Raw genomic sequence first — 131,814 nt, 5'->3', positions numbered from 1 at the left:
GATATATGCTGAGAGCTGACTTGGAGGCCTTTTGAGGCTGGTAGCTGACAAAAAGTCTAGACAAATAGAAAGCTAGAGCCCGTCTATCATCCAAGGTGTGAAGGATGTGTTCTTGAGGAGTAAATGGAGATGGGAAGAAGGGTGGAAGAACCAATGGTTGAAAGAGGTAGAACTGGGGAGACAACCTTGGGAAGGAATGAAATGCTTACAAAAAGCTGGACCTTGTCAGGGTGGAACTGGAGATATGGGGTGTCAGATTGTAAGGCTACAAGCTCACTGGTATGTCATGCAAAAGTGATTGCCATGAGGAATGCAGTCTTAAAGGTTAGGAGATGGAGGCCTGTTCATGGGAGGGGCTCAAAAAGAGCCCTTGTAAGGTGTCGAAGGACTACTGTCAATGACCACTGAGACGGAGGAGATAGTGTATCAGGATATATGAGAATTAACCCTTTAAGGAAATGCTTGAGAGTAGGATCTCTGAAGAATTTAGAGGCTAGAGAGATTGGTGGCTGGGTGGGCAATAATGGCAGAGAGATGTACTTTGAGCAATGAGAGAGAAAGGCCTGTGCACTTAAAGTGTAGAAGAAAATGTAGAACAGTGCAGACGGAAGGCTTAATTGGCAACCATGCTGTTGAGGAAGTGAAGGATTGGAATTTTATTCCCATTTATACACGTAGGCTCTCCTGGTTGAGGATTGCTTTGCATGATGAATAACATTCATGAAGGAGGCAGAATCCTCCATGCTGTGAGATGAAGCGCTGGGAGATCTGGGTGGAGGATCTGAGCCCTGTTTTGGGTGAGAAGATGAGGTAGATGGAGAAGATGGCTGTGACGGCTGCGATGACGTCACCTGCCTATCAATGTTATGCTGGAGCTCAACTGCCTATAGCAGGGCAGGAGGTGGGACTCCAGGAGGTGGAGCTATGTATATAAGGGGGGAGTGAATGATGTGTGAGAAATTAGCTAGAATGGGAAGATAGAGTTTGAGTTAGGGCATGTATGTTAGGAAGTACAGTGGGGTCTTGACTTGAGAACTTAATCCGTATTGGAAGGTGGTTCTCAAGTCAAAAAGTCTGTAAGTCAAGTCTCCATTGACCTACAGTGCATTGAAAACCGATTAATCCCGTAACAGGCCGTTTTTGTTCCATTTTGGTTTTTTTCTGGTCTGTAAGTCAAATCTCAGTCTGCAAGTCAAACCTAAATTTTGCAGCCAGAGAAGTCTGTAACTCAAAAAGTCTGTAAGTCAAGCCGTCTGTAAGTCAAGGGTCCATTGTACTATATTAGATAAGGTCTGAGTGATAGAGTGACTGAAGGGATTCTTTATTTTATTGATTGACATATTCTGTTCTTATATTGATTTACCTTATATTAAGTTGTACCAATAAACAATAATTTTTATTTTTAAAATCCATACCTTTGTCTGAAGAGTCAGATATATGTGTGTGGTTGGTGGCAGCGTGTTAAGAGAAAGAGTGAAGTGGCGTCCCCTCTGTGACGTATGAGGAGGCGGCAACAATAAAAATTGGTGCCAGCGTGTGGGATACGAGGTGTCCAGTTGTCCTTTAAAGCCTTGGCTAGAGTGACCAGAGCAAAAGGACTTCAGTTAGTGTCACCTGGAGTGGAAAGTGTGGGTAACTCTCTAGGATTTGACTCACGGGGAGCATATCTAGTGGAGAGGCACTTAAGCTTCAGAGTGGACAACTGATTTATGAGCTCTGTAAGGTCAATTTTGTGAGGGAGATTAGCCCAAAAGTAGAGGCTGTGGCAAATTGGTCAGAGGGTCCTGAGTTAGGTGAACTCTGAGAGGACAGACCAAGCGCAGCAAAGCTGAGGGATCTCCATTTTGAACAGCTTCTGTGAGTGGGCAGAGCTGTGGTGAATATAAAAGCAGCCAAAGGCAGTAATAAAAAAAAAAGTATCCTGAGTTTGGCAAGAGGCCAGTAAAAGAGGAAAAGAAGACGCTAGAGAAGCTTGGTTACAGTTTCTAGTGTTAGATCAGTTGGAGCACACTGCTAATATATATATCAGACCTTAACACAGGAAAGGAAAAAAAAGTATTTTAAACAGAGGCTTGGAAATAGTGAGGAGCCTTCTGTGCAAGAAACACGCCTTTAACGCGCAGTAAAATGGCTGAAAGTGAGCCAAAATCTCCAGAGATGTCTGAAGGAGCTGGAGGTGTTTTATGAAGAAGGGGACAGGTTTACCTCAGAGCAGGAGGAAGGAATTAATGGGGAACAGTTATCAGAACTGAGGAAAATTCAATTAGCCCAGGAACATGAATATAGAATGAGACAATTGGAAAGGGAGGCTGAGAGAGAATTGCCTTAGAGAAAGAGAAAATGGCATTTGAGATAAGAAGAATGGAATTACTGAACCAGAACAATAATAATAATAGGGAAAATTAGGAGAGCCAATTATCAAAAGTGGATTTAAAGAAATTTTCTTCTTATAAACAAGGGGATTCTGTTGAAGCATTCCTTACAAGTTTTGAGAGAACAGCCTCAGATTTTTCTCTCAGAGAAGCAGAGAAAATGATAATTTTAAGGTCTCTGATTAGTGGGAAAATGGCGGAAGTCTATGCTGATATGCCAATTGAACTCAGTAAAGATTATTCAGAGTTTAAAGAGTTGGTTTTTCTTAGATTTGGCATAAATTCAGAACACCTAAGACAGAAATTCAGAAAGCTTACAAAGAAATCAGATGAAACTTATACACAGCTTGGTTTTAACTTAGAGAGGTGTTTGGACAGGTGGCTAGAACAGGAGAATGTACAGACTCTTCAATAATTAAAAGATATTGTAGGCTTGGAGCAGTTCTATTCCTTACTCCATGGTGAACTTAAATATTTAGTACAGGAAAAGAAACCTTCTGACATTAGACAGGCTGCTCAGATTGCTGATTTTATTTCTCAAATAAGGGGGCCTGTAAATCATGAGGGAAGAGGCATGAGGAAAACATGGGACCCAAAGTACTCCAAAGGGCTAGGTCAGGGTTAGCCTAAAATGGGCGGCCATTTTGTTGATAAAACTTCTGGGCAGAGCCAGTCCAGGAACCCGATTTTGGAGGGAAAAGAAAAATCAGAAAAATTCACTAACAAAAGCTCATGGGGAGATAAAATTTGCTTCGCTTGTCAGGGGAGGGGACACATTGCTTCCCAGTATTTTAATACAAAACAAAGAAATTTCTCCTCAGAAAGTGAATTTAAAAGAGGCCAAGTCTGTATATTGTATACAGAACAGCCAGATGACTCCCTCTAGAGATAGCTCTGTAGCCATGGAAACGAAACCAGAGGCAGCAGCTAGCTCTTCTGAAATTGATAGTTTGAGTGGGCAGAGTACAAGCAACTATGAAGATCTGCCTATAGCTGAAATTAGACATTGCCTGTATATTCAGACAAATTCGCAGTTACTGGAATCAGCTGGGGACAGAATAAAAAATTTTGGACAGAACTACACTGCCTTAAGAGACACTTGCTCTCAGGTTTCCATCTGCCACTCAGATATTGTACCTCAGAAATGTATAATTCATGATCAGAACTTGACTATCAAAGGAATTGGGAAGGAGATAGTGATTTTGCCTGTAGCAGAAGTGTTAATTGATTATCAAGGATGGCGGGGAAATTGGCGAGTTGGAGTTTCCTCTCAAATTCCTACATCTGTTCTTATTGGTACTGACTTAACAAAGCATGTCAAGAGTGCCTTTGTGATTACTCGATCACAATCTGAACAAAGTGAAGCTAGTAATGGTACTCTCAAGAACAAGAGGAAAATATACCCCAAGCTGAGGCATTCTCTTTAGAAATACCTCAGAAAAGTGTATTTGCCAAGGAACAGATAGCAGACCCCACTTTAAAAATCTGTTTTGAAAAGGTGGATGACAAAGAATTATCACTTGAATGTCCTGAACGTTTCATTATAAAGTGTGGGTTGCTCTACAAAGAAAAACTGATTAATATTACAAAAGGAGGGCCTGAGATTAAAAGTCAGTTGGTTGTTCCTGATAAATATCGTCCTATGATTCTAGAAAAGGGACATGCAGACATTTTCTCAGCTCATTTGGGGATAAATAAGACCAAACAGAGGATAGCCCAAAATTTTTATTGGCCTGATATGGGAAAACATATTAGGAGTTTCTGCCAGAGATGTGATGTATGTCAGAAACAGGGTCATAACCATGACAAGACTAAAGCAAAGCTGTGTCCTTTACCAGTAATATCTATGCCTTTTAAACGGTTAGGGGTAGATATTATAGGACCATTGCCCACAGTCACTAAGCAAGGGAACAGATTTATTTTAACCATTGTGGACCATGCCACTAGATACCCTGAGGCGATTCCTTTACGAAACCCAGAGACCCAGACTGTAGCAGAGGCTTTGGTAAATTATATGAGTAGGATGGGTTTCCCTTCTGAGATAATCACAGACTTAGGAACCTCTTTTACATCCAAACTTATGAAAAGGTTATGGCAGATTTGTGGAATCAAACACCTAGAAACTTCTCCTTATCATCCAGAATGTAACGGGATAACAGAAAGATTTAATGGGACCCTTATCAGGATGATCAGAGCTTATTTACATGAGAATCCAAATAATTGGGACCAAAAGTTACAACTACTCTTATATGCATATAGATCAGTCCCACAGGAAAGTACTGGTTTCAGTCCTTTTGAGCTATTATTTGGGAGACATGTGAGGGGACCGCTTGATTTAATCAAGCAAAATTGGGAACAGTGTATTGAAGATGATCCCCAAAATGTAGTAACTTATATTGATTCATTAATGAACTGCCTCAAAAGAAATTGGATTTGGCTGTTGAGAATTTAACAACTAAAAAGGCCAAACAGAAACAGTGGTACGACAAAAGAGCAAGAGAACGTCAGTTCAACCCTGGAGATGAGGTTCTCATGCTGAGACCCATTAAGGGGAACAAATTACAACTTAGATGGAATGGACCATATAGAGTAATTCAGAAAATGAGTGACCTCAATTATATTATTGAGGACGACGAAAGTTTAGGCAGGAGGGTCGTTCATGTCAATGCCATTAAGCCTTATTATAGAGAAACGAACCATGTGCTGTTTGCAATGAAAGCAGCAGATAAAGAGGAACATGAATTACCCTTCTGGGAAGGGAGGGGTCAACAAAAGTTCAATCCACAAGATGTGCAGATCAGCCCTGCTCTATCCAGTGAACAGCAGAGTAATCTTAGAACGTTAGTTACAAAATATCAAGAAGTGTTCTCAAACAAACCTAGTGTTGCCAAGGGAGTGCTACACAGGATTGACACAGGGAATGCTTCCCCTCAGTCTGTAACTCTGTATAGAGCAGGGGTGTCAAACTGAAATTCATCGGGGGCCACATCAGCAGTTTGGTCCCCATCAAAGGGCCGGTTCTATCTGTAGGGCGCCCTTATGGGGGGAGGGAGGCCTTCGCGGTGGGGTTGCGCCCGGCGCGCTGAGCGGCTCCTTGCGTTGGATGGGCGGGCGCTGTTGATTGGCAGGCGCTTGACAGTGATGGGCAGGAGCCCTTCCATGGAAACCGAGCCGAGGGAGGGCAGGGGCGGCCAATCTGGCGGGGGGCCCCTCCCTCCGTGGCAAATCAGGAGCGAGCGGGAGATGTGCGCCAAGGAAGGAGGAGGAGGACGTCCGGGTTTTTCCCTTGTTCTCTCTGTGTGTCTCTCTCTCTCTTCCCCCCCTCAAGTCATCATCCTCCCCCCCACTCCCCACTCCCCTCACGCCTCCCGCCCTCGACCACTTGAGGCAACGCAGCCTGAGCGCCGAGGCGCAGTCCTGCCTCCCAGCGCCTCCGCGCAGCGCCCGCGCCGGGCGGCTCCGGCTCTGGCTGCTTTTGCGAGGGGGGGAGGAAAAAAAAGCCCCGAGAGAAAGGCGAGGGGCGCCGGGAGAAGACGAGGGGCGGCATGGGGGGGGCGAAGCGAGAAGGAGGCGAGCCCTCTTGCTTGCTTTCGCTCCGGGGATTTGGAGCCAAGGGTGGCGGTGCCGGGGCGGTGGCGAGGGCACCCGGGAGGGACGAGTGGGGGGGGGGGACCCGTGGTCCGTCGCCTCCGTGCTCCGTGGGTGAGCGGGTCTCCTCAGGGACGCCTCAGCCCGACAGGAGGGCGAGGCGGAGGGCAGCGCCCGGCCGCCTCTCCGGCCTCTCCTTCAGCCGTGCTTCTGCCCCCCCGCCTCAACTCGGCCGCCCCCATGTTCCAGCTGCCCCTCCTCAACTTCAGCCCTCAGCAGGTGGCCAGGGTGTGCGAGACCCTGGAGGAGAGCGGCGACGTGGAGCGCCTGGGGTGCTTCCGGTGGTCGCTGCTGGTGGCGCCGGAGGCCGGCGAGGCGCTCCATCGCAATGAGTCGGTGCTGCGCGCCCGCGCCGTCATGGCTTTCCACGGCGGCCACTACCGCGAGCGCTACCACATCCTGGAGAGCCACACGTTCCCCAAGGAGTCGCACGCCAAGCTCCAGGCCCTGTGGCCCTGTCCCCATCAAAGGGCCGGTTGTATCTGTAAGGCTGGCGGCGGCTCCCCGGGCCATCAGACGAGGTCTGGCGGGCCGGATTTGGCCCGCGGGCCTTGTCTTTGACACCCGTGGTATAGAGTAACAGGTCCTTATGTTGAGAAAGTTCGCAAAGAGCTTGATGAAATGCTGAAAGATCAAATTATTGTACCCTCTAGCGCTTGGTCAGCCCCTGTAGTATTAGTGGACAAGCCGGACGGTAGTGTCAGGTTCTGCGTAGACTACAGAAAGTTAAATGCAGTAACTAAACCTGATGCTTATCCTATGCCCAGGCTTGATGACCTAATTGAAACCATTGGAGGTTGCAGATTCATATCTTGTTTGGATCTAACTAAAGGTTTCTGGCAAGTAAGAATCGATCCTAGGGACCAAGAGAAAACCGCATTTTGTAGTCCATTTGGTCTGTTTGAGTTCCGGGTCCTCAGTTTTGGCCTACGAAATTCACCAGCTACATTTCAAAGGCTCATGGACAAAACTTTGCAAGGGCTCAGTGCATTTACTGTGGCTTATATCGATGATATAGGGATCTTTAGCAACACCTGGCTGGATCACCTATGTCATTTAGAAATAGTTTTACAAAGGTTAAAGGATGCTGGGTTAACAGTCAAAGCCAGTAAGTGTCAGCTAGGAAGCACTGAGATGAAATACCTAGGTCATAGAGTTGGGGGAGGCCTTATCAAACCCCTAGAGGCCAAGATAGATGCAATCCTTAAATGGCCCAGACCCAATACTAAAAAGAAAGTAAGATCCTTTTTAGGTCTGGTAGGGTACTATAGAAAATTTATACCCTGCTTTAGTGAGATTGCTGCACCATTATCAGAGCTGATGAAGAAAAGGAGCAGTAACAGTGTTTCCTGGTCACAAGACTGCGAGGTGGCGTTTGGTCGGCTGAAAGAAGCTTTAACCAACCATCCTGTGCTGCATGCTCCTGACTTCAGCAGAGAATTCATCATCTATACCGACGCATCCAATGCCGGTGTTGGAGCGGTGCTGTGTCAACAAGATGACGTCGGAGACCAACATCCTGTGTCCTACTTAAGCAAGAAGCTGCAACCAAGTGAAAAGAATATGTCTACCATCAAGGAGTGTTGGGCCATCGTTTTCGCGATTAAGAAATTGAAAGCCTACATCTGGGGTCGACATTTTACTTTGTGCACTGATCACTCACCTCTAATGTGGCTAAGGACAATGAAAGCCCAGAATAGTAAGCTGATGAGGTGGTCACTTCTCTTGCAGGACTATGTCTTCGAGGTTAAGGTGGTCAGAGGGACTATGAACTGCGTTGCTGACGCCTTATCTAGACGACCAGAAGACAACGGATGAATTGATATGGACTTTTAAAGTATATCTAAATGTAAACAGTTATGATATGTATTGAAATGTTGAGTATATTGTTCAATGCCTTATTATATGTGCATTTATTATTTGAAAGTAAGTATTATTGGTAGGTATGTGTATGCATAGAAATGTGCTATGTTTATGATTGTTATTGAAATGTTGGGGTTATTGATACAATTTACCTGCTGTTGTTTTGAGTTGAAAAGCACTATAGCTTTTCACCGCAAAACAATTTATTAAGGGGGGAGGTATGTGACGGCTGCGATGACATCACCTGCCTATCAATGTTATGCTGGAGCTCAACTGCCTATAGCAGGGCAGGAGGTGGGACTCCAGGAGGTGGAGCTATGTATATAAGGGGGAAGTGAATGATGTGTGAGAGATTAGCTAGGATGGGAAGATAGAGTTTGAGTTAGGGCATGTATGTTAGGAAGTACTATGTTAGATAAGGTCTGAGTGATAGAGTGACTGAAGGGATTCTTTATTTTATTGATTGACATATTTTGTTCTTATATTGATTTACCTTATATTAAGTTGTACCAATAAACAATAATTTTTTTTTTAAAATCCATACCTTTGTCTGAAGAGTCAGATATATGTGTGTGGTTGGTGGCAGCGTGTTAAGAGAAAGAAAGTGTGAAGTGGCGTCCCCTCTGTGATGTATGAGGAGGCGGCCACAATGGCAAACTAGCAGAGAGTGAGAAACCAAGGCTGTCATGGCCACCACAGGACTACCAGAATGGAACTGGGTTTATTTTGCCTGAAACAGACAACCATCTTGTGGAGGAGTGGGAATGGTGGAAAGAGGTAGGTCAGCATTTTGGGCCAATGTCTGATGAAGGTGTTGCCAAGGGAGTTCTTGCCGACTCCTGCATGGGAACAATAGCATTTGCATTTTTTGTTCATTCTGGACATGAACAGGTCGATTGTGGGTGTCCCCCAATGAGTGCAGAGCGACAGGAAAATCATTTGTGGGCTTGGTGTTCCATGACGCTGAGTAAGGTTGTTGTCTTCGCCAACTACATGGACTACTGGAGGATCCGTGAAGGCTCAGTGATAAACATACGAATTAGTGGGAGTAGCAGTAAAACTTAGTTCTGAACCAACTTTGGAGCAGTCAGTGGCTGAAACCTTTCAGTGGAGCCGCACCACAGAACAAGGATTATTGTATTTTTTTGTGTATGAGATGCCCCCATGTATAAGATGCTCCCCAATTTTCTAACCCAAAATTTCTTTCTTTGCAAGAAAGTGGAGGGGGAAGGCAGGGATCAAAGCGCTTTGATCCCTCCCCCTCCTTATTTCCATGTATAAAACAACCCTCAATTTTTCCTCTAATTGTTTTAAGAAAAAGTGTCATTTTATACATGGAAAAATACGTGTATCATCAGCTGTGCCATGGCCAACCGTATCTTCATTGTATGGGGGAAATTGCACAACCGAATTTCAGCCAGTAAAGCAAAGCTTTTTTGCTATTTTTCTATTTATATATTTTACATTGAAAGATGTTCTCAAATGTATCATTTACCACTGAGATGGAAAGATGGGGTACACATATTTGTTAAAAAATTTAAATACTTCCTATAGCTGATAGTGGTTAAAGTGCCATGACATAGACCAAAGAGAGCACTCGAAAAAAGTGGTGCCTTTTATAATGTTTAACATAAGACACATTAATTCTTCTTTAAACACTTCATAGTTTTTTTAAGCACAGGAGATCATGGTATAGTTTTACAACATCTGGTGGATAAATATTCATTTAAAACCAAAGGAGCACTATATAAAGCCTTTATTGATTTCAAGCCCGCCTTTGATATGATCGATCCCATGAGACAGGCTTTGGCAGAAGATGGAGACAACCAACATTGATAGGCTGCTGCTGCTCCTGATTCGCTGCCTCTATGAAAAAAAAACCGGTTGAAGGTGAGATGTCACAGGGCAGGTCACCTCACCAAGGCCATCTCCACATATGCTGGCGTCAAACAAGGCTGTGTATTGGCTCCCACTTTGTTCAACATCTATATTAACTCCTTGGTTAAGAATTTATCTGGAACCAACTTTCATCCCCCAATCTAGCAGATCGACCCTGTGACGTTCCACCCAGTGTTCCCTGTTTGTTTCCCCCAAACACAGGTTCACTCTCTGGATACATTTTCTCTTTCTTCCGCTACCACCAGTGGATCGCTCACCCACACTGCACCATATATGCATCAGACACATGCTGCCAATATAACTTGTTTATTTATCTTTTGGTTTTTAAATCACAGATGTTCTTTTTTTATTGTTTAGAATCACTTCTTAAACTTCTTATATTTGATCACACATTTGCTTATTCAGGTGGTGTATTTACTTATTCACATTAACCAACTCATTAATATTCTCTGACTATCTATTTAGCTTTGTCACTCCATTTACAGTGGTGCCTTGCTTGAACGTTAATCCGTTCCAGCGAAAACGCTGTAGAGCGAAATCGTCATCAAGCGGGGGGAAAACCCATTGAAACACATTAAAAACTGGTTAATGCATTCCAATGGGCTAAATACCTAATCGTCCAGCAAAGATCCTCCATAGGGCGGCCATTTTCTGGTGCCTGTACAGCGAAAATTAAGTCCTGAAAACAGCGGGGAGCCATTTTGCACAGTGGGTGGCCATTTTGAAATCCGACGATCAGCTGTTTTCTGATCATCGTAAAGCGAATTTTTCCCATTAAAACATCGTTTTGCGATCGCAAAAACTCATCAAGCGGATTTGTCGTTTAACGAGGTAATCGTTAGGTGGGGCACCACTGTATCTCCTTCTCATTCTCTCCAACTTTCCAATTCTCTCTTAACTCTCCAATTCTCCTCTCTAACTCTCCAATTTTCCTCTCTAACTGCCTCCCTCTCTCTGTCTCTTTGACTCCGCCCCTCCTGTCTTCTCATAGGCTCCTCCTGCATTTGAGCTTCAGCTGTGATAGACAGGAATGACGTGGGCATTCCACCACAGACCCCTATCTACTCTTTTATACGCAGATGATGTGTACCTCTCTCATGCCGCCTAGAGTGTTCGCGATGAACAGATAAGCGGGGTATAAATGGAATAAATAAATAAATAATAAATTAACCTGTGTTGGCTTGCGGCGGTTAATAATAGCCCTGGGCAACTATTGTAAAACTGAAGAGTTAGTAATTAATTATGATAAATCAAAAGTCTTATGTTTACCAGGAAATGTATCACACACAAATGGCAAATAAATGACAACCTAATTGAGCAAGTCAAATCTTATAAATATCTGGGTGTGATCTTCCAGTCCTCAGGATCTTGGAAGGCTCAATTATCCAATGCTATTGCAAATGCTCAGAGAAGTATTAAGTCGCTCATACATTTTTTCTTTGCAAAAGGAGGTCAGCATATACCATCAGCTATACAGGTCTTCAATGGCAAGGTGTTAGCACAAATGTTATATGGTGTACAATGGCGTAGATACAGAAATTTTATTGCAATGGAGTCCACTCAAATGAAATTTCTGAGAACTATTTTTGGACTCCCGAGTTGTGTGCCAAATGTACTTTTACGACTAGAAACAGGCCAGATGTTGATAAGAGTCTTGGGCATGGATACTTTAGATGAATTTTTGGTTAAAAATGTTCTTCACTCTTGTGAGGTTGGCTCCCTTAGTGCTGATAAGTTTCAGTCCAGAGGGGAAAGATCTATGGATGAGAAATTAAATAATTTTGGCCTCTCGAGAAGTGCTATTTTGTTAATGGGCTATACACAAGCAAAGCAGGAACTATACCAGGGCAGCACAATGAGCTGCAACACCATGTCAGCATAGCTACCGCCTATTCTGGCTTTACAGATTATGGTCAGGCATTTTTACCTGCAAGCTATTTGAATATTCTGAACCTTCCAAAATATAGAAAAGCTTTTACATTAGCAAAGGTTAATGTACTTCCTTCAGCCCTGCTGGAGGGCAGACACAAGAACATTCCTTATGAAGAACGCTTATGTCCTTGTGAGGCTGGTGTGGTGGAGACGGTTAGCCATGTTCTGTTGTATTGCTCCTTCTACACTTATTTCCGTGACACTTTTATTCATCCAGTTTTGCAAAGCATCCCTGGAAGAGATGATGAGTACCATACATGTTATCTGCTGGCAGACCAGTGTCCATCAGTAACAATTAAAGTGGCCGGTTTCTGTGCAGCAGCACTAGTCTGCAGGAGAGAAATGGTAACTTAATCCTTTAGGGAAAGGGAGGGGAGGGGAGAGGTTGAGAGAGAGGTGGCAGCAATAGCCTGGGAGAAGGCAAGGAGAAAAAGGCTTTCGAAGGAGAGGGGTGGTGCTCACAAAGGCATGCTGAGGAAGGAGGAGGAGGGGGGGATAGGCTGTGACGCAGTTTGCCCAGCTTGGGTCGGGGATTCTTCCTGATAGAAATGACTCTCAGTACCTGCTGGGGGCGGGAGGGGGGGAGAGGAACGTCTCCCAATCTCTCTCCACACCTCCAGCCATCTCTCCACCCTCTGACTGAATCGGAGCAGGGGAGTGAGGGCTCCTTTATCTCTAGGGATCTGGAGCTGGCTGTGAACTAGAGAAAGGAACACCCCCTCTCTCCTCTTTCTTTCTTTCTTTCTTTCTTTCTTTCTCATTGCATTGTGGGCACTTGAGTCCCTGACTCCTGTCTCCCGTCTGGCCCGATATTGGCTGACACACTACAACTCCCAGAGTGCAGTGCGGTGCCAACTGTCTTTCTCCCCCACGCCCCCTCCTCCTTTCTCTTCCACCATTCGCCCCACTGTTTGGGTTGGTAGGGTGCAGCTTGAGACTGAACCCAGTCAAGGAGTTCCTTTCTCCTGGAAAGGCTCAGTGTGGTGTGTGTGTGTGTGTGTGTGTGTGTGTAGGGGAGGGCTTGGCTTACAGTGGGGCATATTGAAGGATCAGGAACTGCCGATGTGATGAGGGAGTGACCCTGCTGTTTGTAAGGAGGAGGAAAAAGGCAGCACTGGAAGAGAGGGAGAGGTCTTGTAGCTTCCATTCGTGTGATCTTTTGCTTTCTAACTTGCTTAAGTCTCCCTGTTTCTCTAGCGTTTCGCCTGCACTGGGCAAAGTTCCCTGTTGCCCAGCTGTCATTGTCTGCATTCTGAAGAAACATCAGGGAAGGGGGGGGGGAAGTAAAGCTGCATTTCGATATTTTCCTAAAGATTCTTGTTTTCTAAGTCAGTCAGCTTGTTTTGGTGGGCACAATCCATCTTGTAAGTGAATGCAATTTCCAGGAGATAAACATTCAGTTTTGTCTTTATCTGCTTCTGCAGATAGAGTAGAATTGATGTTGAATCCTTAAAAATTGAGATGTTTTAAAAAATTACACATACTTTCTCAGCTTTGGTTTAAGATATTAGGAATGTTACTCTTCTAATAAAATGTTGGACTGATTCAATGGGCCCACTCTAATGTGATTTAGTAATCTAAGCAATAGGATTTCAGCCATTGTTTGTCAATTTTAGTGGTCTAATAAACATATCACTCACTCTTGCTTTCTGATAAAAGGCAATGTGATCTTTCCCTCCTCTACCAGCCTGATCACCTTATAATTCCATGATCACCTGTGAGTTTAAAATACAGGTTGCATAATCACCTTTCTTCAAAATCAAAGGCAGCAATAGCCCCACCCAAATATATTTGAAAATATATCTCACTGACCAGTGGAATTTTCAACTCAGTCTGTGTTGAATGTCGGTCTCTGTCTTCTGATTTGTTGGAGCATACTTACAAAGGGACGCGGTGGTGCTGCGGGCTAAACTGCAGAAGCCTGTGCTGCAGGGTCAGAAGACCAAGCAGTCGTAAGATCAAATCCACGCGACGGAGTGAGCACCCGTCGCTTGTCCCAGCTCCCGCCAACCTAGCGGTTCGAAATCATGCAGAGTAGATTAGTAGGGACCACCTCGGTGGGAAGGTAACAGCGTTCTGTGTCTAAGTCGCACTGGCCATGTGACCACGGAAGATTGTTTTCGGACAAAACACTGGCTGTATGGCTTGGAAACGGGGATGAGCACCGCCCCCTTGAGTCGAACACAACTGGACAAAAATTGTCAAGGGGAACCTTTACCTTACTTATAAAGCATAGTCTAATTTTCCATAAATATAAAATTGTATATACTGTAGGTTCTCATGGTGTGAATGAAATTAATTCTTCACTAATGTGTGAAACATTCTTGTTGAAGATCTAAATAATGTAAGACATGTAGTTTCACAGTCAGTTGGGGGGAAAAAATCTGCCACATTAAAAAGTAATACATGAAATTGCATATAAATTTAATTAAGAGCATGTGATTATTCTCCCTTTTTGGGGTTCATTGGTAATATGTTAATTTAGGCTATAATTCTGTATATGCTTAGTCTGAAGGAAGTCTCTGACTTTTTCTTCCTGTCTCCCTCTGCTTTCTGACCTTCTCCTAGAACCAGGTCCTGAACCATAGAACGTAGTGCAGTCAAGGTGGTATTGACTCCTGCCCTAGACGATTGAGGGAACAGCTCAGTTCTAGGTTTAACCATACTGACCGATTCCTCTTCACAGTAAAGTAAGGAGTTACTGTGAAAGCTTAGCCTAGACGCAGAAACAAGTGTCAAGATCAGTCAGAGTATTTCCTGAGGTAAATCTTTTAAGGTAATAGTAAGGAAATATGAATACAGTGGTGCCTCGCAAGATGATGTTAATTCGTTCCGTGAAAATCGCTGTCTTAAGAAAACATTGTTTTGCGAAATGAAAAAGCCCATTGAAATGCATTGAAACCAGTTCAATGCATTCCAATGGGCTGAAAATTCACCGTCCAGTGAAGATCCTCCATAGGGGCGGCTATTTTCGCTGCCTGTAAAGTGGGGAATCTGTCCTGAAAACACAGCGGGGAGCCATTCTACACAGCGGGCGGCCATTTTAGAACCGCCAATCAGCTGTTTCTAAATCATCGTTAAGCGAAAAATCGGTTCCCGGAGCAGGGAACTGATCATCGTTAAGTGAATTTTCCCCATAGGAACATCATTTTGAGATCGCAAAAACTTCATCGTAAAGCGGTTTTATCATTTAACGAGGCAATCGTTAAGCGGGGCACCACTGTACATGTCTCTGAAAAGGACAGAAACCCTATATTCCTTTGTACCTCAATTTCTTGACACAGGGCTTGATTAAGAGACTAAAGGGAGCTATCATTGAAGAGTGTATCTCCCATTTATTCCAGAAACCCAACATGGTGCTACCTTTGGAGATAGTCAATTGGTGCAAAATGCAGTAGCTATGTTGCTGAGTGGTATGGGAGAGCAAGAATGGATCATCTGTGTATTGAAAGACTAGAGAGCCAGTATGGTATAATGGATAGCAAATGATGACTCAGAAGACCTGGGATCAAATTCCTTTTTACTTAAGGAAAATCACTGGTGGGAAAGTGACCATGATAAACTACACCTTGAACAGGTGATATGCCCCAAAAACTCTATTGGGGTCAACATGAGGTGAGAGCAACTTGTCAGCACATAACAGATTAGAAATATATGCACCAGGTATCTGTAGCTTTGCTGGCGCGTTCAAGGTAGGACTGATGGGCTTATGTACCCTGCCACCTGAGTGGCCTTGGTCAAGCTGCACTGTGAGGGACTAGTAAACCATTTCTGAGTGCTTCATCCCTTGGCAGCCTATGAAAGGTCACTATCAAGTCAGAACTGACTTGATGGCATATAATTTTAAGTTACCTTGAACAAAACCTTGTGGCCAAGAAGTGGGGTAAGAAATGGAATGGAATCATTTTATAACATGCTGGAATCTAATGATGATGATGTGAGAACAAGGCTGAACTCTGCAGAATTCCTTCTCGATAGAATCTTGTCACTGCTTGCACTGTTCGAGACTCAGCAGAAAAGAACCTCCCACATTGGAAGAGTGCTGTGTGGGACCCTCCTTTGAGAGTGATGAAACGTCTGTTTGGCATTTGTAGGTGAGGTCCAGCCATCACAGAGGGTTGCCCCTGGGGACCAAGTTGAGCTGGGCTGCCAAAGGGCTTAACAAAAAGCCCTTTGTGATGTGTGAGTGATGCCCAATCAGATGCTCAGGCTTGGCCAGTATTAATAAGGCAGCTTCATTTCTGACTCTTTGTCAGCAAGATGGAAACTGACTGGGTTCTGTTGTGGCTCCTGGTCTTAATCTTCATGTTCTCGATTGTCTGGACAGGCATACGCTACCGGGTAAGAGAGAAGACAGAGGCTGATGAGCCTTGGAGTGTCTCTTAAGTCCCTGTAAACTAAGGAGGGACACCTGTAGGATGCATATGGTGACCTCTTTCCCAAGAGCCCACCATAGTCTGTATGACACCTGTTTGCCAGCACACTTTGGCCACATTTGGCAGCAGAAGACGAATTCATTAGTGAGTGAGTGAGTTTAATTCTTGTATTTTTTTTTCCTGGTAAAACAAGTTGTGCTGAGATGGAATAAATGTTTGAAAGGACAAACCTTGAACAAGTTCCTTTTCTTTCCACTACAAACCCCAGTATACCTCCAGTCACCACAGCTGTTTGGTGCTCTTTCCTTTGGTTCATTCAATTTGATTACATGCTGAGAAATACCAAGAGATTTCCTCAGACTCATTGGCCAACTCAAGGCTTCAAAGCCTCCAGAGAGGACGGAGAGGGGCAGAGTCGTGCATGCGCACACAGACTTGCAACTTAGAGGGAACCTTGGATGGCTCTTAGCTTATTAAGCAGAAGAGCCTGGTGGAATGAATTATCAGCTTAGGTATTCGTTTAGCTGTGAATCTTACCTTCTTCCCCTTATCACCTACCCAATGATTTCCTTCCTTTCTTTGTGACAGGCTTTGAAAATTCAGGCAATCCAGATTGGTGAGCAAGCAGTCTCTTCATCCAAGAGAAAGTAAGTGGTACCTGGTTCTTAACATTTACCTTGCAGCTCAGAGAGCCTATTGTCTTTTAACTGAAACATATTTGGCACCGTTGTCCACCATGCTTGTCATCCCGCCTCCTGCCAGGAGTGGCTAATCTATTGCAGACAACAGCACAATAGGAAGGCTCTGTTGAGCTCACCTCAGCAGCAAAATAGTGACTGGACGAATGAGACCCTCATTATTTCCACCTGTGGGGGGTGTTTGTATACAAATACCCCCATTTCTGGTGGCTATTCATAGAAAGAAGGAAGTGAGACTGACACACCTTCACCCCTACCCCACTCAATTACTCCATAATTCAGCTGAGGAGCAGATAAGTACACTTTTTTTTTTTGAAGTGTACATTTTTTTTTTTAATTTACATTTTATTATTTTTATAACATACATACCTACAACAAACAACAACAGGAATACCTACAAAGCAATAACATGTAAAACTAAAAAGACATACACAAGTGACAAAACTAACATATAAGCAGGGAGGTGTTTCTCATACCACCTTATCTATTATGTAAATTCTGACTACAGAGATAATATATTCATGTGCATCTGCACATGTTATATTCCACATTGCTATTACATATATATAATTATCTAGCATCCTAAATTTATAATAATTTTTTGAATTCTCTCATCTGCATTTCCATCCATCTGTCTCTTATCATTTACATTTCTCATGTATCACATTCTCATGTTCTCTTTAAATTTTCTTATCCAGCATAAAATCCACCCAGGCCTATTCATTCCTTGATAATCTCCATTCTTATATACAGTAAACTATGTATCTAATATTTTCAGCATAGTCATTCTTATAGTTCTTGTATGCTTGTATGCATATACATGCCTTAAGACCAACATCCAACATTATTATTCATCATCATTTCTAAGATCTATAAACCACATACACTTATCTAATCTTAAATTTCATATTTGGCCAAATTTGCTTATAGTATATTGATCATCTTGCTTTATCTATTAATTATATCTATCTTAAAACATTTGACTTCTATTATTTATAATATATCCATGTGCATCTGCACATGTTTGCTATTACATATATATAATTGTCTAACATCTTAAATTTATAATAATTTTTTGAATTCTCTCATCTGCATTTCCATCCATCTGTCTCTTATCATTTACATTTCTCATGCATCACATTCTCATGTTCTCTTTAAATTTTCTTATCCAGCATAAAATCCACACAGGCCTATTCATTCCTTGATAATCTCCATTTTTATATACAATAAAGTATGTATCTAATATTTTCAGCATAGTCATTCTTATAGTTCTTGTATGCTTTTATGCATATACATGCCTTAAAACCAACATCCAACATTATTATTCATCATCATTTCTAAGATCTATAAACCACATACACTTATCTAATCTTAAATTTCATATTTGGCCAGATTTGCTTATAATATATTGATCATCTTGCTTTATCTATTAATTATATCTATCTTAAAACATTGGACTTCTATTATTTATTCAGCAAGTACCTTCCCCCTTTCTAGTTCCTATTTGTTAGCTCCAGTGTCATCCAGCCGGAATTGGCCTCATAATCACATATATTTATTATTTCCCTATACATGCCACCACCAAACAAAATATTTCCCAGTTTTAAAATGCCATCTGTAGAATTTTTTTAAAGCAATTTCTATGTGGTTGGTTGATTTGATTCCAATATAGTCAGTGTTTAGATTTTGGAGCGAGATAACATGTGACCTCTGATTGTAAATACTTGCCCTAAGCTTCGCCCATCTCTCCCTTATATTTTTTCTTTTCAACACAGTCTTAAGATAAATTCTCCCTTTCCTGCCCCCTCCCCGTTTGTCTTTTTTGGTCATCCCTTGAGAAAAATGAGTCTTTTTCTTCTTTCTCTCTGACTCTGAGTTGTCTTCGCATCGTGCCAGTTGCTGTTTCTCCACAATTAAAGACTGTTCATTAATTATCTGGAATTCCCCCTTGCTTTCGATTTTTTCGTGCATAGCCGAGAAGATTCCTTTCAGGTCCAGTCTGCACTCCTCAATTTGTTTCCCCAAATGTCCAATTATATAGTTTTGAAATTCTTGTAAAAGTTCCTTGACATCATGCATTGCCAGTTGCGACGATAGCTCACCCCCACCTTCCATGGTCATACCAGTCAACAGATTAATTACTCAGAATCTCCACATGATTTATTGGCAAGTCCGCTCTTAAGGTCTTGTAAGGGGGGACTTCATAAACATTGTAGCCAGAAACAGAGTCATTGCAAAGTTATTTAAAGTTCTTAAATCCTGACTTTACAGATTTATGGAAGGCCAGTTTTCTAGGAGGGAGGGTTGAGAGGAAAGGGGATAAGTTGGTTTCGTTTTCGTGCTGTGGCGTAGTAAAAAAGAACTCCAGTATTAAGGCATTAACGATGTTATGCCGCTCTGAGGTCTCCTTTTCAAACGGCTTTCACATAGCAGATTTGATCTTTACTTGCTGTAGCTTATCAGCAGATTAGATTAATTTCTATTCTGTAGTCAGATAGTAATTTCCTCCCCTTTGCCGAGCAGCTAAACTCACCAATCATGGCGACTTCACGAGACAAACTGCGTGCAGGAAGGGAACCTCTTCCAAAAATCAGACTGCCATCTGAAATTCGGCGGTTCCGAAGCTCCCACTTGCTGACAAGTCCACGCTCCTGTGGAACTTGCCCCCTCCTTCTCCGGGGGGGTCGTCTGTCTCGGAGTAGACCCAGGAGAATCCAGAGCACTAGAATTCCCCTGTTCTCGCTGCTCGTGGCTCCTCCTTCTTCCTGGAGCAGATAAGTACACTTTACTCTCCAAATTAGCCACAGTTCTACTTGCTGCTCCTTCCTTCTATGCCTTTGTTTCAAGACCGGCCACTTGGCTTGCCAAGTTTAAGGTAGCAACTCTTGACATCTACCTCAGGTCCTACACATAACTTGCTGAAATGTAGATTTTAAGTGATCAGAAAAAGCCCATAGATTCACCCCGTGGCGGATATTACTCTGAATAACAAAGAAGTGTAGACAATGCCCTCACAGTTTCCCCAAAAATGACGTTTCTCATGAAGACAAAATGTGTAGCATTATCCACTTTGTGTTAGTTCAGTGTAAAGAGGTTCGCTATTCCCCTCAGGCGACCCCTCCATTTCGGTGGGAAATAACAATGGTTGAGTCTTTATAACTTTAACATTTGGAACTTTATTTTTTCCTACATCCACCAGCACATCCTTAAACGGTAATAACGGTTCCAACATTGGCAACTGGCCATCTTTAACGTCATTCAAACTTGGGTTGTAGTCCCAAGGGCTCAGCGGTGTTGTACCCCATAAGGTCCCCTGGGTGCCAGTTATGGGGGTGGGAGACTCCTCGTCACACAAATCGTCCCACAGCATGAGTGTCTTATCCACCACCTCTCATCGGGACCTTCTGGAAATGGAGCTGTCAAATTCTCACGTTCGTGTTGTAGTTCGGCCTCCCGTGGTGCCACTATCACATTCCACTCCCGGACCGCCTTTCGCTGAGGGACCTCATTAGAAGTCGGAGGGTTGGGCAATAGTCCTTCCATCTTCAAATTCGGGAAATCCCTTAAAAGGCCTTGATTCCGGACCCTTTCAAATGCCCTTCTTCTTTCCTCTCGCTTCTTTCTTTCATATTCCTTCACCACCGAACTGAACCAAACTACCCCTCCTCATCCTTATATTCCTCCCCAACCGCCACCTTTTGCTACTCCCCCTCTCCCTCAGCCAAGCACACTTCTAACTTTCCCGCCCCTTCTTCCGCTGTCAAATCCTTTTCCTATTCGTCTCTACTTTCACTGTTATCTCGCTGTTCCCTTTCTTTGTCACTGTTCTCCATTTTGACCTTTGCGGACGGCTCACTTCGATTTTCTACACCTTCACATTCAGATTCACACTTTCAGGAAGTGCAATTTTATTTTAGAGACTCCATGTGGTATAGTGGATATACAGGAACAAACTAGGACTTAGGAGACCTGGGAAAGCTATGTTAGGATCGTTACAAGTTAGTTCTGACTTAATGATGCATAACACACATATACACATTTTAATGCTAAAATAGGGTTTGTGTTTTCCGAGTGCATTCTTTTTCCTATTTTGCTACCCGGGTCACAAACACAACCTGACTACCCCACTCCTCACATTGCACTTTCCCTGAGAGAAATGTTCTCATCCTTTTCCTCTTTGTGAAAAATTTGCTTTTCCTCTCCTACCTAGCACTGAGTCACACTTCTCCTGCCCTTTTTGTCTTTCTGCATGTTTGAAGTGTCTCCAGCCTGTCCAGCTTCTCTGGAGCTTCCACCTCCTCCCTGGATAGTTCCTGGTCAACATCCTCTTATGATGAGGAAGAGTCAAGCCTGCTGGAGGATGCTTCCCTCAGTAACACCAACGCCACCATTGCATCTACCAACACCTGTGTGGAGGAGGCTTGGTCTGAGTGCGAGAATTGGGAGCCCAGGGTTGTTTCTGAGAAAGGACAAGAGCAAGCAAAAGGAGGGATCTTCTAAGAGGAGAGGATGAGCTTGCCGAAGCCACCTGCTCAAAAGGCCCACCAGCCTCTACGTATTCCTTGCCCAGCTGTTGATGTGGGCACTATGAAGCACTTGGAGTTTCAAATCAAGAAAAAGCAGCTATATAAACTCTTGGGAGGGGCCACACCATTCACACACACCCTGGCCAAGCTGAATGACCATGGAACAGGCCAGCAAGAAATATTTTCCACCAGAGCTCTTCTGAGGGAGGAGCTCCTCCAACCTAGATCTCCTTCAACACTTCCTTTCAAGATAGCAGGTGTTTCCCAAGCCACTCAGATGGGGAAGTGTGATTGGGTTCTTCATCTGCAGGGGGTGACCCCAAGGGTTGCGCGGGAAGGAAACAGGTCTAATAAACTCAATTCTGGAAGAACTCTATAACTTTGCGCCTTTACATCCGGTGTCAGCAAATCACTTCTTATACTGGGGCCGGTCCAAACTGCTCCCGATCGGTCATTGGTCGCTGCGGGGTGCTCCTCATGACACAACTTGTCCCACAACAGGGGTGTCTCACCCAGTCTCCCTCGCACGGTTGCTGGTGTAAAGAGGGACTGGGACAGATCACCCTTACCCCCCCCCACGTTGATTGCGTGGATATACCACCATGGTCCATTCTACGGGCTCTAGCTCTCCTCCTCTCCTGTGTAGGTCTTTAGGGTCCGGCAGCAAGCCTCCTCCGGTCCGGAAAATCCTTCATCAGTTTAGCAAAGTTCTCATGCCCATAGCCCAGCTCTGTCTGAACCGCTTGATCCTGTTTCTCCGGTTGCTCGCCGCCTGTTAGGATTCTAAAACTTCACACGCCTCCCTCCTCTTTTATATCCTCCTCCCAGACAATTAGGTCTAACTCCTCCCCTTTCTTGTCTGCTAAGCAAACCTCCAGTGACCCTTTCCACTCCTCCCTCTCCTGCTCTGTTTCCACCAATATTCCCTCCACATAACCGCAGTTTTCCTCAACATTCTGTTCTACTGAGGACGGCACACTGGTGTTCTCTCCTTCACAGGAAGGCAGAGGAAAACAAATTGGCTGAAGCAGTATCTGACAACAGCTACTTGTCTGCTCTGTTCTGTTTTACAAAGAATGATTTGAGAAGCAGTAGCAAGACTAAAGAACCCCTTTCTAAACTAAGGGACCACCTGCCAGTCTGCCATAACAGTCTCATCAGGATCCTCATGTTATTCTTTCCCAATCACCTCTTCCAATAAGCGGTGGTACACAAGTCAAGCTCTCTCCATTGCCAAAAGGCCTAAAAGTTGTGAAAAAGACCACCAAGCTTTTGGAGCCAATGATTAAAAAAAAAGGAGACTCTTATCAGGAGAAGAGGTTAGACTTGCCTAAGCTACCTATCCAGAGCATTCACCATCTGCCTCATGTTCCTTGCCTTGTTCTTGGTGCACCACACATCAACAAAAAGCACCTACAGACACTCTTGGGAGGGGACATGCCCTTCACCAATCCCCTGGCCAAGCTGGTTGACCATGTAACAGGCCAGCAAGAACTATTTTCCAAGAAAGATGGGTCCACAGGAAAGCCTGACTCATCCAAGAGAAAATCCAAAGCTGTATCTCTCACGTAGCAGCTGAGACAGGAAGTTTTCCAACAACTGCCAGAGGTGCATCTCCACATCAAGCCCCTCCAGTCCTTTGAAGGAAATAGTGAGAGCACTTCACAGGAATCTGAACCCCAGAACTTGAGGGAGGAGGTCCTCCGGTCTGTATCTCTGCTGTCTTTGATGACAGCACGTGATTCCCCAGTAACACTAAAGAGCAGTGCAGAGGAAAACAAACTGGCCAATGACAGGTCCGGGTCTGCTTTGATTTGTTCAGAGGACGATGTGAAAAGTAATGGCTGGACTACAGATGCGCCATGTACTCTGAGGGATTGCCTGCCAGTCTCGTGATAGTTATGCGATACCGAGTACTCATTCGGACGAGAGCCAGGACAGCCATTCTCATGGAATGGACTCAGCCAAGAGCCATGGAGAAGCTATAGGTCCCAAGCTAGCAAAGGTCAGAGTGCCTGATAATAGCTCCTTCAAAGAGAAGGACATCTTTGAATGCCAAACCCAACTGCGGTTGATAACAACAGTGACCTGCCATGAGACCAGTGTGGAAACCCTCTCCCAGCAAACTATTGTCACAGGAAGTTCTGGCATAGCTAAGCACAGGCCTACTATAATTACTCCTCTGCATCAAAGGCCGTCTGTTTTCCAGTCTGGAGGGAAGGAATCCCACTGTGCTAAAATTCACCTGCCCTCTGCCACTTCCCTGAAAAAAGGGTGTGCTGTCCAAGGACCATGGAAGGGCATAAGTGGGGCTGGGAGGGTATCCATATGCGACGAAAGGATGCCAAACAGCCACATCCCTGGAAAGCAGATTTCTCCTTTTCAACTGGAGCAGCTAAGGCATGGCGGCAATCAAGGGACAGTCACAGCACCCTTACCACCAAAGTTCCAGGAGCCCCCTAGAGGTCTCTCATGCCATCAGCTGGAATGTTCCATTCTTGCCTCTCTGAGTGTGAAGCAAGTGGTCAAGGATCTACGGCAGAGTGTGATACGAGGTTTGGAAATAGCTGACGGGGTGTTAAGGGCCAGGTACCCCATCTGCAATTCTTGTGGGACCTGCAACCCGTTGTTCCCATCCTCGTTCCGAACATGACCCTCTCCTACATATTCACCCACAGAAAACTGTGCGTAATGGGCAGGTTCACATGCATCTGAACTGCCAACTAAAAATCAAGCAGACCCATGCCAAAAACTGGGGCCTGCTGAAGACTGGAGGGGTGAATGTTCTGAAGGAACAGAGAAAGGAACCAGACTGCGACAGTAGCAGTGGATGGGAAAGTATCCCAGTTGAATGGCCCTCTGGGGATCCGGGAAGCTGCCCAATTCAGTGGCCAAACAATATCATGTGGGAACCATATGCCATGCCAAAGAGATGTTTCTGACAGACGAAGATCCAAAGTGAAGTCCTCTTTGCCACTGAGTGAACCCCAACAGTTACAGCAGGCACCAGCAAGAGGAAAGCAAGACCAGATCAAACAGCATTCAAACTACAATGACTCTCCCAAAACTATGCTTTGCCAGAAGTTTAAGCATTCTGTGCTCAGTTCCATGAGCATGGATCAGCTGGTGAAGGATCTACATCTGAGCATGCATTGTGGCTCAGAAAAGAAATGTCAGGAGGTGAAGTCTGAATGCTCTGTATGCTGTCTGTGTGGCAGCTGCCGACCCAGTTGCCCCCACCCTCATAGCCTGGAATATGGCACCCTCCTTCTCTACCCTCGGTTGGCTGTGCGTGATGGGCAACTGCACATGGATTTAGAGTTCTATCTAAAGATGAAGAGGAACCATGCAAAGAAATGGGGGCTGATGAAGGCAATGGAAGCACATACAATGCAGACACCACACCCTCGAGAAGCCAAATTCCATCTTTCCTCCCTAAGTGAAAGGTGGTCAGTAAAGAGAAAAAGAACAGAGGTTAATTCTCCCCAGCCATCTCACATTCACCAGCCCCTGAAATATGTACAAGCGAGAGCAGAACACCATCAGATGGACAGCTGTGAGAGGAAAAATGCTAGTACCACCAAGCTGCCCATAAATTTCATGAAAAAGACGCTGCTTGCTATTAATAAAACCTGGCAGAAACATGTAAACTAGTTTTCCAAAAAAGAAAAACCCACAGAAAAGCAGCCACTGGTGCCGGTTCTGGAACTGGAGCTGGCGTCAGGCACCAGTGGCAGCATTGATCCATGGAGGGCAGCGAGGAGCAAGCGGGAGGAGAGCGGCCAAAACACCCTGGCCAGGCTGAAGCCTTCCAATGCTTTTCCACCACTGTGTCCACGAGGCCAGCACCTGAAGCATCCCGACCAAGCTCAAGCCTCCCAATGGTGGGCCACCCCCGCTGCCACATCCCTTTCCCGAATTGTTGGGGCAAAAGAGCTACAAAGAAGCAGCCTCTTCACCACCAACAGTTAGCACATTTAAATTTCCCGCCCTTTTTCCCTGCCTTTTTTGTTCGTAAGTTAAAGCTCTGTTCGCAAGTCAAAACAAAATTTTGCAAACGGAGCTGTTCGTAAGTCAAAATTTATTTATTTATTTATTTATTGGACTTATATACCGCCCCATAGCGCTACAAGCACACTCCGGGCGGTTTACAATTTTTAATTATACAGGCTACACATTGCCCCCCCCCCCAGCAAGCTGGGTACTCATTTTATCGACCTCGGAAGGCTGAGTCAACCTTGAGCCAGCTACCTGGGATTTGAACCCCAGGTCATGAGCACAGTTTTAGCTGCAGTACAGCGTTTTAACCACTGCGCCACGAGGCTCTTAAATGTTCGTATGTCGGGGCGTTCATAAGTCAAGGCAAGATATAGCAGCAAAATACAATTGTTAATTGCAAAGCTTATGCCAATTAATATGCCAAAAGCTGATAACTAGGAAAATGAACTTTATTTGTAGGTAGCACCACAATGAAATCCAAAATGAGGATTAAATTATAGGTTACTGATAGCCTGTTTTTCAAAGCCAAAGTTCTGTTTGTGTTGGAGAGATGTGACTCCAGAAAATTTGGTGCCTCAGCAATCACGTTTGCAAATAATATTCCCTGATTACCTCCTACTTACCAATTTTTTAAAAAATGGATTTCCAAACTATAAAAAAAGTCCTGCCATGAAAAGACAGGGCTCAGAACTTAGGCTAATGCTTGCTTCTGGTGGCATGCTATCTAGTAAAGCTGGCTTTTATGACTGCAAACAAATGCCTGTCTTTTTCTTGGAGAAAGAACTCTAAAACAACATCAAGGAGGAGAAGCAGGGATAAAGTAGGGTCAAGGAATACCAGTCTTCATATGATCCCAGCTTTCCCAAAAAAGAAAACCTCCCCTGAGTTCTTTGCATCCGACCACCACTGTAACCAATTATAGGTGGATACTTCTGGACTTTTTTTAAAAAATTATGGCATGGTTTGGTGCTCTGTTTCCAAGAATTGTCCCTACTAATCCCCATTCCAGACAAATTTTTCCGGGCTCGACAATCACAAGTGGAGTATCATGGTGTTTTCTGACAGCAAAAGAAACAACCAATCTCTGTGTGCTTCTGTCTGCCCTCAGATGCACTCAGCAATCAGCTGGAGCTGAATGTGTCTGCTAGTACCTCCGGATCACCTCTTACTCTTAATGCCAGCAACCGAGTGTCTCTGCAGCCTAAGAGCCCAATGGCTATTGAATATAAAATGCAACTTCAGGAGTGTGTCTTGAGAAGAGAGGAAAAGCTGTATTTGGGCTTTTTTGTATTGATCATATAATATTTATTTTGTTTCTGGAATTTGGAATTTTTCCTTATTGATTTTTTAATTGCTTTCTATTTTTGATTTGTTTTGTTGAGTGTTTGCCATCCAGAATATCAGCTTTATTACTAATCGGGTGAGATAAAAGTGTAAGTAAGTACATAAGTAAAAAATAAAGAAATAAAATGATTTGATGTGGATATATGATTAATAATAATAAGTTTATTTATAGTCCTTAGACCAGTCACGTAAGTATAAAACCTTATAAAACCTTAAAATGTCTAACTTTCAGTATTCAATTCGAACATGTTGGCATACATATAACTGGGAACTGCAATCTAATTGGTATTTGACTTCCGCAGTCGAAGTATTGCTACACAGAACCTCGCAACCCGACAGGTGATCTGCACATCAACATCCGAGAGAAGGAACTCAAGCCTATTTCCCTCCGAACATCCTGGCAATCTATCTATTAAGGGGGTTATAGTCTCTTTTCGCACTGCTTCGTACAATGGGCAGGTGAAGAACATATGCTGTATGGTCTCAATCTCCCTCAGGTGGCAGGAGCATAACCTTTCAGCAAAAGGGGTATTTTTACACTTCCCTTCTAGTACAGCAGAGGGGAGGGCCAAACACCTCGCCAAAGTAAAGGCTCTTCTAGTTCCTTTAGCTTCCAAAGACGTTAAGTATTTGGCCGGTTCCATAAAGTTTTTGATGTAAGTCCTTGCTGTCATATTTTGAATGCTGGAGAGGTCTGTTTGGTATTCATTGTCCTCTATTCTTTGTTTAACTATTTGTTTTGCCTGCTTTAAGGCATCCTGTTTCTAGCCTTATCCTTGCATCTGACACGCATCTCAGGACCTGGAGTATAGATCTTAGAAATTTGGATTGAACTATTTCTTGTGATGCAAAGTGAGAGCTGGGTGGCCCCATGAAAGAGCCATACAGCAGCTGAGCTAATGCCTTTACTTTATACAATTTGAGGGCTGCTGATATAAAGGACCCTCCTTGGGAGAGATGGAATTTTACTATGCTATTTGCCGATCTTTCTCCCTGATCTGCCACAAATTTACTATGCTCAACCCTAGATCCCTTGGCCTGTAGTACTACCCCCAGATAATTGAAGCTGTTCATCTGCTCGATACTGTGTCCATTTATTTGCCATGATTGAATCTTGGGTCTCTGTCCAAAGGCAGAGGTCTTGGTCTTCTGATAGTTAATAGTTAGGGATTTGTATTCACAGTATGAGGCAAGCCTCTTAATTGCTCTCCTCAGCCCTACGGAGGTTCTGGATAGAATTACTGTATCATCAGCGTAGAGTAAAGCTGGCACTGTTCTATCTACAAGTTTAGGAGAATGGGGATCAGCGGTGTTAAGCCAGCTTGATAAGTCATTTATGTAAAAGATGAATAATGCTGGTGCCAGTAGGCAACCTTGCCTAACACCTCTGTGCGTCTGCACAGATTACGTGAGGTGTCCTTGTCTGCTGCACCTGACTCTCAAGTATGTTTCTTCGTGTAGAGCCTTGATTAGATATAGAAGTCTTTTGTCTATAGATGACTCTGTTAGTTTGTCCCAGAGGTGTGTTCTCAATATAGAATCAAATGCTGATTTAAAGTCCACAAAGGCAGCATAGAGTGTTGTTACTCCTTTGGCTGAGTATTTCTCTATAAGATGCTGTATAATTATGCATTGTTCTATTGTGGATCTCCCTGGCTGAAAGCCTGCTTGTTCTGCCCCAATAATATTTTCTACTTTTAGCCACTCCAGGAGTTTGTCTAGGAGGTGCCTTGCATATAGTTTGCTTATAATATTCAGCAAACTTATTGGCTTGTAATTGGCTGGATCTTCCCTTTTCCCCTTCTTATAAAATGGGACCACTATGGTCGTTTTCCATGATATTGGGATATGGCCTGTGTCATTGATATGGGTGAAGAGAGGTGCTAGAAAGGAGCCCCACCATATCTTGTTTTCTTTTAGGAGTTCTGGTGGGATGCCGTCAAGGGCTGGGGCTCCTTTTTTGCCATAGGTCCTCTCTGTTCATTATTCTGAGGGTTTGAGGGGGGTGCTGCTTTTAAAATCCCCAACTTTATCATGTCAGCAATGCATTGTAGTATTGCTTTAATATCAGCAATTTTTTTTCTTTAGATCATGCAGCTTACTGAAAATTGTCTGGTTGGATTTAGCTGAAAGGAAGCACTGATCACGTAGTTGGGTGTAAATACTCCTAGTTTGTTCATTCTCGGGCCCTTGAGCATCTTGGGGACCTACTTTTCCTTCCATATGGTCCTCCTTGGGCCCAGGTGTTGATAGATTTAGGTTTTTGTAGAATGATTCCATAGAGGCAGAGAGAGCCTTCTCTAGGAGTTCTGGGTCCAAAGACCAATTGCCGATTTCTCCTCCAGAGTGTGGAGTTCCGACTGCAACTCCCTGGTATGTCTCCCTGGTATTACTTATGCCTACATTGTCCGTAGTAAGTGGGGTACTTGATGTAAATTCTCTCAGAGGCCTTTGATTATAAGAGGAAACCTGTTCACGTTGGCTGATGAGATCTGAGACCACACAGACGTCTGCTACTGATTTCTGATTTGGCTTTTGGGGAGCCTTTTTTAATCTTGCCATAGGTTTTTTTGGTCCTAGTAGTGACCATAGTTATACTCCACAAATTTAGCTTATTTAGTGTCCACTTCTACTTCTGCAGGTACAAACTTCCACCCAGAAGGAGAAGAATATGGGTTTCACAGTTACAGTCAGCAGCTGTATAAAAACACCTCTTAGCTCCGGTAAACATTCAAACATAAACCATTAAAGGGCAGGTTATTCTACCCTGTTCCTTGGAGGACTTTTACTCACTGTGAGCCAATTGTAGATTGACGAAGATGGCAGATCCGCCCCTGCTGTATGCCAAACAACTCCCCCAAAGACAGATGGCTTTTCTTAAACAAAGTAAATGCTTTTCTTGCAGACTTGATTCAGGCAGGTGCTTACTGTCCGCAATAATGGTGTTATTTTCTTCTCTTTTCTTCACAAGGCTTCAGTTGTGTAATTTTGTGATACAGAGGTATTTCTAATGTCTCTTGGCAGCTCCAGTGGTCATTATCTCTTTGTTTACTTTTGCCAAGGTTAGAATCATGCCTCCAGCCGGAAAGTAAAATAGGAACTTCAACTGAACAAAAGCGATAAAAACCATATAAAATTATATAAAATAAAGATAAAATCACCGCTGCGTAGCCACTAGTCATCTTGCCTGGCTGAGCTGGAACCAGAAGCCCCACTGTACCAGGTTGTCAGAATCTGATTTGATGTGCATTTTCTGAGTTTTGTAGAACTACCCAGTGCTAGATGGTCCCCAAAAATGATCACATGATCTGTATTATGGTGATTGGGGAAGGGAAGAACCAAGAAGAGCTGGGATGTGGCTGCAGTCAAAGTCAGAGAACAATTTGACAAGTAGGTTGTGATGTTGTCCATGGAGTGCTTTGTTTTTCCAGCTGTTTCATTTACTTTTGTGAAGGAGAGAAGGCCAGTGTGCCATCCTCCACAGAGCAGAAGCCGGAGGAAAGTCAAGGCTGCCTAGAGGGAGTATTGGTAGATATAGATTAGGGAAGCGAGGGATAGAAAGGGTCACTGGAGGTGTGTCTGGCTGAGGAAAAAGGGGAGGAGCTGGACTTGATTGTTTGGGAGGAGGTTATAAATAATGGGAGGAACACGCGCTAATTTAGAACTGTAATGGGTGGAGAACAACCCGAGAGAAAGGACTGGGCGGTGCAGACAGAGCTGAGTGGCAGGCCTGGGGAATGGCATGGACTCTTAAAGGACTTCCCAAATCTCCAGCTCGGAGGTGGACTGCTGTCGGACCCCAAGGATTACCGCGCAAGAGGTGATGACCTGGAACCTATAGAATGGACCGTGGTTGTGTACCCATGCAATCAGCGTAGGGGGAGGAGGGTGATCCATCCCAGTCCCTCTTTTCCCCATCAACCGCACGAGGGGGACTGGGTGAGACACCCCTGTTGTGGGACAGCTTGTGCCATGAGGAGCACCCCGCTGAGGCCAATGACAGACCGGGAGCGGTTTGGTCCGGCCCATCTGTGAGAAGTGACTTGGTAACGCCCAATGTTAAAGTAAGAAGTTATAGAATATTTTCAGAGTTGAGTTTCATGGATCCATTTGGGACAGTTGAGTTGAATTTGTTTAATAATAAAAAGAAGAATGTTCAAAATACAGAAATGCCTCTGGCCATTTTTTCCGCGCAAACTCAGGGGCCGCCCTCAGCTGAAGCTGAACCCAATCACAACTTTCAAATTATTGTTTCTTATATTGAACCTTTGTTTGCACGGACATTTTGCTGAGGAGTTTGTTTTGCTGGGATTTCTTTTGTCCCCCCCCCTCACCACATGGCCTAGGAGGTGGGGCTTTCCCTCCTTAAATGAGGGTGTGCCAGGACCTGGGCCCTTTTCCCTAGAAGGCTGAGCTGAGGCTGAAGACCAGGTTTGCTTGCATGGACATCTTGCTGAGGAGTTTGTTTTTGCTGGGATTTCTTTTGTTCCCCACTACCACCACATGGCCTAGGAGGTGGGGCTTTCCCTCCTTAAATGACCGTGTCCCAAGACCCTGGGCCCTTTTCCCTAGGAAGCTGGGTGAGCCTGAAGGCCAGGTATGTCTGGATGGACATTTTGCTGAGGAGTTTTTTTTCTGGGCTTTCTTCTTGTCTCCCTCCCCACCGCATGGCCTGGGGGTGGGGCCTAGGGGGTGGGGATTTCTGGTTTAAATGAGCGTGTCCCAGGACCAGAAATTCTCAAAATCTGATTCTATCTCTGGCCCTAATATGGCATATAGGAAAGCCAATTAGATTTGCATATACCTGGGAGTCAGGAAAGTTCAAGGGCTGGATCATACTTCCACACTATTAAAGAGCAGGCCGGGTAGGTGGGGCTCGTCAGCCATGGAAGGCAGCCCATCTAGGAGAAGGAAAACTCCAATTTCAAGCCTCCATTGCCTTGCGGCCATATCAACTCATGGAAAAGGCTTCAGGAGTTAAACTCAAGGCAAAATCCGGACCTGGAGTCCCGAAGGCAGTTTGTGTCGTTCTGCCAACTCCTGCGATGTTGCTGGAACCAGTTGTATTGGCTCTTGCCTTTCCATTGGACCATTTCAGCAATGTGGAAAGGGGGGATCTGCTGCTTGGGTAACAGCCTATCCTCCATATTACTTTACCCAGGCTTCATGCTTTGGAGAGAACACTCGATTTCGAGCATGTTACCATAGACTCTTGAGACTGAAGGATGCCTGTGATGATGAGGCAAGCCCCCACTCCCTTCTCCCTGTATGTTTGCTTCTGGTTGTTTCTTTACCCCCACCTTTTCTTCCCTGACTACTATCAAGAGCAGACATGTTTCTCTGCTCCTGGTCCTAGTCCATATGACCAGGATGGTAGACAACAGTCTCCACATGGTTGAGGCTGCAATATCTTTCCTTCCTTACTTTCTGATTGTAAATGAAGATTAACTGTCAGTAAATATGACTTCCTAATAGGACAGTCCGAATTCACCAGAAGATTCACCCTCAGAGAACTGATAGAACTAGTAATAAAATGGCTCCCAGAGCAACATTCCATTCCAATTCTAGTATTGAAAATCAATACTAGAAAGAACAGCAGCAACATTTGAGCAGAAGAGCCCAATCAAATTGACCAGATCCATCCAGCTGGAGGGGGATTGATGCCACTAACTACAAAACACTCCGGGGATAAACATTCCACTTCCAGGTCCAGAAAATCAATATTGCAAAAAACAGCCTGGAACAGTAACATCCGAGTAGGACAGCCCAACTAAATTCACCCATCCCATTCAGCTAGAGGGCTTTGATGTCACCAGCCACAAAACGCCCCCAGGAAGAACTGTATGGGGTGGGGGAACAGCCCAGAACAGTGATGTTAAATTCACGGGTCTCATCACACTGGAACAGCACCAGATAGGACAGCACAACCAGATCCACCCTTCTCATTGGACTGGAAGGGACTGATGGACCAAGTCAAAATAACAACCTCAGAAACTACATTCCCAGGCCTACTCTGCACCCAATTGCCATGTTTTAGAAATGACCAGCTTCAGAACTGTTGACACCAATTCAACACTCACTTATGACCCCATGGGAGCATTACATCAGACCTCCAACCCAGCCACAAAACACCCAAAGGTAACACCTTCTGGTATCTTTTCTTGGTTGAAATCTAATATTCCAGAAGCCACCCTGGAACTGCAACTTCTCAATACACTGCTCCTGCCATGTAAAGCTTAAGTAGCCACATATGAGGGGGGTCTTTTTCTGGTCTGAAAATCAGTTTTCTGTATCTCAAAATAGCAATATTCATCAGTCAAACACAATTGAATAGGACAAAGCAAGAAGTCAAAGACTAGCCAGAGGTACATTTTCCAGGCCCCTCTGCTCTGATGGAACATGTGAATTATCTTGGGCTGCTCTCCTTGGAAGCTGCTGTTCCAGAAGGTGCTGCTTTTTAAAACTATTAGATTTCTGATTAAAATTGTAATCGTCATTTAGTCGTGTCTGACTCTTCGTGACCCCATGGACCAGAGAACCCCAGGCTCTCCTATCTTCCACTGCCTCCCAGAGTTGTGTCAAATTCATGTTGGTTGCTTTGATGACACTGTCCAACCATCTCATCCTGTCGTCCCCTCCTCCTCTTGCCTTCACACTTTCCCAACATCAAGGTCTTTTCCAAGGAGTCTTCTCTTCTCATGAGATGGCCAAAGTACTGGAGCCTCAGCTTCAGGAGCTGTTCTTCCAGTGAGCACTCAGGGTTGATGTCCTTTAGAATTGATAGGTTTGTTCTGCTTGCAGTCCAGGGGACTCTCAAGAGCCTCCTCCAGCACCACAATTCAAAGGCATCAATTCTTCGGCGGTCAGCTTTCTTTATGGTCTAGCTCTCACTTCCATACAGCACTACAGGAAAAACCATAGCTTTGACTATTCGGATTCTTGTTGGCAAGGTTATGTCTCTGCTTTTTAAGATGCTGTCTAGTTTTGGCATCACTATCCTCCCAAGAAGCAGACGTCTTTTAATTTTGTGGCTGCCGTCTCCATCTGCAGTGATCATGGAGCCCAAGAAAGTAAAATGTGTCACTGCCTCCATATCTTCCCCTTCTATTTCCCAGGAGGTGATGGGACCACTAGCCATGATCTTAGTTTTTTTAATGTTGAGTTTCAGGCCATTTTTTGCACTCTCCTCTTTCACCCTAATTACAAGGTTCTTTAATTCTTCCTCACTTTCTGCCATCAGAGTGGTATCATCAGCATATCGGAGGTTGTTGATATTTCTTCCGGCAATCTTAATTTCAGCTTGGAATTCCTGCAGTCCAGCCTTTCGCATGATGTATTCTGCATATAAGTTAAATAAGCCGGGGGACAATGTACAGCCTTGTTGTACTCCTTTCCCAGTTTTGAACCAATCGATTAAAACAGTACTCAAATGCTTTTCCTGGATGCATTTTGTGAGTGGATTTAAGGAACTTGTCGGGGGAGATGGAAAAGAGAACATTAATACAGGATACATGGACAGGGATATATCTGATGTACAGATGTGCAGGATTGTGTTTTTGGACTTTGAGTTCCAGAATTCTGGGCAATGTAGTCCAAAATGTAAATTTGCACACCTCTGATTTGTTGACACAAATTTATGCAGTGAATATGCAGCTCTTCAGGTTGCAGGAAAGGGGTGATGATGAGTCCATTAGGGCAGTGGTCCCCAACCTTGGGCCTCCAGATGTTCTTGTACTTCAACTCCCAGAAATCCTGGCCAGCAGAGGTGGTGGTGAAGACTTCTGGGAGTTGTAGTCCAAGAACATCTGGAGGCCCAAGGTTGGGGACCACTGCATTAGGGGACCTCCCAACTGTCAGTTTCCAAGAATCCATCCTGCAACTTTCCTACTTTCTCAGCAATGGTCAGACCCAGAGCCTTTCTTAGGAAAATCAGCAAGATGAAAGACTCTCCATTTCCCAGTCCTTGTCAAATTAACATTTTGGATTCCCATAATTTTCAACAAGGTGGTATAAAATGCTCTAAATATGAATTGTGAACAGGGCATTTGATTTTCCTGAATGATTATGTGCTGCAGCCCTTATTTCCAATTGCAAATCTAAACACTTAAAATTTCTTTGCTATTGCATCACAATTTGCATTAGAAGAGCAAAGACACTATAGTAACACTTTTTTAAAAAAATTTCTGGTCATGTGCTATCAACATGCTTCCAACGTCTGGTGACCCTCAAAGGGCTTTAAAGATCAGTGAGGTGTTGTGAAGTACAGTACTGCTGCCACACATCCCCGTTTCCATGGCCAAGCAGGGATTTCAACCCAATTCTCACAGGATCTAGTCCAAAACTCTACCCACCACATCAGCTAACACAATACAGTAGATTGCTAGGTATGTGTGATATTCCAGAAGTGGTCCACCATCACCACCAGGTTGTGAGCTTTTCTGGCCAAAAAGGGATCTGAACACAGCTGTCCTCAGTCCTAGGCAAACATTCTTTCTACTACACCACACTGGCTCTCATGTGAGGATTTAAGCTGCACCTTTGCAGCAAACATAAGTGCGATTGCTGAATGCATCTTTGTCAACCCACAGAACAGAAAAAAGAGAAAAGGGAAAATTACTTTTGAACACAGCAGATCTTGACACCTGTTCTAACTCTCTTCTTTTACCTTTCATTCTGCACTTGCTCTGCTTTAAAATGCATTTTGTCTCCAGATGAAATATTTTCCAGATATTTTGTACCTTCCCATATCCCTTTGATCCTTTCCCCTCTCTTTTTCTGATTCATAAATGTACTAGGAAAGACAAAAGAGCAAAACAAAGTATGTTGATAGGCAGTGGTGGCAGCTCTGTATCTTGAGACAATCTGAGCCAAGAATTAAAGTTATGATACTTTCTCATACCAAGTTTCTTTGTTCATTTATTTATTTTCAATTTAGTGTCCATGCGCTTTAGCAACTCCAATACAGACTGAAAATGTAAAATACAGACCAACTATTAATCCAGAAAATATTCTGCAAACTTCATGGGATCACTTCAAGCTGGGTGTGTTAAAAACAGAAAATGTGGACATTTTTTAAACACTGTATGTTTCAGAATTAAAAGACTTTTTAGAACAATTATGCTGATTTAGATGGAATGCTCCTGTTGTAAGTCTCTATATACTAATAAGACCCTGCAGCCCTGGATGTGCCTCACTTAGTTCATAAGCATTCTCCAAAAAGATCCAAAATAAGCTACAGCCCGTGTGACATAATGCATAAATGCTATTCAAATAGTCAATCTGAGTTACAAATATACGGGCATTTTTCCCCCACTGCTTTCTTGCTGCTTTTTTTATACCAAGATATCTGATGAGAAAGGAAACGCATCTTATGGAAAAGAAAGGAACCACTAGTTTTCTGATTTGAATTGTAGCAGATTATTACTATTGTCACACCAACATGAGTAAATCACAGAAGTTAGTGTTTTTAATAGTCCATAAAGAAAACAAACCTTCCAAATAAGGAAGAATTTGAAACCTCAAGCTTATTTATTAGTAGCGTTAAAGCTTTGAACCATTTGGTATCTCAACTAATTCTCCCAACTACAGTATACTGTAGTGTGGATTTAATGTTCCTTACTAGTTCTAAACTTAATTTTCCTTATTATGGGACACCAGAAAATTACCTTAGAAACCAATATATGTATGTGTGTCTATATATATGGAGAGAAAGAACCTAAACCTTGTTAATGATTACAAGGCACATAAGAAAAATTTGAACACTTTCCTATTCCACCAAGTCCCTTAACTATATAGTTTTTGCCTATGCTGCCTAACCTCCCTGGCTTTCAATTCTGTGAATTACTTTCACTCTCAACTTTAAAAGCAGTATGAAAATATTTCCACCAGATTAACCAAAGACCATAACTATGGGCTAAAATTCCTACCTAAAATCCTTATAATAGTAGTAAAACTAAAAATATATAATACAAAGCACCCAGCGACATGTCGGGCAGGTTAATTCACACCATTATCTCATGTTCTAAATTATTTTGAACAAAAATTCCTATATATTTTTTCCTGTGTAAGTCTGGCCTGCTGCATAGCAGTACTACAACAGAATACAGTACCAAGACCCTTGAATTTTCCTGTCATGGCCATGACGCAGGACCACTAAGATTAACCCGCGTGGCGGCCTCACTTTCCCTATACTGTGTAGCTCATTCTCTTTACTCTGACACTGCCCTCCTGCACAAACCACCTAAATGCAGCAGAAGAGCACAAATGACACTGGCTGCTCTCCCTCTTTTACTAAAACTTCCCATGACTTCTTTTAAAAACCGGAACAAGAACTACTACTCCACAAACACCCACACCCTCACTATGCAAAAGAAACGGCGAGGCGCGCTCGGACACTCCATATATAGCTCCTGGCACGCAGGCGCACTGAATGCCTCTTTCGGGAGTCCCCGCCTCTTTGCTCTCTGTTGTTGTTTAGTGGTTAAGTCGTGTCGGACTCTGTAGCTCTGGTTAATACAGCGAGAGCTGAAGCTTCTGGCCACGCCCCCTCTTCCAGAAAGGAGGGGTGGGTCTTGTTTCTGTCCCTTCGCTCCCTGGGTCGCTGCTTGTCTACCTGGGTTTGACAACGTGAGAGGATGAGTCTTTGGGGCTGAGCTGTGCGTGTGAGTGACTCAGGGAAAACAATGGGGGTGGAAGGGAGGGGAGGAAGGAGCGCTGGAGCTCTCTGTGTTGGCGGCAGGGAGTGGGTCAGACTGGCTGAACTTAAGGATGCTCGCTTTCTCCTTTTGGAGTTGTTGTAAAAGCAAGGACGTTATAGGGTGGGGAGCGGGCTTTTCTTTTTGCAAAATGCTTGACGCTCTTTTCTACAACCAGTCCATCGTTTTTTGTTTTGGACGGTGGTATTTTCTGCTTGTTTTGTGGAGCAACCTGAGGCCTGAAAAAATGTGAATTTGCTAGAGCCCATGGATCCAACCTGGTGCCCAGTTGCATGTATTTGACCACAGCGTCCGACGTGTCGTGTGGACTACAACTCCCATCCCTAGAGAAACAGAACATTGTAGCTTTAGCAGCACTGTAGACCAAAGCTGTTGGCTGAAATTCATTGCAGGTTCGGCACTGGTGTTTATTTGGGTCTGAAATGGATCAGAAAGCCATATAGGAAATAACTGCTGTTCCGTTTGGAAGCAGACCTGGTGGTCTTAAGAAGTTCAAGGAAGAAGCAAAAGAATGTTCTAATTCAAGCTACTGAAAATAATATATCTGTGAAGATTCTCTGTCATCTAGGTGGGGTTATCTGGGAAGCCGAGTCAGGGCAATTGAACTTCTTCCTTATTAGGTTGAAACATTTCACTACTCACCCAAGCAGCTTCTTCAGTCTGAGAAGAGTTGGTAGGAGAGCCCTGATATATCCCCCAGGTTGATTTCACTCCCCCCTGGTCTGAATAGGCTCGCTAGAGGGACAAAGGACTAACGAGCCTATTCAGACCAGGGGGAAGTGAAACAAACTACCCATGTCATTTCATAGATCCCATTTCATAGATCCTATCTGAGCTGCCACAGACTACAACACAGAAATCACTTGAGGCAGATATCAAAACTAGAAGACACATCCTGTCCCTCATGGTCCATTTTATACCATGTGCAGATGGACCCACAGTTTCTGGGTTTTAGTCTGTGGGCAGAGATGAGGCCTATGATTGGGAAGTGTTCTGAGGATGATCCTAGAGAACAATAATGTGGATCATGAGGCTCTATGCCTTGGACCCATGTTTTTTCACTATGGCAAAGCCATGGACTGAAGGACCCATCGTTTCTCTGTTATAGTCTGTGAGCACTGATGGCCCCTAGGATTGGAGAGTGGTTTGGGGAGGATCCTCTGTATAAGTCAGGAGGATCCATGAGGATCTGTGGCTTGGATTGGTGTTTTTGTGCCACTGCAAAGCCATGCGCTGATGGACCCATGATTTCTGTGGTGTAGTCTGTTGGCACCAATGGAATCTATAATTGGAAAGTGATTTGGGGATGATCCCACATAAAAATCATGTGGATCCATTTTTTTACGCCATTGCAAAGTCATGCGCTGATGGACATGTGGTTTCTGTGGTGTATTCTGTAGATCTATGGGATGGGATTTGATTTAATGGTTGTTTCTCAGGGAGCTACCATAAAAATACTGTGAAATCAAAAGGATCCATTCTTGATTTTATGGATCTACCTTTTACATTCTTGGATTAAAAATGGATCCATGAATTCAAGAATGGATCCTTATGATTTCATATGATTTTACATGGGGTCCTCACCAAAGCACAATCTTATCATAGATCCTATCTGTGCCCACAGATTACACAAAGAAATCCATGATCCTTTGGCGCATCGCTTTGCAGTGGCACAAATCCTTTTTTTCAAGGCACGGATTCACACAATTTCATATGATTTTTAGATGGAATTCTCTCTAAACCACCATCAGAGCAGAAATCTCATCTGTGCCCACAGATAATAACACAGAAATCAGGGGGCCTTCAGTGTAAGGAGTGTAATAAAAACATGAATCCAAGACACAGATCCTCATGGATCCACATGATTTTGATGCAAAATCAAACCCAAACCACTTAGTCATAGGCCCCATCTGTGCCCACAGATAGAATACAGAAACCGTGTGTTCCTCAACACATGGTTGTGCAGTGGCAGAAAAATGTAGATTTGAGACATGAATTCTCATAGCTCTGCATGATTTTTTCCAAACCACTGTCCAGTTATTGGCTCCATCTGTGCCCACAGATGACAACACAGAAATCATGGGTCCTTCTGCACATGTCTTTGCAGTGGTGCAAAAACCAGGATCCCAGGCAAGAAATAGGAGGCATTTCTTATGTGCCGACAAGTCAGAACTAACTTATAATTATCCTGATAGTGCTTTCAAGGTAAGTGAGGCATTTCAGAAGTGGTTTTACTGGTGCCATACCTTAGCGAGCTTCCATGAGTGAGACAGGGAATCAAATCTCAGTCTCTTGAGTCCTTGTCTATTACTCTTATGTCTATTACAAAAGTCCTAGCTTCCTACTGGCAATGCTGGCTGAGGCAATCCAGTACAGTGGTGCCTCGCATAACGAGCGCACTGTTTAATGACGAATCTGCATAGCGATGTGGATTTTGTGATTGTTTTTACGATCGCATTGTGATGTTTTATATGACAAAACATCGCATTGTGATGATCGGTAAGCATTTCGCCTACTGATCTTCGCATTGCGATGTTTTGGAAACAGCTGATCGGCGGTTCCAAAATGGCCGCCCGCAGCGTTTTCGCGCTGATTCCTCGCTTACCGAGGCGGCGAAAATGGCGGCCCTATGGAGGATTCCCGCTTAGCGGTGAGTTTACCCCCATAGGAACGCATTAAACGGAGTTTAATGCGTTCCTATGTGGTTTTCTATTCTGTATAGCGATGTTTCCGGTTAGCGATGTTTTTCCTGGAACAGATTAACGTCGCTATGTGGGTCATCACTGTACTGTAGTTGTAGCCCAGAAATACTACCAGGTTTGTACTACAGCCACGTAAAATATTTCTTTCAAAATTCTCTGCATCTGTTGCCCAAAATGAAACAGACTGTGTTCTTTTAACTGTTTCTAACTTCTGAGTATTTTTCCCTCTAAGTTTCTCTTTCCTAGAAATTGCAGTAATCTGCTTATTCTGTGCTGCTGACATCATTTTAATAAATAGGGGTTACCATGTGCCTGCTGCTTGCCAGGTTTTGCCATGAATGAAGGCAAACCTATAGCCAAAATCCAAAGAGATTAGATGGTTAAAACAGGGAGGGTGATCCCTTTTCTCTTGGGGGCCACATCACCTATTCCTTGTTCTTAAAACAGAGAGGGACACACACACACTTACGAATGCACTGACACAGCTGACCCAGATTCTATGTATGGGATCTTAAATTACAGTTAAATTACATTACAGTTAATGTGGCATTACTCTACAGTTCTGCTTTTTCTGTTTGTTCCAGTCAATTTCCACTCACATTGCCAGCTTTGATTATCTTCCCAGTGATGTACTTGATTTCTGTCCCAGAGAGATTGCCTACAGCTGTAAATAAGCCATTTTGCAAGTAAGTTTGGAGGGTTTGGGTAGGTGTGCCAGTGTGTGAGTAGTCTGACTGAAATTGACTTTTCTGGACTGGAGTGATTATCTATCTAGAGCTAATCCAGTTTTCTGGGTTGGCGGCAGTTGCTTGTTTCCTGTTGATCTGTTTATGTGGTTGCTAAGTACATGTGCAGAAACAAATATACAGAAGTCTATAATTTCAAACAACTCTAAGTAAAGAATGGTTTATCTTTCTCTTATTTTTCTCGAAAATAAGCCCTAACCTGAAAATAAGCCCTAGTATTTTTCATGATGCTCATAATATAAGCCCTACCCTCAAAATAAGCCCCAGTTAAGTGAAACACAGCCCTTCACCATTGTGCAGCAACCAGAAGATGATGACATGACTGTACAGTGGTGCCCCGCATCCATTCCCAAAAAATCGTCGCTATACGGATTTGTCGCTATGCGGGGTAAAAAAGCCCACAGGAACGCATTAAAACACGTTTAATGCGTTCCTGTGGGCAAAAAAACTCACAGTTCTGCGAAAATCGTCCATGCGGCCGCCATTTTCGCTGCCCGGTAAGTGAGGAAAGGGCACAAAAACACAGTGGGCGGCCATTTTTTTACCTGGCGGCCATTTTGGAACAGCCGATCAGCTGTTAGAAAAAACATGCAATGTGAAAATTGGTAAGCGAAATGCTTACCAAGCATCGCAATGCGATGTTTTGCCATTAAAAACATTGTTATGTGATCGCTTTTGCGATCGCAAAAAACACATCGCTATGCGGATTCGTCATTAAACAAATCGCTCGTTATGCAGGGCACCACTGAATAAATGTAGATTGTTGTCCATTAAAAAAATTCCCCTGAAAATAAGCTGTAACACCCTTTTTGAGCAAAAATTAATATAAGACCCTGTCTTATTTTTGGGGAGACATAGTACAAATGTCTTAAAGTGGATTATTGAGACTTAACTGGCAGTTAGTGAAAAAGAGAATTTGTAGTTATTCTACTGTGTGGATATCTGTACTTCTATTGCATAGTAAAAAAAGAATTTTTCTAGAAATTCAGAACTCTGTAACAGTGTGTGTTTAAGGAAAAAGACACAACCTTACGTTTGTCTGTATCAGTACATGTAAGACTTGGGTGGTCTATTGGTGAATCTTGAAGTGGAGTTACTCACCACAGCAATTCCCAGTACTGTGACCCCAGTGGGAACCTGACAATGCAATCAGTTGTGCAGATCTATCTCTGTCAGTCCATCCCTGCTTTTCCACCTCTTTGGCTTTTATGCCAGCAGATCTAAGTCAGCAGAACCATTTTGCTGGCTAGCTTCTCTGTCAGAAGATTTCTTGAGATGAAGCTTCTGCCAGTGGAGTGTATGCCTATCCTAAGCCTTTGCAGTCAGAGTATATTTGTGTTATGATTGCAGAGCTCATCTGTCACAAATGTTTTCTGACCTCTACAATGTCTAAAGACATCAGCTGTTATAACAGACTTGAATGCAGAAATACACACTCCTGTATATTAATTTTTCTTCTTTTCTTTTAGTGTTTGTCATACATGTTTAGGGGAGGAAAAGGAAAATGGAAGAAAAATTTTCAGTTACAATACAAAAATTTTCAGTTTCATGTACAGTACAATAATTGTACATGGGATACAGTAGGGTTGGCAGTGGAAGTCTTATCCTACTTCAGCTGATTTAAAAAGTATGTTCCAGAATTCTTTAGCAAAATTTTAACAAGGGACTAGTCCCCTTTTTTAAAAAGTGGTTTGTTTCTCCGCCTGACTCTAACTTTACTCTATCTTTGTTTTCATGATCACACAAAGTATAGATATAGCATATATTGTATGTTTTTACCTTTGTCATGTACCACTCGAGCATCCAGTGTTTTATGTGCAAATTTCTACATAGGGATGAAATCTCAAGACTCTTTCTAGCTATGTAAAGCAATCTCAAGACACCAATATTTAACCACAGATCGAACAACAGTTGAGTTCATTCACATAAAGCATTATTTATCCTCCAAATACATCTCTTTGCAGTGATTCTAGGCATAGTTGTGTGTGAAATCACCATACTGATTGCAAACTTTTATGCCAGTAAAGACGGTGCTTTCTCTTTGGTTTCAAAATGCTGAACTTCATTTCATGCCACACTTGCTTTAACAATATATTTTTGTTCTCACTACAGTGTTGGCTCAAGAACTTTTATGTATCGGGATCAAAAAGCAAAAGGTGATGATGATTTTTCAGTATCAAGGACCCTTGTAGGTTACATGGCTTAGAAACATACCAGGTCCTTCAGAATCTTCTATGTGTGTCTCAAAATGTAATGCAAGTAAGTTAAATTCTCCATATCCTCTCCTAAACTCTTCAATCCCTTACAATCCCAGTTATTTGAAACTATTGGCAAGGACTGGCTGTTATTTAACCTTCTTTTGTGTGTAGAAGATGAAGGAATTACATCAGTGCCTCTGAACAGTTCTGGGGTTTAGTGACCTCATATATAGTTTCATGTTAGACCATTAGTTACTTACCGATGTTAACTTTCAACACACAGTGACTTGTCCTACAGGAACACTTTCATATGAATGATCTCCCCGTCTGTGTTCTAAAATGGTACATTCTCTCAAGAGATCCTGTGTATACAACTGCACCTTCGAATTTACTAAAAAGCATGTATAATCTGAAGTGTGCAGATATATATTTCAAAAAGGCACTTGTCCTTCCATTAAGCTTTCAACTGTTTATACTATAGTCCTATTCAGAAATTATTGTTCTCAAATGGAATCAGCCTGTAACCCAGGTCATGGCACCTAGGCTCAAACCCTGTGGCATGGTCCACCTGCTTTGGTCCCTGAAATTTGCACACTGAGATAAAGTTAAATGGTAAAGACGGGGTGGGGGTAGTGTAAGAAGACTGAGAAAATTCAGTCTTGATTTTTTTAAAAAATGGTGCCAAACACAGTGTTTCTACTGCTGTCCTGTTCAAAAATAAACTACTGTAAATGGGAAGGTAGGTGCCCTGCCTCTGAAGCATGAATGCAGAACACAGGGATGGTCACTTCAGCTTTTGACCAGATGCCCAAGCCATATATCCATATAACCACACAGGGACCATCAAGCAGCAGCAAGAATTTTTCAATGAGGCTAGATTACTTACACTTCTATTTCAAGTCACAGATGTCTGGGTTGAGACTTTTATGACTGAAGAGATGTTTAAATGTCATTCACCGAGGGACACAATACTCACAGAAACTGAGCAATGCTTTTATATTAAATTAAGAACATTATGTTTCTTAAAATCCTCCATTAAAATGAGTCTGCATGTTAATTTTTCAATGTTGAAGTCTTCTTTGAAGCTTTAAAAGCAAATAAAAACATTCATTCAGCCTACACTTAAGTCAGCGTTCAAAGTGAGAGTATATAATGGAGAAAATCAGCCCTTAATGTCTAATTGATAGTACAGGAGATGATTGTCAGCCTATCTGATCTTCCCTATCACATCCCTGTAAGACACAATATAAGTACTTTTAAAGCAGCCAAACTTTAAATCACTAAGCCTCAAGGTGTCAGACTTCTGGTTTAATATTTCCCTGAGTCTTCCAATCTCTCTGTGTAAAAAATATTGTGTAAAAACAACATTCAGTCTCTTTGGAAGCATGTTATAAGAGGGGTTTATAGTAATATGAGTAAAAATAGAGACATTGGCCAGAATTCTTACTTGCTGTAGCACATTGCAACTAAGAGACAAGGTGTTACACTCTAGTCACGTGCCAACTGGCAACCAGAATGAGCCCTGGCACCTCATCAGTTAGCTACGGCAAGTTCTTCAGATTTTATATAAGCATTAAAAAATGAAGTCAAGTTTCTGGCCATTTTTCAGATTCAAGAGTCCAAATGGCTGAACTTCGAAGTTTCTCATTTATAGATAGCCAAGTTTTATATTTTTTTCTGATTACATCTTAAAATTTGAGATAGCTGAATGGCTCCCAGCCTCTCCCTTGTCATTTGTAAGGAACTATAGTTATGAATAAAAGTCCAAGGAGCATTCCAGGTTTCTTAGTAAAATTATACTATTTCAGGAATTAAGAGGCTTGATGCATCCTCCCTAACCACAAAGATACAGCACTAGTGTGATTGCTAAGATTTTGTTTTGTTATGCTCCTCACCATCTCAAACAAGGTGTATGGCAGTGATACACTTAATCAGTTCCAAATGTTCTTTCATTTGTGACTGAGAATTCACCATTCTAGCTCTACAGGGTATTTTCCAACAAGGCAAGCTATGCAATGGCCAATTTTCCCAGTCCGGAACTTGTTGGTCTTTAGATTATTTTCATTATCTTGTCTTGCTTTGATGCTTTCTTGCACAGATGATACCAATCCTTCTACTGAAAGATAAACGACACTGTCAGCTCCTGGAAAGAGAGAAAACATGAAAAGCAAACTGTTAAGAACTTCACAACTGCTTGTTGTTTTTATGTGCTGTCAAGTCAGAACCTACAGTGACTCTAATAGAGCTTTCAAGGTAAGTGAGGTTTTTAGGAGTGATTTTACCAGTTCTGGATTCAAACCCTGGTCTCCAAAGTTCTAGTCTGTCACTCTATCCACTAGACTACTAGTTCCCAACCTTCGGCCCCCAGATGTTCTAGGACTAAAACTCCAAGAAGCCTTCATCAGTAGCTGTGCTGAACAGGGTTTCTGGGAGTAGCAGTCTAAGAACATCTGGGGACCCAAAGTTGGGAACCACTGGACTAGACCACACTGCACTAGACCACATGCCAGTATTGTATAATCCCACCCCCCATCAAGCACCAGGATTCTGTGAAGTCAAATTACTCATGCAACAGATACAGTGGAAATCATTTGACTTTTAGCTAGGATCTTCTGACACAAACTGGCTATTCACAAAGGCATCTCTGCTTGTGTAGCAACAAAACTTGCGCAAGCAGGAAACTCTGTGTTACTGCACTATTCAAATGTCATGCTCCACCTTGTGCCTAGCAGAAACCTAGCCAAACTGTTAACACTGAAGTGGAAGGGGCTTGCTTATGACAGCTGCAACATCAAATGTACTGGCATGAAAAATACCATCCCTTAATATTTCCCTTAAAATATCTGTAAGAGTTTATAAATAAAGTCCCATGTCACTTTTCGCAAGGAAAGAGTGTGACTGTCAAGATGCCTTATTTTAATACAAGGCAAGAACTATCCCTTGAAATTCTACTAGGGATTTCCTGGCTAGGTAGTTTAGTAACTAAACAGGAGGCCTCAAACATACAATGTATGTGCACTGCCATACCACATTTCCAAACACAAAAGATAAACCATATTTTTAAGGGAGATGACTAAAATCACAAATACATCATATTGGCTATTCCAAGTAGTTTATTATCATATTTTGATAATTTGACTATTTTGTAATGTATTGAAATGTGCAGTATTAATAAATACACCTGAAGCATTAATTTTTTTGTATCTGTATTTATATTTATGTAACATTCTTTATGTGGCTGCAAAAAGCTCTATGGCTGCCACTGACTTAGGGGTTGCATTTTGAAGAGCTCATTCCCATCCTTCTGGAAATTATATCTGTTTATAACATTTCTAGAAAAGAACTGGAAGTTAAAATACTTTACCTATGTGGCTGGCGAGGTTATGAAATTCAGGCTTGTTAGCAATGAGTTCTTCTTTTGTTGGAATATTTATACCCATGTAACAAGGAAATTTTATGGGAGGTGAAGCCACACGAACGTGTACCTGGTGGGGGGAATGCAATTATGATATTGACACTGATTCAGTAAATAGCATTTGTTTGTATTAACAGGCAACACAAAAAAATTCAAAATTGATACAAGCAGATGAATAAACGGATGGACTGGAAGCAGAGTGAAAGAAATCTGGGTTTGCTACTGGGGAGGAAACGGCAGTGGTATGGAGAGCAAGGTATTGAAACAAAAGAGCTGGAAACTCTTTTTCTCCACTTTTTCCCCTCTGCTATAATAATAGAGAAATTATTACAAAGTTCTAACCAGAACAATTCATCTTTTCCTTCAGTTATTTCTGCCTATGGACAAGCAATAATATGTACTTACCTCTTTAGCACCAGATTCTCTTAGTAGTTTAATTATGGGTGAAACGGTATTGCCTCGCACAATAGAATCGTCAATAAGGACAATACGCTTTCCTTTGAAGTTGTCTGACAGGACTCCAAACTTTTTGGCCACACCAAGCTGCCTTAATCTCATGTTTGGCTGAATGAAAGTTCTTCCTACATATCTGTTTTTGCACAATACTTCAATGTATGGCAAGCCACACTGCAAACAGGAGAAAACAGAGGTCAAAAGACATGTCTAAAGTTCTATGAAACATCTACAATTCAGCAACAATACCTGATGAATTTGGACCAGCATCACTTTTCTATATTACAGAAGTGTAGACTAAGTGGGAGCAGTTGAAGCTGCAACTCTTAAAACTTTGATGACAATTTGTTTTGCAGTTTCTTTCTTTGGTACATTTGGAAAGAAACAAACCAGAGTGTTGACTGCTGCCAAGTTTCAGAAAACAAGATAAACAAAACTCCTACTGTGTTTCCCCAAAAATAAAACAGGGGGTCTTATATTAATTTTTGCTCCTCAAAATACGTTCGAGCTTATTTTCAGGGGATTTTTTTTCAAGTACAAGAATATATTTATTCAAACATAGTCATGCCATCTTCTTCTGGTTGCTGCACAATGGTGGACGGGGGGTTTCACTGAACCGGGGCTTATTTTTGGGGTACGGCTTGTATTACGAGCATCCTGAAAAATCATACTAGGGCTTATTTTCAGGTTAGGGCTTATTTTCGGGGAAACAGGATACTAAACAACAGGATCAATCCTGATAATTCAGGGTTCCTACAGTTGTTTGGCCTATTGTTATGTCTGAATGTGGCCAGAACATCTCTTTCTCCTTCTCAACTTCTGCAAAAAAATAAAATAAAATAAAAATTAAAAAAAATTCAGGGAATAGAGAAACACAGTACCTTTTGTGCATAACCAAGGGCTGCAGGTGTTGCTGATTCTGGGACTGTGCTAACCAAATCTGCTTCCACTGGGGCTTCAATAGCTAGCTGTTGGCCACATCTCCTTCGAACAGAGTACACCATTTGACCTATTAAGAATAAGAAAAGTTTACCTATTTTTTTCTCTGCAAGTTTCATACAAGCTTTTCCTCTACTAATTTTAAAAAGCTTAAAACAATTTAAATAAGAATAAAGGTTTAGCCTAACTTGTTAATAAGGCTCCCTAGCCCAGCTCATTTTGTTATAGCTGATTGAACACCTAAAATAAACTAACAAAATAAAAATAAGGGAGGTGTTTAGAAATAGGGAAGGAGAAGTTGGTGGAAGTTATGACAATAAAAATAGGAATGACATTGACTCTCAAGAAAAATTGTTGAATGTTTTCATACATATTTTATTACTTATTACACAGATGAACACATTACAACCATTTCAAAATGAGAGAGCAAGTGCAATTTTTTATGTTTCCATATACAGTACTTTTTTCACATGGTCTAGAGGGGCGGGGTAAAAACCAAATAAATAAATAAATAAATAAATATACCATGTATTTGGCTATCCCAAAGCATGCATGACACAATGCATGCATAATTCATGGTTGAGAAAATGCAGTTCAACACTGTGCACATATTTTCCCATAACAACTGAAAGATCTAACAAAAAACTAAAGAATTCTGCTGATTCCCCACCCTGGCCTTACTCTAGATTCCACATAATGTTAAATAAATGTTTAAGTCTTTCAAACATTTCAGTATAATTTCTATCCACCCAAAAATGTTTGACAAAACATTGGGCAGCTCACCTTCAAAGATGCTGTCAGGCCTTGCAAAATACACATATTCAAAAATACAGAATGCTGACGGATCTCCTGCAGGTCTTGGTACAATATCCAATGTTTGCACATCATATCGAGATATCTTCACAATCTCTCCTGGCATGACTTCACGGTAATACCTTAAAAATTTGGTTGTACAGTTTAAAAATCTTTAAAATCCAGTATTGTGCGCATATATACACACACACACACACACCGTATTTTTCGCACCATAAGACGCACTTTTTCCCCACAAAACAGGGGGGTTGAAAGTCTGTGCGTCTTATGGAGCAAAGAAAATATTTTCCTGTTTTCTTCTCCTAAAAAATTGGTGCGTCTTATGGAAAGGTGCGTCTTATGGAGCAAAAAATACGGTATATGTCATATCAAAATTATATTGTGGATGGTACAATTTCACATGAATGCAGAATATTTACAGCATGTGGTGCTGGGCAATAATTAAGATTCTTAGTCATTCCTATGACTAGGAAAGTTGGACAAAATTGGAGCAGTCTGTAGAGTTTAGACAGATTGCAAAATTCAGCTCTCTTGCTGAAGGATTTTAAATTAAGTCCAGATTGCACACTAGTAGTTGATAATTGTAATTTAAGAAGACAAAAATCTGTCAGCAACCCAAAATCAAGGAATTTACATGAATCTCAGAGCAAAAAACTTGATTAGAGTTCCATAAAGTGGTTTTGTACGGTCAGGGTTGCAAACTGAGCTGGATAAAGTGTCAAGAAGTTACCAAAAACACAGGCAAACTGTAAAACAATGATCCCACTTAGATATCATGATAAGGTAGAACTGTGATGGACTTGCCAGCATGCTGGCTCCTGCATTCTAAAAGCTTCCATTTCCACAGGCAGCACCTAAACAAACCAGGGAGAATCCATGGCTTCTTTCTTGTGATATCCAAATGTGAGCTGTACAGGATATTTTCCCCTTAAACTATACAAAGCAAAGAATCATAAGCACTCAATCCTGTCTGGATATTTTGAGGGGGGGGAACATAGACTGAACTGGAATGCATAATCCAGGATTCCTACCAAATTCTACCTTGTATGACATGTAAACCTAGATTAATTGGCATGTAATGAGTTGCCCAAACTATGCTTTTTTGGTTCTGTGAAGAAAACTGCACTTGTATGCTTCTTTCTACTTCTATCCTTTTCTGTCTGCAATCAGGACTGCAAACCAGAGTTTGAAGCTGGTTTGCAATCCTAGTACGGAAAGCAAGCACATATCATAATTTAGTATTGTTACAAACAAAGAAGTAGCTACTTAAATAGAGCATACGGAGTCTGTGACACTCTTTATGGAGGTAGTGTCCACAAGAACTCATTCTCCCTTGCACCTCTGAGTTGCAGGGAATCCTCACAACTCCAAGGCAGCAGGGCACTTTTCCAAGGATACAAAGAAGTGGTGGGGGAATGGCATGGAAATAAAACGGCTGCTCTGCCTCCAGCCATTTTGATGGATGCCAGTTGCATTATTCAGCTTAAGGGGTTCCTGCTGAATTATGGAACTTGGATTTCATTAGTTCTGAAAATCCCACCCTTAGTGGCTATATGTGGAAGATCACAGGAATAAATCAACTAGAGGAATGTAATGTTTAATTGAAATCCCACATTTCTAGTTATGAATTGCAAAGATGTGTATGGAAAACTAGAATTATTTTTTCTATTCCAGTTTTCATACACTGCTGTCTCTCATTCCTCACCACGTAATGGGCTGGCCTGAAATGCCATTGTTTTGTTTTGAAATGTTAAAGTAACTTATCAGCTCCTTAATAATTTAAGCTGGAAGGTAGCAGGAGAGACAGGATGTATTCATGACTACAGGAATGTAAATATTTCAGTTACGAATATTTCTAAATCCAGTGTACACAACCGAAGAGTTGATTAATGATTGGCTAAAAATGTATAAGACATTTTCTGTATTATTTTCTAGGTACAGGACAAGGGTTTCCCATTCCATTAAAATGAATGGAAATTTTAGCGTTGATTGCAATGGGATGTAGATTTTCCTACTACATTTTGTCTTAAAATTAAACATCACTTAAAATTAAACAGCACAATATAGCAAAAACAAGGCTTTGGCCTCATTTAATTTCATTGTAATGAAACTCCCAATGAACAAACTTACTCTGCACCAATAGATAAAAAGCTACAGGATTCTGAGGAAACTACCCATCCTTCCGTTTCAGCATTGCGTTTCCCTGTAAAAGAGTTTAGCATAGTAATAGCAACATTTTCCTGATACTTGAAAGTTTATAGCTATATAGTCTTTAAAAATCTGCTGCATAAGCACGTTGCTTTTTTCACTGATATGATCAAACAATTCATAGCAGTGCTAATAATCTCTCTGAAAATATTATAATAGTATAAATTGCTAAAATACTCTACTGTTCTCTATGATGTTACTGTGAAGCCCTTTCACACTTTATTCAGTAACTGCAATTGCTGTGGCTACCCTTGTTTCTTACAGTAAACATAATAAGAGCTGAAAAATACTCCTAACAGCAGAGTCTTGTGGCACCTTAAAAAACTAACAAGTTTTATTTGGCATAGGTTTTGTGAGCGGTAACCTAATTGTTGTTGTGGGTTTTTCGGGCTCTTTGGCCGTGTTCTGAAGGTTGTTCTTCCTAACGTTTCGCCAGTCTTTGTGGCTGGCATCTTCAGAGGACAGCACAGAGTGCTGATGTGTGAAGTATCTTTTGAGGTGTTCTTGCAGGGAAAAATCATCAGGCTTAAATGATTCCATACATCTCATTCCACACAATGTCATTCTTATTTTTCCTCCCTCATCAGCTGATCCCACCCCCCCACAAACAAGAGTGTTCTTGGAGAGAAGAGCCTTAGTTTAGGAGCAGAATCTCTGAACCTCTTCCTCCTACCAATCCTTCCTTTCAGAAAAATTGAACCAAGTTATCATTTGCCAACATATAATGACTTGTGGCCCTAACTCAGAACCAGGTAAAGTAAGTCTGTATCTGCAGTAGCTGAACATGCCCTAAAACAAACTGGACATGAAATTCTATTTCAAAATACTGAAATACTGGACAACACCAGCAATCATTACGTCAGACTGCACAGGGAAGCCATTGAAATCCACAAGCACCAGCAGAACTTCAACAAAAAAGAGGAAAGTGTGAAGCACAACAAAACTTGGCTCCCAGCTCTCAAAAATACAGTGTGCAAAAGGTCAACAAACTCTACCCAGTCATAAGGACAGGGGATCACTGCACACAAAAGACCAGCTAATGATACCCATCAACCACAGTGACATATAATCTCTTCTTCTTAGCACAACAATACACCCACAACAAGACAAACTAATCACCCATCTACAGAAAAAGACAAAAGCCTATCTCACAGCCATAAATACTGCACTCCCAAGCCAACTACACCAGAGCACAGAGTGCTGTCCTCTGAAGATACCGGCCACAGAGACTGGCGAAACGTTAGGAAGAACAACCTTCAAAACATGGACAAAGAGCCCGAAAAACCCACAACAACCATTAGATCCCGGCATGCATCCCACATGTAACCACAATAAACCATATTTGCTGCAGAAAGGAAAATAAAAGAGCCCCAAAATAACATCGCACATATATAGCTAGTTGATGAAAGATCTCTAGAAATCTCACTCTAAGTAAGACTTCCTAAGGTGCTCTCCAGATAGTTGATATTTCAAACCCCAAATCCCATCACCACTGGCTATATTATAGTTGGCACTGAAAAGAGCTGCAGCCCAAAACATCTGGGGAGTATCAGGCTGAGGAAGGCTAGTCTAAATCAAAAAAAGAGTTGAGATTTCTACATCAGAAATGTTTCTGAAGATAAAATATACACCAATTAATTCAAATGCACATAGATGGACTTGCCTGTTGTTATGCTTGTCCTGCTATTACAAATGTCTGCTTCCTAAGCAACTCAGGTGTCATGGGTTAATCATAATAGTTATTACACAGCACATAGGGTTTTATTTCAGGACTGTACTCAATACAATATATAATTGCATGTTACTTTCACAATAGGGTGGGAACAGAAGGTTAAGCAGACACAATGTCTCATTATCCCACCACTAAAACCATGTTGTTGTGCATAATAGCTTGCTGTTGGTAATAAGATGGCATTCAATGTAATCACAACCCAATTTACTTCTGTTGACTTCCTCTCATATTATGCCTCTTATTTTTTCTGCCCTCATACATTCAGAGAGTGGGAGAAAATTTGACTACATTCATTCTTCATATGCAAAAGGAACAGTAACCCTATGTAAACCAACAAATATCCATAAATAAATGATGTAATTATCCTTAACACAGACTGGTTCAGAAAGACTGTGCATTGCTTCTGGTTACTGAGTTAGCAATTAAAATGCAACCATAGATGATTGTGCTTTAAAATGGGCATAGATTAGATAAGACAACAAAATTTATGTTATTTGAACATAAATGCTAACTGAGAAAGCTGTACCTTTGCTGTTAATATCGCCTACTGGAACAAGACAACCAATGCAGAGTGGACGATTCCCATATGGATCACGTACTGCATAGATTATATCTTTGTGCATAATCAGAAGTGAGTATGAAGTGGGTGTTTCATTCATCAGGTTTTTGATCCTGAAATATGAAAGTTCCTTAATATAAGCCAAGAATCTCAGTAACTACAGTGAGTAGCTGTTTTGTGCAACCAGGGAGCTGATTTCATTTATTTCCCCTTCAACTTTACCTTGCAACCCAATCTGGCGAGTCATCTTGCTCTAAAGGAGGAGTAAATGCCAGCAGCTGAGTAATAAGTTCACTGTCAGAACTGGTAGACAGCCCCACTCCATGGCGCATTAGCTATAAAGCAAAGGACATAAAACGCAAATTGCCGAATACATTTAACTAATGCATCCTTTCTAAAACATAGTTACACATTATGAAGTGAAGATACATGAAGCAGGTATATGCTTTACACACACACACACACACACACACACACACACACACACACACACACACACACACACACACACACACACACACACAAAAAGAGAGTTTAGAGAACAGAGGAGAATTTTTAAGCTGCCTCGTCTTTTGAAATTAAAAAGCCTGACCAGGGTGGTTGGTCGACGAAACAAAAAGAGAACATTCACTGTAAATATTTGAATGGTAAATTCCTTTCGTCCCATGGAATACTGGAAAAGTACAATGAGATGGTTTAAATCTGCCCATTCTCAGACTCTAATATGGTAAAAAATTAATGAGTAAATATGGAGGAATGGCAAGGGGAGTGTGTGGGTGTGGGAGGGGGGCACTGGTTTTGGCTACCACTCATATGCAGGCTTTGATCCGCTACCTCTGACCTAAAGAATTAAAGACACTCAGAAGAATAACAGATTATGACCCCAATGAACGAATATTGTGATTCAAATGGCCATGCAGGTAAGAGGAGTGGCAAATGCCTCTCTGGCCCAAGGCATAATTCCACCCTACTATATCGGGCAGTTATTAACCAGTATCCAATGTTCCATTTTTGGGCAAGATGCCAGAGCCTCTGAGCTCCAGGGAGTGCTGGATGAAACACCTAGATCTATTTCGGTCTGGTTTCAGCCCTGGTTACAGGACTCAGAAAGTTTAAGTCACCTTGATGACCTATGCTAGGAACTGGAAATGGGGAATGTTTCTCTGTTGGTTCTGCCGGGCCTCTCAGCGGCTTTTGATACCATCAGCCACAGTATTATTTTGGGGTACCTCACTGGGAACTTGCTTTCTGGTGGTTCTAGTCCTTCCTAGAGGGGCAAACTGAGACGTGGTGCTGAGGGAATCCTGTTTTACCACCTGGCCTTTGGCCTGTGACATCCCACAGGGTCCTGTTTAGTCCTCCATGCCATTTCATATCTATATGAAACTGCTGGAGAGGTTGTCAAGAGGTTTGGGAGTTTGGTGTCACTGGTATGCAGATGAAACTCAACTCTTACGTCTCTTTTCTATCTAGTACCAAGGAAGCTATTCTTGCTCTAAATTACTGACTTATTTGTAATGGATTGGATGAAGGAAAACAAATTGTAACGTAATCGTGTCAAGACAGAGGTACTCCTGGTCAATTGTAAGGGATATTGCAGAACAGAGATCCATTCCATGTTAGATGGAGTTACACGTCCCCCTGATGCCCAGGTTCCAGCAGTGGCTACGAGTGTACTTGCACAGTTAAAGATGGTGCTCGGCTACACCTGTTCCCTGAAATATGTGACTTGGCTACAGTAACACATGCCTTAGTTACATTCCATTTGGGTTACTGTAACACCTTCTACATGGAGCTGCCTTTCAAGATGATTTGGGAACTTCAGCTGGTTCAAAATGCTGCAGGCAGACTGCTGACTGGCGCCTATCATAGGGACCATATCTGCTACAAAAACTTCAGTGATGGCCAGTTCATTTCCAGGAGTAATTCAAAGTGCTGCTTATAACCTAGAAAGCTGTATATACGTAGCTTGGGTCTAGGCTATCTGAAGGACAACATCTCCCCTATAATCCACCCCAGTTTCTGAAATCTTCAGAGGAAGGCCTTATCTCAGCCTCACTCCCATGAGTAAAGGCCCAAGAAGAGAATTTTCAGTGGCTGCTCCTAATATATGGAATGATTGGCCCCTGTCTTAAAGTCCTTCTGTTGGCAAGTAATAACCTTCCTTTTAAAGTTGGCTTTTAACTTTTAAACCTTGTATACCTATATTTTTAGAAGGGATGCAGCACATTTTTATCAGTATTTTTAAAAAAAGATATTTTTAATTCATTTTGCCTTTTTAACTAATGGTGTTTTTAATATTTTTGTTTAATCCTACTTTAATGCCTTAATTTACTCTGAATTTACACATGTATATTTAATTATTATATGCCACCCTGCATTCCTTTATTGGAAGGCAATATATTACATACATACATACATACATACATACATACATACATACATACATACATACATACATACATACATACATACATACATACATACATACATACATACATACATTGTTCTTGTTTAGTCGTTTAGTCATGTCCGACTCTTCCTGACCCCATGAACCAAAGCACGCCAGGCCCTCCTGTCTTCCACTGCCTCTGGGAGTTGGGTCAAATTCATGTTGGTAACTTCCATGATACTGTCCAACCATCTCGTCAGCTGCTGTTCCCTTCTCCTCTTGCCTTCACACTTTCCCAACATCAGAGTCTTTTCCAGGGAGTCTTCTCTTCTCATGAAATGGCCAAAGTACTGGAGCCTCAGCTTCAGGATCTGTCCTTCCAGTGAGCACTCAAGGGTTGATTTCCTTTAGAATGGATAGGTTTGTCCTCCTTGCAGTCCAGGGGACTCTCAAGAGTCTCCTCCAGCACCACAATTCAAAAGCATCAATTCTTCAGCAGTCAGCCTTCTTTATGGTCCAGCTCTCACTTCCATACATCATTACAGGAAAAAACATAGTTTGACTATGCGGATCTTTGTTGGCAAGGTGATGTCTCTGCTTTTTAAGATGCTGTCTAGGTTTGTCATCGCTTTCCTCCCAAGAAACAGGCGTCTTTTAATTTTGTGGCTGCTGTCACCATCTGCAGTGGTCATGGAGCCCAAGAAGGTAAACTCTGTCACTGCCTCCATATCTTCCCCCTTTGCCAGGAGATGATGGGGCCAGCGGCCATGGTCTTAGTTTTGTTGATGTTGAGCTTCAGGCCATTTTTTGCGCTCTCCTCTTTCACCCTCATTAAGAGGTTCTTTAATTCCTCTTCACTGTCCGCCATCAGAGTGGTATCATCTGCATGTCGGAGGTTGATGATATTTCTTCTGGCAATCTTAATTCTGGTTTGGGATTTCTCCAGTCCAGCCATTCGCATGATGTATTCTGCATATAAGTTAAATAAGCAGGGAGACAACATACAGCCTTGTCGCAATTCCTTCCCAATTTTGAACCAATCACTTGTTCCATATCCCGTTCTAACTGTTGCTTCCTGTCCCACGTATAGGTTTCTCAGGAGATAGATAAGATGGTCAGGCACTCCCATTTCTTTAAGGACTTGACATAGTTTGATTTTGCGTAGTCAATGAAGCAGAAGTAGATATTTTTCTGAAACTCTCTAACTTTCTCCATAATCCAGCACATGTTAGCAATTTGGTCTCTAGTTTCTCTGCCCCTTCGAATAACCTTGCTAGCGTGTGAAATGAGTGCAATTGTATGGTAGTTGGAGCATTCTTTAGCACTGCCCTTCTTTGGGATTGGGATGTAGACTGATCTTTTCCAATCCTCTGGCTACTGCTGAGTTTTCCAAACTTGCTGGTATATTGAGTGTAGCACCTTAACAGTGTCATCTTTTCAGATTTTCAATAGTTCAACTGGGATGCCATCACCTCCACTGGCCTTGTCGTTAGCCATGCTTTCTAAGGCCCACTTGATTTCACTCTCCAGGATGTCTGGCTGTAGGTCAGCAACCTCTATCTGGGTTGTCCGGGACATCCAGATCTTTCTGGTATAATTCCTCTGTGTATTCTTGCCACCTCTTCTTTATGTCTTCTGCTTCTGTGAGGTCCCTACCATTTTCGTCTTTTATCATGTCCATCTTTGCACAAAATATTCCTTTAATATCTCCAATTTTCTTGAACGGATCTCTGGTTTTTCCCCTTTCTATTATTTTCCTCTATATCTTTGCACTGTTCATTTAAGAAGGCCCTCTTGTCTCTCCTTGCTACTCTTTGGAAGTCCGCATTCAATATTCTGTAACTTTCCCTATCTCCTTTTCATGTTGTTTCCCTTCCCTTCTCTGCTATTTGTAAGGCCTCGCTGAACAGCCGCTTTGCTTTCTTGCATTTCCTTTTCTTTGGGATGGTTTTTGTTGCTGCCTCTTGTACAATGTTACGAGCATCCATCCATCCATCCATCCATCCATCCATCCATCCATCCATCCATCCATCCATCCATCCATCCATCCATCCATCCATCCATCCATCCATCCATCCATCCATCCAAGTCTGCACTGGGCTTATTCCTACCTTTCTCCTCAGCCTCGGAGCATTTGTGAGTTCTCCATTGTGGGCTACAGCAATCTTCCCATGCAGTGTTTCCACTACAAATGGTTGACAATTATCCAAGACAGAAACTCCTGAAGTAGAATATCTTGTGTGGCCAATTCCAAGATTTGAAACATACAACTTCTTCAGACTGTCTTCACTGAACACATGATTAACCAGACCCATTCCCTGCATAATAAAAACAGAGGACACATTCTTGAAGACAGTTCCCAGTGGTGGCCAGTATTTGATTTTGTTCAAAATACCTACCTGTCCCCCCCTTTTTTTTTTAGCTAGCACACTGTTTGCTCAGAAAAATCAGTCACTGCAGTTATATGGTTGCTGAGGAAGTGCAATCAGCCCTCTGACAATCATGGAAACACTTCATGGAATGTGGTTGCATGGAGGGTGATGGATACCTACTGCAAGGAAGTAGTTTTACACAAAATTCTGTTGCTGCCTCAGAATCTTTCAGTTACCTTTAAATGCTCAACTGCAGTAGGGGAATAATGCATTTGAGTTCTTTGTATGTGGGACAATCAGGTAGTATCATTCAAAACATTTCTGATGTTAGAGCTATATGCTTCCCATGCCCCTTCAAAGAAATTGCACATGTTCATTCCCTTTCTGCTAATTAAATAAGAAAGTATTTTTCTTCACTAGTATTCTGCAAGCCTTATAGGTGGGACTATTGTGAAGTTCACTGAACACAACATGATGTTTTTTTCTTTTCTTCTTCCACTGCACCTAATCTCGTCAGGAAGCCACACTTTCATCTTGAACATGATACAGTGTGTTTCTTCTATGGGTAAGGAAATTTCAGCATCTGTAAAGCAGCAGACATTTTCCCATTGCGCATGGGAAAATTCTGCTTAGCTGTCGCAACTAGGAAACATTTTGCTATCACTTCAAGACAGAAGCACATTTAATATATGTAATCATCAGAGCAGAAAGGATACATAAGAAGTATAAAAATGTGCAGGGTAGCTTGAAGGAAACTGCAGAACATTTTCTAAGTAAAATTGTTCCTTTAATAGTGCTCTTGGTACTTGGGTAAACAGAAGATTGAGCGTTATAATGTGGCAAAATGTTTTAGGAAACTATTACATTAGGATTTCTGACGTATAAAACCAAACCTATCAATGAACAAAAAAACTACCTCACATCCAGGAGGAAGCCTCTTAATAGGTAATATATAGGATATATACAGATGTCTCAGCCTTCTTTTATTAAAATCAAAGCCACACTTTCTTTTAATTACATAAATAAAAACAAAGTTTCAATTTTACCTTGTGTATTTTAAATGTATGGGCTGACTCTCCATCACTTGTCACAATCCCAGCACTCTCTTGGCCTCTATTTAAAAAAAAGGAAAAAGAAAAGCAGGTAAGGTACCAAAACTAAAATCCTATGTATCAGTGGCAATTCTACTGTCCCAAGTGAAGGCCTTGTTGTAATTAAAATGGAACCAATTTATACATATTTTAGTAGACATGAGGGAACCCCAAGATTTTTTTCTGAAGAACCCCCAAGAAAGCAACATTGCACCACCCAAAGTACAGGCTATCAAGAATTCATAGGACGGGAAGAATTGGCTAGTGGAGACGCTATGCAGTCTCCTGCAACAGGGCATGGTTAGCTGGAATCTTGAATAGAAATGTAACATGTTGTTTCCAGTCCCAACTGTACACCAGAGAGATATAACCCATGTTCCACATACACCTGCAGGATACAAATCATGTTTTTACTCTTCTATGAATCACACAAACCATCCACATCTGCCGGGACAAAATGCAACCACGAAGTCCAAGACTGCTTTGAGCCCTAAACGGCAGGTACACATGTACCCTCTTTTCTCACTTCTATCTTCATCCTCACAAAGGAAATTGTGATTTTGTGACCTTAGAAACAGATGACATGATTTAGAGGCAGGACACACTACTGTTACTTTTACTTACACACACATTTCTTCAGGTATTGCATAATTCCAGGAGTACAGTGCTTGCCCGTGTGTGATTTTTCTCTAAGAGGAGGTCACTGGAAGTTTATTGATGATTTGTAATATTTATACTTATTTACAAATGTACAGGCTGAGCACAGGCAGATTTATAGCTTAAGTACTGTGTCAGAAAGGCAAAAGTCCACTTTTCCCACACCAGATCTCTGAGCAAGATAGCCAGCAACCCAAAATGTTAACAGCCCAGAGTCTAAAAACTGTGGCCTATCATCTCTACTTGATTTAAACTGCCATTTGTCCTTGTTTTGGTCTCTCTTCACACACCAACCTAGATCAAAACATCCTTAGGAAAAAGAGAGAAGCTCAGACAAATGGCTTTTCTCTTTTTTTCTTACCTACATGAAACTGCTAACACATTTTCGTTCTCAGAACAGACGTATTTGTGCCGTGAATCACAAAATTCCTAAATAGGGGCTCCAACTAATAAATTTGCATTCAGAATAGATTCAACCAACATGGTAAACTATCATGGTACAGCAGATGCAATGTCAGATTAGGACTCAGGAGAACTGAGTTCAAATCCCGGATCAGCCATGGAAACTCCTGATGAGGTGGCAATGGCAAACCATTCCCTAACACTACTGGAATTAGAAGTGCCTTTATGGCACATAAGAACAACTAAATCAGTTTACCTGCTGGATTATGAATAGCTGACTTAAACAGCAATCCTAAACTAAACATAAACATACTGAAATGAAAGGCAAATAGTTGCTAGCGAACATGCAGAGCAGAAAGGTACAAATCTACTGCAATTCAGTCTGAGCAAACTGCAGCATGTATTCAGAGCTGAATGTATATAAACATTCACTACAAAGCTATGATCATATTTAAAGCAAACTGGCTAATATGAGTCAAATAATGGATTTTTATGCTTGCTTTCTGTCAAGCAGAAAACTGTTTATTCTGGGATGCCAATCGTTAATATACTTTGTAATCATTTGTGCCTGAGCTGCTTTATTTGCCTGCCTCAAATACGGAACCTGCTTATTTGGCAGTTTCTCAAGTTACTCCCCTCAGGCAGCTTGAGCCAGTAAAACTGGATCCTTTCATCTCTGTAGAGCTTACTGACAATCAGCCGTCTGGTTTCCTAGGAAACAAAATCTTGGCTAGAAATAGTGAATCATTTCCAGGTCACTTTCAACATGGAGAGTGGAGCAGGAAGGCACTGGACTGAAGAGGAGGTTAAAGCCTTGTTAAGCGTCTGGTCAGAAAAAAACATCAGAAAACAGCTCCATGGAACACTAAGGAATAAAGGGATATTTATTTACATTGCTAAAAGGCTACAGGAGTTGGGGATCTGCAGAGACTGGAAACAATGTCGTGCAAAGTATAAAAACCTGAAATATGAATATAGGACAGTTAAATATGCCCACAATTCTGGAGATGCCACAAAGACCATGAAGTTTTTTCATGAACTGGATGCCATATTGGAACATGAACCTGTCACACAGTTAACAGAGGAAGAAAACGGCAGGTGTTCAGCAAATGACATCATTAGTGGCACCAGAGAGAACAATGAAGGTAAAAAAGTGCTCTATTTCTTATTTTTTTAAATATACAATATATACAGGCCAGTAGCACCCAGAGCTACATAATGTGCTAGAGAATGCACATTTGGCAGAACAAACTGACTTAATATGTTCCCTGCTTAAGGGTGGTGTTGGTGTTGGTAGTGGTGGTGCAGTTCTGCTTACCCATGTTTGTGAACACATAAAGCTGAGGAAGCTAAATTAGTTGCTAAAGCTCATGAAGCCTTATTCTTGTCAAGGGGGAAAGGGCACATTAGACAAAATAGTTGTTGTTGTTGTTCAGTTGTGTCCGACTCTTCGTGAACCCATGGACCAGAGCACGCCAGGCCCTCCTATCTTAGCGGCCTCCAAACTTCTCTTGGTTTCTGTAATAATTTGTATTAGATTTTGCAGCCCAGTAGATCTGTAAGAATACAAAGTATTGTGTAAAGAGCAATAATATGACCTCATCTATGTTTAAATGACAGGTGCACGTTCAGGCAGAATTAAAACAAAAACAGCAAACATTAAAATGACATCTTAGGAATGACTGTAGATTTTGTTCTTTTTGAAGTACTGTTTTCCCAAATGATTTATTTCTCAATGAATTAAACCCTAAAAACACTTACAGCGTGGTTCTAACAGTCATCTCTGTGTTAACTTTTCAAATTACATATAAAATAGTTAAAATGTTCTGGAAATATATTCTTAATATGGTTCCATATATTGATACATGCCAGATTTTGCTTGTCCTTCACGAATCAGAAAATGAAATGTATGAAAGCAGAATTTTACAAAACAAGTCAGAATGCAAAAGTTCTTTTTCCTTCTTAAATAAGGCAATTTATATATTATTTTTATTCCCAAAGCACTCAAATGTGACTTTTAATAATGAATAGTTCCTTTTTAAAAAAAAATGCCTAGAAGATATTTTAAATTGCTAACCTGTTTCATCTTCTTTACAGCACATTTGGTTAAATATCTGAATAGAATGAGTATCAGAAAACCCCAAAACCTCTGAATTACATTTTTATCTTAAATGGAAAGTATAAAGTTATTACTTGGACTTTAAAATAAACAGATTTAAAATAATTTCACACTGTATGAAGAGGGGGGTTTTTCACAATGGAATGTCCTTCGTTAATGAAAGTTAACATCCTTTTAAGGAAGAAAAAAAGAAATATTATCATGAGGGCCAGGCTGGAAAAAACTCCTCTTTTACCATGCTACCTCTCCTCATCTTTTGTTTCAGCTTGAAATACAGCATCAGCATCACCAATTATTTTACAGTGTTTTAGTCATATTCCAGTTGCTATGCATTATCAGATAGTATTCATGAGTAAAACACAAACCTTGTTATTTCCTCTACTGTTAAGGGATTATAACTCTGGATTATATTCACAGAGGTTTACTAGAAAGCAAATAGGGATTAAATATGTAACCAATACTTCCAATCAGTTATTGCCTTTTTTCAGCCATCATTATCATCATCATATCCATTCTCTTAGAATCATTTAAACCAGTGGTCCCCAACCATGGGCTTCCAGATGTTATTGGACTTCAACTCCCAGAAATCCTGGCCAGCAGAGGTGGTGGTGAAGGTTCCTGGGAGCTGCAGTCCAAGAACATCTGGAGGCCCAAGATTGAGGACCACTGATTTAAACAACCCCATTAGACTATGGTGAGATTGGTGTAAAATGACTCCGTGCACTTTATATCTAAACAGAGATTTGAACCTGGCTCTCTGTTTTAGTCGAGCAGTTTCTGTTCTTTTCCTTTTCACAGACTGCTACTACATCATCAAAAGCTTGTGTAGGCTATTGGGAATCATATTTATAAATCGAGGTATTAGTTGATAGCCTTACTACCACAGGTGATGTGTGTCACTATCAGTAAGCATTTTCATGACACCGACCACATCTTACATTTAACTCCTGGAAGTTTTTGATGAAAGGCTCTACCGCTGTGATTATTTCCTCTCTGTGACTGGTTCGTGCAGTTCATATCCTCCTGCAGATAGGGATCTCACTGATCCACAAATATATTCTCCCACAGACGACCTGCAATACAGTTGTGGATTACCAGTGAACTGAATTAAAATCCCCACTAGTCCATGGAGACTCACTGGTTGTGTGTTGTACTGGTAAAACCATTCCTTAAAATATCTCCCATACTTAGAAAATCCTCAAAAGGATCACCATAAGTCTGATGCAACATGACGCCACTTATAACAGTGGTCCACAGACCACACCTGAATCTGGATTCTTGCTCGCAAATACGTCAGGATTTGTAAACTAAGAATAAATAGGTGGAACAAAACAGGTCTGTAGGTTTGGATGGCATGCTAAACAAACCATTTATGTATTCGCGAAGGCTTTCACGGCCGGGATCTAATGATAGTTGTGGGTTTTTCGGACTCTTTGGCCGTGTTCTGAAGGTTGTTCTTCCTAACGTTTTGCCAGTCTCTGTGCTGTCCTCTGAAGATGCCGGCCACAGAGACTGGCGAAACGTTAGGAAGAACAACCTTCAGAACACGGCCAAAGAGCCCGAAAAACCCACAACAACCATTAAACCATTTATGGATTATTTAACTACTTTCACGGTGACATGAGCCAAGTGAAAAGAAATGGGTAGTGTGGCCCAAACACAGCTATAATAAGCCATCCAGGCTTATTATTCTATGTGAAAGTGGCCTGTGGCTACACCATAAAGATGAATAAAATCCAACAATACTCCTCCACCATGTGTGCAAGCTCTGGCACAAGCAGTTGTGTAAAACGAATCACTAGATTTTCTTCTCGATTCCATATGGTTTTAATCCAATCGATAGGATTGGTCTGGCTTTGTTATGCAATCCATAGGCAATATGTTGCCATGAGAACTAAACAGCCAACTGATTCTTGTTGATATTTAGAGGATATGGTCTGGCTGGGAATTAGAAAAACCATTGGATATGAGGATGCTTTTATGCATGAAAAGCATCAGATAGTGTGAACAATGGACTTGAAATATCTATTAAAGTGTTTAAGCTGTATTTCCATCCCTCAACTTGTGTATTTAAAACCAAATGATAATATTACAAAACACCAATAAAAATCCAGTGATTTCCTTTTAAAGACAACCAAATGTGTACCCTTGAGAACTTCTCATTACTCTGAGAAACTGAGTATATAGAATGTGATTAAACTACAGTTGTCAATTTTAATTAAATTGAAACTTATAATTTAAAATGTAATTTATATTTATGCAGAGAAAGCTCCAACAAGCAGCTCCCCACTGCAAAAATTATTTACTTGAGTGCTTTACAGTGGGTCTTCACACAACCCATGCACTGATATCTAGCTGCATAATCCTTTTGTATACTATTATGCAGCATCAAATACTCTCTACAACAAAGACTTTTACTAGCACTTGCACAATAGTTTGCATGAGAGCAGTGAGCAAGCTTATTCTGTTCACATACTTCAGCTCTAAACCTGTATATGTGCTTCCTTCCACTGGAAGCCTGAAAGAGGTTCCATCCATCACAGTGACTTTCTTGGAGAAAAATCACAATTTAAGGAAACAGACTGTTGTTAAATGCTACCGTACATTTGTACTTATAGGTAGGTGACATAAGATGAACTGATGGATATGAACAAGATATGACGATATAGTTGCAAGGGGGGGAGCGACTTCCATTATCACACAGCTGTACTTTTCCTTGCAAATCACCACATCATATTGTTGCATGTTACTTTTCTATAAGCTTTGCCATTGCTAATAGAAGTTGCAGTCTCCATAAATTTAACTTGAAACAAATACAGCAATTACAGTAACTTTAACAATGTAGGACTTATATTATTTATAGGTAGCTTCCTAAACACAGTATGGAATGTTAATCTTTAAAAGTAATTCATAAGTCATTGCAATCATCTCCCCAAATAGTAAATTACTGTTGTTATACCCCCGTGCTTGCCATCATTTTTCATTCCATTTTTAGTTCTTGGGGAATAGGGATCCGAAAAGATAAGACAGTCACTTGAAAATAGGAAGAAAAGAAAATCTCAACATGCCTTCCAAAAAGCATTATAGCAACCCGAAAGTAACAAGAAAAGTAACAGAGAACATAGGAAAAGTAATAATAATGTAAGTCATTACTTTTTAAAAGTAAAGTGGTTATGCCCTTATTATTCCACACATTGTTTCATTTGTAATATGTTCCTTCCAAGCTAAATTATACCCACGAATAAAAAATGCATAACATTTAAAATGGGGCATATTTAAACAAACCATCTCAGTCTTAATTTGATAAGAATCCTGGAGGTCATCGACTCCTCATTAAGAGAGGGAGTGGTCCCCGCCCTGTTAAAGGAGGCAATGATTCATCCACTCCTAAAAAAGCCTAATCTGGACCCAGGTCTAGTAATCAACTATCGACCAGTGGTGAACTTCCCTTTGCTGGGCAAGGTGTTGAAACGTGTGGTGGCTAGCAGCTCCAGGCTCTCCTGGATGAAACGGATTATCTAGATCCATTTCAATTGGGTTTCAGGCCGGGTTATGGGATGGAGACTGCCTTGGTCACCTTGTTTGATGACCTTTACCGGGAGAGAGACAGAGGGAATGCGTCCTTGTTGATTCACCTGGACCTCTCAGCAGCTTTCAACACTATTGACCATGGTGTCTTTCTGGACCAATTGGCTGGGATAGGAATGGGAGGCACCATTTTATGGTGGTTTCACTCCTACCTGGCTGATCAGGTCCAGAAGGTGGTGTTGAGGGACAGTAGTTCTGATCCTCAGGGCTCTATACTGTCCCCCATGCTGTTCAATATCTACATGAAACCACTGGGGGAAGTTGTTTGGGCTGAGGAGTCAGCAATATGCTGACGACACCCAGCTCTACCTCTCATTCTCTACCAATCCAGGTGAGGCAGTTGCCATTCTGAACTCATGGCTGGACTCAATAATGGACTGGATGAGGCTCAATCCAATCAAACTGAGGCTAAATCCAGTCAAGTCGAAAGTGCTGCTGGTAGGTGCTCCACCAGATAGGTTAAAGGGCCATTTCCCTGCCCTAGACAGGGTTACACTCCACCTAAAGGACAAGGTCTGCAGCTTGGGGGTGCTCCTTGACCCAGGTCTGACCTTAGACGCCCAGGTCTGACCTTAGACACCCGACGGATTTTAATTGGATAGCTGTCAGGGTCGCAACTAACCTTTACCTAACTAAGGTAAAGGCTGCATGTCGATCATTCTTCGCTAACCGGATAAGCGAAGCATCAAATCAGCAGGCGGAGCTGTTCCGTATAGTGCGCGACCTATCCAGAACTGGTTTGGGTGATAGGCCTCCCCCTAGTTTTTCGCCTGACCAGTTTGCAGCCTTTTTTAAAGCTAAAGTGGAGGCCATCCGCCGGGACCTCTCTCCGTTTTTGAACACAGTGAGTCGAGCAGAGATGTCCAGCGCTCCGTCTTGCCCGGTGACCTTTGACTCCTTTCAGCCTGTCATCCCTGATACTGTGGCCAAGGTGCTTGACCGCTGTCGTGCCACCACCTCCTCCTTGGACCCTTGCCCGGCCTGGCTAATCAAAGCAGCCAGGCCGATAACAACTGAATGGGCCACTGCAATAATAAATGGGTCTTTCCTTGAGGACAGGTTTCCCTCTGCCCTCAAGGAGACACTCATTAGGCCCATAAGAAAGAAACCTAGCTTGGCGGCGGACGAAATTGGCAATTATAGGCCCGTCGCCAATGTTTCTTTCATGAGCAAAGTGGTGGAGAGGGTGGTGGCCGACCAACTTCAGGCATACTTGGATGAAACAGATGCCTTGGATCCATTCCAGTCGGGCTTCAGGCCGCGCCACGGTACAGAGACGGCATTGGTCGCCCTGTATGATGACCTGTTGAGGGAGGCCGACAGGGGAAAAGTGTCTCTGTTGGTCCTCCTCGACATCTCAGCGGCCTTTGATACCGTCGACCACGGTATCCTCCTGGGGAGGCTCTCCGAGTTGGGAATTGGTGGCTCGGCTCTTGCCTGGCTCCGTTCCTTCTTGGAGGACCGTCCCCAGAGAGTCCAGCTTGGGGAGAGTGTCTCGGCCCCGTGGAGTCTCAATTGTGGGGTTCCACAGGGGTCGATCATCTCCCCAATGCTGTTTAACATCTATATGAGGCCGCTGGGTGGGGTTATCCGGGGATGTGGGGCTTCGTGTCACCAATATGCTGATGACACCCAGCTCTACATCTCCTTTTCACCTGATACAGGTGATGCTGTCCTGTCCCTTCAGCGCTGCCTGGAGGCCGTACTGGGATGGATGCAGGAGAATGGGCTGAGGCTGAACCCGGACAAGACGGAAGTTCTAAGGGTGGGTGGCCCCGTGGTTAGCGGCTTGGAGGACTCTCTCACATTTGGGGGGGCAACTCTGGCCGCGAAGAGTGGGGTCCGCAGTTTGGGCATACATCTGGACCCGACGCTCACCATGGAAACACAGGTGGCGTCGGTAGTCCGTACCGCCTTTTTCCATCTTTGGCGGATTGCCCAGCTGCGGCCCTATCTCGACACGGGGGCACTCACTACCTTGGTGCATGCGCTCGTAATCTCAAGATTAGACCACTGTAACGCGCTCTACGTGGGGCTGCCTTTGAGGCTGATGCGGAAACTTCAGGTGGTGCAGAATGCTGCGGCCAGACTCCTTACCGGAGTGAGAAAATACCAACACATTTCTCCAGCGCTGGCCGCATTGCATTGGCTGCCCATCCGTTTCCGCATCGACTTCAAAGTTCTAATGCTTACTTATAAGGCCCTAAACGGTTTAGGACCTCGATACTTGGCGGAACGCCTGCTCCCACCTAGGTCTACGCGGTTCACCCGCGCGAGTCAGGAGGTGAGGCTGAGGAGCCTGACGCCGAGAGAGGCCCGGAAGGAGAAGACACGAAACCGGGCCTTCTCGGCGGTGGCTCCTCGCCTCTGGAACAACCTTCCTCCAGAGATTCGTGCGGCCCCTACGCTGGGTGTTTTTAAAACTCAATTAAAAACATGGTTATACATCCAGGCCTTCCCTCCAATCAATTCCTGATCCCTTTTCTAATTTTCCTTATATTCCTTTTTGTCTGCTGTGATTGTAATTATTATTTATGTTTATGCACATGTTTTTTAATTGTATTTTATTCTTATTATATGCTGGAAGCCGCCTAGAGTGGACTTATAGTCCAGATAGGTGGGATATAAATTCAATAAATAATAATAATAATAATAATAATAATAATAATAATAATAATAATAATAATAATAATAATAATAATAATAATAATAATAATAATAATAATAATAATAATAATAATAATAATAGGTGGACTCGGTGTCCAGGGATGCCTTCTTATAGCTGCAGAGAATATATCAACTTCACCCTTACCTGGATGAGCAGAGCCTGGCAACAGTCATAGTCACACATGTATTGGTAACAACCAGACTGGACCATTGCAATGCACTATATGTGGGGCAGCCTTTGAAGATGGTCCAGCAACTGCAAGTGGCACATAACTGGGCTGGGCGGCTGGTAAGTGGTATTACGCCAGTTCTGAAAAATTTGCACTGGCTGCCGGTTGCTGCTCGGGCCCAATCCAAAGTGCTTACCTTGACATATGCAGCCCTAAACAGCTTAGGACCTGGTTACCTAAAGGACCGCTTTCTTCCATACAAGCCTACCCATCCTCTAAGATCAGGCCAGGAGGCCTTTCTGAAGGTGCCATACCTGAAAGAGGTGAGGGGGTGGCATATCAAAATTGGGCCTTCTTTCCTGTTGCTCCCCCAGCTTTGGAACACCCTCCCTATAGAGATCCACCTGGCTCCAACACTTTTGGCTTTTTGGCGCCAGGCAAAGACCTTTCTGTTGAGCCAGCATTTTAATTAAATAGTATCCAGGATCTATTAAATAGCAGCAGGATCTATTAATGATAAGTTGACTGTTTTAATATAGGGTATTATTATAATATTGGGTATTTTTAATGGTTTTAGTGTTTTTCTAAAGTTTTAATACTCTTGAACACCGCTCAGAGACCATTGGTAATGGTGCAGCTAAAAAATCTTGCAAATAAATAAATAAAATAAATAAATATAATGAAGAAGCTGTATGAGATCTCATACTTCACCTAGAAAATCCAAAAGCCTGTCTTTTTCATCTCTGAAGTGTGGTATCTAGAGGTTCAGTCTTGTTTGGCAATTTTTTCCCTATAAAAGCTTTTATAGTGTATCATTCATTCATTCATATGCCACTTTTCTCCTAAAGGATCCAAAGTGGCCTAAAGTATTAAGAAAGAAAAAAACAGGTTGCTCTGTTTCCCCGAAAATAAGACCTAGCCTGAAAATCAGCCCTAGTTAAGTGAAACCCCACCCTCCACCCTTGTGCAGCATTGTGCATCAACCAGAAAAAGATGACTGTAAAATAAAACATCCCCTGAAAATGAGCCCTGTCTTATTTTTGGGGAAACACGGTAAAAGCCAAATAATAAATTATTACAATATTTAAAAAGTATTAAACCAGTATCATATTAAAACATAATAAGAACAATACTAAAACCACAAATAAAACACAGAATAAAATGCTCCCTTTAAATAATCCCCTTGGTCAAACCAGTCATTTAAAGGAAAACTTGCCTGAAGAGAAAAGAAGGACAGCAGATGGGACCAGTCTAGCCGCCTGTGGGAGGAAGTTCCAAAGTCTGGAAGCAACAACACCCTCTCCTGTTGTCCCCACCAAACATACCTGTGAAGGTGGTGTGACCCCGAGAAAGGCCTCTCCTGGTAATCTTTATACCCATGTAGACTCATAAAGGGAGATATGGTACTTTAAATAGCTTGGACCCAGGACGTTCAGAGCCTTATAGGTTAAAACCAGCACTTCAAATGGAAATAGATTGACAGTGTAGTTTTTTATTCCTTTTTTACAATGCTTTGGTTGCGTGAACTTTGCTCAACTTATTCTGTCCGCTATAGACATCTCGGTCATTTTATGTATTGCCCTCAGTTCACTGTCGACTGTGCAAATTGTTAATGAAATTAGGTCCAAGTGAGAGACAACCCTCAGACATTTTAAAATGTCACTGAGATCATTGAGAATCAACCTATTCCCCTGTCCAACTACATTTCCCTAAACCATATCTCCTATCAGTCTTGAATATCTCCAGCTATTCATGGCTTTTTAAACAAAGGATACGAAGAGGCAAAAAGCCCTATTGTTTGTTTGGAGATGTATTCTTTGGACCCAAGCCATCATACTCTATATTCTCTGCAAATTAATTTCAAAAGGGCCCACTATTTCTGCCACCTTTCTCTCTCTATTCCTCCTCCATCCCCATTTTAAATTTTCAAAATCTGAGATACTTTTTAAAGTGTCTTAGGCTTTCCTTTGATGTACATATTTTTTGAAATTACCAGTTACCATACATATTCTTTGAAATTACCATACAAGCAGAATGGATTTTGATTTAAAATCATGATTCAAATTGACTTAAACCATGATTTAAATTGTGGTCGTGATTTAAATCAACTTGATTTTTAAAAAAATTTCCAAGCTGCAGAACTTACAATGATTACCCAGTTAATATCTCTGAGTAAATTTTGTAACTTATTTATTTATTTATTTATTTATTTATTGGACTTATATACCGCCCCATAGCGCTACAAGCACTCTCCGGGCGGTTTACAATTTTTAATTATACAGGCTACACATTGCCCCCCCAGCAAGCTGGGTACTCATTTTACCGACCTCGGAAGGATGGAAGGCTGAGTCAACCTTGAGCCGGCTACCTGGGATTTGAACCCCAGGTCGTGAGCACAGTTTTAGCTTGCAGTACAGTGTTTTAACCACTGCGCCACGAGGCTCATTTTGAATATGGAATTTATATTAGGACTAAATCTAGCAAAAGTATGGACTCATACAATATATCTCAGAATGTGCTGTGACTTTCCTACATTTAATGACTTTATTTTTCATTCCAGGCGAAGTCTCAATTACACTAGAGGACGAGGAAGATGTTCCTGAAAATCCACTACTCTTTATTTCTCAATGCAGGCCTATTCAGCTAGGTAATGGATGAACAGAAATGGGCTGTTTCTCTTTGCACCATTTCAGAAGGATTACAGTAATTTAAAACTGCAGTGTAAGGAATCAAGCTAGCATGTCAGTAAAGCTATGGGGCTTATCGCTAAGATTTCATATTACCTTCTCAATTCCCATTTCTGCAGTCCTGGTCTTAGCTTCTAGTTAAATTATCTGTTTCATGAATTAACACATATCATGGCTAAAAATAAGAACACTAAATGTGTAGAGGAATTAGAATTAAACTAAAGGTACAGTTCACTGGAATGCATTTTTATATTGGTCTCCTTTATCCAGCTAGCTCACAGCATTATGTTACATTTGGTTGCTTTTCTTTATTTATATGTTAGTTTTTAAAGAAATGTATCTTGCTCAGCATTGTTCAACCAACACAAACTTGCTTTTCCAACACTGATGTCTGTGTTCCTAAGTTTCAAAATGCAGGAAAATTTCCAAATGAGGGGAAAAAGAAAAACACGCCTCAGTTTACTTACCGTATTTTTCCATTTATAAGATGACCCAATGTATAAGATGACCCCCCGCTTTTCTAACCCCAAAATTAGAAAATTTGATCCTCGCGGGGCTTAGGATGTGGATAACGCAACCGTGAAAGGGCTGCACGATCGCACCCCTTTGATCCTGAAGCCCTTTCATGGCTGCTTTACCCGAAGGGAGCCTTCCCTTCCTTTTTGCTAAGCCTTCCATGTATAAAATGACCCTCAATTTTTTGTCTAATTATTTAAGGAAAAAGTGTAGTTTTATACACAAAAAAATACGGTAGCTTACCTGTCATATATACTGTTTTCACACTGTAAGTATATGACAGGCAATTCTGAGCTCTTGACAGTCATAGGAGAATCACAACACTGCTGATAATCTGCTATCTCAAACAGTTATTTTGTTTTAGTAATACTGACCTTATAAGAGAAGTTTTAAAATTAATCTTATACACAAACTACAGTCAGCTATAATTTGTGCTCTGCCTTATTTCCATAGTTTCCTAAGCATTCTTGGGAATGAAGTAAAGTTAAAAGAAAATTCTCTCACTTACCATCTTTACCTGATCCTGACCCCACCCTACCCAATGCAGGTAACACATATCTGTCTTTCTCTCCTATCCTACCTGATGCAGGTAACTCAACGGTAATACTAGACACTTCAAAAAATCTGCCTTTCATTCCATCTGTAGCAAACGAAGGAGGAAAGCACTGGACTGTTAATGAAGTTAGAGCTCTAATACGTGTGTGGTCAGACAAAAGCATCCAGCAACAACTAGAGGGAACAGTGCGAAACAAAAGAATATTTGAACATGTTGCTGCTAGACTCCAAAAATTTGGGATTGACAGGGACTGGAAGCAATGCAGAACAAAATACAAAAATCTGAAACATGAATACAAGAGTGTTAAAGATGCCAGATATTCAGGCAACACAAGCAAGAGTATGAAGTTTTTTAGAGAGCTGGATGCTATTTTGGGACATGGCAATGCGGACAAAAGCAGCAGATTAGATCATGGCAACAGTGAGAAGCCTGTACAATGGACAGACACGACGACAGAAAAGAACTTCAGAGGTAAGAGTTCTAGCTAGTGACATGGATTTTGAAGCTACTTTTACAGTACTGTTCATATTTAAATAAAGCAAAACATGCTGCTTATATACCGCCCCATAGTGCTTCAAGCACTCTCTGGGCGGTTTACAAGTTAATTATGCAGGCTACACATTGCCCTCCCCTCAAGCAAGCTGGGTACTCATTTTACCGACCTCAGAAGGATAAAAGGCTGAGTCAACCTTGAGCCGGCTACCTGGGATTCGAACCCCAGATCGTGAGCACAGTTTTGGCTGCAGTACAGCGTTTTAACCACTGTGCCACAAGGGTTCAATGCATTAAGTGTAATATATGGAGCAAAGTTTAACACAAACAGTTTCTTTAAAAATTAAGTCAAAGAAAACAACCTGAATGCACAACTCAGTAAGGAATACCTGGGTGTTTCCTGTGTTGTAATTAAAAATTATGCTCCATGAAGAAATATGTGAATAAAACAACAAACCTGGTGTTTTGAGAAATTAGTAAGTGCCACAAAGTGCAGTGAGACGGTGATAACATAAACACAGACACATGTAACCCTACATTTATGCAGCAGAGACCCATTTTCCCAGGGAAGCAACATGGACTATATGCCTCACTTTAGCACCCATTTCCTTACCACCCAACCCTGTGTAATGCAGCGCAGCACAATCTGTGACTTGCTGTCATAAGTGCTACTCATCAGTTATTGACTGTGGCCTATCAGGAGCTTTACAGATGTCTTGTATTTGGTGCTTGCCTGGAATTGGTAAACCGTGTCTATGTGTTTTTCTTTTGGCAAGACAGCACGTGTGGTATTTGAACCAGTTGACTAAACTGATCACAGATTGTGCAAAACTGCAATAGTTTCAATATATTCGCGAAGGCTTTCACGGGTTGTTGTGGGTTTTTCGGGCTCTTCGGCCGTGTTCTGAAGGTTGTTCTTCCTGACGTTTCGCCAGTTTCTGTGGCCGGCATCTTCAGAGTTTATTGGCATGGTAAAAATTCATTCTCAGACCAGCTCTCTGCTCCTTCTAGAAAAGTGGCCTCATCATTAAAATTGTCACCATATTCATTTTTAAAAGATCATGCAATAAATATTTATATTGTGATACTAGTGGACATTTGCTGGAAAGAGAATCATATGCCTGGATAACTTTCATGTGATTGGACATTCATATGATCTTATGATTTAATCAAATAGAACAAACACTCAAATCATCTTTTAATACTGTGATTTTACAAAACACTATGTTATAATCTGTGCCATTTTACACAGCATTACATCAAGATGCTGATATAAAGGACTCACTTAGCAATACAGCAGGAGACCTCAGGCTCACAGAAACAAGGAAGGCAACAGATGCAGGTGAATACAAATATCCTGTACCTAAAGTCCACATGCAAGGTATAAGACTTCTTTCCTATGTACTGTAGTTCAAGGGTTTTTTATAACCATTTTTTTGAAATTATTGCTAGCACTCCACAGCACAGTAGAGAAAGAGAACTATGTAAATGGTCATTTGGAAGAGCAAGTTACCACACACACAAAGGAAGATATAAAAGAAGAAGTGACTGATGTAGGTGAGTAGTGTGCAGCCGTAACTTGTTATGAGGTAGGTTATGGAATATATGAGAAAAAGTCTCTTAGACAATGACATGGAATTGTGGACAATCAAAAAGGGGGTTCAGTAAGTAGCCAACGATAAAGTTGGCTGAAGTGGCTAATACTAAGGTGAAAAGGGGCAGGAGATGTATATATTTCAGTATTTTATATTCAAAGGCTAAAATCCTCTTGCAAAAATCTGTGCATTCAAGGGGAAATCACAAAAGTGGTTTTCATATTTTTCTGACTGTCTACTATACCAGTTTGATGCATGATCAGTTGCAGAGTCTTTATAGACAGCTATCATGACTGCGTACATCTCTTAAGCCACCACTGGTTTGGGCTGTGTGATTCCACCAGGTTTCTGGTCAAAGTGTTTGACAGTCATTTTTCTTTGTTTGCCTCTAAAGCAGTTATATGTTGCACTATCTTGCCTATGTACATTAGGCCTTGGAAAAGTTACTTTTTAAAATAATAAATCCCAGCATCTCCTAGCCAACAAGCTGTGGCCCATAATTCTAGTCTGTTGATACCATGGAAAACTGTAATGCTGGCTGAGGGTGGTAAAAGATATAACCCAGCATGCCTGAAACATACTAAGTTAGGGAACAACGTTCTAGCATGAATGTGTACATGCAATATTCTATGGTATTTTCCCATATGAAATTTCTAAAGTATCCAATAAGAATATAGCCTCTCTTCTTATTAACCCCTCACTTTAATACAGAGATGTGAAATATATGTACATTTTGATACCAAAAACATTTATATATGTATGTATATATGTATGTATTTGTTTATTTGTTTATCTATTTGTTTACTTACTTACTTATATATGTACTTACTATTACTGCATGCACACTATTCTGGGTAGTTCACAACAAGGTAAAATAATCAGACATATAACGGTAAACATACACATAGAGTAGAAGGAATAAAACCAATTTAAAAAAGAAACCAATGGTATGAAGGGACATTATCTCTGTGATGATATAACATGTACCAACCATCCCGAAGCTATGGAAATTTGGGGAGACAATCAAATATTAGTCACACAACAATCATATCAAATTTACTTTGACTATGAAGGGATGATTGCAATGAACACATTAACTTTGCTGTGTTTATGAAGAATAAATTCCACTGCACAACATGTCATCTGGTTCTGTCTGAAACCCTTATTTACATTTTAAAACATTTTGCAAGCACAACAAGATTGTAGGATAGTACTTGTCTCCCAACGCATTACTGCAGCATCTCTGTTCTAAAACAGGCTCCTGCTACCACCAGGTCTTAGCCAGCAGAGGGTGACAAATTACTTTCCAAATAATATACAGTATAGGAAATTGTATAAAGCAGTAACGATTTGTTGAGGAGCTCTACGCTTCCAACATACTGCCAAACTATGGGCTTGATAGTTGCACATGAAGTGAGTTTTAAATTGATGAGAGAAATGTGGAGTTTAATTTTAAGCACAAAAAAAGTATTCATACTGTCAGGGAACAAATAAAAATATTTGTTGTATATTAAATAGATTTAAAATATTCAGCAATAATTGCTTTATGTAGTTAGTGCAGCAAGTTGGAAATAATCTTGAGGGTTTTTGAAAAAAGAAATGAAGCACTACAGCTACTAATCACATTTTCTTGCTCAATATTTGCCAACGGTATCATCTAACAGCCCCACAACCTGATTTGAAGTTAGATAATGCAGTCAGTGACCACTGCACAACCTTGGACATTCACCTCTTTGTTGGGGCAGTCTTCATAGCTGTAATTGAGAGTATGCCTTGCCACATCCTATTCCGAGGACAGGATCACAAAACAGTGAAAAACCAATTGCATTAAAGGTCAGCACTCCACCCCCTTTCAAACAGAAGAAATATAGCAAAGAAAAAAAAAAGCAAATATTGGGAATTCAGTATGATTACCCCGCTAAAACATCTTCCTTCAATTAGTTCTTTTTCCAAGAGAATTCTCAATTGTTATGTGTGCTAACAAAAGAATATGACTCTACACAAAATACTTTGGGTTTTATATTGGTCCTTCTTACTCTTGCTGCAGTTTGCACAAATGGAGTAGCACAAAAGGTGGCACAGGTAAAACCCTTAAATCTTTACCAGAAATGACAGAAAAGGTAGAGTAGAAAATCCACTTTCTAAAATGGGCACAAATTCTTTCAAGATCAGAGTAACGCCATAGGTTGTAACAAAGTCATGTTTGAAAAAAAAAAAAACACCTCTGGACAAGCTCACTCACTCAAGGGACCAACCAACAAAAGTGAATGGTTAGAGATGGGAAACTTTTGAGCCACAACACTCAGAATCACATATGGAACAGGATTGTTGGCCTGTGTATGTTTCTCACCATCCCATTCTGCCCAACTGCTTGGTTTAGTAGTGGAAACAGCTGTGTGAGGGCGGGACACAGGTTGTGCATGTGTGAGAGAGACATGTAGGCTTTGCATTCTCTTTACCAGCCTGACCTACTAGCTGCATGACAATGTCAAGAGAGAGAAAAGGCAAGGGATTCTTTTTTATATATCTCTTCTTGTAGAAATATGTCTAAATTTCATGTGCTGGACTCAACTGAGCACAATATAAATTCATATATGTAAGTACACTATCTGCCTCAAAAAAACTTGCAATTTAAAATAATCTAGTGATTTAACCCACTACTCTGCATCACTGTACTTTTTTATTGTATTTTTGTTATTCTGCTGTATTGTAGGTTTGTGAGTTTTAACCTTGTGAAAACTGCCCAAGTTGTGCTTGCACTAATTGGGTAGTATATGCATTTAATTTAATTTAATTTACATACATACATATGTACAAATTGCATGCTTCTTCCAAACCCTAGACTTTTATGCTAAATTGCTAAATTATTTTCAACCATCAAAACATGTCCAGTCACACTTGGTGGCAATATAATGCCATGTTTCTGACGTGGTGAATGTGAGCAATGCCATATATCTAGCAATTAGCTGTTTAAAAGTTTAGCTCCATCACAGTCATGAGCCAGCATGATTTCAAAAGGTACTGTTAAAGACAAGTGAGCTGTACCATCATTTTATCATGAGACCGGTCCATGATAGTTTGCTACCTGAATGGTGAATAGTTACCCCTGCCTATCCAAGGCAAGATGAACAGTACTCAGAATCAGTCCAGGTACATGGGTTAAAAATTACTTGAACACCTCTTTCTATTCCTGGCAGCAAAGATACCATAATTAGAATTCCTGGATACCTCAGTAAGTTTAGATATCTGGCTGTGAAGACAGAGGTTTGGGAGTTCGATTCCCCACTGTGGCTCCTTCACAGGGGCTGGACTCCATGATCCATAGGGTCCCCTCCAGCTCCACAGTCTTAAGATTATTAAATAACATGTTGCTGCCCTTTCAGGATATCCCAAATCTACTGTTTGAGGAAGTTGCCTCATTTTGTCTAACAGTAGGGTAAGCCTTATATTCTCTATCCAAGAAAAACACCCACAAGCTTACTCAAGGAAATGTCACATCATAGTAAGCTAACCAACTTTTTTTAAAAAAAGCATGCTGCTTATATACCACCCCACACCACTTCAAACACTTCTGGGCAGTTTACAATTTAATTATGCAGGCTACACGTTGCCGCTCTTCCCATCCCAGCAAGCTGGGTATTCAAATTTACCTATCTTGACAAGATGGAAATCTGAGTGAACCTCGAGCCAGCTACCTGGATTGAACCTGGATTGTGAGCAGTTTCAGCTGCAGTACTGCAGTTTAATCACTGCGCCATAAGGCTCCTAAGAAATAGAAAAAGCTTGGACATTTATTCTGATCTACCTGAAGGGCATAATGCTAGGGGAGTGTTCAGTGAGATAGGACAGCATACATCAAATACATATTGTTTTCTTATATTAGAAGTATAGAGTACAGTAGCTGGTATCTTAATATATAATAGTTAAAACTTTTGAATCTTTGGACATCTGCATTTTATCCTCCAAGCGACTGTTTTTCAGATGATTTGGTTATATGAAGCATATGAACTTCGTACACTACATTTCTAAAGTCTACTTTGAATTTCAGCAGTCCCTGAGGATGACGACTCCATTAATACTACTCTAGAAGGCACAGAGTTCCCACACATAAAGCAAGAGCCAATTGACATAGGTGAGTCAACACGTGAATTTGTAAACTATTTCATCCTCTTTACAGAATGGAGGTTTCAGTTTAGAAATATATACCCTTCTGTTGGGGATTCCCTTTTTGTTTTATTCAGCCTATACCAGGGTGATTAGAAGAAGGTAAATTATGATCAAGCAATAAACCACTGGGCAATCTGAGATAGATCAATAAGGATTTCTGACTCCCGGTAGCAGGAACAAAATAACTGTCACCCAATGAAATAAAAACATTGTGTTTGGGGTACAGTATCAGAGCTGAAGTATTAGGTAGAAGACCTGTTAACTTAAAATTTGTTCCAATGGTCAGAACAAACTGCTCGTTTCATAATTCTTAACTTCCTTTTGCACTCGTCTCTGGTGAATATTGAGGCTAGGTAGATCAGATGTCCACCCTCCTCTAAGCTACACAATACATGCACAAGGCATCTCTAATTATCTAATTATCCTAGTAATAAAAAACCTTTTCTCTATGAAGATTTCACACAATTAGTTCCTACAAAATTGTGGATGGGGTGGGTTCAAGCCAACATATCTACTATCTAAAAGACTTTTATTACTTAGGAGCAAGCTTTTAAAAAACACACACAAGCCATGCTTTCCCTGCATCTAGACAAAGGACCTTTATGGCATATATTCAAGCACTATAAACAGAAAATATTTCCCAAGACAATGCACTGACAAGAACATCCTGCTAGAGCTGGGGAAGCATCTAATTCCAGGGGGGGACAAAGCATATAGCCTGCAGGATGCCTACATGCCACTGCCCCCACCATCCCTGTCAGAAAAATCCAAGTGCTTCTGGTGGGAAACAGCATGCATGCATCCCATGTCCCATGCTTCTCACCAGGATCACTGGGATTTTTTTTTTGTTTTATTTTTGGGCAGTGGCGGGGAGAGGGTGAAGCTCCTGATGGGTTTTAGGAGAGGCAAACGCAATCTGGTTCAAAAACACTTGTTACAATATTTACACCACAAATCTTGTAGCTTCAAAACTGTCGGTTTTTAAAGCAATTGCTAGGGTATTTAGAAAGTAATAGCTCTCCTGCTTATTTGGAGTCAATAATTATATTTTAAGCTACTGAGATAAAACAAGTAATGTATTTCGGAGAATAGTGCATATTACATTAGATTGACCAGTCTGAGTGACAATGTCCAGATGTGTCCCTCTTTTCACTCCTTTCAAAAAAGTGTACTGGTGATTATTATGTATGTCCTGGAGTACACAGCAGAGAACAACTTGATTTTAAAACATCCAATCTGATTTCTTTAGGTGGAACTGAAAACAAATAGTATTGTTTTTAACAATTTTACACACACACACACACACACACACACACACACACCATGTCTTTGAGTATAATTTAGTGTTTTAATTGCATTACAATCCTTACCTCAACCATTCTAATGTACATCTCAAAACAGGCCAAATTACTTTTTTTCTGGGAGAATTCACATCAGTGTAGGAGATCTGCAGCAAAGTATTTTCAACTCAATGCTGCACTGAAAAAGCATGACTTCTGTGAAAATTTAAGGATGTAGCCACATCACATGAATGCCATGGTGAATTCCCATATAGTAAGCTAATTTAAGTGATAAGAACATCATGTGAATACTGCTCATTCTGTAAAGTGCCTATTCTCTTCCTGGCATGTCAAAACTAAATGAGGATGATAATGTGCATGATGAACACAGCGGCATGTGTGTTCCATTGACAGAAAAAAAAAAGAAGTACTTCAGAAAGGGACTGAATAAGAAGGAGCACTACAGTTGTGCCTCGCTTTACAATTGCGATCGCAAAACGATGGTTTAAATGGTTTTTTTTTTGCTTTGCGATGATCGGTTCCCTGCTTCGGGAACTGATTCTTTGCAAAACAACGATTTTAAAACAACTGATCGGCGGTTTCAAAATGGCCGCCGGGTAAACAAAATGGCTCCCCGCTGTTTTCTGGGACGGATTCCGCACAAGACAGGCAGCGAAAACGGCTGCCCTATGGAGGATCTTCGCTGGACGGTGAGTTTTGACCCCATTGGAATGCACTGAATGGATGGTTTTTTTTCCGCTTTACAATGTTTTCGCTTAACGGCGAGTTTCCTGGAACTGATTATTGCCGTTAAGCGAGGCACCACTGTACTGACATGCTGTGAACTTCAGAACAAGCTAGGCGCTTTTCTGCTCTCTGCTCTATCAGCAAAGGCCAACCGAAATATATGGGAAATGGTGAGGCAAGCACTAAATTTTACCAAGAATGCTGATGTGTGAAGTGTCTTTTGGGGCATTATTGCAGGGAAAAATCATCAGGCTTAAATGATTCCATACATCTCATTCCACACAATGTCATTCTTATTTTTCCTCCCTCATCAGCTGATCCCCCCACAAACAAGAGTGTTCTTGGAGAGAAGAGCCTTAGTTTGGGAGCAGGATCTCTGAAACTCTTCCTCCTACCAATCCTTCCTTTCAGAAAAATTGAACCAAGTTATCATTTGCCAACATATAATGACTTGTGGCCCTAACTCAGAACCAGGTAAAGTAAGTCTGTATCTGTCGCTGCTGAGTTGGGAGAATACTTGGGAAGCCCATCTTAATTTTTTTCATAGAAAAAATGCCAAGCTAAAACAATACTTCAAATGGATTAGTAGTACATATGGGCAACACTGCTCCTGTTGTGCCATATGAGAAGAACTTGTAAAATTTACTTGTAGCAAGATCTTCTAAAAGTAATAGCTCTCACCAAATGCAAGAGCCCTTAGCCTCACTTTTCAGCTTATAATAATGGTTTGGTTTGCATGCAGAGCAGAATGAAGTGGGGAGCAGAGTTCAGAGATACTAGAGTGCATAGAGTCATATTACCGTGTAGACTGGGAATCTTATTTTTGAATGTTTCCAGAGACATACAGAGGGAAAACTAACACAGCAGGGTGATGGTTAGGCCAGAAGCTGTCTCACTAATGTATTAGGTTTTTTAACTTGCAATGTGTAGGTTCGTTTGTTTTAATTAGCACAGGAGAATCATTCAAACAGGAATCTTCCACCTACAGTCTCAAGTGGTCAAGCCATTCTGCCATTTCAGGTTTCTGCTCATGTATTTGGGGGGGGGGGGGGGAGAAGCAAGTCAACCATTTTTCTCATCTCTTAACAATTGTGCAACGTAAGATATGGTCACCAGATACAATTCATACAATACACTCAAGCTAAGATATCATCATTCCCATGGGGAGAAATGCTCAAATTATGTGTCTCAACCACCAATTGCTGTTTTGAATACCATTTGCCCAAACTACTTTAGGATACTGTATAGAAAAAGATAAAGTTATGTTTCTGTCCACCATGAGCTATTCAATTATTATTTCATGTATTGCATCAACATTGAAAAGGTGGAGCACCACAGCCCTGTCTACCCCTTCAGTTTTGTTGCCCTTGTGCACATGGAATTTACCAAGTCAGAAGCACAGATCTTCTGCTATTTCTGGACAGTTCTGCTTAAGTCACAGTCCTGCTCTTTGCTGGATTCCAGTTAATATGGAAAAATCCTCAGACGTAATAGAAGCTCTCCCTCTTCAGCCATTTGCCTTCCATAGGAGAGCAACATAAATGATGGCAGAGCTGTGCAGAATTAGGGTGCTCCTGCTGCTTATGTGCTGATTTAACACAAGAAAAAGAAACTGAATAAGGTTATAATGATACTATAATGTATAATATAGCCTTATTGGTTTTATTGTTTTTAAATTTGTAAACCGCCCAGAGTAGATCTTTGGTCTAGATGGGTGGGATAGAAATCAAATGAATGAATGAATGAATGAATGAATGAATGAATGAATGAATGAATGAATGAAGATAGAAGGGAGGGGACCATACTATTGGTAACAGTGAGTCAGTCCTTCCAGGAATATCTAAACTCAAGGTATTTTTACATCTGAACTCAAGTATGCCATTTATAGCGATGTTTAGATAACTGTTACATCAGCTGCACATTTTCCCCCTACTGAAACACTGGAATTTTGAGAAGGAGCAGAATGGTAGAAAGGAAGCAGCATTATAAAAGGTGGTGGAATTATGAGATATAAGCACTTTAAGTTCTGAAGAAAATACAGTGGTGCCCCGCATAGCGACGTTAATCCGTTCCGGATTAATCGTCGCTATGTGGAAACATTGCTAAACGGAACGGAAAAACCCATAGGAACGCATTAAACTTCGCTTAATGCGTTCCTATGGGGGATAAACTCACTGTTCAGCGATGTTCCTCCATAGGGGCGGCCATTTTCGGTGCCTCTAAAGCGAGGCAACACAGCGGGGCGGCCATTTTGGAACCGCTGACCAGCTGACTGAAAATGGGGCCTTTGGCATTTTCCCCCAGCTGAGCGGCGGGAGCTTCAAAGGCCCGCCGCTCAGCTGGGAGAAAATGTCGGCAGTCGGTGGCTTTGGAAGGACCCCGAAGCCACCGCTGACCGCCGACATTTGCTTTCCGAGCTCTCAAAGGGCTTCCCCCCCCCCGACATTGGAGAAAGCTCTTTGAGAGCTCGGAAGGCTCTCAGCGGCGGCGGGGGCAGGGTAAAAAAGCTATCGCTATGCGGATTCATCGTTAAACGGGCCACTCATTATACGAGGCACCACTGTAGACAAAAACTTTTGTAAACATTCTATGGCCCCAAAGCACAGTCATTAATGTGTAACTGAGGGAGAGAGGACAAAGTATTAGCATTTAGGCCTCTGCATTGCATGAAACAATTGATTTCATGGGCCTCAACCCAACTGGTATGCACAGCCAGGATGCTTCTACTGTCTGAAACAGTCTGCAGTCAGAAGTCCCTACCTCCACTGCTAGGTTTGAAATGTACTTGCATATTAGATATACTGGAATAGGTTTCCCAGAACATGTAAAACATGTAAAAGGTTTATAATCCACTACAAGATAAGTTATATATGTGCGGCTCCCTGCTTGCATATATTCTCATACTGACTTTAACAAAGTATTAAAATGCAGCATTAAAGTCATATGAACATTGCTCATTCTGATACTTTTTCAATTTAATACTCATACTATATTAATATGAAAAAGACTGATACAATAGATGTTATGTGCCATCAGATCAGAACCAATTTATCTGATAGATCTTCCAATGTTAGTGAGATATTTAAGGAATGGTTTCACCCTTTCCACTCCCCCAGTGAGTTTCCATGGCTAAACAGGGATTTGAACTCTGATCTCCAGAATCCTGGTCAGTCCTTCTATTTACTACACCACACTGAGTATCTACAATACAATAGATAAAACCAAAAGCATTTCAACAAAGCAACAAGACCCATCACCTTTACTGTTTCCCTCTGCCACAAACAGGTACTAACATGTTTTTCTTGACTTGCTCACTAGGTGCTCCCACTTTGGTTGTTAAAACCCCTACCCAGATTAAATCTTTGCCAGATGGCTGCACTAATCATGGCCAACAAGGACTTACAATTGGCAGGGTATTTTTGAATACTGGTTTGTTTGGGGTGGTTTTTAAAGCAGATGCTTGTGCCTTCGTGTCTCCCTTATGGACTTCTCACAAGACTTTGGCCTGATCCACCTCTTCTATTCTTATGAAAACAGTACTTCTCTTTAAAAATTAACAAGGAAACCAAAACAAATCACAACTTTTTAAAAGATTCAGAGTCACAAATCTATCCCCTCTCTATCAAAGAAATGGGACAAAGGCAAATATAAGATGTTTCTATTCAGAGAGATTAGAGTGAACTCTGATGTGAGCTGAATAAAAAGTGGCCTTCTCTTGCTTTTTTCAAAATACTGTTTTCTTTTCTCAGCTACTCACTGATTGGTAACCACTTCAAACAAAGGGCACCGAAGCATCATTCAGAGGCTTATTTGAATAATAGCAGAAGTTCTCACCAAGGCAACTGATTGGACTTTGGTCCGCTGAAGTATCCTAAACTTTGTCAGTCAACTTGAAATACAATTTTTCTTCTCCTAAAAAGAAAACTATACAGCATATGCTTGTAATGAAGCCTCACTACTTATGTTAAAAAAATGAAATACAGTTGCAAGACGCTACAGTTTTGAGCAGAGGCATCCAACAGGTCCTCTTGCCTTCTTCTCTAGAGTACAATCCTTAGTCATTCTTGTATAACATGCAGTTTCACCTCCTAGTTAGTATTTTTCAAGTTTCTAATTTAAGCAACATTTTCCCATGTTAAAATGAAAGCCTGTGAACCCTGGCCTATTTGCAAAAGATTCCAAGGTTCACCCTGGTCATGCAATCTTGGTCGAGCTTCCAGATCTTCACAGTCATACCAGCTGAACTGGGAATAAGCCAAATACTACCAAGAGGCAACATGTTAGAGGAGGAACTTCAGATGTGGATGACAAATTGTTTTTCAGAGGAGGCTATTTGCAGTTACTGGCCTTGACATGGAGGAAATATTCCAAACTCTGAAGGAACTCTTGCATTTCCCAGAAGACTATTTGAAAATGACTGCCTTAAAAGTGGCACTTCAATGGTATTTTTCACACAGGCATTTAAATGTTTTTTTATTATTTAATTTCACCTCTTGATGCATTGTTATTCCTTTTCCATTTATGGGGCTCAGAAATCTTACTGCTTAGACATTGCTTCCAGAAAGAGATGTGCTGCACATTTTATTTGAAGAACAGAGGCAAGAAGGGGAGGGAGGTCTCTCCTTGCTATAAGTGGTCATAAAATGCTTTGGTTATCTATAATCATCATCATAATCAATTGTTACTTATGGTGAACCTTTTCAAGGTTTTCCAGGTAGAGAATACTCAGTAGCAGTTTACAATTTCCTTCTTCTAGGGGTATCCTGGGTCTGTGCAGCTTGCCCATGGCCACACAGGCTGACTGTACTCACAGGAGGCACAATGGGGAACTCACAAACTCTGGATCTACAGCCAGATACCTAAACCACTGAGCTATCCAGCCAGCCTTGGTCATCTATGCTGACACTTAATATATACTGGCTATTGTCCATTAAAGCAGTAGCATAATACAATCCAGCCCTTTGTGCTCCAGTTAGCAATGTAAACACATTTGGAACCCACCTGAACGCTGTAGGACTTACTTCCAAGCAATGAGTAAAAAATGGGTTGCACAGCATTTATAGGTTACATTCAGACCGAACTATGAATTGATAACACTTTTTGACCTTCGTTTATTTTCCCTAGCAAAAAAATTAAGTGATATTTTGTAAAATAATGAAGGAAGAAATCTTCATTAGTTATTAGAAATGGGAGATTTCTTTTAATTAGGAAGGAAGGCCTCAAGATAAACAGCTTTAGCTCTCTCCATTGCATTTATATCATCTGATAGCCAGCAAATCCCAGGTGAATTTTTATCTGCAGTGAGTATCTCCACACAAGCAAGAATACTGGAAAAATATGGGAGTTTGCTTCTATGAAGACCCTAAACATGATGAAAAGCAACTCAGAGTTGTTGGCTGTTGTGTGATCTAAAAAGATGGGAACGAGAAAAGAAAGATTCCTCGTTGTGTGTTCATTTCTCCTGTACTGATAATGCCTGAATAGGGACAGCATCTCAGAGTCATGATTATGTTAAATGTACCACTCAAGTACCTAATATACACCATCAAAGGAACCATGATTTCATTTATAACTTCAGCTGTTTTAAATTAAAGGGTCATGGAACTAACAGTTGAAAAATATATAATACATTGTACATTCTTACAATACTGAAATTGTTTTTGATAGATGATGATTCTATCACTACAACCTCAGAGGATGAATCTGGACTTTCACCATATAAAAACATACCTGGGGCAGGTGAGTGACTAACTCTTTGCTTCTTATTTAGTGGCACACTAAGAATATACAAATATTTTTACTATTCAGATTTTCCCTACTGAAATATAGTGAATTCAATTTAGAAATTCCCTCTTTTTCAATATATATATATGTATACAGTATATATGTGTGTGTGTGTGTGTGTGTATGTCATTAATGTATATATATACAGTATACCGTATGTCCATATATGTGTATATATGTGTGTGTGTATATATCCATTTTAGATTACTTTATTTTGTATTTTCAGACAATCACATGTCCTTGGATGAAGCACAGAATCATTTTAGAGTTATTACTATTAATGATACAGGAGCAGGAAAGCACTGGTGTGACAATGAAGTCAGAGCTCTAATAAATATATGGTCAGATGAAGAAATACAACAAATGCTTGAAGGAGCAACAAGAAATAAAGAGATATTTGAGGAAATTGCAAGAAGATTGATGAAAATTGGAATAGACAGAGATTGGAAGCAGTGCCGGACAAAGTATAAGAATCTGAAATACGAATACCGTGCATTGCAAAAAGAAAATGATCAGCATGGGAATGCAAAAAGGAAGATGAGGTTTTATGATGAGATTGACTGCATCTTGCGAAACCAGCCTGCAGGTATACAAAACTCCACTGGGAGAAACTACTCTTGTTTTAAATACAGTAGTATCTTGGTTTACAAACGCCTCGGTTAACATAATTTTTGGTTTACTAACAGAAATCCATCGAAAATAATGCTTCGGTTTATGATTTATTTATTTATTTATTACTTATTGCAGTACAAAGGAAGTTTCCCCAGGATGCATTATGCCTGGAGGTTTATAGCGCCACCCCTATTCCTATGGCAAACCGCGTTTTGGTTTATGAATTTTTCACATTATATAATGTCCTGGAGAACGCTTTAAATTCGTAAACCAAGGTACTATTGTACTAAGGACACATCATGAACTGAAGCAGCAACAGTTTAAACATTACATGTAAAATATCTATGGAATATAGAAGTTAATGTAGGCTGAGAGGATGACACAAGATAATATTTAAATGTTGTATTTCAGAAGCAACATTCCTCAGTTGTTCAATCATGGCTGAAGAGTCAGGACTGGATCTGAGGATTATACATTCCCTCCATCCACTGCTTTCCTTCTAAACTTTACCCTACCCCTGCCAGACTGCTTAACTCTTACAAAGCAGCAGTTTTGATCCATATGAGGCAAGGGTAGAATCCAAAATCTACAGTCAGACAACGCCTTTATTAGTGTTAATCAAAATATCTCAGAAGTATGCAGGCTTTCATCCTCTTCATCCAGTTAGATGACAAAAAAAGCAGGTTCAATGTTTGAACAATGAACACTCATGTTTAAAGCAAAGATGTAAGAGTCAATTGGATTCAGTTATGTTAAACACGTAACTTGCAATCCATAGCTGCCAATCAAGTTGTCAAATAGAAAAGTCTAAATTAATCATGGTCCCTTCTTTATCTAAATGTTGGGTGGAATGGAATTTTACTAAATTGTAACAGCAATTAACTCCAGTGTCATGATTGATGTAGCAGGATCATTGTGGCTGTGTAAGCCCTGGAAACATAATAACGATTTTTAAGAATAAATCTATGAAACTGCTCTTGAGATGATGAAACATGTGACCGAGATGAAATATTGCCCAGCATCCTATCTGTGCAAAGTTTGAGTATCTTGTTATGACTAACTGTAGCTAGCAGATGAGTTGACATACATATGTTGGTTATCTGGCTGGTCACACTCCTGATTGCACAGTCAGTATGTGCCACAGTGCCTCATCAATTAGCTGCAATTAGCCCGTCAGGTTATGTAAATCTTAGAAGGATATCAGTAGCATTCTGGCCATGGTAGAACTGAATGAGGCAAATTGAATGAGGCAAGGTCTCTATCATGAACTCCCAGGCATATGAGGAAGCTGAGAATCCTTCTTAAATATAGGCCAACAGCATTTTGCATTTTAACATCATAAATAATGCATAAAACAAAAAAGCTAATTTTCCGAAAATATCTACTCAGAAGTAGCAACTTATTGGTGGAGGGCTTCAGGTTAACTACCCAGAGATAGCAACGTATTGGTGTAGTCTATTATTAGAATGCATCTAATAACATTGTCATGGAATACCTTTTTCTTTTCAAAGAGACAGTCACAGAAGTTGTCACTGATACAATACCAATGAAGATCAAGAGAAAGTCAGCTGAAGATGGTAAGAATTTATTTTTGCTGTCATGTTCCATGATTGCATTACATTGTAATAAATCAGGAACATTTTCTTATCAAGCAAGCTAGACAAATTCCTCATGTGTTGACCATCTCTTCAGTTGTATGTCTTGTGACAGAATCAAAGCTCATACAACAAAACTGAACAGAACTATTATATCATGTTACAAGATTTACTTCAGCATCAGTTACCACAGACAACTCCCTCAGATGGTATCTGAGTGATAGATACTGAGACTGAGGAAGTGGAATGGAATCCATGAAAGCTTGTACTGAAATAACTTTTCTAGTCCTTGAGATGTCAGTTCTTCCATTTTCATTTTTGTTTTTGTTCTACACGCTGAAAAACTAACATAGGCAACACTCTGAAAAGAATAAAAACATAAATGGAAAGCAAGGATGAATCCAGAGACGGACCTTCTGCAAAGACAGGTAGCAGTGGATGGCACTAGGAGGGAGTAAGTTGTTCAGGGTAGGTGTACTGAGGCTGGATTGGTAATTTTGTTACATGAAATCCTAACAGTGCAGAGAACAGCACACTTGCCCATCAATCTTCTCCTGCTTATCTTTGTTGCTTTCTAAATTACTATAAGCCTTCCACAGGCAACATAACTTGCTTCATGCAGTTTTCTCCAATCTGGGGCCACAGAGATGTACCAACAGTCCTTTGACTAATCACAGCTGGTCATTTATTCTCAGGGAGATGGGTATTACAGGAAATGTAATGATTTCCATTACATGAAACTTTGTATCATAAAATGACAGGACAATATAGCAGCAGAAGGGAACCATGAGATATACACACATGTTGAAAAAAATCTTGGGGGTGGGAAGTGACAAAACTAGCCAATAAAGAATTAAACACATATGCCAGCATACTAGAACAAATCACTCTCATTAGTTTATAAAGCTGTATCGTCCTTAAAATGGATTTCCTCCCCACAGAACCCTCACCAATTCAGTTTAAGAAACGTGCATCTGAAAATATTGCAGCCCAGTTACAAAGAAACATATCGGACAGTGTGCATTCAGTAATCAAGAACCAAAGGACACTGCTGGAAAGATTTTACAAACAAGAAGAAAATCAGGATACCAGTAGAATACAGCTGAATAATGTCCTCCCTGCTGTGGAACAGGTTGGTTTAATTTTTTGTTTTGTTTCACTATGATTATTGTATACAGGAAAGTAAAATAATCTCAAGATTAACTTACTGAAAGGAATCTTAGCCAATTAATTCCCATGCCACACCTACATGTTGTTTAAATGCTTTGTGTTATTAAATCTGCTGCCAAATAACTTGGGAAATTATTTCAGTATTTAGTATACGGTACTTGGGCTGTTATCTTGTACTCATTTACTTGGAAGTAACCCCACTGAAATCAGTGGGCCTAATCAATCTGAACAGACAGCACTAACTTGCATAGCTTACACGCTACAACAGCTTAGCTTTATGCTACAATAGTTTTGTAATACTTTAGTGCCACAGGACTGCTAATTTCACCTTTAATTATGTGACCCATCCTCATCTGGAAAGGAGTTTCATTGAACATTCACAATATATTTGGACAAAAGTATGTGGCTCATTTAATAAACTGAAATATACTTATTTCAGTGTGAGTTTTATGTACTATAAAATAACAGAACAAGTGGTTCAATATTTCACTCTCTCCAGAACCGGTTATTTTTTGCTGGCATGATTTCATTTGGGTTGTACAGATGCCTACTACTTGTTCTGTTATTTACTGTTCTAGTTGTTTCTTGTGGTAGGCTCTACTTGGATACCCTTCCTGCTCAGTCAATTTTTTGTTTCACTTCACTGAGTATATATTGTATTTTAAGAAATGGTTTAGGTAAATCCTCAAGACCTGAGGATTCTGAGTCTCTGCCTTGTGGATCTGAGCAGATACAGTGGTGTGGAAAAGCTTAGCTGTCGACAATAAATCCTGTGGTGTCCTATGGGTGGAAGCTAGAGACATGTAAGCATGTGTAACATTCATTGGGTTTTTGACTTAATGTGGTACTCATAAGGCGACTTTCTAACTGCAGAGGGGAGTCCAGAAAGTATACCTGTTATGTAGTCTGATGCAGGTTCAGGTTAATACTAGGATGAGAATCAATGTACTGTAGCTGAATTTCTGAATTTGTTCCTTCCCTTGAGTCTAAATGATAAAGATGTCTAAGGTGCTACATACTAAAACAAGCGACTCTTACACCTCCTGCAAAATATATTTCGAAATAATATATAGCAGGGATTGAATCATAGATGAATTTCAACTATACCTTTAAAATTTCCAGATTTAATCATATTTGGAAACACCCTCTTTAAATTAATAGGGCTTCAGTTTTAGTCATTAAGTCGTGTCCGACTCTTTGTGACCCCATGGACCAGAGCACGCCAGGCCCTCCTGTCGTCCACTGCCTCCTGGAGTCTGATCAAATTCATCTTGGCAGCTTCAATGACACTGTCCAGCCATTTCATCCTCTGTCGTCCCCTTCTCCTCTTGCCCACACACTTTCCCAACATCAGGGGCTTTTTCAGGGAGTCTTCTCTTCTCATGAGATGGCCAAAGTATTGGAGCCTCAGCTTCAGGATCTGTCCTTCCAGTGAACACTCAGGGTTGATTTCCTTTAGAATGGATAGGTTTGATCTCCTTGCAGTCCAGGGGACTCTCAAGAGTCTCCTCCAGCACCCAATTCAAAAGCATCAATTCTTCGGCAGTCAACCGTCTTCATGGTCCAGCTCTCACTTCCATATATCACTACTGGAAAAACCATAGCTTTGACTATGCAGATCTTTGTCGGCAAGGTGATGTCTCTGCTTTTTAAGATGCTGTCTAGGTTTGTCATCGCTTTCCTCCCAAGAAGCAGGTGTCTTATTTCATGGCTGCTGTCACCATCTGCAGTGATCATGGAGCCCAAGAAAGTAAAATCTATCACTGCCTCCATATCTTCCCCTTTTATTTGCCAGGAGGTGATGGACCAGTGTCCATGATTTTAGTTTTTGTGATGTTGAGCTTCAGACCATTTTTTGTGCTCTCCTCTTTCATCCTCATTAAGAGGTGCTTTAATTCCTCCTCATTTTATGCCATCAGAGTGGTATCATCTGCATATCGGAGGTTGTTGATATTTCTTCTGGCAATCTTAATTCCACCTTGGGATTCATCCAGTCCTGCCTTTTGCATGATGTATTCTGCATATAAGTTAAATAAGCTGGGGGACAATATACAGTACAGCCTTGTCATACTCCTTTCCCAATTTTGAACCAAGCACTTGTTCCATATCCAGTTCTAGCTGTTGCTTCCTGTCCAACATATAGGTTTCTCAGAAGATAGATAAGATTTCTTTAGCAACTTGCCATTGTTTGTTGTGGTCCACACAGTCAAAGGCTTTTGCATAGTCAATGAAGCAGAAGTAGATGTTTTTCTGGAACTCTCTGGCTTTCTCCATAATCCAGCGCATGTTAGCAATTTGGTCTCTTTAGTTCCTTTAGCCCAGGCTTGTCCAACATGCGGACCGAGGCCCGCATGTGGCCCAGGTCAGCTCATAATGCAGCCCATTCCATTTTTTTATTATTTTAAAAGCAATTCCAAAGTTTCAAGTTACACTGCCAGCACTTGCGGCCGGAATGTGGCTGGGGCATGGCACAACGGTAGGGGTGGAGAGAGGGAAGGAAAGAGCGGGAGGTGGGGGGAGAGGGTGGTTGTGGGACTGTATTGGGCCATCCCCATCAACAGGTGGATCCCCTCCCAGCCCCATAAAGCCACGGAGTCGAAGCTGGTAGCCTCTGCTATCTGAGATCACAGCTGCCGGTAAGCACGCTTGGAGCGGGGCTGCGGAGGATGGCTGGGGCTGTCCCCCCATGCGGCCCAAACCAAATTTATGTGCGGCCCAAACCAAATTTTCATCTTCTAATGTGGCCCAGGGAAGGTGAAAGGTTGGACACCCCTGCTTTAGCCCTTCGAAATCCAGCTTGTACTTCTGGGAGTTCTTGGTACTCATACTGCTGAAGCCGACTTTGTAGGATTTTGAGCATAATCTTGCTAGCGTGTGAAATGAGTGCAATTGTATGGTAGCTGGAGCATTTTTTGACAGTGCCCTTCTTTGGGATTGGGATGTAGACTGATCTTTTCCACTCCTATGTCCCCTGGTGAATTTTCCAAACTTGCTGTCATATTGAGTTTAGCACCTTAACAGTGTCATCTTTTAAGATTTCAAATAATTTGATTGGAATGCCCTCACCTCCACTGGCCTTGTTGTTAGCCATGCTTTCTAAGGCCCACTTGACTTCACTCTCCAGGATGTCTGGCTCAAGGCCAGCAATCACACTATCTGGGTTGTCCAGGACATCCAGATTTTTCTGGTATAATTCCTCTGTGTATTCGTGCCACCTCTTCTTGATGTCTTCTGCTTCTGTGAGGTCGCTGCCTTTTTTGTCCTTTATCATGTCCATCTTTGCACAAAATGGTCCTTTAATATCTCCAATTCTCTTGAACAGATTTCTGGTTTTTCCCTTTCTGTTATTTTCATCTATTTCTTTGCACTGTTCATTTAAGAAGGGTCTCTTGTCTGTCCTTGTTATTCTTTGGAAGTCTGCATTCCATTTTCTGTAACTTTCCCTATTTCCCTTGCATTTTGTTTCCCTTCTCTTCTCTGCTACTTGTAAGGCCTCATTGGAGAGCCACTTTGCTTTCCTGCATTTCCTTTTCTTTGGGATGGTTTTTGTTGCTGCCTCCTGTACAATGTTACGAGCCTCTATCCAAAGTTCTTCAGGCATTCTGTCCACCAAATCAAGTTCCTTAAATCTGTTCTTCACTTCCACTATTATATTCATAGGGATTTGGTTTAGATTATACTTGCCCAGCCCAGTGGTTTTTCCTACTTTCTTCAGTTTAAGCTTGAATTTTGCTGTAAGAAGCTGATGATCAGAGCCACCATCAGCTCCAGGTCTTGTTTTTGCTGACTGTATATAGCTTCTCCATCTTTGGCTGCAGAGAACATAATCAATCTGATTTCGGTATTGCCCATCTGGTGATGTCCATGTGTAGAGTTGCCTCCTCTGTTATTGGAAAGGAGTATCTGTGATGACCTGCTTGTTCTCTTGACAAAACTCTGTTAGCCTTTGCCCTGCTTCGTTTTGTACTCCAAGGCCAAACCTACCTGTTGTTCCTTTTATCTCTCAACTCCCTACTTTAGTATTCCAGTCCCCTATAATAAGAACAAATTTCTTTGGTGTCAGTTCTAAAAAGTATTGTACATCTTTACAGAACTGGTCAATTTCAGCCCCTTTAGCATCGGTGGTTGGTGCATAAACTTGGATTGCTGTGATGTTGAAAGGTCTGCCTTGGATTCATATTGAAATCCTTCTATCATTTTTCAGATTGTATCCCAGTACAGCTTTTCCCACTCTTGTTGACTATGAGGGCTACTCTATTTCTTCTACAGGATTCTTGCCCACAATAGTAGATATGGTAATTGTCTGAATTGAATTTGCCCATTCCCGTCCATGTTAGTTCACTGACGCCCAGGATGTCAATGTTTATTCTTGCCATCTCCTGTTTGACCACATCCAGCTTACCAAGGTTCATAGCTCTTACATTCCAGGTTGCTATGCAGTAGTTTTATTTACAGCATCAGACTTTCCTTTCACTTCCATGTGCATCCACAGCTGAGCGTCCTTTCGGCTTTGGTCCAACCACTTCATTAGCTCTGGAGCTACTTGTACTTGTCCTCCGCTCTTCCTCAGTTGCATGTTGGACACTTTCCGACTTGAGGAGCTCATCTTCCAGCATCATATCTTTTAGCTTTTATTTCTGTCAATTGAGTTTTCTTGGCAAAGATACTGGAGTGGCTTGCCAGTTCCTGCTCCAGGTGGATCACGTTTAGTCAGAACTCTCCACTATGACCTGTCCGTCTTGGGTGGCCATGCATGGCATAGCCCATAGCTTCTCTGAATTACTTAAGACCCTTTGCCACAAAAAGGTAGCAATCTATGAAGGGGTGATTTTTATGGGTCTACCCCAAATAAAATTAAGTCTAAATCCAATCCACCATTTCCAATTCAATTTTAAATTTAAACAAGTATACTGAAATTTTCTTCTAAAGTGAGGTATCACTATAATCACCTTTCACCATTTAAACAGATATTTCGTTTCCTGAGGTAGCTTTCAAAATACTTCTCAACAACCTGTGTACTTACTGATTGTAGTTTCTAGAAAGGTCTTATGAAAGGCTTCAAAAACTCAGACCTGATAAACACTATACCATGATTTCAACTTACCTGCTACATTATCAATAGTTGCGAACACCTTATTATTTTCATAGAAATGAGGTCTGCAGGCTTATAGAAGAGGGCAGTGCTATTACTAGACAGCAGAGGGAGTTATCAATTTGGCTGCCTTGTCTCCTAACGAAAAAAACATAAACTACTAGTTTAGTAGCTGAGTGAGTTAGATTACTCACTGCAGAGCCACTGTACCATTTAGGAGAAAAGCTAGCATGTGTGGCCTTGGGCAAGCTGCACAGTCCCACGGTGCCCCTGAAAAATAGACTAGTAGACCTCATCCAAGTATTCTCTAACTAAGAAATCCTGGAATTGGCTTGACAGCACATAATTTATTCATAAATTAATAGGTACTTAACAGAAAAAAAGAATGATAGATTAGTTTTGGCTTAGTAGAGATATGACTATTTTTATTCCAATTTACGTATCTTCAAGATCTTTCTATTCTAAAACTTAATTAGAACAGAGCAGCAGAATTGGGCTGAGGCAAAGTGCCTTTACACAGCAGAGTGAAGAAGGGAATAGGAAGGAAGGGATTAAATACTGTCCTGATGTGCTCAGTTTAGTGTTAACATAGAAACACCTCTACAGCTGAACTAGCAAGCACCTATTCAATAAATCTCTACACTAGAGATGGGCGTGAACCACAGTTCAGCAATTTGGCCTGGTTCTGCATGGCACCGACACAGATGCTTTGTGGGCGCTGTGCTTGTTTTCTCTGCCTCCTCTGGACAATCGCCCACTCACTGGCAACTGTATGCTTCCTTCCTCCACCTTCTCAGGTGATTGCTCACTCACCAGCACCACTGCAGGCTTCCCTGTCCCACCTCCTTGTCTAAGTGGGTAGCTGCTGGAGGAGGCAAGAGGAGGGAAATGCACTACTGCTGTTGAGTGGGTGACTGCCCAGAGGAGGCAGGGGAGGGAAACAGGACAGGGAAGCCTGTGGCATTGGTGGAAAACCTGTGCAGGTGTCACACTAAACTGGGCCAAACCGCCAAACCAAAGGTTCATGCCCATCTTTACTCTGCACATATATAATTTGGCCCTTATTTTGTTGCATTTAAATATACTTTTTCTGGAGATGCAATTTAACTTGGAGGCAGATATTCATTGCTTTTATTTGCCGAGCATCTCTACATTTTAATGCTGTTCAGGTTTTACAGAATAACTAGATGGCAGTAGCCTGAATTACACATCCAACATAATAAAGTCACACAGCAGTCTCTTGTATTTGCAATTCAAGGAAAACTTAAGTCTCAAGTTTGTAACTCATGAGATTTTATTCCTGACAAAGTAAGGCATGCATAACTCCTGAAGAAATCTGAGGACTCCATCCAGAATGAATCTTAAGTTGCATCTCTCTGAACATGTCTGTGGTATGGTAAAACATCTGTGGGACTACAAGCTCAGTTTTAACATTGAGTGCAATACCTTATATTTTTATGTATCAGTTTTGCAATTTCTTACAAAGAACAATACTGAATGCCAATATAGGAAATGTTCAGTCTTAGTTATTTTAAATTAGTATTTCAAAATATTCATGTTACTCAAAAATTATCCTATGGAAATATATTCAGTGGCTAGTTTTAACAGTTTTCTCAGATAGCAACACTATGTAGCAGAGATTAGACAATGAAACTATTTTCCTTTCTGATAGAGAGATACATTATATGAAAACGTAAGAAATCTTATCTTGTAAAACAAACTTGACAACAATAATAGGAAGCAAAAAGGCTAAGACTTAACAAAGGAGCAGGATCTATCTATTTGCAGTGTGCTTTTGCACCAGCTGTTGAAACACATTGTAAAAGCATAATTTCCTCCCTTTTCTTGTAACAAAACTCATCTTTGCTCCAGAGTGATTTTATCATTCATTTTATTTGCCAAAACACTGGGAAAAAGCAGAATGTGTTCAGAACCTTCAATAAACTGTGAACTCTCTGCGCTTGCCAAGGAATTTCTCAAAATGCAGTATCTTTTAGGGAAAAATTAACAACTCCAAAGGTTGTTCCAAAATACAGGTTGTTCCAAATGCTTGGGTCAAGGTCTCACTTGACGTTTTTCCTTTATTGATTAACATGGATCAAGTGCCAGAAGCAAAATGTTAATAATAAGAGCCAATCTTCTTTCCTTGTTTGCCACCCCCCAGTTTTGTAATAGATGTATTTATCCAATTCTCTCTTAATTTTGCTGACAGTATTATTCTTTTCCTTTGATAGCAACACTTCTACATAACTTTGTAAAATTTAGTCTGTATGTTAGTTCTTGAAGCATACTACTTTTAAACAAGGAAGATGACAATTATAAACTATGCCCTCAAATACATGTGGCTCCAATAATAGGATTTTAGTTCCTTACAACTACAATCCTGTATATACTTAGTTGGAACTAAGTCCCAGTAGACTCAGTGAGACTTTCCTGTGTTCAGACGTGTATCAGATCAGACTGCAGATGCTTCTGTTTTTGAGCAAACAATATTGCACATACTAACAAACAGCAAAGAGATACCAGCAAAGTACGTGTGTGTTACCAATGCATTTTCAAACACATGTACTGAGAAACATGAGTCTTATTAAGTATTCCAATTTAGTCTATGAGAACCCACAACAACTCCTGAAGGATATTTGTTTTTTCTCAGAAATAATTCTGCCTTAAAAAAAATAGAAATGTCTCTACTCAGAGAATGGAAACATTATTTTCTGAACTACAATTTCCAGAATTCCAAGGCCAACACATTCTCTGCCCATCCTGGCCAACATTTAATCTGCCTTTTAGTTTATCTCAACCCATTGTTCTAGGTACTTTTTCTTAGTTTCTGCCTCCCTGGAAAGAATTTGAGCTATCAGCTGAAGAAAGATGAGAAAAGGAGTGGGGAACATTCAGTGTCCTTTGTCTTCAAAGATTACACACATAACTGTTTGTGTAAAAAGGACAGAGTCTTGAATGAGATAATCACCACCATCATCTTAGAACTACTGAGCTGCAATGGATCCAATGGATCATGGAGTCTGGCCCCCGTTACCATAACAAGACACAGTGGGGGAAGTGAACCACTCCCAGACTTCTGTATGAAAACATCCCGGCTGGCAATTCAGTGAGAGGCCTGTGATATCATGTCTGATTGTTTTATATGTCAGAAGTACTCTGGTACACAACTGAAATACTATACACAAGTCCTTGGGGACAAGCCTTTCTGAACCAAGTACAGCTTACTTCCATATGCACAGGGTCAGGTAACTTTATGTTACAAACTAACTTCCCAGGAAAAGCTTGAAAGACCTCTGATTTGGATGCATGTTCAATGTTAAGACATAAAAAGTCAGGAAATACATCAAGAAAGTTTCCTATGGTATGTTGACAAAATACAAAATGGCTCAACTTTCTGTTTACACAGCACAGGAAACCCGAATTCTAAATTAGTCTGGCTTATCACGAGTAAGGATGCTTCTTGATCACTCCCACTTGATTCCTCTTGCAAGTAGGAGAAGCTAAACAAACTTCATGGATGGAAGGTCCACAGTTTGTTGAGCTGCTCCCACTTTCAGTGAAAGCAACCGAGTAGCATAGAAATTCACAATACTGTATGACACCATACTTTAGAATTCTAACGTACTGTGCTGTGCAAAGACCTAAAAATATTGAAGTGTACAAAAGGCATTTTGCTGTTAAAATGGCATGACCTGAACCCAATTGTTAATCCCAAGTAAAGTATATGTGTTGAATCAATGGCATTTACACAAGTGTTAACTCAGCCTTTGGTAATGGATTAAATTGAATCTACTCTTGTTGGGGCTACCAATGGATTTAGGCCTGTACGTTTAAGTTCTCAAAATACTTCCAGATAATATTGTGTACTGCAACAAACTGCCACGAAAAAGGCATTTGTTCCAGCGACGCATCTTATAACAGCAACGGACAGTGGTAAATCTGTGGTTTGGGTAAATCCTACCAAATCCATGTCAGATTTTATATTTAATGTGTCAGGACAGATTTCTGCACAGTGTGACAAAGTAATCAACAATATACATTAGGTCACAAATTAACAGCTACTTCTGAAGATTCTTTTAAGCAGCTGTATACAAACATAGAGAAAAATACAGCAGCCTTTTCAGACTCAGGTTTCTTGCCAACATGTACAAAAGTCAATGTGTTGCAATGTTTGAAATATGCGTATTTTAGCTGGTATGTAAAACCATAACGCTATTAAATAAAACCAAGTCTTCAGTACACAGGAAAGATAATCAAATTTGCTCTACATTTAGACAATTTCCCAAAGCTACGTATGAGCTAGTGTAAGACTTACTGAAAAAGATAAGACTTGCATAGCAAGTCATACTGACATTTATAATATGTTTAGGCATGGGGTTGAAGCAAGAAATATCACTGCTTTTGATAGAAAAGGTAGCAAGAGTGAATGCCATTACGTTCCGCCTATTTCCTAGGACTCACTCATCCAGATGCTTAATTCAGACTGTAGTTAGCAAGCAGCACAACTGTATTCTAAAAATGAAGAAGGGTCTAAAAGAAAACCTTTTTAAAACAAAGCAAAACTCTATACTGGAGATAATATTGTTATCCTGATATTAAATGGTATCATACTGAAAGTTAAAAAAACAAAACAAAGACTCTTACCACAACTTAAAGACTAACTCCCTTTATTTGGTATAAGCTTTTGTGGGCTACATCCCACTATATCAGAGATACAAGAGTGTTGCCTTGGCTAACAGATTACACATATTACTTTGTATTTGGTCATTTTTTGTAATCAGTATGGTCAGAGGGAACTGAAATGCAAAATGTGCTGTGATTATTATCTTAAGAGAAGTCATTAACAAACAGTTGGGTGGTATAACACATTCTTGCAATGAGCTGATTTAACACAATAGTGTGGTTTTTAAAAAGTCTTCAGTCTAAATCCAATCACTAGTCCTGACTAGAGTAGACCCAGTGAACCAGATGCCATGATGAGTCAACCTTTATGCAAATTCCATTGATTCAACGGGTCTACTCTAATTGGGACCAGCCAAAAGGTTTTAATTTCCGTCACTATTCAAGTCACAGAAGGCAAGAACTGAACCTCTTGATGATATTCTGTTCAGTTGTTTCTCTTGGAATCTGTCTTCAATATTTGTGAAAGAATGCTTACCATAAGGTAACAGCCAGAGGGCCTTGGGGAACTGAAGTGCTTCCCCATTGGTTTCTGAATATTATCATTCCTAGTGTCAGATTAGTACCCAGTGTGGTGCAGTGGGTAGATTAACAGACCAGAACTCTAGAGACTAGAGTTTGAATCCTCACATTGCCATGGAAACTCCCTGGAGGATTGGAACTAGCAAAACCACTCCTTAAATATCTCACCTTGAAATCTCAATTAGGGTTGCTATGAGTGAGTTCCAACTTGTGATAGCACAGAACACACAATGTCCGATCTGTGTCCACTTTTTTTTTGTATAAAGACTGACCCAATTTGCATAAAGAGTATCCTCTACAGAATGAAACAGGCCACTTTTGGCAAATACTAATATGTACTGCATGAAAACATGATACTGTGTGTTGGTCATTAAGGTGCCACATAATCGGTTGTTTTTACTACAGCAGAGCAAAGCTGCACCACCCCCACCCTTCCAAATGATACTGTTGGAAGTAAAGTTTTTTAAAAGCAATCTCATGATCTTCTAATTTAATCTTGCATGAATGCACACACATACATAAAGGTTCAAATCAGGGAACTCTTTTATAAAAGGCAGTAGTAGAAAAATCTGAATGTAATTTTTAAGCAAGGACTCCAAAATAATTTAGTGAAGATTCTTTTCTAGTAAAGAATCTTAAGATTACAGACTGAGTCTGTAATCTTATGTATAGTTAGCATGACATAAACTTCATCTAAGCTAGTGAGGCTTTCCTTCCTTGGAGCCAACATTCCCTCTAATTTTCTGGAGCACTGGTGGGAGCCCTGCCCCCACTGGCATGCAGGATTCCAGCTGCAACCAGAAGCAAATGGACAGCAACACCAGCTTGGCTGCACAACCCTAAAGCAGCGCTGCATGTCCACACAGCTTAGAGGGAATGTTGCTTGGAGCAGAATTTAGCCCACTGAAATAAATGCATTTAAGCACTTGTGACTAGGTGCAGGAAAGGACTTTTTGTAACAGTGGCTGAAATCCAGTAGTATGCCACAACTAGAGTAGACTTATTGAATCAGTGAAACGTATAGAAAAGTTGACTCATCAAGTCCCTGATGATTCAATGGACCTACTCTAGTTGTGTATTACTGGATTTCAGCCAGTATTTAAATGTCTCCATAACATTCATACCAGGATCTATTTAAAGGTATTATCAAGATATATCTTTACATGGAAAAGTCTATAAACTATGCAGGCAAAAAAATACTGATTTTATGTAACTATGCAAACATACCCAAATTTCAGGGTACAATCAAGTTAAGTGAAAGACTGGAAGCCTTGTTTGTTGCAGTGGGAAAAGATTTCAACAAATCCTTAAACAAAATGTTATTTTAAAAAAATAATGCTGCCTTTCATAGCCATTCGGTATTCTAAAACACTATTTCTTGATTTGCACAAACACGTTATATGTATCCACCATAGGAAATTAAAAACGCATCATTTATTCAGGATATTTTGCACTGTCCTTATACACAATATCATGTGCCTTCATCCAATATAATCTTTGTTTACTTGTTGAGCTCTCTTGCTAGATTACAGCCTAGCTGTTCTCCTGGTTTTTCTAACTGGTATTAAGCCCACATTCCCCAGTTCTACTATAAGAGGAAACTCTGCCTTGAGAGAAGAAGCAAGATAAACAGCGCCCAGCGGCAATGGAAATACTGTTCAAACAAAGCTGTCGTGTCCACACCAAGAACTTGGGTCAGTGTTAACTATGTCAGGGAAACAAGCTGAGACAATTAACTGCATTTTGGATTTTCCGTTTTCTAGAATAGATAACAAAAAAAAACCAGTTTGCTTAAGTCAGACCTCATGACCAACTGCAGTTGGGTTAACAACAGAAACAGAGGGAGCTATACCAACAGCCTGCTGTGAAAAGTTTGCACAGCATTTTACAGATAAAGTAAATAAGATTCACTCTGACTTGGATGCTGTAGTTGATGCAGGTCCTTTGGATGTAAATTTGGCTCCTGCTTGTTCCATTACAATTGATACTTTTCAGTCTGTGAAGCCTGAGGGTATGGACAGGTTCTTTGGAGGGGTGAAAGCCACCACATGTTTGCTGGACCCTTGCCCTTCCTGGTTTATTCAAGCTATCAGAGGGAGACAGGGTGAATGGGTAACAAGGGTGTTAAACCCTTCCTTGCAGGAGACAGGCTGCCAGCATGTTTAAAGGAGGCAATTGTATAAATGGCCTGAAAAAGCTCTCCTTAGACCTCTCTGTCTTAGACAATTATCAGCCAGTCTCCAATATTCTGTCTTTTGGGGCAAGGCATCAAGAGCATGTGGTGGCTTCTCAACTGTGATTTCTGGATTAAATGGATTCTTTAGATCCATTTCAGTCTGGCTTCAAGGCTGGATATGGAGCAGAGACAGCTTTGGTCATCTCGGTGGATGATCCACTCACTAACTGGACAGGGGAAGTATGTCTCTGTTGGTTCTGCTGGCCCTTCTCAATGGCTTCTGATACCATCAATTATGCACAGTATTCTTCTGGGCTGTGTCTCTGGGATGAGACTTGGATGCTGGAGAACTCTTATTGGCCTGTCTATCCCTTACATATTTAACACATATATGAAACTGCTGGAAGAAGTCTGGAGTTTTGGAGTTCAGTGTCACCAGTATGCAGATTATATCCAACTCTATATCTTCTTTCTGCCTAACTCCGAGGAAGCTGTTCCTATTCTATGCCAATCTGTCATGAATGAGAGCAAACAGAATGAAACTTAATTCAGATAAGACAAAGGTGTTCCTGGTAGTCAAAAGGTACATCAGGGAACAGAGATTCAGTCTGTACTGGATGGGATTAGATTCCCCCTAACAATTTAGGCTTGGAGCTTGGATGGACTCTTGGACTCATCCCTGAGCCTAGATGTTCAAGTCTCTGCAGTGGCCAATAGTGCATTTGCACAGCTCCAGCTGGTGCTCCAGCTGTGTGCATTCCTGGAGATGCCTGATTTGGCTATGGTGACATATGCCTTAGTTACATTCTGCTTAGTGCAATGTGCTCTACATGGGCTGCCTTTGAAGACGGTTCAGAAATATCAGCTGGTTTAAAATGCTACAGCCAACTGATGACTGGGGCTAGTTACAGGGAACAGATAACTCCCCTGTTCCAGCTTCATTGGCAGCCTATCAATTTCTGGGTCCTATTCAAAGTGCTAGCTATGACCTGTAAAGACCTATACAGACTATTTGAAAAACTGCATCCCGCTATATAAGCCTTCTCAGCTGTTAAGGTCTTTTTTGGGGGGAGGGGGCATCTCTCAGTCCAACCACCTTCAGAGGCACATCTGGTGGGAACGGGAGGGAGGGTTCCCTCCCTTTGTGGCTGCTCCCAGGTTCTAGAATGACCTCCCTAGCTTGCCCCCCCCCCTTTCTCCATCTGGCAACAGGTGGCTATTTTTAGAAAAGTGTTTGATTTCTCGGGCAATTTTTGATCCTGTGTGCTGCTATTAATGTGTGTATTAATGTCTTTTAGGGGTTTTTAAAAGAGTTTTAACAAATTGCTTTTTTGTGTTGAACATTCCTGTGGTTTTAGTTAGATTGTTTTAATAGCTTGTGGGATGCCTCGGGTCCCTTGTTTGGGAGAAAGATAGAATACAAATTATTTTAACAGATAAGTAAAATGTATTAAAGGAAGAGAAAAAAGGGGGTGAGCAGAGAAGACTGCTGACTCATCCTTTTGCACACACTGCTAAATTGTAATGGGAGAGACCTTTTGCTCTCTTGATATTTTGGACTACACCTCACAATCCTCATCTTTGCCCATGCCTGAGGGGGCTTCTGGGAATTGTATGTCAATATATCTGAAGTAGCTGGCTACCTCAGTGAGATAAGTATCTGGCTGAAGAGACAGAGGTTGGCAGTTCAATTCCCCACTGTGCCTCCTGGGAGAAGAGAGAGTCTGTGCAGCCGTGGGCAAGCTGCACAGTCCCAGAACGCCAACATAAGACAGGAATGGGAAACCACCACTAAGTATTCTGTACCCAAGGAACCCTGATAGCACACAGTTATTATTAATATAGCCAGAGTTCCCACTGAATTAAAGAGAATAACAGCGTTAAATGTGAACAGACTTTACTCTTGGTCTATACTATGTTGGAATTTGTCAAGTTGATATTTTCTCTGCAGTAAATCAAAAGCAAAGATGCAAAGAGAGAAGAATTGGCAGATTAACTGAGAAAACTACAAGGGAAAGGATCAAGCTGGTAGAATAGTGCAAGCTGCCCAAAGGGACAGGTCTGTCACTAAGATGATGCAATTAACCTCAGGCTGTAGATTTGGGGGTAAAGTTAATAATCAACTATGCATTGTGTTGTTATATTTTCACCACTGAGATATGTGAGAAAACTTTCTTTTGGGGATTTTGGGTTCAACTCTGGCTAGACAGGATTAAAGTGAGCCTTTGAAGAGAAAGTAAATGTTAAGAGACTGAAGCACACTCCTATGCGTTTTTACATAGAAAGTAGTCCCATTATGCTTTATAGGGATTGCACTCCTGTAAATGTGAATAAGATTGAGATGTTTCAGTGTTTATATCCTTTGAGGGATGATAGTCAGCAAAAAGCAAGTACATCCTTAAGCAGATACAGTACTCTTTGGTGCAAGGGTGTCATCACTACATTGCAATTCTTTCTCCCACCATAATCTTGATAGCCCACCAACAACAAAGTGGATCCCTCTCACCAGCAAGGAATTTATAGGCAACGTGACTCCAAATATAAACCCCATTCATGTGCAACTGCTAACATGCAAAACATTTGAAGGCAAAATAGAGACAATGTAGGCCAGCCTTCCTTAACTCTCCAGATGTGCTAAAACAGTGGTTCCCAATCTTGGGTCCTCAAATATTCTTGGAATACAGATTCCAGAAATTCTCACCAGCACAGCTAGTGGTGAAGGTTTCTGGAAGTTTTAGTCCAAGAACATTTGGGGACCCATGGTTGGGAACCATTGTGCTAGACTGTACTTTTACCATCCCCAGCCAATCTGCTGTGTGGACAATGGAGGATGTAGTCTGGAAAAAGGTGATTTAGACCAGTAGAGCAGTGGTTCCCAACGTTGAGTCCTCAGATGTTCTTGGAATACAACTCCCATAAATCCTGGCCAGCATAGCTAGTGGTAAAAGGTTAATTTCAGTGAAAGAACATGTGGGGACCCACAGTTGAGGACCAGCTGCATAGAAACAGAATACATATCCTGAGTTTTATTGCACATATGATAGGCATGTGCAGGATGAGGTCATGCTTACATCTAGTTTTGCTGTTTCCCTTTAGAGTGAGAGAAGGCACTGCAATCAACACAGGAGTGAAGCCCTTTTTTGAGGCAAGAGGTGGCTTCTTGACCTTGTACAATAAACTCCTGATATGTAGTGCTAAAACAAAGATAATGACAGACGTAATTCTGCTTCATGGTGGATGGGCACTCAACGCCTTTCACATATAAAATTTTACCTGCAAGGGTAAAGGGACATTTAGGGGCAAAACCTGTATTACACATGCAGATGATGTATGTGCCTTCTGGAAGTAGGCAAAATTACCTCATCCAACTACAACTCCCATCTTGTCTCCGGCATTTGGAGAGTTGTAGTGTAACCAGTAACTTTGCCCAACTTCAGTTTTACCATGTGTATACATGCAAGGAGAGGCCACAATTAGCAGTGGAATCTCTGTGTGTATTTAACAAATCACTCCCACACATTTATCTTCAGGCCTTCCCACCTGCACTTGCAAAGATAAAAACACCATGAGCAAGAGACCACCAAAACGGATTCTGCCCAAGAATATAATAAAGACACGCTGGCCAAGCAGGGAACTAAAATGACTCCAAACCCTTGGCTAAATAATATGATCGCTGGTTGGCTGCAATGATTAAGGGTATAATATAGCAGAATATGACAGTCATAAGATCTGGGATGCTGACCGAATTTGATGTCAGTGCTGCTCAGTCAAAGATGAGCATAGAAACTTTGACAAGTAGCAGAATCTTCTGCTTGCACCTGCACTGGACACTTACCTGCGACATTCCAGATACTGTATCTCCACAGCAACAGAATGTGAGGATCTTAGCTTGCAAGCCTATATTCACTTTTTCGAGAGAAAATTTCAGTGGGCTCACAAATGAAGTCCGGACCACTGAATACGCTTAAGAGGCGAGTGGAACAACATTCCTCCACCCACCCACCCCCGCGTCCCTTTGTAGCCCCATCCCATGAACATGCATTAGGAACTGAATCCCACACAGTTCGGAGAGAACCTCTTTCCAAATAAGGACCTGAATTGTACCCGGGGAGGGGGATCTCTGGAAGCAGCAGTAGCACACGGAACTCTTTTAACAACCTGGAAGAAGGCCTCCCACGCCAACTCTCCCCTGCCCGCCTCCCCCCTCAACTTTACCTGTGCTGCAGCCCCACCAGACCCAGCGTGATCACATGGGGCACGTCGAGCTCCGAGGGCCACACGCCGGAGGCAATGCAGCCGAACACGCCGCATTCTTCCCCGATCCCGAGCTCCTCGAATTCCATGGCGCCCCAAAACCAAACACGTGTTTGTTGCTGTTGCTGCCGCGACTACTGTTGTTGCTCCCGCCGCCGCCTGGGTGTTTGTGGGGGAGTAAAGAGGAGGAGAAGGAGGAGGTGGCGGCCCCTGAAGCGCCGGCGGCCGCGGTGCGACTCCTTCCCCTGCCCCACCCCTCGCGTCCCTTATTTACATACAGGCAGAGGGGGGGGGCTGCCTGGTTCAACTTTCTCACAAACGGGGAGTGCTCTCTCTCCTCCCCTCAGTTGCATTTCTTGGGGGCTCCCTTTTCCCCCTCTACAGAGCTTGGAGGAGGAAAAGAACGCGCCCCTTTTCGGGGGATGCTTTAGATCCCTTCCTTAAAAGCAAGACAGTTCCGTCCCCTCATCCCTCCCCTGCTCGAGTTGCTCGAAACCTTTCCCCTTTAGGCACATTCCGAGAGAAAACCAGCTGAAAGTTTCCCCGGGAGGGTCGCAGAGTTTTTTTTTGGGGGGGGGGGGTTGCATTGCAGACAAAGGGCCGGCGAGTGGTGGGCAGTTGCTAGAGAACTGCAAAAGGGTCTGGGGTGGGGGTGGGTAGGTGGGAGGGAGGGTGAGCTTTGCGGGAGACGGGGCTGGAAAAGTGGCGGGAGAGAGGGAGGCGGTTCGCAGCGAGCCCTATGAGGGAGGAGAGCGGCAATCCTCGACCATGCGGGGAGGTTAAAGCCTTCCTTTCGCTCCTGGGGGAGCTGCTTTCCTGAGGGCGCGGAGACCCGTGACGGCGAAACCCACCCTCAGATGGGAGGGACGGGAGCAAAGAGTTTGTTCAGCCTTTTTTTCCTCACTGGCCTGGGGTGGGGGGTGGGAGCAAAGGGAAGAAGTTGGTAGAAAAATGCACTGGTGGGAGGGGGGAGAGTTTAGGAGGCGCAGCCCCTGCCCGCGCTGTAGCCATTGGTGGGCGCCGCTCCTCCTCTCCGCCGGCCCCTTCCGCCGCCCCGCGCTTCTTACGCGACTCCTGGGCTGCTCCGGAACCTCGAGAGGAGCGCGCGCGCCCGTGTGTGTGTAGGGGTGTGTGTGCGCTCTCTCGGCCTCCGCCCTCGTGCAGCTCGGTCTTGCAAACTCTGCTTGCCGCTCTCTCCTTTTTCACGTGTTTCCCCTTTCTTTTTTGTGCTTCTAGGCGCCCCCGGCCGCCGTCGCTCCCTTCGCTGCCATGGCTCCTATACGTTCAGGTGAGTGGCTGCCAGAGGTTAGCCCCGAGGGAAGGGGGGCTCCTGCCCTGAAGGAAATTCTCCTTCTTTCTGACCTTAGGAGGGGTTTGCTCACTGTAGCACAAGTAGATTATAGAGCCCTGCGGGGACAGAAAGTGATGTGCCTCTTAAAAGTGGAGGGATCGCTCGATTTGAACGCTCCCCTCCTGCTTTTTAAATGTTCTTTCGGGCAGAAGATTCTTTCGCCTCAGCAGGAGCCGTCCCATAGTATTTCTTCATCTCTATTATACTGGGCTAGATTTTTGTGGGGGTGGGAACCGACCAATCTCTCCAGGTAAAGGTTTGCCCAAGCATAAAAGAGCAATCGGTCTTAATGGTCAAAGGGCTTTACTGTCTTATTCTACTCGATGCAGTGTTTAGATGGGGGAAGGGCTGGTATTTTTTTTCTGCAGAGCTGCCTTTTATGTAATGAACCTTCAGTTTTCACTTCAGATCCCCCCCTCCCCGATTGTGTTAAATAACTGGGTAAGAGGCAGGCCCAGCCACACAATTTTCATACAAAACGTCTGGTAAAGAAACAAAAAAGAGCACTGCAATGTCTGTTATAATTTCATATGTGTTTGGGGAGCTCACTGAGAAAAGTGCAAATATTCATAAGATGCAGTGATGTGTCATGCGAATATGATTTGGAAACATGGTAATCTATATGTATTTTGCATGCTTTCTCTGGGGTATGCATATTGTTGGTCTTTGGACTTTTTCAGTGTCCCTGGAAGCAGAGCATCCATTTTATTTGAGCATACATGTGAGGCCTCCCAACTGAAATTGTAGTGTCTGGATTCAGCCTTGATAAGATGGGAGCGAGCATGGTTGGCAAAGTGTAGCTGGGCAATCCATAGCACTCATTTTGATTTGAGAAAACCTATTTGTCTTGTAAATCAACTGTTATTTGCAAACTGTTTTCAAAGGCAGTCTTTTGTATGACTGAAACTCAATGGACTTGTAACACTCTTTGCTTATATGGGGCTGTGTGTCTGTAATAAAAGAGTACTGCAAATATAAACTTTACAGAACTGTTTTTATATATAAATATCTATAAAGCAAAGCAACAACAGTCATATAAACACAGCCCAAAACTGGATGCTACAATTTATATAGCCTGAGTTCTTTTCTCAAGCACCACAGCAAGAGTTGCTTGAAGACACAAGGAAGAATGCAAATTTCTCTTTGAAGCAAAAGTCCCAGCTAGATTTATTGTCAGAGGTAGAAGAACCAGAACATAAGTTCCAAGTATGCAGCCTTAAAAGTCTTAAATTTAAGTGATAAAGACCTTATCATTCTTCAGGGGGGAATAGCAGTTCCTGCCTTTCTTGCTTTTTTTCTCAACTGAAATCCTCAGTCACAGACTCCTCTTAAGATTTGCTCACCCATTGTGCTGTCCACAGCGGGTTACACTGAAAATGTAAATAAGATCTGCTGAGCGTAAAGCCAACTGTTAGGAGCCTCTTACAGTCATGCCTTGTAACAAAAAAAAAAAAGGCCACTCTAAATGCACAGGCCTGAAATGTGTGCTAGAAAATTAATTGAACTGAGACAGCCAGTTTTCATCTGTTTTAAAATGTTAAAAAATAATCACACTGCAGACAGTAAAGAGATGGTAACTGCAATCCTGGAGACACTCATCTAAGAATGATCAAAAAAAAGGGGGGGTGTTTACTTCTAAGTAGGCATGTGCAGAATTTCACTGCAATGATTTAAGTTTAATCCTTTATTCTGAATCTACATAGTAGACATGTGAATGCGTTGCACGTGTCAAAGCAGATTGCAAAACAATGTAAGTTTTTCCCCATCTTTCTCCAGAACTTAAACTTGGCAAAAAGATAAACGAGGGAAAAACAAAAGAGGTTTATGAATTGCCAAATCTCCCTGGATGTGTTCTGCTTCAATCAAAAGACCAGATAACCGCTGGAAATGCAGCTAGAAAAGATATCATGGAAGGGAAGGCTGCAATCTCAAATACTACTACAAGCTGTGTGTTTCAGTTGCTTCAGGAAGCTGGTAAGTGGTGGAAGTTGTGGTGTGAATTGGGAATAAGACAAGCAACAAACCCTCATGTGTTAAGTACATGAATGAAAGTGGACAGAGTCTTCTTTTTATTACATGCCTGAACTAAGACTGGTCTTTAGTGTTATAATCTCTAGCTTCGCATGCTAAAAGGATAAGTCAAACAATATGCTCTGTGGGATATAAATCATTTGGAATGTAGCACTCCTGATCAAAATTACATCACTTTATCAGGATGAGCTTCCCAAACTAACTTTGTATAAAAGCTTTGTGATGAAAACTTGGTCTTGAGTATACTTTGTAGTTTAAAAATTAACTTAATTGGAGCCCTCTCTCCTGCTCTAAAAGGAATCCCAATGAGCTGTTCTAAATTGGCTGGTGAACATTTTCTTTCACCGTTTGTCCATAGACACTTTTCGTGGTCATGTGGCCAGCGCAACTAGACATGGAACACCATTACCTTCCCACCGTGGTGGTACCTACAGTATTTATCTACTGCCACTTTTACATGCTTTCGAACTGTTAGGTTTGCAGGAGCTGGGACGAGTTCAGGCTTCTGCAGTTTAACCCACAGCGCCACCACGTCCCATACCATCCAACTTGCAGGAACCTTAACAGTGTTCTCCATGAAATATTGATGTTTAAGAAATGATTGTCCCAGTGCAAACCCCCCTCCTCATGGGTTTCCATGGCTGAGTGGGGATTTGAGCCCTGGTTTCTTGAGTTCTTAGTTTGTCATTCTTCTGCAATACACTACACTCACTTTTGAATTTCTTTTAGCTTTGCATCTATTTCAGTTAAGTGTTTTTTTAATAAAAAATACTCGTTGTCCTCTAGGACTCCAGAAGATACCATGTCATTGGTAACTCAAATGACAAAACAGTCATGTAGAAATATGTAACGTTTCACTACTCATCCAAGTAGTTTCTTCAGTCTGAAAAAGCTACTTGGATGAGCAGAGAAACCTTTCAACCTAATAGGAAAGAAGTCCAGTTGCCATGACTCAACTTCTAGATAAACTCACCTGGATGACTGAGAATCTTCACAGATACATTTCATATTGGTGCTACATAATTCTCAGTGTAGCTCTGCACTCACACATTATACTGGTGTCCCTCTGGGGCAAAAGTTGCAATGTAACATCCCTAGTTTTTAACTTCCTCAGAACCCCTTCCTTCAGTTTTATCCTTGCAACAACCCTGTGAGGTAATATAGTTTGACTGATGGCTGTTTGGTTGATATTCTCATCAGCTTCATTGCCGAGTGAGATTTGAAGCCACCTCTTTCTAGTCTTAAGTCAAGAATTCTAGTCACTATATTACACTAGCTCTTGAGCTTCTGTTTCTTCTTGAAGCTGCTGAATATCTTTCTGCTGTTTGGTTATTTAATAGTAGTTGACACATTTGGACACAAAGTATCATAGTGGTTGCCAAAGTGCTTTGTATAAACCTGCATGGAAGGCATAGAGCATAATACTGCGCATGTTTACCCAGATGAAAGCTGCAGTGAGCACTGCAGAACATACATATGAGTTAATATGCTTGGGCTTGCACAGTAAGATCTAGTTAGCTTTGAAATTTATTGTGCTCTAATGACAGATGAGGAAAAACAGCATAAATGAGATAATACTTCCAATATTTACAGGAAAATAAATTTTTAAAATGTTTAGGCATAGTTTCTGTAGATTTACATTCCTAATTGTAGTTATATTAGATTCTTAATTTTACAACTCTCCTCCAATTTACCAAACTTCCCTGCCTGATCATTTGGAGGCGGTTCTTATTGCAAACAGCTATTTACATTCCCAGAATGGGTTCATATGTAAAAATCAAAGGAATTCATATTGTAAGGATCTCATTACACGTTGCATTGAAGCTATGTCTGAGTCCCATGCTTGGAACTTGCAACAACTGAGAGGACGCATAATCTGAATTGGGACCCTCACACAGGAGGAGGTTTAATTCTCGCTGCATTGTGTTTCTCCTGAAAACTACTTCCTAAACTTTTAACATTGTACCGTTTGTCTTAAAAGCTCTTTTTTGTATCCATTTCGTTTCATGAATTGTTTTTGTACAAATTGCCATGACCAGCTGAGAAGATGGGAAGAGTTTCTTTTTGGGGGACTACAGTTCTATGATTATTCTTAGAGTTAGCTGGAAAGTAACTTATCCCATTTCCGATCTGATCTGTTTTCTATGATAGATAGAAATATACAGAGTATATGTTTTGTTCACAACTCTTAATTCTGAAGTGTGTTTCGGTCATGAGACTAAATTATTTTCCTCCCAGGAATCAAAACTGCTTTTGTGAGAAAACATAGTGACACAGCGTTTGTAGCTGCTCACTGTGAAATGATTCCAATTGAGTGGGTTTGTAGAAGAATTGCTACAGGTTCATTCCTGAAAAGAAACCCAGGTGTCGAAGAAGGCTATAGATTTTACCCACCTAAAATTGAAATGTTTTACAAGGTAAGCAATACAGAGTTGTATGACATTGTTATGTAATAGCCTTTGGCATAAATCATCTATTAATACTATTCTTCCTTTTGGAACACTTATCTTTAATTTTCAGTAAAAATGAATTTTTAATAATTCTAAGTTTCTCTTTTTGGAATAGTGAATTTAACAAGAAACTTGGGCACAGAGAAGAATTTAAGAGAAGAACCAAGCACATCAGTGCTCTCAATATAATATAGTCAGAATTGAAATATAAGTCATTATTAAACAGGCTTTTAAAATTTGTTACACAGTTTTGCTTTTTAGCAAAATTTGCACTTGGCCTAAATCAGCTTGTTCACAAACTAGTTTTCTAATTCAAATTTAAGGGAGCAAAGCATAATTAATGGGAATTGTTTAATTAGGGCTCTGTGGTATATAGCTTCAGTTTCAAAGAAAGTGGGAAGAAAATGAAAATTGCAGGTTTGGAGGCTAGGTTTTAAAAAGTCTAAAAGGGGGAGAGATTTACTTGTCTGTTCCTTATCCAGATTGGTAGAGATGTCACCAGGGCTGTAGACACGATTGCCCTCTCCAGCACAAAGCGTCCTGGTTTAATCAGGACCTACGAGCGATGAAGTAATTTAGGAGAAGGCTAGAGCGCAAGTGGAGAAAGAACCCAACGGATTATAATTGGATAGCTGCCAGGGTTGCGACTAACCTTTACCTGGCCAAGATAAAGGCTGCTAGCCGAGTACATCTCGCTGACCGGATAAACAAATCTTCAAACCAGCAGGGGGAGCTTTTCCGTATAGTGCACGATATATCTGGAATTGGTCTAGGTGATGGACCTCCCCCTAGTATCCCACTGGACCAATTCGCAACATTTTTAAAATCTAAAGTGGAGGCCATCCGCCGGGAGCTCTCTCCTTTTTTGAATACAGTGAGTCGAGCAGAGATGTCCAGCACTCTGCCTTGGCCAGTGACTTGATTTCTTTCAGCCTGTGACGCCAGATATTGTGGAAAAAGTGCTTGATCGCTGTTGGTCCACCACCTCATCCCTTGACCCTTGCCCGGCCTGGCTAATCAAAGTAGCCAGGCCTATAACAACTGAATGGGCCATAGCAATAATTAATGGGTCTTTCCTTGAGGGCAGGGTACCTCCTGCCCTCAAGGAGACAATCATTAGGCCCATAAGGAAGAAATCTAGTTTGGCGACGAATGAAATTGGCAACTATAGGCCCGTCACTAATGTTTCTTTCATCAGCAAAGTGGTGGAGAGGGTGGTGGCTGATCAGCTTCAGGCTCATTTGGATGAAACAAATGCCCTGGATCCATTCCAGTCGGGTTTCAGGCCGCGACATGGTACAGAAACGGCATTGGTCGCCCTGTACGATGACTTGTTGAGGGAGGCCGACAGGGGTAAAATATCTTTGTTGGTCCTCCTCGACATCTCGGCAGCCTTCGATACCGTCGACCACGGTATCCTCCTGGTGAGGCTCTCTGAGTTGGGTATCGGTGGCTTGGCTCTGGCCTGGTTCCGTTCCTTCTTGGAGGACCGCCCCCAGAGAGTGCAGCTTGGGGAGAGTATTTCGGCCCCGTGGAGTCTCACCCTGTATGATGACCTACTGAGGGAGGCTGACGGGTAAAACATCTCTGTTGGTCCTCCTCGATATCTCGGTGGCCTTTGATACCGTCGACCACGGTATCCTCCTAAGGAGGCTCTCAGAGTTAGGAATTGGTGGCCTGGCATTTGCTTGGCTCCAGTCCTTCCTCTGGGACCGTCCTCGGAGAGTACAGCTTGGGGAGAGGGTATCAGCCCTGTGGAGCCTCAGTTGTGGGGTTCTGTAGGGTTCAATTATTTCCCCAATAATGTTGAATGAGGCCGCTGGGCAGGGTTATCAGGGGGTGTGGAGCATCGTGCCATCAGTATGCTGATGACACTCAGCTCTAAATCTCCTTTTCACCAACTGCAGTGGATGCCATTCTGTCCCTTCAGCGCTGCTTGGAGTCTGTACTGCAGTGGATGCAGAAAGCTGGGCTGAGGCTGAACCCGGTCAAGACGGAGGTCCTGAGGGAGGGTGGCCCCACCATCAGTGGTCTGGGAAACTTTCCTTTGGGGGGGGTGACTCTTACCATAAAGAGTGAGTTTTGCAGCTTGGGGATACATCTGGACCCGGAGCTCACCATGGAAACTCAAGTGGCGTCAGTGGTCCACAATGCCTTTTTTCATTTTTGGTGGCTAGCCGAGCTGCGTCCCTATCTTGATGTTGGGGCGCTCACTACCTTGGTACATGCTCTTGTAATCTCAAGATTAGACCACTGTAATGCGCTCTGTGTGGGGCTACCTTTGAGGTTAATGCGGAAACTCCAAGTGGTGCAGAATGCGGCGACCAGACTCCTTAGTGGAGTGAGAAAATATCATCATATCTCTCCCACTCTGGCCGCTTTGCATTGGCTGCCCATTTGGTTCCGTGTTGACTTCAAAGTTTTAATGCACACATATAAAGCCCTAAACAGTTTAGGGCCTCGATACTTGGCGGAATGCCTACACCCACCAAAATCTACCCGTATCACCTGATCAAGTCAGGAGGTGAGGCTGAGGAGCCTGACGCCAAGGGAGGTCCAGAGGGAAAAACCAAGAAAACGGGCCTTCTCGGCAGTAGCTCCTCGCCTCTGGAATAATCTTCCTCCAGAGATCCATGCGGCCCCTTTGCTGGGCATCTTTAAAAACCAATTGAAAACTTGGATATTAAGGCAGGCCTTCCCCTCAGATATTTATTCATTCATTCATTTATTTATTTCCCCTATTTCTTTCCATCTTGAATAACTCTATTATTGATATTTAAATGTTGTTATATTTTATATTATTATTATTATATGTGTTGGAAGCCACCCAGAGTAGTCATTTGACTAGATGGGCGGGGTATAAATGCAATAAACAAAGATTTTTACTTCAGGGGAAGACGTGCAATAATGGGGCGGTACATAAGCCAAATCTGAGTTTGTTCTTATGTGGAGTTCCAAAAGCTAATCAGGCAGAGGAAAGTAGCAAAGGATGGTGTTGAAGGATTATATAGGGAGCCTAGAGCACAAGGGAAATTCTGCCAGTTCAGTAGAATGGTTGATACGAAGGAAAACCTCCAGAACACAACCAAACAGCCTTGAAAAACCTACAACCACCATCGGATCCTGGCTGTGAAAGCCTGCGAGACTTCAGTTCAGTAGAACTTCTTTCTAAAGGAGGAAAAACCTGGTTTGTGTGCTCTGTTGTTAAAAGCTTCCTTTTAATTTTTAGGTCCACCATTGCTAATAGAGTAGGTGTCATGTTAACTAAGAAATGATGTATTTGCATTTTTTTAAAGCTCATATCCTCTTGGTTTAGAACTATGTGCCTTACCGTTATTCAGTATAAATGATTCTTGCTCCTGCTGTTCCAGGATGATGCCGCTAATGATCCACAGTGGTCAGAAGAACAACTCATTGAAGTCAAGTTCTGTTTTGCTGGCCTTGAAATTGGGCGGACTGAAGTTGATATTATGGCCCAGTCTACTCGAGCTATCTTTGAAATACTTGAAAAAGCATGGCAACCCCAGAATTGCACGTTAGTGGACTTGAAGGTAGAAAAACATCTTCTAACACCAGTTTTCATTTTTGAAAGGAATAATAAATTTGTTTTCAATTAGTGTTTCTGTTTTGTGGTATTTTAGGTTGAGTTTGGTGTTAATGTAGCTACAAAAGAGATTGTTCTTGCGGATGTCATTGATAATGACTCTTGGAGATTATGGCCATCTGGAGACAGAAAACAACAGAAGGATAAACAGGTAATTGCTTTGTCTGCAGGTTTTTATCTGTGCTAAGCTCAGTATAAATTTAATAGCAGTTTTTCATGTGAGTGAGTGCCAAAATGGACCTCTACTCTCTTGGGCACCTATCTTTTTTCTCCGCCACAACTGCATTGTATGACCCCTCTCCATGCAACTTCACAGCCTGGAGTATTCTGACTTTGAAGGGAATTTTCCCCATCCCTGAACTTCATAGGGCCTGAATTGGAGAGGAGAATGAGCCCTGTGAAGCTTTTTTCTCAGAATAAGAACAACTGATTTCATTGCCTGAAAATTATGTTTATTTGCCTGAATGAGTGGCTGTCTATAAACTTCGACCAGTTGTATTTTATTTTTGGCTTTAATGCACAGGCTTAACTTAGTAGGGCATGAAAACTAGGAGGTTGCACCAAGGTTTTCACAGAAAAGGTTAGCTGATTTCATGCTTTTCCCTGGAATATTCATTTTATCAATTCCAAATTTGGGTGTTATTGTACATGCTTCTTTGATATGTTCTGCATGTCCTTCCCAGTCTTGTGTAGTACAGTCACTTCACTGATAACTTAAAATCTATGCAGAACTTTATTTTAATAAAATCAGTCTACTGTGGCCAAACTTTTCTTCTGTGGGTTGAAAACTTAAAAATTTAGGAATACAACTAATATATTTACTTCCTAAATATGGAAGACAACGTAAGAGTTATCCTACATTTGTTATGTTTCATCCATTTCAATGTGCTTTTTAATACAGAGATCATGAATCTATCCAAAGATAGAACCTTATATTTCCATGAAAAAATGACACTTTTTGTATATGAATCATGATATATGAGGAGCTTGATTCTTCAGACTGAAATATAGTTGATAGCAGTGACAGACCTGTTGGAGTGTACATACAGTTAGGTTCAGAAATAATTGGACACTGATATTTTTTTCATACTCTGGCTCTGAATGCCACCACAATGGATTTGAAATGAAACAAACGACATGTAATTGAAGTGCAGACTTTCATTTTTAATTCAAGGGTTTGAAAAAAAATATGAAGCATTTAGGAATTGAAATCATTTTCATACACATCCCCCTTATTTCAGGGGCTCAAATGTAATTGGACAAATTAACAATCATAAATAAAAGGTTCATTTTTAAAACTTTGTTGAGAATCCTTTGCAGGCAATGCCTGCTTGAAGTCTGGTATGCATTGACATCACCAAACTCTGGGTTTCCTCCTTTGTTATGCTTTGCCAAGCCTTTACTGCAGCTATCTTTAGTTGTTGTTTATTTGTGGGTCTTTCTGTTTTGTCTTCAGCAAGTGAAAGCCATCCTCGATCAAGCTGAGATCAAGTGATTGACTCTGCTGTTGCAGAATACTCCACTTCTTTGACTTAAAAATATATCCTAGGTTGCTTTCTCAGTATATTTTGGGTCATTGTCCATCAGTAAAGTGAAGCACTGTCCAGTGAGCTTCACTGAATTTGGCTGAATCTGAGCACACAATATATTCCTATACACTTCAGAATTCATCCAGCTGCTTCTGTCACACTATCAATAAACACTAGTGACTTAGTGCCATTGGAAGCCATGAATGCCCATGCCATCACACTACCTTCATCATGTTTTACAGATGATGTCGTATTCTTCAGATCATGAGCCATTCCAACCTTTCTTCATAAGTTCTCCAGGCCTTTTCATGTTGCAGAGCTCACCAGTGCATTCTGTTTTTCTCAGAATGTACCAAATTGTTGATCTGGCCACTCTTAATCTTCCTGCTGTCTCTTCTCCAATGGTTTTTTTTCCAGCCTATGGATGGCCTGTTTCATTTGGATTGAGAGTTCCTTTGAATGCATGTTATGGGTTCACAGCAACAGCTTCCAAATGTGAATGCCACACCTGGAATCAACTCCAGACCTTTTTCCTGCTTAACTGATGATGAAATAACAAAGGAAAAACCCATACCTGTCCATGAAACAGCTTTTGAGTCAGATATCCAATTACTTTTGGTCCCTTGAGAAAGAGGGGTCTACATATTAACCAGCTCTAATTCCTGAAGCCTTCCTCCAATTTGGATGTGAACACCCTCAAATTAAAGCTGATAGACTGCACTTTAATCTATATTCATTATTTAACTGTAACCTACATTTATGCTGGTAAACAGCCAAAATAACAAAGCTTGTGCCAGTGTCCAGTTACTACCAAATCTAATTGTATATTTTAATTAAGGTATTTACTGTGTACTGACGGAATTTTTTAAGCACAAATAACAGCATGATGGTCTGTTTGTTGTCCCATGGTAAGAAATATGATAAAAACCAATTGTAAAACATGTTGCTTTTGTCTTGTTTCTCAGCCTTTAGTCTCTACTAGCCGTACTGTTTTTGATGCTGAGGCCAGTTTGCACTGACATCCTTATGGGCTGAATAAGCATCACATGATTCTTCTAACCACCGTAGATTTTACTTTGCTATCACAGAAGTCTTCTGTAGCCTAAAACCCTAGCTTCTGAATGATAGGGCCGACTTTAAGACTAGAATTGCTGACTTCATGAATAATTCTCAAGCTCTGTTATTGTTGCTCTCACATACTGAATTTCTAAATATTAGTACAGGTGAGAATTTTGGAGCATTGAGGTATGTGTCTCCAGTGTTTGCTTTCTACTTGTTTTTCTAGTCTTACCGTGATCTCAAAGAAGTGACCGCTGAAGCACTGCAGATGGTGAAGAGAAACTTTGAATGGGTGGCTGAAAGAGTGGAGGTATCTGTTACCAAACTACATCAAATAGCTAATTATCTTCCTTCACTGTTTCAAGTACTTTTAAATTACTTTTTAACTTTTTTCCTTTTTGCTAGCTGTTGCTAAAACCAAAGAGCCAAGAAAGAGTGGTTGTGCTCATGGGCTCTACTTCAGATCTTGGTCACTGTGAGAAGATCAAAAAGGCCTGTTGTGACTTTGGTATTCCTTGTGAATTAAGAGTGACATCTGCTCACAAAGGACCAGATGAGACACTAAGGATCAAAGCTGAATATGAAGGTAAATAAACTTGTTGTCTCACACTTAGTCCGGTTTCACCAGAGCGGTGCTTACAAGGGCAGCTCCTTCTGGCTGCACATATTTTTAACATACTAGATCAGTACAATGAATGTGAAAATCAGACAAAACTAACTGGCTTTTCTTAGAGAGGTGTGTGTGGTATTTGACATTATACATGTGGGTATGTGTTATCAGGTGATGGCATTCCTACAGTGTTCGTAGCAGTGGCCGGGAGAAGCAATGGGTTGGGACCCGTTATGTCTGGAAACACTGCATATCCTGTGGTCAACTGTCCTCCACTCTCAGCAGATTGGGGTTCTCAGGATATTTGGTCATCTCTGAGGTTGCCCAGTGGTAAGTTTTTCTTGTCCTTGAGGACTTTGGAACAAAACACTCATTTTCAAAGAGACAACATGCACTTCATGGTGAAAATGTTCACCATTTAATCAGGATTAACTGTTCACTTCCGTTTAAATCATAATGCATACTCTGCTCTTAATTTTTCAATTTCAGCAGGGCTTAGAGCAACTTAACATGCAGAGGATGGCATACAGGAGAATGTCTCTTACCAAGTACTCTGTATCTACCTCAGATGCCATTTTCTGATGTGTTACATTCTGCTTCATGATTAACCAGTAACTTAATATATGGTGCTCTCCTTGTGTGGGTTTTGGTTAGAAATGCTCAGTTAATCTTTTAAAAATATATAACACTAAATTATTTGAATGGACCACTGACACTGAATTTTGACAATAAGCTAAGCAATATCCTGTCAAAGAGTTTGACAGTTCAAGTCTGTTCAGTCATATGAGGGAAAGTCTGCACTGCAGGGTGTATAGTGTGTACATATAGTAATAATGAATGTGCTCTGTTCTCAGATTTCTCAGACTGTTGATAAAATAAATATACCTGTGTAATTCTGTGTAGTTTGTAGCTTATGACATGGAGGAATGAGTTCAGAAAAGAGCAGCCTGATGTAGTGGCTGAAATCTCACTTCCTGGTTTAGCCATCTACCCCAGATACTTCAGATTACAAACGTTTATAGCTGAATCTTTAAATATCTCCATTCTGCATCACTCTAGGTTCTAGGTGCACAGTACATCTGAATCAAGAATATTAACTAAAATACATAGGACTAGAATAGAGTACAGTATGTTTTAGTAGGACACCAGGAAAACTTGGTACAGTCTTACAATGGCCTCTAGTGGTTGCACATTGAGTATGTTCAAACTCTCATTTGCGAGGATTCAATTAACTTCTTTAAAGTTAGTTATAGTTAACAGTTAGAGTTAAGCAACTATGATAGCCTGCAGTCCTCTCTTGCTTTTCGTTTGTATTCTCCACTGTCTTAACATTGTAGGATTCTTCAGAGTAAGGATCTCTGCATTTTTCCTGTGGAACCAGTGGTGCTTCTCTTTAATATATTGTTGAGATTTGTAGAATTCTCAATTTTTTCCCTTCTTGCAACAGGTCTTGGCTGTCCTACAATTCTGTCCCCTGAAGGTGCTGCACAGTTTGCTGCTCAGATTTTTGGGCTCAGTAATCACTTGATCTGGGCCAAGCTGCGTTCAAACATGTTGAATACTTGGATCGCCCTGAAGCAGGCTGACAAAAAGATGAGAGAATACATTTCATAGGCGATTTCCTCAACCACATTGCACTGCTGGCAAATCATTTTTAAGGTGAAACCTCTGACCTACTGGGAAGTTCTTCTACGGTTCTTTTGTCATAAAGATGAACAAAGAGACGAGTGTAGGTGAAAGTTTTGTTTCAATAACGGAAGACTTAAGCTCTACGAAAAAAGTAAAAGTTAGCAAAAAGGAATTTCATGTAGAATAGTTTTTACTGATCTCTTTTGATGGAACAGAATTGGTTCTCTCTTAGTGTGTAATCCCATAGACAGTGTGTCAACCTGATGATTCTCTTCCAATGTTAATACTTTTCAATCCACACCTTGCATCACTAGGAATAATAGATTTTTAACTAGTTTTCCATTAACAACCCTGTTCTGAAATGTAATTTTGAATGGTATCAACATGCATTAGACAATATATATTTTGAAATTTTATGATTACACTTTATTGATAAACAAAACTTTCTGTTATAAACAATTGCTGTTTATATAGTGGCAGTTGAAAAGTAATTTAGAGAAAGTGTTTCCTTGTATGTATTGACAGGATAGGTAACACAAAGTAAGTCATTGTACCTGGGAATAAACAGATCTGACCGATATGTTGCCTTTTTCCTTCAAATTGTAAACTGAGCTTGGAAACACTCAGCTTCACAGATGCACATGTGGTTGCACATTAGTATGTTTCAAGATGTAGATGAGTCTAAAATATGTGTGTATAAACATCCATAGTTTGAAACAGTAGCACTGAACTGTTTGGTTTACTACCTACTCGCTTTACCTTACGCCAGCTTTCTGCAAATTAAGGGACTCAAGGTAGCTCACAGATCATTAAAACAAAAGATACAACATGCATGAAGAATTTAAAAAATTATCAAGTATGGGAATATTATAATCACCATCTACAAACAGATTAAAAATCTGAAAATATTTAAAAACACATTAGAACCGATATATTGGCAGCAAGTGTGGCACATCTAGCTATGTGAGAGGAAGCCAACCTAGCCAGCCTCATGGGGCTAGGCATTCTACTATCTGGAAGCAGCCACTAGGCAGATCCGCAGTTGGATCCACATCAAGGTGATGGGACTGAGGATGATTCCCCCCCCCCGCCAGAAGATTTTAAGCCCCGAGGATGGATATGTATTAGAGATGGGGGTATTCATATTCGAATATCCCCACACAGCTGGAGTTAACTCCATCCACTCACGCATCCAGTGGTGGTAGCCCCTCGCTTTCTTTCAGTCACTCCAGAGTGCCACTTGGCTAGCCATTCAGCAGCCTTGCAGGGAGACTCATCCTTCCTCTATCTGCCAGGAGTGGCTAGACGATTGGGAAGAGAACAATGAGCAGTGCTGGTGGTGGCGATGGATGTGTGAATGGATAGTCCACCCCAGGGACCGGACTCTGGATATTTGTATACAAATACAGTGGTACCTCGCTAGACGACGATCTCGTAAAATGGTGAATCCACATGATGATGAGGTTTTGTGATTGTTATAGCGATTCGCGAAACAGTCATTCCTATGGGGGATTTTTGCTGGATGATGATTTGGTCCGTGCTTTGCGGACCGTTTGTTCACAAGACGACAATTTTTACAGCTAATCGGCAAAATAGCTTCCCTGTATTTTGGGACCCATGCTTCACAGGACAGCCATTTTAACAGCCATTTGATCGGCGCTCACAAAATGGTTTCCCTATGGGTGATCTTCACAGGACAACAATGTATTTTCCCCATTGGAACGCATTAAACAGGTTTCAATGCATTCCAATGGTGAAACGGATTTCGCATGACAATGATTTCACTAAACAGCGATTTCTATGGAATGGATTATCATCGTCATGCGGGGCATCACTGTACCCCCATCTCTAATATGTATCTAAGGACTCACACAGTCCACCAGATGGCCTAGCCCCTGAAATTGGGTAGTGCTTTATAGATTATTACCAGCACTTTGAATTGGGTTTAGAAATGTAACAATGGCCAGTGAAGCTGCTCTAATGGGAATTACATGCTCCCTATAACCAGCCCTAGTCAGCAGTCTGGCTGCAACATTTTGTATCTTCAGACTCATATGCCTAGGATTACCAAACGTTAAACTTTTTTTAAAGTTTTTAGTTTGACACTTCAAGAAGGTGATTCAAAGGTAATACAAAATTTCTGTATCTTGTCAATTCAAGGCATAGGAAGTCACTTGAGATTTACCTTCGTAGAATAACATGGGGCAGGGCAGAGCTACTTTTCCAAATAAGTGCCCAGAACTTGAGATTTTTTTCACCACACCCTGCCTTTCTCGTTTTTCTGAAATTTCTGTGGTTGCTTCAGCTTTGCTTGGAAGTCCTTTCTGAAACAGGGAGAGCTATCTATAGTCTAGAGCAGTGGTCCCCAACCTTTTCCAAATCGTGGACTAGTTGGGGGTGGGATCTGTGCATGGGGAGCACCCCCACGCTTGTGGGGGACGCTTGCAGATTGGGGGGCGTGCACACTAGCACATGGGTGAGTGGGGTGTGCTTGCGGGAGGCAGGGCATGCTCACATGCATGTGTGAGGGTGGGCAGACTGTGTGTAGAGGGGAGTGCGTGCGGGAGGTGGCGGAAGATCTGTCTCCACGCTGTGGTCCTGCCAAGCCCACGGCCGGGTACCAGGCCATGGGCCGGGGGTTGGGGACCACAGGTCTAGAGACATGAGGCGCATGCTGGGGAGGGGAATGTTGTGGGATAGGTTGTGTCTTAATGCTAGCATCCAAAGCCACTTTCTCTCTGCTGAGAGCATTTCTTTTAGAGCAACTCTTAAGCCACAGTTTTGGCTGGTGTCTTTTTTTTTTTTTTTTAATCTTGCTTGGATGAAATTTTTTAGTCTGCCCTGGAATGGAAAAAAATCAGGGGGAGAAAGGGCATGCTTCTTTGCTTCATAAACTTACCAAACAAAAGGGTCTGGTAGAGAAGATAACTTGGACAATAGAGGACTGTGTGAAGTACTACAGGAAGAAAGCTCCTGAAATGGACCCCTGCTGTGTGGACCCTTGTTATGCACCTTCCTAGGAAGCGTGTCTTGTATGAATGACAACAGCAATTTCAGCTGGTACAAAGTTCTGGACCACACCATTGAAAACTTCACATCAACGACAGCAAAGATGGGGCCAGCCTGGTTTCCTGTGTGAGAGAGCTCCAGTGTGAGGGAGGGAGCAGCAACAGTGAAGGCCCTCTCCTGTGTGTCCTCCAAACGTCCCATCTAATCAGTTACTTAGTCAAAACTATTGGAAGTGAATATGAATAAATCAAGATATTTAATGAATTGTATACTTTACAAATATCACATGCTTATTCTAAAAGTACAGTGCAGTGTTCAGTAGAAATAGTCACCCTCTTCCTTTATACTACTTAAGAAATCGCAATCTCAGATAGGCAATTGTAAGGAAAATGACTGTCATGCATACAAGAGCAAGCTAATACTTCCAGAAGCCCCAAGGAATGGCAAGGATGCTTTTAATCTCCAGAGCATCTAATTAAAACAGGTCAAAAGTTAACCAAACATCTATTAGAAATGCACTGGGCTTAATTCATCTTATTTTGCTGTAACCTAGAGCTATTCAAGATAATGAATAGATGGAAGACATTATTTGTAGTCAGTCCAGAATGCTAGACCTCTATAGAACAGAAGGTAGAGCTTCCCCCCCCCCCCGCCCCACTCCACAACTATCCCATTTCTGGAACCTCTTCTCTCCTCACTTTTGCTTTTGCTTTTTTTAAGAGATAAATTATAAACCCTATTTCATGCTACAGCTGATATATCCCCAGCCCAGTCCCAATACTGTTTTATCTTATCTCCCTCTAACTCAGGTGGGCTGGAAGAAAGAATATGGCTAAAAAAGGATATTTGTTAAGAGCAATAGTGAATACACCCTCCAGCAGTAAAGGAAGGAGCATGAACTTGAAACTTGGAAGGATTTATAAAGTGGGAAGTTGGAATTGGGTTTGAATTCAGCGCAGTTTCAGTTAGCCTAGGGTCAGCCGAACATCTGCTACCTTAGGTAGCTAGGATTTTACTCTAGAGCTTTATTCCCAATCAAGAATAACAGTTTATCATCATCATCATCATCATCATCTGACCATATGGATCATTGAGCCCATCTCTATTAAAGGAGGCCCAGTGGGGAATTGAACTCTCTACCTCTGGCTCTGCAGCTAGATACCTAAAACACTGAGCTATCCAGTAATTTAATGAACATCAGGGAAGTGCTTGTACTTTATTTTTGTAAGGAAGTTACAAAGTTACATCTGAATGGTCCTTCTGTGGTCAGTAGTAATACTTTTACTTTTATTAGACTTGTACCCCTCCCCCCTAGACAAAGTCTACTCGGAGCGGCTTACATACATAATAAAAAGACAACAATATAACAGACATAATAAAATCCTACAAAAACTCAAACTTTAACACATTTCTAAAAAACATTGCCAAGATGAGATAGATCAGTAATGAAAGAGTAGATCAGTTAATTGACTGGAGGGAAGGCCTGCCTAAAGAGCCAAGTTTTTAAATGGCTTTTAGAAACGCCCAGCGAGGGAGCCAAATGGATTTCAGTTGGGAGGGTGTTCCAGAGCCGAGGGGCCACTGCCAAGAAGGCCCGGTTTCTTGTTCTTTCCTTCTGGGCCTCTCTCGGCGTTAGGCCCCTCAGCCGCCCCTGCTGGCTATGTCAAGTGATTCGGGTAGATCTAGGTGGGAGAAGACGATCTGCCAAGTATCGAGATCCCAAACCGTTTAGGGCTTTGTATGTCATCATTAGCACTTTGAAATCAATGCGGAAATGGATGGGCGACCAGTGCAAAGCAGCCAGAGTGGGGGAGATATGCTGATGTTTTCTCACCCCACTAAGAAGCCTGGCTACCGCATTCTGCACCATTTGAAGTTTCCGCATCAATCTCAAAGGCAGCCCCACGTAGAGTGCATTACAATGGTCTTATCTCGAGATTAGGAGCGCAGGGACAAGAGTAGTGAGGGCACAATCATCACAATATAACAACTAGTTATTGTACATATACAATAAAAGTGAAGGTAAATTATAGTTATTAGTGGACAAGGAAGAACAGTTGAATTCATGCATTTTCTATTTAGCTTGCTAAATAATGCAACAGTTTGCAATGTAATTTTACATTGTAAGTGGTCTAGGAGTGAGGCATGCCACATTGCTTTTATCCTGTCCTGGGGGGAAAAAGTTGAGCACAGTAAATATATTGATTTTCAAAGCCTATGAAGACAGATAAACAACTGAATTACTTGCTTATATAATAAAAGAAGGCTTCCATATCGTTACATTTATAGGAGGAGCAAAATGATGGGTACACTCCAGTGCTGTTTAAAAGAACATGATTTTTACTCCTCTATATCCTGGAAAGGGTACACAATTATTATTCAATCTAGGATTCTCTCTGTCCACACTTACAAACTGGTTGTATGATGAGTTTTCTTCCAATGCAATCTGCCCAACCTGTTTGATCTTTCCATGCTGGATGGTTGAGGACCATGAGGGAGGCCTGGAGGGAGAGGACTAGGAACCAGGCCTTCTCTGTGGTTGCTCCCCACCTCTAGAACTGACTCCAGCCCAGAATTTTTCTGGCCCTCTTCACTGAGGAACTTCAAGAGACCCCTGAAAACATGCCTGCTTAGAGAAGTATTTCAAGACATTACATCAACAGATCTTCAGCTCTTAAGTTATCAATTTTGCCATCTCGTTTTAGTAATTATCTTCATTAATTGTTTTTACGCTATCTTTCCTTTTTAGTTTAATTGACTGTTACTTTTATTTTACTTTCTGTATTGTTATTATGATTTTGTGCTTATTGTTCAATTTGTTATTGTTGTCTGTTATGTTGTGAACCACCCAGAGTGGCCTTGATAGCTAGACGGTATACAGATTGAATAAATAAATTTTCATTCTCCCACAACTTTATTTAAAAGATGTAATTTTCACTTTAATGTGTTACTATGTTTCTATAACAAATCTTTGTACAACAAAATTATATTCAACTTCCTTTGAGCAGTTGGATGTACATTCCTTCACCCTACTCCTCTGCCACTTTGTTACATTTATAAAAACACTATAACCTATGCATACTGATACAAAAAAAATCCAGCAGTTGTGAATAAATATTTAATTTTAACAATACATTGTGGTCTAGTACACTGGTTCTTAACCTTGGGTTACTCAGGAGTTTTGGACTGCAACTCCCAGAAGCCTTCACCACCAGCTGTCCTGACTGGGGATTCTGGGAGTTGCAGTTCAAAAGCATCCGAGTAACAAAGGTTAAGAACCACTGGTCTAGTAGATAAACAAAGTACAGTGGTGCCTCGCACAGCGAGGTTAATCCGTTCCAGATTAACCCTCGCTGTGTGAAACATTGCTGTACGGAAAGAAAAAAAGCCATTGGAATGCATTAAAGTTAGTTTAATGCGTTCCAATCGGCTGATTTACTCACCGTACAGCAATGTCCCTCTATGGCCGGCAGCCATTTTCGCGCCCTCCCCTCGCTGAACAAGGGCGCGAAAATGGCTGCGATCAGCTGTCCGGCGGGTCCAAAATGCCCGCCGGAACAGCCGAAATGGCGGGGCACAGCGTTTTCGCGCCCTCAGTAAGCGAGGGGAGGGTGCGAAAATGCTGCGCGCAGCCATTTTGGCTGTTCTGGCAGCGTTTTCGCGCCCTCCCCTTGCTTACCAAGGGCGCGAAAACGCTGCGCCCAGCCCTTTCGGGTGTTCCGGCAGCCATTTTGAAGCAGCAGAACAGCTGATCAGCGGGTCGCAAAGCGAAGGTCGCTAAGCGAACCGCTTACCAACCTTCGCTCTGCGATTTTCGCCCATTGGGGGCATCGCTCTGCGATCGCATTAGCGATCGCAAAAGCGTCACCGGAGAGCGAATTCATCGCTCTACGGGGCGCTCGTTCTGCGAGGCACCACTGTAATATGGCTTCTAATGGCATTACAGTGTTATTCACAGTATTAACCACTAGATGTCATTGTTAGATAACAGCAATTCTGTTTAGAAACTTTTCCCCCAAATGTTTGCACCTAACTAAAGTATAAATAGCCCATCACTAGAAGAGAAAACTAGAAAAGCTGATTGTGTGTCATTGCCATATCAGGAGATTTTCTCACCTCCTTACAGAAGCCCTAGTGCTAGGAAGCTAAAGGAGCAGAGCCCATGCAATGCCCATTTTGCCCCCTATTTCAGCCTAATGGCATGTCTAGCTCCTAAGCCTCTGCAGCACCATGGCAGTGGATCAGGTCCACAAAGCCAAAAAGAAAAAAGAAAAAAGGCAAGCATGTTTTCAATAAACCTGCTTGTCCAGCATCGCCCCAAGCCCTCCCATTGCCTGCAGCGGCCCAGAGTGGTCGAACAGACCAGATGGGCGGGATATAAATCGATTAAATAAATAAAATAACTGCTACCACCATCATTAGGTAACCAGTCTGCTTCCATGATGCTGCTTACTCACACTTGCCATCACCACCACAAGCCTGAAGAAGTGGCACCTTCTTAATTTTAGTCATCTACCCAGTCCAATCATCTTGTCTCCCTTCTGGCGTCACTTCCCCAACAACACAGTGCAGCACTTCATTCATAATGCCTGATCCTGAGTGTTGGCAGGCATTAAACAACCAGATGAAAAGTAGATCTACTGTGAAGATGGAAAGGGGCAGGACAGTGGCAGTAAGTAAGGTAAGGGGACAAGTTTCAATTTTCTATCCTGTTTTTAAGGGCTTGGCTAGACAGCTAACTTGGAGCAGAATGGAGTGGGCTAAATAGGGTTGCTTAATGTTGCATAGATATGTAGTTTACCATTTGGTACCATCCTCTTCAGAGCAGGGATCTCTGCATTTTTCCTGTGGAACCAAAGTGGTGGTTCTCTTTAATAGAATTCTGAACCTTTTTTCCCTTCTTACAACAGGTCTTGGCTTTCCTACAATTCTGTCCCCTGAAGGTGCTGCACAGTTTGCTGCTCAGATTTTTGGGCTCAGTTAATCACTTGATCTGGGCCAAGCTGCATTCAAACATGTTGTACTTCAATTGCCCTGAAGCAGGCTGACAGAAAGATGAGAGAATATATTTCATAGGTGATTTACTCAACCCCATTGCACTGTTGGCGTATCATTTTTAAGGCGAAACCTCTGACCTACTGGGAAGTTCTTCTACAGTTCTTTTGTCATAAAGATGAACAAAGAGACGAGTGTAGGTGAAAGTTTTGTTTCAGTAATGGAAGACTTAAGCTGTAAGAAAAAAGTAAAAGTTAGCAAAAAGGAATTTCATGTAGAGTAGTTTTTACTGATCTCTTTTAATGGAACAGAATTGGTTTGCTCTTAGTTTGTAATCCCATAGACAGTGTGTCAACCTGATGATTCTCTTCCAGTGTTAATACTTTTCAATCCACACCTTGCATCGCTAGGAATAATAGATTTTTAACTACTTTTCAATTCACACCCTGTTCTGAAATGTAATTTTTAAATGGTATCAACATGCATTAGACAATAAGATATATTTTGAAATTTTATGATTACAACTTTATTGATAAGCAGAAAACTTTGTTATAAACAATTGCTATTTATATAGTGGCAGTTGAAAAGTAATTTAGAGAAAGTGTTTCCTTGTATGTATTGACAGGATAGGTAACACAAAGTAAGTCATTGCACCTGGGAATAAACAGATCTCACCAGTATGTTGCCTTTTTTCTTCAACTTGTAATCTGAGCAGGGAAATGTTCAGTTTCAGAGATTCACATGTGGTTAGACATCAGTATGATTCAAAGTGTAGTCTTAAATACATGCATATAAACATCCATAGTTTTTACGGCACTGTGAAGTATTTGGAATAAAAGCCATAAAGGGAGTCATTAGTTGGAACCAACATATTGGCTTTTTGTCTAGTAGAGAGGAAACTTCCTCTTGAAGGGTATCTGAGTAAGGAGTAAATTTGAGGTTGCCTAATGGAGGCAGGGATTGAAACGCAATACGGTAGCTGAATAAAATAATATTAAGGACCCAATTGTCACTCGTGATGTGTTCCCAAAATGGGAGAAAAGGTTGTGATCTTGGGGAAAAAAGATTCATTCAGTCCTAAAGGAGCATGGGTAAGGGTATCAATATCGTCGATATCCCTTACTCTCCCCTTGCGCCCTTGTTCAAGGTTGGCAATGCTGTTGTTGGTTTTGAACACGGGCAGTTGGGGTCGACAGTCCCGTTGTCAAGAAAAGTCTGTCAGGTTGCTGCTCAACGAAGGGTCGGTATGCCTGGTATCTTTGGAAAGGTTGAAAGGGTTGTTGGTAGTATTGAGAGGATCTGTAATTTGGTTTATAGGGACAAAAGGAAGATTGGTTCATATAAGATTTAGCTGTTTCACGCATCTTGTGAACACTTTCCATGGTATCATCAGTCTTTTGATGAAACAGGCTGATGCCATCAAATGGTAGTTTTTTCGATTCTGTGCTTGGCATCATTGGTGAGAGATGTAGATCTAAGCCACGTGTGCCTGTGAATGGCTATGGAAGATACCAATGCTTTAGAAGCAGCTTCAGGAGCATGTCTGGCGGCTATTTTTTGTTGCCTTGCTAGGGAGGTTGCTTCAGAATGAGCGTTCATGAGGTCTGTCTTGATAGATTCAGGGGCAGACTCAAGAAGAGGCAGGATTTTCGCCCAGAGATGCCGTTGGTAAGTGCTCATTGCTGCCTGGTATTTAGCAGCTCTCAGCAAGAAGGACTGCAAGGAATAGATTCTACGAGCTATGATGTTCTTTATTAGTTGGTGAGATGGACGGTTTACCCCTGAACTTTAATAAGTTGGATTCGACTATGATCGAATTGGGGATTGGATGTTTTGCCAGGAATTCCATGCCAGGATCATGGGTTCTGTACATGTTGTCCGTGTGTGTGGACATTTTTAAGTCTGTAGGAGTTGTGTCCCAGGCATCTTTGATGATTCGCTTCATGGCCGGGATGTATGCCAGGCTGAGAGGCTGTGACTTTTCAGTATGGATATTGTCAAAAATGATACCCGCTTCAGGAGAGGGAGGTTACTCAACCTTATGTTTGAGTGCAGTGGCCATACAAGAAACCAGATTGGAGTAAGAAGTGAAGTCCTTTGACAGAGAGGATGGCTTCGGATCAATAGGGTCAGGATCGGGTGTAGGGATATTCGGAGGAGACTCTGGTGATGACTCCTCTTCGGTGTCATGATCTGAAGGTGGTGGAGTAGATGATGAATGAGAAATGGCTTGAGACCCCCTAGATGCTGCAGTTCTTGAGGTTGTAGTTGGTGTAACATGGTGATCCTTCGAAGAATGCTTAGGCTGCTTAGATGGTAGGGCAGTCGAAGAGTGTGTCGTTTTTTTCGACATTGAAAGGGATGTCGATGTCGAGAGTGGTTCCATAGGTTTGGATGTCACTGTTGGTGGTGGAACCTGCGGGCATTGTTGCAGAGATTCGTAACAATTTTTTTTCTCTGGAGTCGTTTGTGAAAAACCCTGGTAGGCTTCCATCTGGAATTGGTTAGCAGAAGGAAATAAAATTGTCCATGCCTAGCTGCTGGAAAGCAAGCTGTTCGTAGGCTGGAAAAAAATGGGAACTGGTAACATTGACCAAATTGAGGCATTGACGGTGGTGGTTGCACATGCTTCCTCTTCTCCTTATGTTTCTTTGGAGATCAAGGAGGAGTTTTGGGTTCAGATGGCTTGGTGTCGAACGCCTGCCCTGAAATCGGGCTCGAATGGGCAGTGGCTGGACTGGATGGAGGCTCAGTCCCAATATGTCCACTGGAGGGAGAGAAGCTACCAGTCAGGACTAGAGCTTGTGCTGATGAAATAAGCACCTCATCCCTTTCCACTATAGACACAACAATATCTTCTGTTCTATAGGAAGGACCACAGCTACTGCAAAGCAGTGCCTCTAAATCCTGTCCCAGAAATGGGAAATTTTATTGAAAGTCACTAAGAGGTCCAACAAACCCCCCAGGGAATCAGTGCTTTCATATTTTATAAAAAACATTCAACTGTACCTTTTTTTAAAAAAG

General features: G+C 41.5%; 2 protein-coding genes and 1 long non-coding RNA gene across 16 annotated transcripts; 2 read left to right on the top strand and 1 right to left on the bottom strand.

The window, feature by feature from the left end:
• Positions 1-16,677: 16,677 nt before the first annotated feature.
• On the top strand, positions 16,678-21,693 carry LOC144589609 (uncharacterized). The gene is made up of 2 exons (XR_013545825.1): positions 16,678-16,737; positions 21,048-21,693. It is a non-coding gene; the product is annotated as an uncharacterized LOC144589609 (long non-coding RNA).
• A 15,423-nt stretch (positions 21,694-37,116) lies between these two features.
• On the top strand, positions 37,117-121,366 carry PAICS (phosphoribosylaminoimidazole carboxylase and phosphoribosylaminoimidazolesuccinocarboxamide synthase). 13 transcript variants are annotated; one of them, XM_078394656.1, is made up of 24 exons: positions 37,117-37,318; positions 39,435-39,577; positions 40,659-40,760; positions 42,933-43,079; positions 45,117-45,271; positions 46,571-46,689; positions 71,156-71,242; positions 72,388-72,825; positions 74,099-74,188; positions 74,299-74,403; positions 78,490-78,573; positions 86,303-86,374; positions 86,646-87,005; positions 88,543-88,608; positions 89,568-89,758; positions 107,760-107,811; positions 109,651-109,848; positions 112,144-112,322; positions 115,727-115,906; positions 115,997-116,110; positions 118,774-118,857; positions 118,953-119,133; positions 119,329-119,487; positions 120,605-121,366. In XM_078394656.1, the coding sequence occupies exons 6-24, from the start codon at positions 46,605-46,607 to the stop codon at positions 120,769-120,771; spliced, it is 2,892 nt and encodes a 963-aa protein (XP_078250782.1). In that variant the 5' UTR covers positions 37,117-37,318; positions 39,435-39,577; positions 40,659-40,760; positions 42,933-43,079; positions 45,117-45,271; positions 46,571-46,604; the 3' UTR covers positions 120,772-121,366. The 13 variants fall into 13 exon arrangements, with proteins under 13 accessions (XP_078250782.1, XP_078250783.1, XP_078250781.1 ...); XM_078394657.1 differs by lacking the exon at positions 39,435-39,577 and having other exon boundaries at positions 37,198-37,318; positions 78,493-78,573; XM_078394655.1 differs by lacking the exon at positions 39,435-39,577 and having other exon boundaries at positions 37,198-37,318.
• Positions 43,998-106,750, bottom strand: PPAT (phosphoribosyl pyrophosphate amidotransferase). 2 transcript variants are annotated; one of them, XM_020789648.3, is made up of 11 exons: positions 106,485-106,750; positions 58,948-59,014; positions 57,641-57,847; positions 53,360-53,472; positions 53,105-53,250; positions 50,769-50,841; positions 48,609-48,760; positions 47,768-47,895; positions 46,839-47,060; positions 46,383-46,503; positions 43,998-45,161 (listed from the first exon to the last, which is right to left on the bottom strand). In XM_020789648.3, the coding sequence occupies exons 1-11, from the start codon at positions 106,610-106,612 to the stop codon at positions 44,986-44,988; spliced, it is 1,533 nt and encodes a 510-aa protein (XP_020645307.3). In that variant the 5' UTR covers positions 106,613-106,750; the 3' UTR covers positions 43,998-44,985. The 2 variants fall into 2 exon arrangements, with proteins under 2 accessions (XP_020645307.3, XP_020645308.3); XM_020789649.3 differs by lacking the exon at positions 106,485-106,750 and adding an exon at positions 106,105-106,229.
• Positions 121,367-131,814: the final 10,448 nt, after the last annotated feature.

Source organism: Pogona vitticeps, chromosome 5 (genome assembly GCF_051106095.1).
Source record: "Pogona vitticeps strain Pit_001003342236 chromosome 5, PviZW2.1, whole genome shotgun sequence".
Lineage (NCBI taxonomy): Eukaryota > Metazoa > Chordata > Lepidosauria > Squamata > Agamidae > Pogona > Pogona vitticeps.
This window is presented reverse-complemented; position numbering and strand designations above follow the sequence as displayed.

Excerpts from the sequence above, each read along its gene's own strand:
- PAICS (XM_078394648.1), top strand. The coding sequence starts at position 60,818 with ATGGAGAGTGGAGCAGGAAGGCACTGGACTGAAGAGGAGGTTAAAGCC. Across the intron at positions 74,404-78,489 it reads AGAAGAAGTGACTGATGTAG|CAGTCCCTGAGGATGACGAC; the intron begins GTGAGTAGTGTG and ends TTTGAATTTCAG. Across the intron at positions 119,488-120,604 it reads ATCTCTGAGGTTGCCCAGTG|GTCTTGGCTGTCCTACAATT; the intron begins GTAAGTTTTTCT and ends TTCTTGCAACAG.
- PPAT (XM_020789648.3), bottom strand. The coding sequence starts at position 106,612 with ATGGAATTCGAGGAGCTCGGGATCGGGGAAGAATGCGGCGTGTTCGGC. Across the intron at positions 48,761-50,768 it reads TTTTTATCTATTGGTGCAGA|GTATTACCGTGAAGTCATGC; the intron begins GTAAGTTTGTTC and ends CAAATTTTTAAG. Across the intron at positions 47,896-48,608 it reads GCCTGACAGCATCTTTGAAG|GTCAAATGGTGTACTCTGTT; the intron begins GTGAGCTGCCCA and ends TATTCTTAATAG.